The following is a 139250-nucleotide window of genomic DNA, read 5'->3' on the forward strand; positions in this document are numbered from 1 at the left end:
GCCACGTGGGATCCAAGCCGTGTCTGTGACTTAGCCACAGGTTGTGGCAATGCTGGATCCTTAACCCACTGAGCGAGGCCAGGGACTGAACTGCATCCTCATGGATGCTAGTCGGATTCTTAACCCACTGAGCCACAACAGGAACTCCCCTCAACACATTTTAAGTTCACATTTTAACTGTTGTCAGTTTATTCTGCAGCGCTATGTCTATCAGTAACAGTCATTGTGAATCTGGAAAGATATTTTGTTTTTATTCCCTGGGTAATTCAGAAGTAAAACTGTGAGCAGTCCCCTTGGACAGTTCAGAGTTGTCTGGGATGGACTTTGCCAAGCTGGGTTTTCAGTAAGTTTCTGGTCAGCTTTATATAGTATGAAAAATCTAAACTCCTTTTTTTTGTCTTTTTTTTTTTTTTTTTTTTTGGCTTTTTAGGGCCGCACTCACAGCATATGGAAGTTCCCATCACAGACTGTGGGTCAGACTACGGGTCGAATCAGAGCTGCAGCTGCCAGCCTACTCCACAGCCTCATCGATGCCAGAGCCGAGCCTTGTCTGCAACCCACACCACAGCTCAGAGCAATGCCGGATCCCTGACCTACAGAGCAAGGTCAGGGATCGAACCTGCATCCTCATATGGATACTAGTTGGGCTCGTTTCCACTGCCTCACCATGGGAACTCCCTAAACTCCTTCTAACAACAAGGTCTTATTGTGTAGCCCAGGGAACTATATTCAATATCCTGTAATAAACCATAATGGAAAAAGAACATGAAAAAGAATATATATATATATATATATATATATATATATATATATATATATATATATACACTACCTGACATCTATACTTCAAGCCAACCCTGAGACAAGGATTGAAGTCAAGTAGTTTATCAAGGATACAATGCCAGGAAGCACCTGTAGAGCAGTGGGGACAGGACCTGCGGAAATGAGACAATGCAGCGACTTAGCGCTGCGGGCAATTGGAACTTGTTCCCACAGCCGAGTTCTGGGGACCGGTGAACGCATTTCGCAGGGACACAAGCAGGGAACTGACAGTGTCTGCCACAGGAACATGACTGCCTTGTTCATTGGGCTTTGCACATAATCCATATTGTCTTAGCCTGAAGGGTGAAGGGGGTTTGTATCTGTTACGTTGCTGGAGCAAAGCTGGGCCCCAAATAGGAAGGCTCAGATATCCTTGGGGCCAAAGAGTAGAGTGAAAACATTTAGTTCAAGGTCTCTGACCGTTCACACTAGCCTCCACCCCCACCCTGGGAAATTCCTGAGGACAAGGATCCTGGTATCTGTCATGTCTGGCACACTGTCAGGGCTTGGCACACAGTAGGCACTCAACTTCCACTTCGTCATCCCGACATGGCCCTTAAAAGGTCAGTCACTCACCAGAATGGCTACAGGGAGAAAGATGGGGAGTGCTGAGTGACGGTGAGCAGGTGACAGTCACCACTGGGCAAGTGTAGATTGGAGAACTGGCATGATTTACAAAACTGATCATTTTTTTTTTGTCTTTTTTTTTTTTCCTTTTGTCTTTTCAGGCCCGCACCCACAGCATATGGAGGTTCCCAGGTTAGGGGTCCAATCAGAGCTGCAGCCGCTGGTCTACACCACAGCCACAGTCATGCCAGATCCGAGCCGAGTCTGTGACCTACACCACAGCTCAGGGCAACACCGGATCCTTAACCCACTGAGCAAGGCCAGGGATCAACTCTGCAACCTCATGGTTCCTAGTCAGATTCATTTCCGCTGCACCATGATGGGAACGCTTACAAAGCTGATCTTATGCCTACCCTCGTGACTTATTAATTCCATTCTTAGCTATATGCCCAAGAAAAATGTGTGCATATATCCATCAAAATATATACAAGAGGAATTCCCTTTTAGCTCAGTGGGTTAAGGATCCGATGTTGTCACCACTGTGGCTCTGTTACTGGAGTAGCAAAGGTTTGCTACCTGGCCCAGAAAGTTCTGCATGCCATGGGTATGGCCCCCCCAAAAAAATGTATATAAGAATGTTCACAGAATTATTTTTTTCTTTTGAGGCCTGCACCCACGGCATATGGAAGTTCAGGGCTAGGGGTCGAATCAGAGCTGCAGCTGCTGGCCTACACCACAGCCACAGCAACATGGGATCCGAGCCGCATCTGTGACCTACCCCGCAGCTTGCAGCAATGCCAGATCCTTAACCACTAAGCAAGGCCAAGGAACAAACCTACATCCTCACAGACACTATGTCAGGTTCTTAATGCACTGGGCCACAACAGGAACTCCCCACAGAATTATTCTTGATAGCCCCAAATAGAAAACTACCCAAATGCCCATCAACATTGGGATAAATAAAGTGTGGTCTATTTGTACAAAGGAAGAGAATACAGCAATGAGAATGGGCAAACTACTGGTTGCATAACAACGTGGATCCAACCCACAAACACTGTGAGCCCTAATACTGTTAATTCAACGGTTTAAGAAAAGGAAAGGCGGGAGTTCCCATTTTGGCACAGTGGAAACGAATCTGACTAGGAACCATGAGGTTGTGGGTTCGATTCCTGGCCTCGCTCAGTGGGTTGCGGATCCGGTGTTGCCGTGAGCTGTGGTGTAGGTCACACACGTGGCTCGGATCCGAAGTTGCTGTGGCTGTGGTGTAGGCCAGCAGCTGTAGCTCCGATTCGACCCCTAGCCTGGGAACCTCCATATGCCGCGGGTGTGGCCCTAAAAAGACAAAAAGAAAAAAAAAAAAAAAAGAGGTGGGAGTTCCCATCATGGCTCAGCGGTAACAAACCTGACTAGTATCCATGAGGACTTGGGTTTGATCCTTGCCCTCGCTCAGTGGGTTAAGGACCCAGAGTTGCTGTGGCTGTGGTATATGCCAGCAGCTACAGCTCCAATTGCATCCCTAGCCTGGAAACCTCCATATGCTGCAGGTGTGGCCTTAAAAAAAAAAAAAAGACAACGAAAAAAAGAAAAAAGCCGAAGGGCATTGGAGGGGTAAGGGATGGCATCTACAACGGAGGGAATAATACCAATGTTTTTCAGACACATACTGTGCCAATCCCTGCTCTAAGTGAACAGACATACCTGAAGAACTGCCCTCCTGGAGCTGGCATCCTGGTGGGGGCCAGCAGGGGGGACGTGTTCTCTGGGTCCATGGTGGTTAATGCTGCAACAGGGTGAGGTTTATTATGGGGGGTACTCCCCCAATATATTCAGGTACTTGGCGGTTGGGATAACGTGCCCCTTTCACTTCCAGAGTCCCAGTAAGTGCAGGCTGGAGGGCGGAAAGTGCTTCCTTTATATGTTAGCATTCTCTGTTTTGAAGCTGTCCTTGAGTTGGGAGACTGGCCCCACAAGGAAGCACTCAGGGCTTCCTTCCACGGCTCAGTCCCAGGAAGGTGTATCACTCCCACCTTAGCTACATACAAGCGAGGGCTCTTCCTGATGTATAGGGGCATTGCCTGCAGTGGTGGGTCCATCAGGCCAGATGTTCTGGCAGCCAGTGACTGGGCGGCCCCTGCCCTCTCCGATGCCCCAAGCAGGGACATGCAGAGAGGGTAGCAACACGCATGTGATGCGGGAATCTGAAAGTGTGAGCTGTGGAAGGGGGCCGGCGAGGAGAAGGCAGAGATGCCAGGGGCAAGAAGGGGAACCCAGATGCCCAGAATTAACAGGGATCTAGGAGAGACTTGCTGGAAAGAAACAAAGAGCCAAAGCAAGTCTCCAACTCCATCTGCCAGATCCAGGGAGATGGACAGAGACAGAGAGAGCCTGAGAATAAGCCCACGATGCAAGGAGATAGCCAATAGCCAGAGAAAAATAATGTTGGGGATGGGGGGGCAGGGAGAGACTTCTGCTCGGAAGAGAGACACAGAAAGTCAGGGCAAGGGATAAGCGGGCAGTGAAACAGATACACATGCACACAGAGACATGTGTATCCTGAGTTAGAGACCACCCAGATGGGAGCAGAAGGGAAGAGTCATCCAGACTCACCAAGGCATGAGGCAGAGGCAGAAACCCCAAAGCTGAGGAGTTCCCACTGTGGCAGAAAGGGATGATTGGTGTCTTGGGAGCACTGGGATGCAGGTTTGACCCCTGGCCCAGCACAGTGGGTTAAGGATCCGGCGTTGCCGCAGCTATGGCTTAGGTTGCAACCCTGGCCCAGGAACTTCATATGCTGTGGGGTGGCCAAAAAGAAAAAAAAGAGGAGTTCCCATTGTGGCTCAACAGTAATGAACCCAACTAGTATCCATGAGGATGCGGGTTCAATCCCTGGCCTTGCTCAGTGGGTTAAGGATCCGGTGTTGCCGTGAGCTGTGGTGTAGGTTGCAGACGTGGCTCGGATCTGGCATGGCTGTGGCTGTGGCATGAGCCGGCGGCTATAGCTCTGACTGATCCCTAGCCTGGGAAAAGGAAGAAAGGAGGGAGGGAGGAAAGAAGGAAGGAAGCCCAAAGCCAAGAGAAGAAGGCAGGGATGGAGACAAGCACTCATCCTCAGCAAAAGAAGAGCCCTGCTCTCAGCCGCCACCCTCAATCCCTGGCCACCCTGGCCCTTCTTCCAACATAGGAGGTTTCGGTGTGGTAGCTTTATTCTAAAGACGGCTGCCATCAGTTTCTTCCTACGTGCTACACCTCCATTCAAAGGAGCGCTTAACCACCATATACAAAGCCCAGGCTATTCTGCTGGAGGGAGAGGCCACATAGCAGACTGAAGTACCAGACATGGAAGTAAAGAAGCCATCCTGGATGTCCAGCCCAGCTGAGCCTCCAGATGACTCTGGGCCCAGCCACCATCTGACTGCAACCACGCAAGACCCCAAGAAGGACCACCTAGTTGAGCCCAGTCAACCACTGGACCATGAAAGATAATACCAAATTATTGTTTTAAGCCACTAAGTTTTAGGGTGTTTGTCACATGGCAACAGCTAACCTGCATACCTAGAAAAAGCTTTTAAAGCCTGACACCCCCACTCCCACAGCCCCCTCACAACAAAAGCAACACCAGCCAGGCACATTTTCAGTCCCTTTAATTAGGTGCTCTGAGAGAAGGGCAGAATGGCAGACAGGAGATAAAGAAAGAGGTGCTTCTTAAGCCTCTCTCGGCCCCAGGTCAGTCCTCATCCTCCGGCAGCTGGATCTTGTTGGGGTCGAAGCAGTTGGATTCCATGAGGGGGAGGCCGTTGGCCTCTCGGTATTTCACGAGCCTCTCAGCTTCCCGGCGGGCCCACTCCTGCATCCTGGAGGCAGCAGCGTGGGGGTAGACTTGAGGGAGCCTCCATGGACACCAATCCCCATCTTAGCTCCCATTGCTGCACAGGGACAGGATTCCTGACAGTCTCTTTAAAGCTCCACCCCTGCCTCTGCCCCCACCCACCCCACTCTCTTGGACACCCCATGCACCTGTAGTCAGGCAGATAAGCCACAAAGGTGCTGCCAAGGACCAAGACGATGGAGAAGCCAAAGAAGAAGACGACCCGCATGTTCCAGAGGTCCACAATGGGGTCCTTGTCATAACCGTGGGAATCTGGGTTCTGAGGCAAAGAGAAGAAGAGGTCAATGAAGGCTTCCTGCCACTCCACAAAGCAGTATAACCCGATCTCCAATTTCACCTTGGACCAAGCTCCTCCCTCCCTTCCTAAATTCCTCTCTATTCTTAGGATTTGTCAAGCTCCTTCCCACCACAGGGCCTTTGCACTTGCTCTTTCCTCTGCTGGGAAAGCTTTTCCCGCCGACCTAGCTGTGGCTGGATCTGCCTCCTCAATCAAGGTTTTGGCTTCATCATCGCTCCCCTCAGGAGGCATTTCCTAGTCACCTTGTCTATTAAGTTGAGCTAGAGCAAACTGACATTTTTAACAGGTCAAAAATTATTGAATATTGGCAATTTCCTATGGCTCAAACTAATAAAATAACTCCCTACCCCAAGTCACTATCCATTCACTTATCTTGCTTAACAGTCTTTCTAGCATTTACTTGTTTGCCAAAGCAGTATAGCCCCCAAATCCTCTGATCACATTATCTTATATTATTGATTGCATACTTTATATCACTGGGTTTTTTTTCTTTTTTATCTTTTTGCCTTTTCTAGGGCCGCTCCCACGGCATGTGGAGGCTCCCAGGCTAGGGGTCCAATCAGAGCTGTAGCTGCTGGTCTACACCACAGCCACAGCAACTTGGGATCCGAGCCACGTCTTCGACCTACACCACAGCCCACAGCAACACCGGATCCTTAACCCACTGAGTAAGGCCAAGGATCGAACCTGCACCCTCATGGTTCCTAGTCGGATTCGTTAACCACTGAGCCACGACAGGAATTCCTCTATATCACTGTTTTCTAATATTCTATACATTTATTTTCCCTGTTCTCTGCTATCATGTATGCTCTGTGAAAGCAAGGGCTTTATCTAACTCCCATGTGGCTGAATCCCTAGCACCCTGAACTTAGCCTGGCACACAGCAGGCCTTCAATACATATTTACAGAATTAATATATAAATGAATAAGCATCCTACAGAGCCAAGCTCCTCAACCAAAGGTTAGTATTGATGAAGCATCTATCACGTGCCAGGCCTTTTCACAAGCACAAACTGCACAATATCCTGGTAAGGTGGAAAGTGGCAAGAATAATTAACAGCTTCTAATGGTGAGTACTTAATAAGTGCCAATTGCTGTTCTGAGCACTCTGACTCATTTAATTACACGAGGCAGGTGTAATATTTTATTTTTTAGAAAGTGTCCTAATACTTTCCCCATCTTTCAAAGAAACTGAAGCACCAAGGGGTTAAGCTACTCGCCCAAGGTCACATATGTAAGTAACTATCAGGGCCTGTATTCCAACTCAGGCATTCTGATTTCAGTCTCTGCTAACAGGATAGCACAGCAGACCTGATTCTGCCACACATTCAGTTAAGTGAGCTTGGAGGAGTCACTTAACACCTTCATGCTTCAGTTTCCTCATCTGCAGAATGGGTATATTAATAGTACCTACCTCGAAATAGGGCTGTTTTGAGGATTAAATAAGTTAATATTATAAAGTGTTTCGAACACCTGAGCAAGGACCGTATCAGTGTTTAATATTATTGCTGTTATGGTATACTGCTCATTTCAGGTTTGATATCTGTCTGGAAAATAAGGTCAGTCTCGCCTCTGGCCCTGAACCGAAGGTTATCAGGGGACAAAGGAGGAAAAGGAGCTAGAAAGAACTCCCAAATCTTTGAGGATTTTGCCAGCTGCGCAATCCTCAGCCGACTAAGTACGTCCTCTACGGCGCCCCGTCCGCAGGTCCCCGATTGACCCTTGCGGCGTCCCGTTTCCCCTCCCTCTCACCTTCTCATAGAGGTTTTCGTCCTCCGGATCTGGGTCCTCCTGCAAGCGTATAGTCGGTTCCGGCGGCCGCTTTCCCACCAGAGCGGACGGGGCGATCACAGCCCTGGAGGAGCCGGACTCCCAGCGAACACGGGCAGCCGGGAGCCCTCGCGTCGCCGCTGCTGCTAAAAGGCGGCGAGCGCACAAACCTAACACCCCGGCCGCCATGACAGCTCGTTCTGCAGGCTCGCGGGGGCGGGGACGGAAATGTGACTCTGCGCAGCTGCAGTTGGGCCTGAGCGCGAGAATTGTCGCTCCGCCCCCGCCGCACTAAATAGGTCCCGAGTTGGGATTTTGTTTTCAAACGTCCTCTTTCCCTCCCTCTGTCATGGCCTCACGGGAGCAACCAGCTTCCTATCTTCTCGGTCAGGCTGTGGAATTTCTGGCCGAAAAGGCTGCTTATTTTCTTGACGAGAAGAAAACGGTGACACTTGGGTGGATGCAGTCCCCAACCAATCTCGAGGAGAGTTCCCGTGCCCTTTGGCGAGAGGGGCGGAGCTTCCGCTGGTCTTTCATCTTCCTAGGAAGCCGAGCTTCTAAAAAGCGGGCCTCGCCGGATTGGCCAATAGCTACTCTTTTTCTCGACTTGCGGGCGTTCGCACGGGGAGCGGGGTGGTGGCATGCGCTTGCCAATCAGAGCAGGCCAGGGCTGGCCCACGAAGGACGGCGACCAATAGACGGGGCCGGCCAGAGCGCGCTCCCTTAGTAGGTGGATGGTGGTCGAAGCGCCGGCTCCCTTCTCGTCGTCGCCATTTTGTGCTGGTGATCGCGGCCGGCTGGGAGTAGGCGGCAGTGAGTTGCCCGGGGAGGGCAGCGCGCCTGGGCGCTCCTTCCCTCCCCAGTCCTCCGCCCTTCCGCATTCAGCCTCGGACTGGGTCGTTGCGCGGACCGGCTCCGGCTGAGCTGGGAGAGTTGGAGGAGGTGGCGGCGGGCCGAGGTGATGTCCGGGAGCCCTCCCTTGACAGCCCGGGCCGAGAAGGTGAGCGTCGACGCTGGTCGTGGGGGCGGAGGTAAGGGACCGGGGGCGGGGGTGGGGGGGGGAACGCGTAGAGGAGGCGCGAGGGCGAACTGCGGGCGGCAGGTTTGGGTTTTCGTGCAGAACCCCCGATGCTCACACGGTCTGTGCTCGGGAGGGGGTGTCTTTTTTTGTTGTTGTTTTTTGTTTTTCTCCTTTTGAGAGCAGAGGCGCGTGCGCGATTGGGACACAGGATGGGTGCACGCGGGTTGGGGGAAGGGAGGGACGGATGGGAGTGGGTTACTGTGGCTTAGTGTGTCTGCGACGCCGAACTTTATCCGTGGGAGGCGAGTGTCTGCGACTTTGGTTTTTATCTATAGGAAGTGTGCTGTCTGCTCTCCTGTGTGACTTTGGTACTTACCTATCCACGGGGAAGTGTTTGGTGGCTCTGGTCCTTATTCTTGAGTGGGGGAGGAGGGAGAACGTATGACTGGGGTCTCTATCCTCGGATCGTGTGTCCGTAACCCTGGTCCTTATCCATGGGGAGGGGTCCTTATCCCAGAAAGTCTTCTTACAACTGGCCCTAATCCACTTACTGGGTGGGAGGAAGTGCAAGGAACGTGTGTAAGACTTAGTGTCCCTTCTTTGCGGGGGTGGGGGGTGGGGGAAGAGGGTGTTTCGTATCTGTTACTCTGACGCTCATCCTGTGAAAGGGGGCCTCAGTGGATGATTATGGCTTGTATTTACCCTGGATTCCTGTCTGTGATTTTGGCCCCTAGTTATTCGGGGCTTGACTCTGTTGAGTTTGTTCCCTATCTGTTGTGGATACCAGTGTATAACCCTGGCTCCTTTGCCAGATCTAAAGGGTTTTGTGTCCGGCTCTCATCCACTGGAGCCCCTGGTCGTGATTCTAACTCTTAGCCATCCGGGAGCGGGTAGCGCTGGTTCTCTGTGGCTTGAGGAGGAAGAGAAAATCGGTGTGAGTGTATCCGCGGAGGAAAGGTGTAGTGGCAACCTAGTTTGGGGCAGGTGCTGTTACCACCTGGCTTTGCCTGAGTCTTGTTCAGAGGGTGGGGCCTAAAGATTCCGGGATACTTTGTGGTGACCCCTGGCCTGGTCTCAAGGCTCTCAGGCCTTCCTTAGTTCTCACCGGAGCCTGAGGGTTGGGTAAAGTGACTGCCCATACGTCCCGGAGGAATAACACATCGGTTCAGAACAGGCTCCGAAAGGACTCGTTTTGCTTCTGAACAACTCGGGTCCAGAGCTCTGGGGAGGGAGCCCCCTTGGGGGACCTGGCTGTGCATAAGAGACAGGGCTCAGGGCTGAGCCAGTTGCGGTGCGGAGCCAAAACTGTGTTGGCCAGGAGCCTAGGGAGGCGGCAGCTGTGTCATTGCCAAGTTAGCCCCGTCACCCCCTGAGCCTTTCGTGGTCTCCTGCCGTGTCAGAGTGGGCAGCCAGCGTCTTTGGGGGAGGATGAAATATTCCCTGGAGGCTCGCGGATGGTAGCCTGGTGGGTGCCTGGGACCCCTGTTGTGGTGTCTTGCCCCGATGTCTAATGTGCCTGATCTGAGACAAGTCACCCAGCACTGAGAGCCCACTCTCCCCTGCTGCCCGCCCGGGCAGATAGCTCTGGGCTTGAACTTGTCTACCAGTCTCCAATGGCAGAGCCCTGATCACAGACAGCATGGGTGGCGCCACTGGGTCTCTCTGCGAGATGCTCCCCCTCTGCTGAAGGCTATGCTGTGTCTAGGGTGGCGGGCTCTAGCTTCACGTTTGTGGGGAAAGAAAGGAAGGAGCAAGCCAAACAGGGACTGCCTTCCTGCTCTGGTCCCCAGGAGTATTTCGAGTTGGGAAACAACATCGCTGGGCTCAGGGACAGCAGAGAGCCTTGAAAAGGTTTTTTCAAGGAACCCGTCTCTGCCTCAACTGCCTTGACCCCTTTCTTCCTTCTCCTCTCCCTAGAGTCCCTGCAGGAGGCATCGCCCAGGCTGGCAGATCATGGTGGCAGCAGCGGGGGTGGCTGGGAAGTGAAACGGAGCCAGCGGCTGAGGAGGGGCCCCAGCAGCCCCCGCAGGCCGTATCAGGACATGGAGTATGAAAGACGGTGAGTTACCCACTCCTACCCCTTCCAAGCAGCCTAGGCTTGTCCTTGTGTGCGAACTGACCCAGGAAAGCGCTGGGAGGGGGCTTCCGGGCAGGGGGAAGGAAAAAAAAAAACAGCACAGCAGATGATTGGTTTCTTTTCAGCAGATGTTTATTTGGCACTTGTGAGCCAGAACTTGCGCTAGGCTCTGAGAGTGCATTGGTGAATGAGATAGATAAGATTGCAGCCTTTGGAGTTCCTGTTGTGGCTCAGCAGGTTAAGAACCCAACATAGTGTCCATGAGGATGTGGGTTGAATCCCTGGCCTCTCTCAGTGGGTTAAGGATCCAGCGTTGCCAAGCTGCAGTGTAGGTCGCAGATGTGGCTCAGATCTGGGGTGGCTGTGGTGTAGGCCAGCAGCTATAGCTCCCTAGCCTGGGAACCTCCATATGCTGCAGATGTGTGGCCATAAAAACAACAAAAATAGGATTGCAGCCTTCTCCTTACTTAGGGTCTCACAGGGGATATTACACAGTTACAGATGATTACAAAACAGCTTGATTGGTGTCGTGTTTGGTTACAGGGTGGGAAGGGATCAAGAGAAAGGGAGGAATGGAGGCTGATGCCCAGGTTTCCAGTCTGGTTGACCCAGATAGGTATATGGTGCCATCCACTAAGATGTGGACAGCCCCTGCAGGAAGAGAGGCGTAGGTGGGTGGCAGGTGGGTGGTGGGTTGTAAGTGCCTGTGGATTCTCAGGGGAAAGGTGTGGGCTGTAGCTTTGGGTTTGAGGGATGGATGGGAGTGGTGCCTTCAGAATCAGGAATTGCCCAGGTCAAGTATGGGGCAAGCCAGGTCAGCAGGTAGAACTCAGCACTGCATTTTTAAGATCTGGGATTCAGGGACAGGGTGGGTTGAAGTTGGTGTGATATTTATCTTGGAATGGGACACTCTCGGATAGTTATTTTTAAACTCTGGTATGAACAAGAAACAGTTGGGACACTTGGTAAAATACAGAGATCCCTTTTAATGTCTTACAGAGGGTTTCTTCTACCTTTTAAAAACTGTAGAATTATAGTATCTCATTTTCTGAAAACTGAGCCCAAATTCTAGATGTGGTCATCATCAGTCTTTGTTTCAGAATATCTTTTGAAAGGCATTCAATTTTGGGTGGTATTCACTGGAAGCGCTCTGTGGCAATTTCTTAGTTTGTGTAGGTAACATACTTGCTTCAGACTTTATTACCAAATAAAACCACTGACTTTCTTTTGGCTTTTAAAGGACCCCAAGTGCAAAGGTTTGAGTTAATCATAGTTTTTCACCTCAAGGTAGGCTTCTATCATAGGTTGGTACAAGACCTTATATTTATTTTTTCCTTTTTATTTGCAATTCCCATAGCTGTAGGCAGCTGCTCTGTTGTGTTTGAAATGTACCTTCCAAAATATGTAGTGTTGTTTTCAGTGTCTGTGTTTTCAATTTACACAAATGGTAGAGTGCTACAGTCTTCATTCTGTTTCCTGAACTTTGTACTACTCAGCACTGCGTTTTTAAGATCTGTCTGTATGTATGTTAGTTGCCATATGTATGTTAGTTTTTTGCTTCTAATTGGTCCCAGGGACACCCTGAGGTGTGCCTACTGCCTTTTATTTAGCCATTCCCCAAGGCTCTATACCTGTTCTTAATTTTGGTGTGCTGAAAATCATCACTTTCTTTTCTTTTTTTCTTTTGCTTTTTTTAGGGCTGCACTTGAGGCATATGGAGGTTCCCAGGCTAGGGGTCTAATCAGAGCTACAGCTGCTGGCCACAGCCACAGCCATGCAGGATCCAAACCTCGTCTGCCACCTACACCACAACTCACGGCCACGCTAGATCCTTAACCCACTGAGTGAGGCAGGGATCGAACTCGCAACCTCACGGTTCCTAGTTGGATTCATTTCTGCTGTGCCATGATGGGAGCTCCTGAAAATGATCACTTTTTCATCTTACAGTCTATCCTTTCAGAATCTTCTCTGTTCCTACCTCTGGATCACACAAAGGTTATTCTCTGTAGTTCTGCCTTTTGCACTCAGGTCTTTAAATCCATCTAGAGTCCACTTTTGAATATGGTATAAGGTAGGTTCTGGTTTTATTTTCCTCCAAATGGTGAGCAGTTTTCCCAGTATCACCCCTGAAATAGTCCGTTCTTTCTTTATTAATTTGCAGTACCTCTCATTTCAAGTTCCTTCATGTACATGGATCTGTCTTGAATGATCTGATTCATTTCAGTGATCTGTTCTTCAGAGTTGATCTAGCCATTTGCAGAGCCTTATGTAAAAAGCTTATCAAGTCCTTCAGAAAATTCAAGAATTTTGATTGAGATTGTATTGAATTTTATTAATTTGAGGAGAATTGTCATCTTTGTAAGCAGTCATCCAAGAGCTGTATGGTAAATATTTTGGAGTTCATTTAAAGGCCGTAAATCTGAATAAACTAAAAATACAAGTCTTGGGTGTTCTTTTTTAATTGATGTGTAGACGATGTACAATACTTTTTAAGTTTCAAGGGTACAGCATAGTGATAATTTTTTAAAGATTATTTATAGTTATTATAAAATACTGGCTATGAACTCTACTGTACACCACAGCCTTGTATCTTACTTGTGTTATATATAGTAATTTGTACCTCTTAATGCCCTACCTCTATCTCGCCCTCCCCTTTCCTCTTCCCCCTGGTAACCACTAGTTCTCTTTATCTGGGATTCTGTTTCTTTTTTGTTACATTGACTAGTTTGTTAATTTTTAGATTCCATGTAGGCGATATCAGAATTTTCTTTCTCTGACTTATTTCACTTAGCATAATACCCTCCAAGTCCATCCATGTTGTTGCAAATGGCAAAATTTCATTCTTTTAATGGCTGAGCAGTATTCCTGTGTGCGTGTGTGTCTGTATGTATATATACACACGTGCACATACATATATACTGTATCTTCTTTATCCATTCATCTGTTGTTGGACACTTAGGTTGCTTCCAACCTAAATAATGTAAATAATGCTGCTGTGGGGGTGCATGTACCTTTTCTTTTCTTTTTTTTTTTTTTTTTTTTTTTTGTCTTTTTGCTATTTCTTGGGCCGCTCCCGTGGCATATGGAAGCTCCCAGGCTAGGGGTCAAATCGGAGCTGTAGCCACCAGCCTATGCCAGAGCCACAGCAACGCGGGATCCGAGCCGCGTCTGCAACCTACACCACAGCTCACGGCAACGCCGGATCGTTAACCCACTGAGCAAGGGCAGGGACCGAACCCGCAACCTCATGGTTCCTAGTTGAATTCGTTAACCACTGCGCCACGACGGGAACTCCCCTCCCTCCCTTTTTTTTTTTTTTGCATGTACCTTTTCAAATTAGCGTTTTTGTTTTTTTCAGATAGATACTCAGGAGTGGAATTGCTGGGTCATGTGGTAGTTCTAGTTTTAGTTTTTGAGGAGCCTCCAGACTGTTTTCCGTAGTGGCTGCACCAACTTATATTCCCACCCACAGTACACCGAGGATTCCCTTCTTCTCCACATCCTCACCAGCATTTGTGATTTGTAGACTTTGTGATGATAGCTGTTTTGATGATTGTGAAGTGATATGCCATCGTTTTGCTTTTCATTTCTCTTACTAGTTAACAATGTGAAGCATCTCTTCCTGTGCCTGTTAGCTGTCTGTATGTTTTTGGGAAAATGTTCAGGTCTTCTGCCCATTTTTTGATGGTTGCTTTTTTTTTTTTTGATGTTGAGTTGTATGAGCTGTTTATATATTTTGGAAATTAACCCTTTATTGGTCATATCATTTGCAAATATATTTCCTGTTCAGTAGGTCATCGTTTTGTTCTGCTGATGGTTTTCGTTGTTGTGCAAAAGCTTTTGGGTTTAATCTGGACATTTATTCTTTAAGGTAATTCCTAGGTGCTTCAGTAGTTTTTATTGACATCTTGTTTTTTGTATTTTCCAAGCTAGTATTTCCTGGGCTGGAGGAAAGCTTTTGATTTTTGTAAGTTATCTTATTCCTGCTGTGTTCTCTTTGTTATTATTTCTAATCATTCATTGTTGGTTTTGATGGTCTTTCTAAGTAGTTGGTCGTGTTGTGTACAAACCAATCCTGGCTCTTCTGATTTCTTTTTCCCCACAGTGTTGATCAGGACTTTTGGTACCATGTTAAGTAGTATCAGTGATGCTGGTTAAGATTCATTGTAATTAAGAATCACAAATTAAAATTCATTTTGGCAGATTGTAACAGAAAATCCAAAGAATAACGGCTTAAACAATATAGTTGTTTTCTTTCCCATAAAGGACATCTGCAGATAAGCAGTCAGCCCAAGCCCAGGCCTGATAAACAGCCCCTTTTGCTTAACCATCAAGTGTAATGTGTACTGTAGGCTTTTTGTCTTATTTTATTTTTAGGGCCACACCCGTGGCATAGGGAAGTTCCCAGGCTAGGAGTCAAATCTGAGCTGCAGCTGTCGCCTACACCACAGCACAGCAACACCAGACCTGACCTGTATCTGCAGTGTACACCACAGCTCACAGCAATGCCGGATCCTTAACCCACTGAGCAAGGCCAGGGATTGAACCCATGTTCTCATGAATACTGGTCAGGTTCGTTACCACTGAGCCGCAATGGGAACCCCAACTGTAGGCTTTTAGAATGTAGTCTTTAATAAGTCAAGAAAATTCTCTAATCTGAGTTTGCTAAGACTGATCAGAAACTAATATTGAAGTTTGTAATTACATGCTTTTTTCCCTCTTTTGTTAGCAACTTTATAAATTGCATTAAATTTGCATCCTTTATATTCTTGAGAATCCCTTCTTGATCATGGTATGTATGTATGTGTTTATACCTTCTTATTTTGGAAAAACTTCAAATTTACAAAAAAAAAGGAGTTCCCGTCGTGGAACAGAGGTTAACGAATCTGACTAGGAACCATGAGGTTGCGGATTCGGTCCCTGCCCTTGCTCAGTGGGTTAACAATCCGGCGTTGCCATGAGCTGTGGTGTAGGTTGCAGATGTGGCTCGGATCCTGCGTTGGCTGTGGCTCTGGCGTAGGCCGGTGGCTACAGCTCCGATTCAACCCCTAGCCTGGGAACCTCCATATGCTGCGGGAGCGGCCCAAAGAAATAGCAAAAAGACCAAAAAAAAAAAAAAATCACAAGTATGGAGTTCCCATCATGGCGCAGTGGTTAACGAACCCAACTGGTATCCATGAGGATGCAGGTTCGATCCCTGGCCTTGTTCAGCGGGTTAAGGATCCAGCGTTGCCATGAGCTGTGGTGTAGGTCACAGATGCAGCTCGGATCCAGCGTTGCTGTGACTGTGGTGTAGACCAGCAGCTGTAGCTCTGATTTGACCCCGAGCCAGGGAACTTCCATATGTCACGAGTGTGGACCTAAAAAGACAGAAAATTACAAGTGCAATCCTCTACCCAGAATCACTAATTGTAAGCATTTTTGCCACATTTGATTTACCAACCTTCAAACCTACTCCTCCCTCCCTCCCCACTTCTTCTCCCCTCTTTCTTCCTCCCTCCTCCCTCCCCTCTACCCCCCTCCCCTCTCTATATATACCATTTTTTTCTGAATCATTTGAGTTAGTGGAAGACCTGACCCTTAAGTACTACAGCACGTGTGTCCTAAGACCAAAGGGTACTTATCCAATATCAGGAAATTTAACATAGATACAGTACTTTTGTCTTTCAAGTCTACATTCAGATGTCATCACTTGTCCTTTGTAGGTTTTTTTCCCTAATCCGGTGTCTAATATAAAGATCACACATCTCATTGAACTACTTCAGTTTTTTAGTTTCCTTTAATCTGGAATAGTTATTCAGTCTTTGTCTGTTATGACCTTGGTATGTTTTAAAAATACATGTCAGTTTGGTAGCTGGTTTTCCAATTTGGGTTTTTTTTCTTTTTTTTTTTCCTTCACTTTTTAGGGCTGAACCCGCAGCGTATGGAAGTTGCCAGATTAGGGGTCAAATCGGAGCTGCAACTGCTGGCCTACACCCCAGCCACAGCAACACGGAATCCAAGCCGTGTCTGCAACCTATACCACAGCTCACGGCAACACTGGAACTGCAACCCACTTAGTGAGGCCAAGGATTGAACCCACAACCTCATGGATACTAGTTGGATTCGTTTCCATTGCACAGCAATGGGAACGCCTCAGTTTGGGTTTTTCTAATGTTTACTCATGAATTTTTGGCAAAAAAATCATTAAAATAATGTTATGTATACTTTTTTAAAACAGTGTTATCTTTGCTTAGATACTTGTTTTGTTTAGGATATTTGCACCCATGTTCATCAGTGATGTGATCCTATAATTTCCTTTTTTTTAGTATTTATCTGGCATTGAGTCAGGGTAGCCTCATGACATGAATTGGGCAGCTTTTGCTATTTCTCTTTATTGGAGAAACTCACATAAGAATCATGTCCCTTGAAATCTTGGTAAAACTCACCTTTCAAAGGGCCTGGGTTTTTTATTGTAATTTTATCTACTTCTGCCAATTTTAGCATTTTGTTTTCCAGAAATATACACATTTTGTGGAGTTCTTTTTCTTTTTGGTCATCTTTATAGTATGTAATAATATGTGTGGTAGGGCTTCTGTCCCCCTCATTAGTCTTTGTTTTAAACAGAATTTCCCTGACTCTTCTAAGTTGTTTCCTGTCCTTTGCTCTTAACAGTGCTGCCACTGAATACTGTTTCTTTTCTGTATGTGTGCAAGTATATCTTCTCTTGAGTGTGAGTGACTTGCTTCTAAAGGATAGATTGTAAGGGTAAAAGAAACTTTACAGTGGAGGAGTTCCCGTCATGGCTCAGTGGTTAACGAATCTGACTAGGAACCATGAGGTTGCAGGTTCGATCCCTGGCCTCACTCAGTGGGTTAAGGATCGGGCGTTGCCATGAGCTGTGGTGTAGGTCGCAGACGCAGCTGGGATCCCGTGTTGCTGTGGCTCTGGCGTAGGCCAATGGCTACAGCTCCGATTCGACCCCTAGCCTGGGAACATCCGTTTGCCACAGGAGCGGCCCTAGAAAAGGGAAAAAGACAGAAAGAAAAGAAACTTTACAGTGGAAAAACCTGGTGGATCCCCCCATAACTAGATGACCAAGGTCAGCATCACGGTGGAAGTCATGTTGATATAGCATGCACCTGCCATCTGATGTGATCAGAAGGGCAACTCCTGTCTCTTGTATTCGACAAAATACCTGACCAGTACCCGCTGGATCCGAGCTGCATCTGCTGCCTACACCACAGCTCACGGCATCACTGGATCCTTAACCCACTGAGCAAGGCCAGGGATTGAACTCATGTCGTCATGTATACTGGTCGGGTTCATTACTGCTGAGCCGCAATAGGAACTCCCCATGACCAGAACTCTTAAAAATTCTGTCACGGTTGTAGGGGGAAAAGAAAAAAAGACAAGATTGAGAAACTTTCACAGCCCAGAGGAGACTAAAGGGCTATGATGACTAAATGCAATGTGGTATCTTGGATTCAGTCCTGGAACAGAAAGAGGATAATAGTGGAAAAACTGGTGAAATCCTAAGAAAGTATGTAGTTCAGTTAACTTTCTAGTTTTGGCAAATGTACCATGGTTCTCTTAACATTAGGAGAAGCTAGGTGAAAGGTGTGAGAATTCTGTTATCTTTGAACTTTTCTGTAAATCTAAAATGATCATTTCTTAAAATAAGTTTGACTTTATCAAGATTAGAAACTGTTGTACATCAAAAAATGCTGTTCAAAAAAAAAAAAATGAAAAGACGGAGTTCCTTGTGGCACAGTGGGTTAAGGATCCGGTCTTGTCTGCAGAGGATCGGCTGCTGCTGTGCTGAGGGTTTGATCCCTGGCCCGGGAACTTCCACGTAATGTGAAGCAGGCAAAATAAAAGAATGAAAAGATAACCCATAGAATGGTAGAATGTATTTGCAAATCATGTATCTGATAAAGGGTTAACACCTAGGATATATAAAGAACTAAACAGCAACAGAGAAACCCAATTCAAAAATGAGCAAAAGTGAGTTCCCATTGTGGCTCAGCAGGTTAAGGAACTGATGTTGTCCCTGTGAGGATGCAGGTTCGATCCCTGACCTCACTCATTGGGTTAAGGATCCACTGTTGCCACAGGCTGCAGCACTGGTCACAGATGAGGCTTGGATCTGGTGTTGCTGTGGCTGTGGTGTAGGCTGGCAGCTGCAGCTCCAATTTGACCCCTGGCCCGGGAATTTCTGTATGCCTCAGGTGTGGGTGTAAAAAGAAGGAAAAAAAGGCAAGGGACTTGAATAGATATTTCTCCAAAAATGGTACACAAATGGCCAATCGGCACATGTAAAGATGCGTATTAACAAGTGTATGCAGAGAAATTGGAAGCGGTGGCTGGTGGGGATGTAAAATAGCTGCTGTGGCACACTGTTAGGCAGTTCCTCAAACAATTAAATATAGGGTTATCCTGTGATTCAGCAGTTCCACTCCTGGGTATATACCCAAAGGCCCTGAAAGCAGGCACTCAAACAGAGACTTGTACACTAGTGTTCATAGCATCATTCATAGTATCAAAAAGCACCGGTAGGTGGAAACAGCCCGGGTGTCCATCAGCCGATGGGGTATATACCATACATGCATATATCGCCATGAAAAATATGATTCCGATACATTTTACACCATGGTTGACCCTTGAAACCATTCTGCTAAGTGAAATAAGCTAGACGCAGAGGGCCAAGTGTTACATAATTCTACTATGAGATACCTGGAAGAGGCAAACTCAGAGACAGAAAGTAGAATAGAAGTTGTGGGGCCAGCATGGAGTTAGCGTTTAATAAGTGTGGAATTTCTGTTTGGGGTGATGAAAAGTTTCTGGAAATAGATGGTGATGGTTGCACAACATGGTGGGTGTACTTTGTGCCACAGCGTTGTAAACTTCAAAATGGTAACATTTTTGTTATTTATTATCACAGTAAAAATAGTTTAGAAAAAATATACAGAAATAAATTTTAAGCATTATAAAAATGATTTATCCGGTATAGTTTTAATTTTCATCTTGAATTGTGAGTGAGGTAGAGCATCTTTTCAAATATAAACCATCTGCGTAGTTGACCCTCGAACGACACAGGTTCGGACTGTGCAGGTCCACTGATAATTCAGATGTTTTTCAATATTAAACACTACAGTGCTACGCGATCCATGATGGGTTGAATCTGAGCATGTGGAGGAACCACAGATCTGGAGGCCAACATAAGTTACACTCTGATTTTCAACAGAGTGAGGGGTCAGCACCCTTAACCCCCACATTGTTCAAGGTCAACTGTATGTAGTTTCTGTGAATTCTCTTCCTTTTTCTTTTTTCCATATATGTCCCCTGTTTAGTGTTTGTCTTGACTTGGTTTGTAATGATTTGGGGTTTTCTATTTTTGTTTTTTTCGGGCAGAAATGTTTTATTTTAATAGAGTCAAATTTAATAGTACTTTCTTCTCTGGCTTATGGATTTGGATTATAGTTTTCCCTATTTCAAGATTATCAAAAAAATTATCTCAGAGTTCCTGCCGTGGGGCCACAGGATTAGTGGAGTCTTGGGAGCTCTGGGACGCAGGTTCGATCCCTGGCACAGCACAGTGGGTTAAGGATCTGGCATTGCTGCAACTGCAGCTTAGGTCACGACTGCGGCTCAGATCTGATCCCTGGCCTGGGAACTCCATATGCTGTGGGACAGCCAAAAAAAAAAAAAAAAAATCCCATGTTTTCTCCTACTTTTCTTCTGTGGTTTCATTTCTTCTATTTAAATCTTTTTTTTTTTTTTTTTTTTTTGGTCTTTTTAGGGCCATACCCGAGGCATATGGAGGTTCCCAGGCTAGGGGTTGAATTGGAGCTGTAGCCGCCGGCCCACACCACAGCCATGGCAATGCTGGATCCTTAGCCCACTGAGTGAGGCCAGGGATTGAACCCGCGTTCTCATGGATACTACGGGTTGGTTAACCACTGAGCCACGACGGGAACTCCCATTTAAATCTTTGACCCATTCCAAATGTATCATGGTTTTATATGTGTGAAGAACAGTTATGAGGTCTTACACATATCTGGGTATTTAGGATCTTACTGTTTCTAAACAGCGGCTCTCAATACAGGCAAAGTATTTATTTCGGCATATTAATTTTGTGCCCAGCATCTGACTTATTTTATTTTATTTTTCCTTTTTATGGCCTCACCCATGGCACATGGAAGATCCTCGGCTACAGGGTCAAATTGGAGCTGGAGCTGAGGCCTATATCCATGGCCGCAGCAACAGCAACACTGGATCCGAGCCACATCTGCGACCTACGCTGCAGTGTCAGATCCTTAACCCATGGAGCGAGGTCAAGGATCCAACCTGCAACCTCATGGACACTATGTCAGGTTCTTAACTCACTGAGCCACAGTGAGTTATGATTATAATCATTTTTCATTTGATTCTCTTATGCTTTGCCGGCACATCCTCATATCATTTACAAATAATGGTAGTTTTACCTTCTCCTTCCCACCTTTTCATCTCTTTTCTTCATTCCTTTGTTTGTTTTATAGCTAGTATATGGGAATCATGTTAATGATGGTGTCGATAATGGACATTTTAGTGTTGTTTCTGGCCAGCATTGGGATCCTGCTAGTAGTAGTTTATAGGGGGGCCCGTTTTTTCTTGTTTTAAGTAGATGTGTATTGGTTGCTTTTAGAGGAATTTTTTTCATTTTTATTTTTTATTGAAGTTTTGTGTTCGTTTCAGGTGTACAGCAAAGTGATTCAGTTATATACATACAAATATCCATTCTTTTTCAGATTCGTTTCCTATCCAGGTCATTATAGAATACTAAGTATAGTTCCCTGTGCTATGTAGTGGGTTCTGTTTAGAATACTTTTAAAATCATTGCTTTTTCAAAAAAGAAACAATCATTGGAGTTCCCGTCGTGGCGCAGTGGTTAACGAATCCGACTAGGAACCATGAGGTTGCGGGTTCGGTCCCTGGCCTTGCTCAGTGGGTTAAGGATCCGGCGTTGCCAAGCGAGATGTGGTGTAGGTCGCAGACGCGGCTCGGATCCCACGTTGCTGTGGCTGTGGTGTAGGCCGGCGGCTACAGCTCCGATTCGACCCCTAGCCTGGGAACCTCCGTATGCCACGGGAGCAGCCCAAGAAAATGGCAAAAAAGACCAAAAAAAAATTATCATTGGGCGTCTGCTGAGTATTAGGCACCTTTGGGAAATAGGGTAGTGAACCAACAGGTATGGTCCCCTTGTCTCCTGAAGCTCATAGTCTAGTAATTTCTTAAATCATCAAAGAAATGCCCAGGAGTTCCTTTTGTGGCTCAGAAGAAACGAATCTGACTAGCACCCATGAGGTTGCGGGTTCAATCCCTGGCCTCGCTCAGTGGGTTGCGGGTCGGGCATTGCCGTGAGCTGCGGTGTAGGCCAGCAGCTGTAGCTCCAATTTGGCCCCTCACCTAGGAACCTCCATATGCCATGGGTGCGGCCCTAAAAAGCAAAAAAGGAAAGAACGAAAGACATGCCCATTAAATCAACGTTGAGATCATTATTTTACCGTTACTGCAGTCGGAGCCGTTGTAACAAAATGGCTGCGGGTGCGAGCAAGGCGACTGGCAAACGAGTGGGGCGGCGCAGTGCACCTCACCCCTCGGGACCCGGCGCACCTTGCGGGACCTTGCTGAGCACTCCCGAGTTTTGTCTTGAGAATAAGAGGGAGTCGTTAAAGGAGCGATGTGGTTGGGCCAGATCGGCATTGCCTTATGAGATGCTCACATTCGGGGTGTAGAGAATGAACTGGGGGAGGCCTGGGTGGAGGTAAGGCCACCAGTCAGCGGGCTACACCCGAGGGCCCGGTGAGGGAACACAGGCACGGATGGGAGAGGTGGCGGAGGGAAGGCGAGGAGTGGATGGGGTTTGAGGGAGAAGCCCACTCCCCGCATGGGATCGGGAGGTGGGGATCCCTGTCGGGCTGGGGCTGAGGGTCCAGAGGAAGTGAGCCGGTGGGTCACCTTCACCGCTTGCCCCTTTCTGAAAGGACTGTCCTCTCATCGCTCCCCATCCTTCTCTCCCCAGAGGGGGCCGTGGAGACAGGACTGGCCGTTACGGAGCCGCCGACCGTTCACAGGATGACGGCGGGGAGAACCGCAGCCGAGACCACGACTACCGGGACATGGACTACCGCTCGTATCCCCGCGAGTACGGCGGCCAGGAGGGCAAGCACGACTATGATGATTCGTCCGAGGAGCAGAGCGCAGAGGTGAGGGCCGGGGAGGGCCGCTTCTTGCGGGGCCTCTGTTTGGCTGCAGCACCATGTGCAGGTAGCTCTCAGCTCCCATGCCTTCGGACTGTGCTCGGTGGCTTTGCCTCACCTGGAGGGTCTGTCCCCACTCCCCTCTCTGAGGGCTCCTCTCCCAAGTTGAGTCTCCCTGACTTCCATGTGCTTGGCTCTGTACTTCTGAGGGCCCCTGGCCACCACCTCTCTCCCTTCTTCCCTGTTGTGCAGGGTTCACTGCAAGCCCTGTACTGCCTGCTCCCAGCTAATTCGGGGACCCAGTGTCTAGGGTTGGGAGGGCACCTGAGAAACGACAGCACTAAGCAGAGCAGCTCTGCAGGGCTGACCGTGGGCCGTCTCAGAGGTGGCAGAGCCCCTAGACAGAAGAGAAAGACCCCTCGGTGCTCTCCTTTGCCCTCAGGGGCTAGCTACTTCCATGACTGCTAGTTAGCCCTGGCCTGAGGCGAGAAGCCAGATGCTCACCATCAGGGGGCCCCTGTCTGAGGGGCAGAAGCCGCCTTGCCTTAGAGGAACCCCGCTTTGAGGGGGCAGTCAGGCCCCTGGTCCCAGCGAGCCGACAGCCCTCCTATCCGGCAGGGTGGGAAGAGCGCACTTGTACCCCCGGCCCTGGGAGGCAGACGGTGGGCTGCCAGCCACCCTCCGGGGGGTCTGGTGCAGACCTCTGTGGTGGGCAGCCAAGCTTCCTCAGGGGCAGCTGCGAGCTGTGCCTGGATGTCTCCAGGGCACTAGGTGGGCCTGGGTGGACCAGGAATGGTGGAGCACTGTGAGGCCAGGAGGGCTGTGCACCCAGGCCTGGCCAGCTTCGTCCTGGAGGGACGGTTTGGGCAACACCTGAGAATCCAGTGACCACACCCGCTTAGAAGGGAGCCTGATGGAGATGGAGGAGGACTGTGTCGGGGACCAAGGGGCAGCGCCGTAGCCCTTGCACCTTGGCCAGCCCTTGCTGTCTGGTTCTGGCCGAGGTCTTAAGCTAGTCCTATACCCACAACTTGGCTGCAGGGCCTGGGCTGGGAATCTTAGGTAAGGTATGGTCCTCTGGGGCACAAGGAACAATTGTGCACATACTGGCTGAGCTGGCAAGGGAGGAGGGGGAGGACACAGAGCCGGGTTTAGTGTGCCAACCCCTTTTCCATCGAGGTTTCAGTGGTGTCTGGTCACCTGTCTGTGGGAGTTCCTCCCCCACACCGATCGTGCCACCAGCCTCTCCCCACTCCTCAGCAAAGCAGTGCCCCCCAGGGCATCCTGGGGAGAATTTCCAACCCCAGAAATTGGTTGTGGTCCAGAGCCTATCCACCCTGCCTGCCCCAAGCCTTTAGCCGGAGCCCGCCCACCCCTGGCTTTCAGAGCCTGCCTCCCTCAGAGAGCCAGCGGCCAGCCCTAGGCCCACCCTAGACTGACTGCCCGTCTGGTGTCTCTCGTCTCGTTCTGTTGGCCAGGATTCCTACGAGGCCTCCCCGGGCTCTGAGACTCAGCGTAGGCGGCGGCGGCGGCACAGGCACAGCCCCACCGGCCCACCAGGCTTCCCCCGAGACGGCGACTATCGGGACCAGGACTATCGGACCGAGCAAGGGGAGGAGGAGGAGGAGGATGAGGAGGAGGAGGAGGAGGAGAAGGCCAGTAACATCGTCATGCTGAGGATGCTGCCACAGGCAGCCACTGAGGATGACGTACGTGCCCCCCATGTCCCCGGGCAGGCGACAGAGCAGGAGGCCAGGCTGAGTCTCCTCCAGGGACCTCAGCTTCTCCCTTACCCCCAACCTCAGCACCTTTCATCCCTTCTCCCCATCAGCTCCTGTCCCCCAGCTCTGATCCGTCCCCTGGGCAGGCCCTGTCGTCTCTTAGTCTGGAAGGGAGGAGCGTTGGATAGGCTGACAAGGCCAAGGGGCTGCGGTGGTGGGTGTGGGAGGGAACAGAGCATTCCTTCTGCACATTCCACTGGTCATCCATCCGTTCTGCACATGTTGATCGAAGGCCAGACGCTCAGCAGGCCCGGTGCCAGTTATTGCTGGTGGCAGAGATAATGCGGAGACCCTGGGGCCTGGGGGGTGGGGAGGTTCCCTGTGGGCCTTTCTGAGGGCTTATTCTCATTCCCCACCCCCACCCTCTTTTGCCAGCAGCATCCAATCTCCCCACTGGCACGGCCACAGAGCCTTGGGCTCTTGTTTGACTTCCTTCACTGCTGCTGCAGCCTTCCCACCCTGTTTTCCTGTGTGACGTTTCCTCCCACCCTCCTCCCTTCTCACACACACTGCCCTAGCGAGCAGCAAAACCCCGAGAGGGCGTCTAGAACAGCCTCCTCACTGGTCGGCTAGTCGGGAGTTTCTCCTCCTCCTCCCCACCACCGGGAGTTCGCTGCTCAGCTCTCCTCTGAAACCCGCTGGCTGCCTATGTTGTCGCAGAGAAAAGCCCACCTGTGTGTGTGAGAGCTTTTCAAGTCTGGCCCACCTGCCCTGTTCAGGGTCAGATGGTAACTGAGTGCTGACATTTCTCTGAGACTGTATCACGCAGTGGGCCATGTGTCAGGTCTGATTGAATCCTCACAGCCACCCTGCAGGGAAGGTACTCTTTGTATTTTCATCCTACGGATGAGGAAGCCGGTCACCCAGTAGTGAAGCAACTTGCCCCAGGTCCCGCGGCCAGTGAGTGGCCACGCGGAGTTGGAGTCTGAACCTGGACCGCTGAACCCCGGAGCCCACATTCTTGCTGTTCCCAAGCCCTTAGCGTTAGCAGTCCTGATCTGCTCCTCTGTGTCTTTCTTTTTTCAGCCTCGTGTGTGTACGTTTACTCTCCCTTCTGTTGTTTAACCTGATGAGGCCCAGAGGCGTTAAGGCTGCTGCCCGAGAATGCCCAGCACAGGCTCCCCATCTTCTGAGAGGGTGCTACTGCCCTAGGGACCCTGCCCCACCTGGCCCAGGTCCCAAATGGCCTCTGCAGCTTCCCTCTGGCTTAGGTCATCTGGGAAGCTTTCTGAACCCCACGGCCATGCCTTTTGGTCTCCACCCCAAGTTACTGCTCCATTCATGGTCTAGGGCACATGGCTGGGGTTTGCTCAGACCCCAGGCCTTCCCAGTTTGGTGCTCGTGTCGTGGGTCTCTTGATTCAAGCTGGAGGGCAGTCCCTTTGTGAAGGGCCAGAATTGCATCCCAGCTTTCCTCGCCTTGTGGCTGCACCAAGCCTGTGGTCAGACCACCCCTGCCCACCGTTCTTGAGCTGCTGGCTCGCTTGCTCTCTTGCCGTTCTCCGCCCCTGAGGGTTGTTACGCTGCCATGCTTCCTCACCTTGCACCACGCCCCTTTCTTCATTTGACTCACTCTGCAAGACTGGGCTGAAAGCTAAGACTGGGTCCTGGTTTGGGGCTGGGGCTGGGGCTGGGGTCCCTCGGGGCCAAAGCCCTGAGAGAGGGAGAGAAGACGGTGTGTGCGCATTGCCAGTGACCCCTTGAGGCCCCAGAGGCCCCCAGGCGGCCTCAGGTACCCAGCAGCCCCTTGCACTGAGCCTGCCCCAATCCGTGTCTCCCCGTACAGATCCGTGGCCAACTGCAGTCCCACGGCGTCCAAGCACGGGAGGTGCGGCTGATGCGGAACAAATCCTCAGGTGAGCTTTCGTTCCAGTACCCTCCCCTTCCGCTGGCCAGCCTCAGCCTCCGAGTCTCCCTCCTGCCTCTGCCTTCTCCCCCACCCTCCTTACCCTGCCTTCCTGCCACAGCTGGGAATGGGCAGCTTGGGGGGTACCCTCTCTTCTTCTCTCCCCCTCGTCCCACTCTCCTCCCAGCTCCAGCCAGCAGCCTCTTGTGTGGGGCTGTTGCGGAAGGGGCGTGGCTCGGAGCCGGGCCGGGTGCTCCCCGGGGGCGGGGCCAGGGCCAGGCCCCCCGGGAACCTCATCTTTGGGACTCCGAGTATCTGAAATGGTAGCCCCGTCCCCACCGGTCGACGCCTTTCTTCTCCTGCCCCTGCCCCTTGCTCTTCCCCACATTTTTCTGGTAACAGCCTCTGACCAGAAAGTAGGTCTGACATGGCCCCACCCGTGTGTCCCAAGAGGGGAGGCAGGGGATGGCTCTTGTCCAGGGGCGCATCCCAAGGAGCAGCCAGGATTGCTGGCCTCGCTTGTTCCCTCCCTCCCTCTTGCAGGCTGCTCGGACCCGGCCTGAGGTTAGCGGGGGCGGGGGGGTTGTCTCTGCAGGACCTCTGGCCCAGGCTCCCCGAGGCAGGCACAGTGGGGCCTCGCTCTGCCTGGGCTTCTCTCTCCATCTCTCAGTCTCTCTCCTCCCCACACCTCCATGTCTTATCTCTCTATCTCCTCCCCTCTGATTATACTGTTCCATCCTCCCGTGCATCCTAACGGTTATTCTTTTGGAGATCAAGCATGCCCCTCGAGTCCCGCCGTGTCTAAGCCCTCCCTGTGTGTGTCCCTCCAAAGAAGGAGCTGCTTTCCTGCGGCCTCAAGCCCTGGATCCTTTTCCCAACCCTGGCCAGGCCTGGAGTCTCTCTCGGTGGCATGTAGGTCTTGCTCTGCTGCACCCCAGCCAAGCTGACAGGATTCTGGTCTCTCTCGTCCTGAAGTGGTGTCCCAGGCGCAGCCCCCTCTGCGGCCCTGGATGCTTCTCCCAGGTGCCCACTGGCTCTTTACGGTCTACCTGGTTGATCCTGGCCCCCGTTCTCCTGCCGTCTAGGAGGACCTGGACCGTAGGTGGCTGTAATCTTCCCAGCTTGGCCCCGAGGCGGCTGCCCAGTGAGGCCCGCCTCCCCTGCACCATGGTGAGGCTGAGGCAACGGGGTGTCCCTAGCCCCGTCTGGTTCCTGATGGGCCCGGAGCCTTCCCAGCTTCACTGAGCAGCCTGACCTGGCTTCTCGTTTGCTCCTTTGATGAAACACCTGAGACAGGCCCCCCACCCCGGGCTGTGCCGGCCTCGTGCTGGGCCCCACCACTTGCTTGTTTATTCTGGCCTGTGTGGAGCCAGCAGCCGGCCCCTCTGCCCTCCTGCCTTCTCTGGAGACAGACCTCTCCTTGGACCCTTTCCATCCCAGCTCCTTCTCTCTGTCTCTGTCACCCCAGGCTGTCCAGGCAGGTGTGCCTGAGCCCTGGCTCTCTCTCTTCCCAGCTGGCGTGTGTGTACCCCCTCCCCCACCGCCCCCCAACCTTCCTCGACTGTCTTCCTCCCTCCCTTCCTCGCTTCCCTCCTTCCCACCCCTCCCAGCCATCTACCTTGCCTCCCACCCCCTGGTCTTTCTCTCTCTGCTTTTCTCTCTCTCTCTCCCCCTTTCTTCCTTTTTCCTTTCCCCACTTCCCTCTCTGCCCCCCAGTCCTCTCCCCTCGGGTCCCACCCCCGGGAACACCGTGTGTCCAAAGCTGTTGACTAACCCACTGCGTCTGTATCTGAATGCTGTCTCCAGGTCAGAGCCGGGGCTTCGCCTTCGTCGAGTTTAGTCACTTGCAGGACGCTACACGATGGATGGAAGCCAATCAGGTTGCTTTGCCGCACTTGAACCCCCCCCCAAACAAATACTACTTTGTAATCGAGCGCTCCCCATCGCCTGATTCTTACGGACACAGTTCCCTGCCCTGTGGCCCTGTGTCCCGTCCCCCACCCCCTCTCTCTCCCCCTTCCTGACCCTCACTGTCTCCTCTTCCCACCTCTCGCTGCCCACTGGGCCTCCCACCAAGAGCCCACACTCACCAGTGGCCCCTCCTGTTGGCCAGGCACTAGCTCTGCCTCTCCTCCTCTCCCGGCTGAGCTTCGAGAGAAAGGGCTGCCGTAGGGGGAGGGAGGGTCTTTCACTTAGGTTCCCACTCCCTCACTCCCTAGGGGACCACCCTGCTCGGGGGTTAGGCAGAGCCAGGGCTTCATCCCACTCTCGTCAGGCCCCGCTGGAAGTCCAGCCACCGGGGAACCTATAGCTGTTGGCACACTAACTAGCCAGTCCTGTTTTGCCGGCTCTCCCTGCATGTGAGTTTGGTTGGCCCTTTGATTTCCATGAGATAGGCCCGCACGGCTCTGTTGATCTCAAGCACCAGTCAGGAGTGGTCGTTTCATTCATCAGGACTCACCTTGGTCGGCCCACCCTCCCACTGCACCTGCCCCCCCCCAACAGGAGTCACCATGTGTCCCACTCTGCTGGGGGGCAGGCCTGCCCTCTCAGCAGGGAGCCGTGCTGTCCAGAAGGGAGGGGAGCCTGCTTCTCCCCCAGCCCGGCACAGGCTCCCAACCCAGCAGCTTTGGGACCATCAGAGACCCAAGGATCTGCTCTGTTCGCCCTCCCAGAGCCCAGCTCACTGGTGTGGGGCACCGAAGGAAAACCTCGGGGGAGGAAGGGGCGATGTGGCAGAAGGGGGGCTGGCTCAGCAGGGGCGGCCCTGGGGCCAGCTCTGCCAGTCCACAGGCTAGTGCCGTGGGCCCGGGACCCTGCCGGCCCCGGGAAGACAGCCTCACAGCAGGACCATCCATCCTTTAAATATGGCTCTTTCTTTTTCCCCTTCTCCAGCACTAGCGCGCGTGCGCTCTCTCTCTCTTTCTCTCCCCTCCTCTCCCTCCCCTCCCAGTCCCCCCTCATCCCAAGTGTAGCCTGTGTAGTGCTGGCCCTAGGTGTGGCCTGACAGTGTCAGGGCCAAGTGGGGGCGTCCCCCGCTGTCCGGCAAGCTTCGGTCAGCCGAGCACTGTGTGCCTGGTGGCGTGTGTTCACGTGTGCGTGCGCGTGCCCGGAAAGGCAGCAAACAGCTGCGCCCGAGGGCTGTGGCGCTTTCCCTCCCTCCTTCCCTTCCTTCTTCCCTCGTCAGTTCTCCGACCTCCCTCCGTTCCCTGTCCCTCATCCATCCAGCTGAAGGGCTCGCTCACTCTCTTCTCCTGTGCTGAAACGGTGCGTGGGGCACTGCTGCCCGGGCCTCACTGTGCTCTGCTTTTCCCCACAGCACTCCCTCAACATCCTGGGCCAGAAGGTGTCCATGCACTACAGCGACCCCAAGCCCAAGATCAATGAGGACTGGCTGTGTAATAAGGTACAGGGGCGGTGGGCAGCAGTTGCCATGGATTGAAACGGCGGCGGCGGCGGCAGCGGCAGCCACATCTCTGTCTCTCTGGGGCCTCTGAGTGCAGTGGGCGTGGAGGGTTGGCTCAGCCCGAGCAGCTCTGCTCCTTGCCGCCTCCCACCAGTGTGTACCGAGCTTTCCCTCATGCAGCACGATCTTGCCTGAAGCCTCAGTAGACTTTAGACAGATGTTTACGTGAGTGACAGAACGCCAGTGGAGGCATAACGCGGTGTGTAAAATGCGGACTTGAGAGCCAGGCTGGCTGAAATTGGACTCTTCCAAAACTGCCTCGGTTTGGGTTAGGGCATTTAACCTCTCTCTGCCTCACTCTCCCCACCTCTAAAATGCAAACGCTAATGAAGCCGTACCTCTCCCCAGGGTGGTTGGGAGGATTGAAATGTGGTCACGAGGGGGGCGGGGGTCACGCTTGCAACAACACCTGGCCTGCAGTTAGCACCGTTTTATGTCAGCTGTTGTCCTGGAGGAATGTGTAGGCTGTTCGGAGAGCCTTTGTCAGGGGATCCAACTTCTGACAAAACCGCATCCACCTGAGACTGAGGGGGCACGCGATGTAGGTCTTTGCAGTCAGGGAGCTGAGGCTCAGAGAGATGGAACCTTGAGCCGTGACTTGCTCCCGATCATGGGCCCTGGATGCCACCGTGGGTTCAGATCTCCCCCGGGGCCAGCCTCACTGGGAGCCTTGGGACTCCACAGCCCCATCTCCTGCAGCCGGCTGGCAGCCCGGAGGCCTCAGGGGAGGTTGAGGGCTTGTGGAGGCCCCAGGCCTCCCCCCAAGAAGAACTCTGTGCCACTAAGAATTGGCGCCCATTTGTTTGAAGGCCAAAAAAGTAGTATCAGAGGTCAGGTGTCCAGCGTCTCTGGAGGGCTAGGGACAGAGTGACACAAGGACTCCAGCCGTTCTGTATTTTCTGATACTCCTTGAAACTAGGAGTTGCCACCGTTTAGGCCTCACCCTCTCCCTCAGTCACCATAGGCCCCTGTTTGGTGTGCCGGTTTCTTGCCTCTTTCTCCTGCCCCCTCACCTGTGACATTCCTGTAAAAGCACCTCTGACCATATGCCGCCGCCTCTGCTCAAAACCCCCACAGCTCTGAGCTTGAGCGTGACAACCCTCTGTGATCTGGCGTCGGCTTCTTCCCTCCCCAGCCTCAGCTTTTGCCTCTCTCCTCACCCTCCTACACCAGCCACACAAACCTCTTGTCCCCTCTGCTAGCAGTCGATCCCCAGCAACGCCAAACCAAACTCCTGGGCCTCACAGATCCAACCTCTCTGCTGACCTTACCAGCTGAGTGAGCTGGACCTCTCGGCCTGCTCCCCTCCCAGAGCCCCTGTGGGTGACTATCCCGCTGCCCCTCTGTGCTACATCGGCTTCCTGCTGTGAGGCCCGGAGGCCAGAGGCCACATGCTGGGCAGAGCCTGGCACGGGAGCAGTGCTCAGCAGCTGACCACGGAACAGAGAGGGAAATGTGCGGAAAGCCGGGGGTCTCCAGAGGCTGCACTGCCCACAGCAGATTTATTTCTCCAGAGAGGCAGGATCCAGCCCAGTCCTCGAGACAAAGGAGGGCTGGGAGTCTGGCAGGAGAGGGGCTCCTGGCTTTGGGGGGTAGAAATGGTGAAGGTCTCTGAATAGGGAAGCATGTTTTGGGAAGAGGAGTCTACCAAAGGAACTCGGTAGGGGGCAGTTCCGGGAGTTGCTACCGCAGAGGAGGTGGCAGCTGGTAACCGAGGTGGGGGGGTGTGGATTCCCGAGTTGAGGAGCTGGCCCTGAGGACAAACTCGGGACCACGTAAAGGGAGGATTCACGGGACTGAGAATGACAGCCAAAGCCGCTGGCCACCCCTGACCCTGGGACCTTCCCCGGGGGCATGGCGGGTTTCCTGGGGGATCTCTGGATCCAAGTTTGGAGGGCACAGCGGAAAGCCCCAGTCCCCCTGACGGCTGGCCTGTGCCTCACAGTGTGGCGTCCAGAACTTCAAACGCCGCGAGAAGTGCTTCAAATGTGGCGTGCCCAAGTCAGGTACGGCCCTCCTGCCTCCCTCCTCCCTGCGACGTGGTGGGAGCGGGAAGAAGGCTAAGGGGCCGGCGCTGCGGGAGGCGGGTGCGACCAGCATGGGAGGCTCCCCTGTCACTGACCTGTCCCCTGCAACCCCTGACAGAGGCAGAGCAGAAGCTGCCCCTGGGCGCAAGGTTGGATCAGCAGACTCTGCCGCTGGGCGGTCGGGAGCTAAGCCAAGGCCTGCTCCCCCTGCCGCAGCCCTACCAGGCCCAGGGAGTGCTGGCTTCCCAGGCCCTGTCACAGGGCTCAGAGCCCAGCTCGGAGAACGCCAACGACAGTGAGTCCGTTGTTCCTTCCTCCTTCCTCCCTGCTCTCGACGGGACTCTCCGAGGCCATCTCTTGATGGTGGTGACCAGGACCTGGTCCTCTCCGCCCGGTGCGGGGGGACAGACATGTAGTGTAGGATGAGCAGAGGAGCACGTTCCCAAACTCGACTTTGTGGGGCGTTGGGAAGGTTCTCGGCAGGTGGGTGACTGAGATGGGGCTTGGACTGACAAGCAGAGTTTCTCCAAGAGGAAGAGGGGAGAGGACGTCTTTGCAGAGGCCAGAGGAGAGGGAGCATTGAGAAGCCACCCAAGGGTAGGGCAGGAGCAGAATATCAGGGATGCACCTGAATGCTCGGCCTCTTCCCGCAGCCATCATCTTGCGCAACCTGAACCCACACAGCACCATGGACTCCATCCTGGGGGCCCTGGCCCCCTATGCAGTGCTGTCGTCCTCCAACGTGCGCGTCATCAAGGACAAGCAGACCCAACTGAACCGTGGCTTCGCCTTCATCCAGCTCTCCACCATCGTGGTGAGGGCGGCACAGGGGGGGGCCGGGCAGCCAGGGTCCCGGCCCCCGGGGCGGGGAGGAGGGACCCTGACCCCAGCCCCCCACACCGCGGCCCCAAGCCTGGAAGTGGGGCAATGGAGCCGGGGACCTCCCCGGGCCTGACCCTTCTGCCCCTGCCCCCCCCTTCTCCCCCAGGAGGCAGCCCAGCTGCTGCAGATCCTGCAGGCCCTGCACCCGCCGCTCACCATCGACGGCAAGACCATCAACGTTGAGTTTGCCAAAGGTTCTAAGAGGTCAGGGCCCCACCTGTGTCCCTTCCCCGCCTGTCCCCCAGCTCGGGGCCTCCTGTCTCATTCCCAGTCTCTGACATCCTCCCCAGGGACATGGCCTCCAACGAAGGCAGTCGCATCAATGCTGCCTCTGTGGCCAGCACCGCCATTGCCGCGGCCCAGTGGGCCATCTCGCAGGTACGCAGAGACTCCCCTCCGCCCCAGCATCCCCGCACTCAGGCCGCCTCCACCCTCCCGCTCCCTCTCTGCAGGCAGGAGGGCTGGCTTGCTGTTTTGGCTTCCCGTGGACCCCAAACCCTCTCGTGGTGGCTGCTCAGGGCTTCGGGGGCCTCACTGCAGCTCCCTTCCTGGGCACTTCCTTCCAGGCTTTCCTTTCAGTGCTCTCTTGGCTGCTTTTCTCTTCCGTCTGGTGGTTACTTACCATCCTAAATTATTACACCTTCATTTGATAGAAAGTGGCGGCTGTAAGGAAATTGGGAGATAAGACTAAAGCAGGGGAGGATGGTATTTTCTGACAAGCGACACGCGTACCACACAACACACGTACCAGTGTCAGCCCTGGGAGCATTTTGGTACCTGTCTGTCTTCATTCCAGGCTTGTGTTTGTCGCCACCCTGCTCTGCTGCGGCCGGGTGGCCCTCGAGGTTCACTTGTCTGGGGGCTGCATGCTTTCTGTCAGCTGACAGACACTAGCCTCATCTGTGGGCAGATGCCTCTTAGCAGGTTCCCCTCACCCCCGACTCCCGCACCCCCTCCTCTGCTAATGAGCCCCTCCCACCTGCCCCTCAGGCCTCCCAGGGTGGGGAGGGTGCCTGGGCCACCCCGGAGGAGCCACCGGTCGACTACAGCTACTACCAACAGGATGAGGGCTATGGCGGCAGCCAGGGCACAGAGTCGTCCCTCTATGCCCATGGCTACCTCAAAGGCGCCAAGGGCCCCGGCATCACGGGAACCAAAGGGGACCCAAGCGGAGCAGGTAAGCCCCGGCATCGCTCCCAGAGCCCGTAGTGGGGACTGGCGGGCGGAGGGTGCTGGACCCTGTCCTTCACAGGCGTTCTCCTTTCTCCTGGTGCCTCTTTACAGGTCCCGAGGCCTCCCTGGAGCCCGGGGCAGACTCTGTGTCACTGCAGGCTTTCTCCCGTGCCCAGCCAGGTGCCACCCCTGGCGTCTACCAGCAGTCAGCAGCCGAGGCAAGTGGCGGTCAGGGCGCTGCCACCAACAGCCAGGTGAGGGAAATCAAGGGGGACTGGGGAGTGGCTCCCGGGGGGCCTGGGGGCTTTGGCAGGCACTGAGCCCTGTTGCCCTGTCTTGCCCTCCTAGTCATATACCATCATGTCACCTGCTGTGCTCAAATCTGAGCTCCAGAGCCCCACCCATCCCAGCTCTTCCCTGCCACCGGCCACGAGTCCCACTGCCCAGGAGTCCTACAGCCAGTACCGTGAGCAGCCGTGGTCTACGGGGACGGGTGGGGGATGCGCTCACCAAGCGGCGGGAGTGTGACCCTGCCCCTTCTCCCTCGCCAGCTGTTCCTGACGTCTCCACCTACCAGTACGACGAGACGTCCGGCTACTACTACGACCCTCAGACCGGCCTCTACTATGACCCCAACTCCCAGGTGATAGGGCAGCCTGGGGAGTGGGCATGGTCTGCCATCCTCTGCTCGCGGCCTTCCCTCACACCCTTTCTCCCCCACCTCTGCAGTACTACTACAACGCCCAGAGCCAGCAGTACCTGTACTGGGATGGCGAGAGGCGGACCTACGTCCCTGCCCTGGAGCAGTCAGCTGATGGGCATAAGGAGACGGGGGCGCCCTCGAAGGAGGGCAAGGAGAAGAAGGAAAAGCACAAGACCAAGACGGCCCAACAGGTGAACGCTGGGGCCGGCCCTCGCTCCCCGGTCCCTCGCTGTCTTCCTCCGAGGAATGCCATTCTATCTTCGGCTGCCGAGGGAGGGGATGGCGGGGGCTGTGTCCCTGGGTGGTGTCTGTGCTCCAGAGAGACCAGGCTCCCGGTCCAGCTCTGCTCTTGGCTGTGTGACCTCGAGCCAGGGCCGTCTCCTCCCTGGGGCGGCCCGTGCCATCCAGGTGCACCCTGTCGGCTTTCCGGGCCCCTGGTGGGAAGTGTGGGCTGGCGGGGGCATACCTGAAGCCGGGCCAGCCCACCGTGCGGAAACGAATGGGCGCGGGTGCTCCTTGGGGCCCAGGACCCTGCTCAAGGGTGCATGTCCGTGTCTGTCTGTTCCCATCCCAGAGACCGTCTCACCGGCCCATTGGGGCGGGCGGGCGGGGAAGTCGCCGTGGCAGTGTTCCGTGGTGGTGGGCAGGTGGAGGGAAGCTCAGGGTCTTGTCTATGGAGGAAGAGTATGACAGTCTGGGTGCGCCACCTAGGATCAAGAACTCCGTGTCCCCTTGGCAGCCCCATAAATTCTAAAAATGGTGTTGTGCCTGGAGGGTAGGCAGCAGTGTAGAACGTAGCATAGTATCACGTGTAAATTAAATTATAGACACCAGAGTTCCTGTTGTGGTGCAGTGGAAACGAATCCGACTAGTTGTCCGTGAGGATGTGGGTTCGATCCCTGGCCTCCCTCAGTGAGTCAGAGATCTGGCGTTGCTCTGAGCTGTGGTGTAGGTCACAGATGCAGCTCGGATCTGGCATTGCTGTGGCTGTGGTATAGGCTGGCAGCTGTATCTCCAATTCGACCCCTAGCCTGGGGAACCTCCATATGCCACGGGTGCGGTCCTTAAAAAACAAATTAACTAATTAAATAAAATTATACACACAGAGCAAGCCGTTCTCTGCAGTTTAGAATGATGAAATGAAAACCTACAGTGAACCTAATAGCGTGGGTGCCCGTCAGGAGAATGGGGGCACAGCCGAGGAGGGGCTTGCTGAGGAGCACCGATGACAGTATGACAGAGGAATGGGGACTTTCACTACCACCTCTCTCACCTGCTTGAGGCCGCAGGGCAGGAAGGGACAGGTGGCTGCAGGGGCAGTGGATGGAGTTGGTGACCCTGGCAGTTGGAGGGTTCCTGAGAGCCTCACCCCCACCCTCGCCCCTAGATTGCCAAGGACATGGAACGTTGGGCCCGCAGCCTCAACAAACAAAAAGAAAACTTCAAGAACAGCTTCCAGCCCATCAGCTCCCTGCGGGACGATGAAAGACGGGAGTCGGCCACCGCGGATGCTGGTTACGCCATCCTCGAGAAGAAGGTGTGTTGTGGCTGCCCATCCACGTCATGTCCCCAGTCTTGTCCTCCCTTTGGTCCTTCTGTGGACTCCCTTGAATTTCTGTGTCCCTCCACCCCAGGGAGCACTAGCCGAGAGGCAGCACACCAGCATGGACCTGCCAAAGCTGGCCAGTGATGACCGCCCAGTGAGTACCCGGGCCAGAGGGAGGGGCGAGGGGCAAGGCGGGGGTGCTCTGAGCCAGCCGGTCCTGACCTCTCACCCTTCCCTTTCCCAGAGCCCACCGCGGGGACTGGTGGCAGCCTATAGTGGGGAGAGTGACAGCGAAGAGGAGCAGGAGCGCGGGGGCCCGGAGCGGGAGGAGAAGCTCACTGACTGGCAGAAGCTGGCCTGTCTGCTCTGCCGGCGCCAGTTCCCTAGCAAGGAGGCGCTCATCCGGCACCAGCAGCTCTCCGGGCTCCACAAGGTGACTGAGGGCGGCTTGGCCGGGAACCCGGGTCTGGCCCGGCCCAGCCGCTTCATGCCTTTTCCTGTCTTTGCAGCAAAACCTTGAGATTCACCGGCGAGCCCACCTGTCAGAAAATGAGCTGGAAGCACTTGAGAAGAACGACATGGAGGTGAGCCGTGACCCACTCCCGGAACCCTACCCCTCCGGCCCTTGCCAGGTGGCCTGGCCCTGTGGGCAGCTGGTGCTCCAGTCCCTCGGCTAGACACAGCCCGGCTGCCGTCAGCCACCTCACGTCCTGGCCCTGCGAGGCTTCTTCCCGGTGCCCCAATGCCGGCTGCTCGTGCTCACCTTGTCCTGCCCGCAGGACCTCAGACCTGTTCCCCAGATCCAGCTCCCCGTGGAGGCCCCCTGACTGCGCCCACGTTTCCTGCAGATAGCAGTCAGTTCCTTCATTGTCACACAGACGCACGCGTTTTCTCTCCCTCAGCAAATGAAGTACCGGGACCGTGCAGCTGAACGCAGAGAGAAGTATGGCATCCCTGAGCCACCCGAGCCCAAGAGGAGGAAGTATGGTGGCATGTCTGCAGCCTCTGTGTGAGTGCCCGGGGCTGGGTGGGGGGCCTGGGGCCGACTGGCCAGCCACTCACACTCTGCCCCTGTCCACTGCAGGGACTTCGAGCAGCCCACGCGGGACGGGCTGGGCAGTGACAACATTGGCAGTCGCATGCTCCAGGCTATGGGCTGGAAAGAGGGCAGTGGCCTGGGCCGCAAAAAACAGGGCATCGTGACTCCCATTGAGGTGTGTCTCCCAGGGTCCCATCCCCAGCCTCCACTGCTCCCCACCGTCGCCCCAGCCCCTGGCCAACCTGACAGAATCTGCCTCCCTCACACAGGCCCAGACGCGGGTGCGAGGCTCCGGCTTGGGTGCCCGAGGTAGCTCCTATGGGGTCACTTCAACCGAGTCCTACAAGGAGACGCTGCACAAGACAATGGTGACCCGCTTCAACGAGGCCCAGTGAGCAGCTCGGAGACCTGCTTCTACTTAATGTTGGGTGTCTAGCCTGGGGCAGGGGAGAATGATAAAGTGATGGGTGGTCTGAGCAGGGCCCTGTGCCTGTCTGCCAGCCCCACTCCCCAGCCAGAGAGGCTCTGACCAAGTCGGAATGCGACTTGGTGACTTTTGTTGAAAAACTGGGCTGGAATCATGACCTTCTTTTTGTAATAAAAGCCAAAAAGTCTACACCTTGCAAGTGTCTCTCATGTCCCACGCAGACACAAGGACGTAAACACAGATGGACAAGGGGCCTTGTCAAGCTGAGGTGGGTGACAGTGGTGGCATTCACGGTGTCTGGTACATGGCCGCTCCCCAGCTTGTGGGGGTTGGGGCAGAACATGGAGTCCTGGCCTGTACCCCAAAACACAAGGTCCTGGTCACAGACCCTCACCATTGTCGGGTCCAGCCGGTTGTGCTGTACCAGGAAATCCAGCACCGCCAAGGCACCGTCAGACCTTAAGTCCCTCTGGGTCAGAGCCAGGACTGAGACACACACACACACACCCCGCCGCCACCCCCTAGCCTCACTACCCCAAAGCTGCACTCGATGTCTAATCGCAAGGCTAAATGGTACTTGGCCCTCCCTGGGTCCAGGGACGATTCCCCAGGGCCTCTCTAAGTGAACAGTGGACACTCTGGTGCTGGTGGGCCTTGTGCCCTCAAAGGGATGATGACCCCAGAGGCGTGGAGCTGGAGAAATCAGCCTGCCAATCCCAGGTCCCAGAGACACCCCACCGTTTGGGTCCAGTCCCGTGACTCAGAAGTACTCCTGTGTGTACACGCTGACTGTAGGTGTGACGTGAAGCTGGGGCTGCCCTCTCTGGGCCTTGTGGGGCTGGGCTGTGAAATGGGGTCAGGAACCGCCCCTCCCCAAGGCACATGTGCTTGTGAGACAAGGAGGTGGTGTAGGAAGAGCAACTGGCCCAGCCCCTTCCCAGCTGGCTAGCATGCATTGTGACATGACCCCACACCAGTTGTGGGGATGGGGTGAGAAAAATGGCCCCCAGAGGTGGGCTGGTGCTCATCTGGGATGGGCATGTTGCCCAGGGAGAGAGGAAGTCAGGGAGAGGGAGGGGAAGTAGGAGTAGAAGCCAGCAGAGAGAGCCTTAATCTCAGGATGGGTGGCCTCTCGTCTGGAGACACTCCCACGTTCCCTTCCCTCTTCCCACTCCCCAGAGCCCAGCTTCCAGAAACCCCACAACAAGGAGCCCTCATACATGGCTGGCAGTAGTCAATGATTCAGCCCCTCTGGAAAACTTTGGCTGTTTCAGAGGTAAACACACGCTTACCCTATGCCCAAGCAATTCCATTCTTAGAACCCCGAATAAATGCAAACATGCCAACAAAAGGGCTTGTGTGTACATTCATAGCAACTATTCGGAAGAGCCAAAAACTAGGAACCACCCAAATGTCCAGCAAGAGGAGAATGGAACCGAGATACTGATACAAACATCAACAGAAATGAAACTTGGAGTTCCCATTGTGGTTCAACAGTAACAAACCTGACTAGTATCGATGAGGATGAGGGTTTGACCCCTGGCCTCGCTCGGTAGGTTAAGGATCCGGCATGGCCGTGAGCTGTGGTGTAGGTCACAGACGCGGCTCAGATTTTGCATTGCTGTAGTTGTGATGTAGGCCAGCGGCTACAGCTCGGATTCGACCCCCAGCCTGGGAACTTCACATGCCACTGGTGCCGCCCTAAATAGAAGAGAAAAAAAAAAAAAAAGTTGCAGGGTAGCTTTCTGAAATAATGAAAAGGTTTTATCTTGACAAGAGTGCTGATTGCACGGGGGTACAATTAGGCAAACATTCAACAAGCTGTATGGGTAAAATCTAGGGAGTTTTACGGTGCAGCAGGTTGAGGATCTGGCATTGTCACTGCTATGGCTCGGGTCACTGCTGTAGCTTGAGTTTGATCCCTGACCTAGGGACTTAGGGATGCTTCGGGTATGGCCAAAAAATAAATACATGTAGTAAATTTGAAAATATAGATGAGTTCCCGTTGTGGCTCAGTGGGTTAAGAACCTGGCTAGTATTCATGAGGATATGGGTTTGATCCCCGACCTCGCTCAAGAGGTTAAAGATCCACCGTCACCGAGAGCTGTGGTGTAGGTCACAGATGACTCAGATCTGGTGTGGCTGTGGCTTAGGCCAGCAGCTGTAGCTCTGATTCAACCCCTAGCCTGGGGGCTTCCATATGCCGCAGGTGTGGTCCTAAACATAAATAAATAAGTGAATGAATGAATGAAAATATAGATGAATACATTCCTTAGAATATAAAATGCCAAAACCATTCTGTGAAAAAAGCAGATCACTTGAAAAGGGAAAAAAGTAATAAAGAAGTTGAAATGGTGGTCAAAATCTTCCTTATCCCCGCCAAAAAAAGAACCCAGACAGAGTTCCCGTCGTGGCTCAGTGGTTAACGAATCTGACTAGGAACCATGAGGTTGCGGGTTCGATCCCTGGCCTTGCTCAGTGGGTTAAGGATCCGGCGTTGCCCTGAGCTGTGGTGTAGGTCACAGACGCGGCTCAGATCCCGCATTGCTGTGGCTGTGGTGTAGGCCGGTGGCTGCAGCTCCGATTCGACCCCTAGCCTGGGACCCTCCATATGCCGAGGGAGCAGCCCTAGAAATGGCAAAAAGACAAAAAAAAAAAAAAAAAAAAAAAGAACCCAGGTGCCATCTACCAAACTCCCAAGAAACAGTTAACTGTGATCTCACAAAAGTTGTTCTAGATATAAGAAAAAGAACAAAATACGTCTACTTTATGATGTTAGTGTAATCTTGATCCCCAAAACAGATAATACAAGAAGAGAACATTTCAAGCCACTTAAACATGTAGAAGTAAAAACCCTTCATAAAATCTTAGCCAAGTGAATTGAACAGCATATTTAGCAAATTTGTTTTTGTCTTTTGTCTTTGTAGGGCCACGCCCGTGGCATATGGAGGTTCCCAGGCTAGGGGTCGAATTGGAGCTGTAGCTGCCAGCCTATACCACAGCCACAGCCACGCCAGATCCGAGCCGCGTCTGCAACCTACACCACAGCTCATGGCAATGCCGGATCCTTAACCCACTGAGTGAGGCCAGGGATCGAACCCGCGTCCTCATGGATACTAGCCGAGTTCATTAACCACTGAGCCACGATGGGAACTCCTAGCAAATGTGTTTTGATCACATAGGATTTACCCCAGGAAGGCAAAGTTGGGTCAACATCAGAGAAGCTATATATGTATACAGACCAAAAGTAAGCGAACATAATAGTCTCAGCCACAGTGAAAGCATCTGCTAAAGTTCAAGCACCCATAAATCTGTACTTAACAGCAATTACTGGATAAAAGAATAACACATGGAGAAGAGAAATATCCCCTTTACAGTAGAATGTCAACTAATAATCACGGCCCAATAATGATGTTCTATTAATGTTTTAAAATCTCTGGGTGCTGGAGTTCCCATCATGGCTCAGCAATAATGAACCTGACTAGCATCCATGAGGACACAGTTTCAATCTCTGGCCTTGCTCAGTGGGTTAAGAATCCGGTGTGTCAGTGGCTGGGATGTAGGCTGGCAGCTACAGTTCTGATTTGACCCCCTGGCCTGGGAAGTTCATATGCCGTGGGTGCAGTCCTCAAAAGACAAAATAAAGAAAGAAAATAAAATCTCTGGGTGCTAAAACTAGGGTTACACTTTGATGTACGTGGGATATTTACATAGATTCAAAGTACCTCTCAAGGAAACACATGCTACTTCCAAAGGGGAAAATTGTAGAACCCTGGCAAATACCATCTTAGTGAAGGGAACAAAGTGAAAACATCGTCAGTATTAAAATCCTGAGCCAGGAGTTCCCGTCATGGCACAGTGGTTAACGAATCCAACTAGGAACCATGAGGTTTGCGGGTACGATACCTGGCCTTGCTCAGTGGGTTGAGGATCCGGCGTTGCCGTGAGCTGTGGTGTAGGTTGCAGACGCGGCTCGGATCCCACGTTGCTGTGGCTCTGGCATAGGCCGGAGGCTACAGCTCCGATTCGACCCCTAGCCTGGGAACCTCCATATGCCGCGGGAGTGGCCCTAGAAAAGGTAAAAAGAAAAAAAAAAAAAGTACAACAAACCCAATAGAACATGGATAAGGGAAATGAACAGAAAACAAGTGTGAATACCTCTAAATTTATGAAAAGATGCCCAAGTTTATTCCTAATAAGAGACATCCAAATTATTATTATTTTTTGTCCTTTTGTCTTTTCTAGGGCCGCACCTGCGGCACATAGAGGTTCCCAGGCTAGGGGTCCAATCGGAGCTACAGCAGCCGGCCTATACCACATCCACAGCCATGCGGGATCCGAGCCACATCTGTGATCTACACCACAGGTCACGGCAACGCTGGATCCTTAACCCACTGATGGAGGCCAGGGATCGAACCCGAGTCCTTGGGGATGCTAGTGGGGTTTGTTAACCGCTGAGCCACGATGGGAACTCCAGAAATGTAAATTATAATTACACTGCACTGGCAAACATCCAAAGGCTTTGACAATCTGCTTGGTGAGGCTGTGAGCCAGCTGCAGTCTCATTCGTGGCTGGGGGCAATGCGGAACGTCACAACTCTCCCCCCCCACCTCCCCCCCACCCCCCGCTTTCTTACCTCCACAGGCTTTTTTGCTCAAGCTGTTCCCTCTGACTGGAATACCCTTCCCTCTCACTTTGGAAAGTCCAAATCCTGCTTCAGTTACTCCTACTGATCCATGTGAAGGCAATCAATGCTTCAGAGAAGTTGGCCACACTGATGGCTTCAGTCGTCACCTCTGATGGTCCCCAAATCCATCCCCTGAATCTCGGACTTGGCCCCAAACTGTTCACTCAACTGACACATTCCAGACCTTGGATGTCTAACAGGCATCAAAAATGTAACACATCCGGAATTTCCCGCTGTGGCGCAACGGAGATCTGCGGCTTCTCTGAAGCACCATGACGCAGGTTCCATCCCCTGCCCGGCACAGTGGGTTAAAGGGATCCCGTGCTGCCACAGGTGAGGCTTAGCTCGCAACTGCAGCTCCAATCTGATCCCTGGCCTGGGAACTCTGTATGCCTAAGGGTGGCCAAAAAGAAAAAAATATATAACACATCAGAAAACGATCTCTTGATTTTGCCCCCCTCTTGCTCCTAGTGGAGTATTTCCCATGTTAGTTAATGACAACTCCATCCTGCTGCAGCTCAGGTTAAAAAACTGCAGGTCAGCCAGGACTCCTATTTTTTGTGCCCCATAACTGATGTCACAGCCAATCCTGGTGTCTTGACTTTCAACAACCAGTTCAGGAGTTCCCATCGTGGCGCAGTGGAAACAAATCCGACTAGGAACCATGAGGTTTCGGGTTTGATCCCTGGCTTCGATCAGTGGGTCAAGGATCCAGCATCGCTGTGAGCTGTGGTATAGGTCGCAGACGCGGCTTGGATCCTGCATTGCTGTGGCTGTGGTGTAGGCTGGCAGCTGTAGCTCCGATTAGACCCCTAACCTGGGAACCTCCACAGGCCATGGGTGTGGCCCTAAGAAGCAAAAAAAAAAAAAAAAGACAAAAACCAATTCAAAATCAAACCTCAGCCCCCCACCAACACCACTTCCTCTTTTATCACCTTGGTCTGACCCTCTCTCATCACTTCCTGGACCCTGTCCACTGGCTTTTCTGCTTCCACTTTCCCCCCTACAGTTTGTTCTCTCTCCACACAGAGCAGCCAGATTATTTATTCTAAAATATAATGCATATAATGTGATTCCCCTACTTAAAATCTTTGTATGGTGCCCCATAGTTCTTAGAATTGAAAACCAAACATCTGGAGTTCCCTTCGTGGCTCGGTGGTTAACGAACCCCACTAGCATCCATGAGGACTCGAGTTCGATCCCTGGCCTCCATCAGTGGGTTAAGGATCCGGCGCTGCCGTGAGCTGTGGGGTAGATCGCAGACACGGCTTGGATCCCTCGTTGCTGTGGCTGTGGCTGTGATGTAGGCCGGCCACTGTGGCTCTGATTAGACCCCTAGCCTGGGAACTTCCATATGCCGTGGGTGCGGCCCTAAAAAGCAAAAAAAAAAAAAAAAAAAAACGAAAAGTTCTGATGAAAGACTGTTCTTGACTGTTGCAAGGGCAGTGATATCCTTGCTATGTTCTTTGCTTTGCTCCTGGTGGCATGCCCCTAGTAGCCACTCAATAAACCTTTTTCAAATGAACAAATGTGGAGGATTTGAGGACAGGATACGTGATACAGAATTTGGGATAAGGTGATAAAGGCATTTTGTGTTAAACATCTTTGCTCAAACATCTTCCCAAGGAGGCCTTCCTTGACCCCGCTATTTAAAAATGTTACCTGTCCCCACTTTGTTCTATTTTTTCCAGTAACATTTAGCAGTTATCACATATATATTGTATTTATATATGTATTTAATTGTATATTCACATGTGAACATAGACTATACACAATGTATTTAATATGACATTTATTGATTTATTTTGTGTCTTTTGGGGGCCACACCCACGGTATATGGAAGTTCCCAGGCTAGCGGTCGAATGAGAGCTGTAAGCCACCAGCGTAGCCACAGCCACAGCCACACGGGATCCGAGCCGTCGCCAAGGCCGGATCCTTAGCCCACTAAGTGAGGCCAAGGGTGGAACCGGTATCCTCATGGATACTAGCCTGGTTGAGTACTGCTGAGCCACAACCGGAACTCCTATAAGACATTTACAGATGTAAATTATTTACCTATTGACACTATCATGTTATGTAAACTATGTAAACTTTATATGTCCACTTTATTTTATATAATTTACATTATAGTCACATGTTTTTAATATAATTGTAATTTATTTATTACATTTACGGTTTGTATCTCTCGCTAGTGTGTCAGCTCCGTGAGGGCAAGGAAGAATCCCTAGCACCTGGCCCACAGCTTGAGCTTCATAAATGTCAAATGAAAGAACTCCTTGGGCTACCCGAGCCTCAGTTTTCCCATCTGTAGAATGGGTGTGCCTTTCCCTGTGTTCTGATCCCCTTTCCTATGTCCTCTGCAGAGCACAGGTCCGGCAATTCCACAGCCCTAGTTTACATTTTCCCAGGGGCGCGGATGCTCACCACGTGCACCGGCCACCGGCCCGACCCGGACTACCATCCCCAGCATGCCTAGCGCGTTCGGAAAGTACCACAACCCTCAGGGGTGTCTGGGTCTGACATGGGCGCCGACGGCGCAGAAGCAGGGGCAGCCTCCCCTCTGGCTAAGTATCTGTGGTACGTTCCAAACCGGGGGCCCTCCAAGGCCCCGCGCTTCCGAGCTCCGCGCAAACTCTGGCTCTTCTTGAACGGCGGAGGTGGTTTGCTCTTCCGTTGCCCCGTGGCTTCGGCTCCTCTCCAGCAGGAAGGCGAGGCTTCCGCCCGGCGCAGGGGGTGAGCTGGAGCACGGTACCCCCAGCCTCCTGGACAGCAGTAGTTAAGGGAGGGGGCTCAATTTCGGGGATCCCCGAATGGGCATATTTGGGGGCTCTGGGCCCGGGGTGGCATTTAGAGGTGGCTTTTTTGAGGGAACCTTTAGCAAGGGGCGTTTAGGGACTCCAGGGTGGGATTGGGGAGTTTGTTTTAAGGAGCTTCCCTTGGAAGCCGGGTTTATATATCCCTCGGAGGCAGGCTTTATATATCCCTTGGAGACAGGGTTTGGGGGATGTTTGGGGAGACCTTTAGGGTCCGTGTATGAGTGCTCTGTCTACGGGGCAGGATTTGGTGTGCTTCGCAAGGGTGGAGGCAAAGTTTGAGGTTCCTGAACTCAAGGCGGAATTTGGGGAGGGCTCGTTTCAGGAAAGGTCCTGATGACAGGGGGAACGTTCGGGACCGACGTGGCATGTGGAGTTATCCGTGGCCTTTGTGACCTCTAGTTCTATTATGATGTCTCACCGCGTTTGGGTATTAGGGGCGGGGAGACTGGGCAAGTTGGGGCCCTCGCTTTTTTTTTAGGAAGAGGAGCCCCTCGCTCAGGCTGTGGAAGAGACGCCGGTAGGCTCTCCCCGAGGGGTCAGGGTGCCACCGGGCCTTGGTGGGCCGTGGCTTTTTTCCTCATTCATGAGGAGGTGGGCTGTCGAGGAAGCCCGTTTTTGCCCCTTTCACACCTGGTCCGATGGAAGTATCAGCTTGTGAATTTTTCACGAAGGGGAGGATCGGTGTGCTGTAGGGGCGTTCTGCAGCCTGCCCGGCAAGTTAGATCTCATTGATTAAGCGTAAAGGTGAGTAGGGCCCGGAGTTTTCTGTGGCTTTTCCAGGGGCGTAGCTTTTACGGCTTCATCTGCATGATCCGCTGTTAGCTTTCCCTTAGAGGTTTCAGGACTGAAGTTTTGCATCTTGCGTCCGGGACGAGGCCTCCCGCATTGTTCATTCCTTATTGCCCAGTAACCCCAGAATTATCAACAAAGGCTGTAGATGCCAATCTCATTGATCCACGCCAGCTGGTGTGATCTTTGGCAAGTTGTTCTGTGAGCCTGAAAAAAATGAGTCTGAGCATAATGATGATCAGATTAGTTTACACTCATTCGGCATTTTATTAGCCCATTTAATCCCCACAACAATCCCAGGAGGTAGGTTATTATCATCCCGTTTTATAGATGAGGAAACTGGGACACCAGGAGGCCAAGTAGTTTGCCTGCGGTTACTCCCCGTCTGTGAGTGGCTGGGCCAGGATTCTAAATCCAGTTAGTCTAGTTCCAGAGTTTGTAGTCTTAATCAAATGTCCGAATGTCTCTCTCCCACCCATCCAATTTAATGGTGCTACTACTGTGGATGGTCATATAGCACCCTGTGCCAGACACTGTTCTGAGCCCTTTCTACATATGTATTCATTTAAACTCCGTCGCAAGGTAGGTGACTGCTGCTCTCATTTTATGAGCAGGGAAACAGTGGCCCAGAGAAATGAGGTGTCTGGCCCTAAGTCCCACAGCTAGGCATCAGTGGGTGGAAATGATTTTTGTGAGGGTTTAAGAACTCTCTAAGGAGGTCGCTTTTGAACTGAGACCTGAAGGACAAGAAGGAACTGATTTCCTGCTCTGCATTCCTGAGTCCAGTGGCACAGTGCATGGAAGGGACGCATCACAGGAACCCTCACATAGAAGGCCATCAGTTAATGTGATCTATTATTACTATTGGATGGAAATGTATAGCGCGCTTATTGTGTGCTGGGGCTTTGGTATACAGTTGTATCTCTGGTGACCAGGTAGTCTATCCTAGCTATTTAAGTATCTAATGCTTAAAAAATTTGGCAGTACCCTGTACCAGCACTGTTCTGAGCTCATTCCATTGTTCATATTCTCTGGTTTCCATTGGAACACATTTTGCCTTTATAAGGTAGTTGGGTTCTGGAGTTCCTGTCGCGGCTCAGTGGTTAACGAATCTGACTAGGAACCATGAGGTGTGGGTTCAATCCCTGGCCTTGCTCAGTGGGTTAAGGATCCGGCGTTGCCAAGCGAGATGTGGTGTAGGTTGCAGACATGGCTCGGATCTCACATTGCTGTGTGCAGGCTGGCAGCTACAGCTCCGATTAGACCCCTAGCCTGGGAACCTCCATATGCCACAGGAGCAGCCCTAGAAAAGGCAAAAAAAAGACAATAAATAAATAAATAAATAAATAAGGTAGTTGGGTTCTATAACTCTCCCCATCTTACAGTTGTAGAAACTGAGGCACCTGCCAGAGGCATGTAGTAAATCTGGGTTTGGTTGGACCAAGGCAGCCTTGGTTCACGTGCAGTTAGTTAAGGGTAGGGAGGAGGCAGCTACACTTCCCCTGGGTTTCCCCTGTGGCTTTGCAGCATCTTTCATTATTCATGAACAGGAAGGAGGGACCATGTTGCCTTGGCTGGAGTACCATCATCCCTCCTTGCTGCACGGGGCTGTTTCTGTCCATCCAGCCTCCTGCATAATTCATGAGTAACTGGGTGGGACCTTTCTTGACCTCTCTGCGTTTCCAGGTTGGGCCGCAGGCAGCATCATCATTCATTATTCATTAGCCGAGGGTGGGGGGGCAGTGTGTTGCAGGCAGCATCATCATTCATTATTCATTAGCCGAGGGTGGGGGGGCAGTGTGTTTTCCCTTTGTTAGCCCTATTTCCCCGCTTACAGGGTTTTAGACGGAGCAATAGGCGGACCTGTCTTTTGTTCTTGCCCACAGGGCCTCATGCATTATTCATGATAAGATGTGGCCTCCGTCTCCTTGGCTTCCGGGCTGCAGCAAGGTCATTCATTATTCATGAGCATTGGGGTGTGGCTTCCATGTTTTAACATTGGCTTTCTGGTTCCAGGGTGTTAGTCAACCAGCCACCCGGCCTCATGCATAATTCATGATCAGGAAGTGTGGCCTTGCTGTCCTTTCTTGGTTTCCACAGTAGCCTGGCCGTTACAAGGTATTCATTATTCACGTTCCATGGGCGTGGCCTCTGTGTAGTTTTACCTGTTTTCCTAGTTACTGCTACCGTAGCCACCAGGTGGAGCTATTCCCCTTTGAATGCATCACAGACAGTAGGAGACCTTCATACATGATTCATGAGTGGGCGCGGCCTGCCTGCATCCGGGTTTCTGGGGGGTGGGGCCCAAGGTTTTGTTCCGGCCTCAGGCTCAGCGGCCGCCATCTTGTGTCGGCGGCGGAGGTGAAGGAGGTGGCGGCGGGGACGATCACAGCCACTACGGCCGGGGGAGGAGAAGGCGGCGGCGGCGGCGATTCTAGGCGGCCCAGGCGGCGGGGAGGAGGAGGAGGAGAAGGAGGAGGGTGGCTGCCGGGCTTGGCTTCGGCTCCTAGAGGAGTTGGCGGCGGCGCGACCCGGGGAACCGGCATTGGTAACAAACGGCCTTTCTCAGCGCCTTGGCCGGGGCAGGGGTTTCGGGAAGCAGTGGAGGGTCCAGGGCCGGCGCTGGGCCAAGCTGATGTCGGGGCGGGCCGTGATGACTCGTACCCTCGGGAACGGTGGAGAGAAGGTGGGGGGGTAGGTTTTGGGGCGGGGCCGACATTTCCCATCCAGGACCAGCCCAGTCCCCCGGGGCTCCAAAATCGGACGTTAGGATCCAGACCCCCCAGGATCTCCTTTTGGAGATTCTGGCCAGTATTCCTAGTCAGGGACCTGATCCCATCCTGAGCCTTGCATCGCAGATCGGAACTTCCCCCTATCAGCAATAGAGACTTAGAGGATCGGCGTTCCTGGTCAAAGCCTCCTCTCAGTGTACGTTGTTAAAGACCTTCTCCGGAATCTCTCTTCAGACACTCCTAGTCCCCCAGTATTTGCCCTCGCAGCTTCCAAGAAGGGCCAGGCCTTCGGGAGGGTCCATTTGGCTTCATTTCTGAGTCCTCTCTAGCATCTTTCTTGAGAACCTTCCCTCCAATCGCCTCATCTGCCCTCAGAGCTTGCAAGGGGGTCTAGACCCTGTGAAAGGCCCTTTGGGCTTGGCCTCCATGTCAGATATCCCTCCTCCACATGTCAGGTCTCCCAACCCCACCCGGCGCTGGAGCATCCTCCCTGCAGAAACCCTTCCAGGCCAGCATTTCTACTTGGAGGTCCCCCTCACTGTTCCCCTTTAGAGACTCCTTGAATTCCTCAAATCTGCCCTTAGGGCCTTCTTCCGCCTGAAGAGAATGCTCACTTTTTTTTATGGTGCCGGTGTTCTCTTCAGGGACTACCCCTCGCAGGCCTCAGCCTCTCTCCCATCAGACAACCTTAACCCTCAGTACCTTCCCTCAGAGCCTCCCAGGGAACCAGACACCAGAGAGAAACTGTTTGGACACATAATCCTCCATCAGAGAGTCTTTCTGCCAGCAACAGCCCTTGCAGACTCTGTTGGCCCTTGGCCCTCTCCATCAGAGACTTGCCTGTCACACCCCACCCTTCACTCAATCTCTGCCTTCAAAAGCCAGCCAGGGTTCCAGCTTCTCTCAGATCCCCTAAACCTCACACAAGGCTTAAGACTCCGCCCTCAGAGCCTTTTGAGATCCCAGCACCTTCAGTTAGGCTCTCAGCTTCCCAGGACCCCAACCTCATTGTCAGTTCTCTCTTCCCACAACAGGCCCAGTTGTCCTCCATCAGAGGAGAAACCCCCCTTCGCAGCATCTACCCTCAGCACCTCCGTTGGGGTTCCCCCATAATTGGGTAGAGAACGCATACCCAACTTGGGGACCTAGCCAGTATCTGCTTACTGAACTTTTTAGGGCCAGCGCTGTCTGGGCTCAATCTCCCCTTTCCACTCCTCAGAGCAGCTGCAGTATCTGGCGTGTACCAATCAGAGATCAGCACAAGGCCCTTGTGCTCCGTTAGAAATCCCTCTCCAGCCCTACCCTGAATCTCAGCAACCACCCTCTTAACCTCCTGGGATTCTGACATCAGTGTCGAGATACCTTTCCCCTGTAAGTCTCTTGTTATCTTTAGTCAAAGATTTCCCTTTGCCACCAGCAGAGACCCCCCCCCAGGGCCCCAGCATCCTCCTGTTGGAGAACACCCTCCTTCCAGACCCCAGCATCTTCCCGCAGCCTTCTTGGGGCCCCACAACCTCCCACCCATTCCTTCTGCAGTCCTGGGGGCCTCCAGTGCAATTTCCCAGCTTTCGGAAAAGCTCCTTTTCCAAGGACCCAAATGTGAGTCTTAACAACCTTGCCTGGCCCCGCCCCTCCTGCCCCCCTTCTCCACGGCTTCTAATAGTCCCTTTCCCATCTCCCTCTGAGCCTCTGTGGGCTCAGACAACCACCTCCCGACTCCTCTCTTTTATTCCCAGGGACTTCTCAGTTAATCCCTCCCAGGGGGCTTGACAGGCCCCAGCATCCTGTGCACTAGCTTCTCTCCATCCTGATAACCTGACCCTGCGCCTCCCCTCTCAGGCCTGCTCCAGGACTCCTGCCTCAAACCTTCTTCTCTGGTTTGGGTGCTAGAGAATGCTCAGGCCTCAAAAATCACCAGTTGGGAGACCTCAGGCAAGTTCGGAGATTCTCTGAGCCCCAGTTCAACTTTCCTGAACGGTTGATGGTATACGTACTCTGACTGGATCCTTGAGCATAGGTTGCGAGGAAAGGTATTGATTTTAGACTGGGGGTGGAGGATCATTTAGCTCCTCTTTGGGGTTTCTGCCCCAGACCCCTTCTTGTTGCCTTGAGACTGGTCTCTTCCAAAGCTCTGTCGTTGAAGTCCACTCTCAGACCACCAACCAAAACCTGCTTCGACTCTCACTGGCCAGCACTAGGGCTCCAGATGCAAAAGGTCCAGAGAGCAAAGATCTCTCTGGCCCAGGTCATCTCTGATTTCAGGAGCAGGGAGATGGTGTGTCCTAAGCCACCGAACCAGAGACCAGGCAAAGAGATAGCTGAGTAGTGGAGGTCTCTGCAGGTATCAGGTGGCTGAGCTCTGACCCAAACCTTTGACTTCGTTACCCTCCTTAGCGGCCCCTTGAAGGTAGTTCTGTTTTCTGTTTGCCCCTGCTTTGAGGGGGAAAATGGGGCTCATGGGAAATGAGCTCCCTACTCCGGGTCAGGAGGTCAAGAAGTGGAAAAATAAGATTGACTTCTGTCTCACTACTGACTCACCAAGCCTCTTCTACCTAGCTTGGTTCTTGGCATGCCCAGCAGTTCAGCTGGGCGACCTGGGCCCTAGCCAGCCTCCGGCCTCCTGGGTCCCCCTCCCGCACCCCTCATCTCTTAGGCCTGCAAGCTGGGCCCTGAGCTGGATCCGGACTCTGTTCCCCCACGAGGCATTTGGCCAACAGTCCTTCAGCTGCATAACTCTGGGCAAGTGACTCGAGTTCCCTGAGCCATTGTTTTCTCTGTGATGTGGGTATAAGGTTATCTGGTTCGTGGGCATTGTTAGGATTAGACAAAGCCCTTTATTCCCTGATTGACGGGTCGTAAGCTCTTGGTAGGTGGTGGGGAGCTCCTGTCGTCTTGCTCTTGCTTACTGCCGCTAGCATGTGACAGGTGCCCAGATGGAGATACTTGCTGTGTTTGGGTGCAGGAACGTGGAGGCTTAGAGGAGCATTGGGGGTGAGGGGGACGGATTGGGGGGTCCTGTCCTCTCCAGTGACTAGATCGCGTCCCCCCCACCCTTCCGGAGCAGGCTGTGTTGTGCTGTCTCTGGGTCCCCGGTCCTTGTGAGCTCAGGTGTTCCCCTTTGTCGGGCGAGGTCGCTCGGCCTTGCCGGCCCCGGGTCAGGACCCCTGAGGGGATGAAACTCCCTAACTCGGAGGCAGCCTGGGCTTCAGGGCCAGCGGATTCTGGTGCAGTCCCAGCTTGGCCACTCTCTTTGTGGGAACCTCAGTCAAGTCGCTGGGCATCCCTGAGTGACTTTTTTCCCTCCGGTGTGGGTTGGGGATGTTACTGCCAGTGGTCCCAGCGGCCCCGGGGCTGGCCTGAGGATGGAGTGCTTAGTTTGACATCTGGCACAGGGCCGACTCCTCATCAATATTCATTTATCTTTGTTATTGACCTGTTGGAGGGACTCTCCACCCAGACAAGGCTTGGGCGGTGTGTTTTCTCTCTCCCTGCGACCTCTCTTCCTGGCCCTGGGTCTTTTCCCCTCCCAGAGCTGGGGTTGGTGGGGAAGGGGGTTGGACTTTGTAAACCTCTTCTTCTTGAGCCCCTCTGGGGACTGAGTTCTCGGCAAAGTAGCTCATGCCATCGTGTCCCCCTGCTGGCTGTCCAAGCTGCGTTTCCCTCTCGGACCCCTGTTGCTGGGGCTAAGGGAGAGGAGAATGGCTGCTTACTCTTGCCCACCTGCTCTGTGCCAGGCTCTCTGGTCTGTGTTATATCTTGTCACCTCAACAGCTGCGTGGGGTAGGTAAGTGGTCCTGTCCGCCCTGCCCCCCCCCCCCCGGGGGGGGTTGTGCAGGCCAGGGAACAGAGCCCGTCGGAGTTAAGTGATAACTTCTGAGGAGTGGCAGGGTCTGACCTGAATCTCTGTCCTGCGTCTGAGTGCCCCCAACCCTAGGACGTGCTTCTTGTCCCTCCTTTTCCCCCCACAGGCTTGGAGTCTCTCCCTCATTATGCTGGGCTGGGGAGGAAGGCGCATGGCCTGGGGGTCAGCAGCAGGGATTGCAAGCCAGACCACCTGGGTTCAGATCTTAGCCCTGCCAGCTGTGTGACCCTGGGCAAGTCCCCTCACCTCTCTGTCCCTGTCTCCTCGTCTGTAAAATGGGGACATGGGCCCGTCCATCTTCCCTTTCCCCGCAGTCACCACTAACCAGCAGGCACACCCATGTGCCCCCTGCTCACCTCTAACCTCTGTCCCCTCCAGATGTCCAGCTCGCCGCTGTCCAAGAAACGTCGCGTGTCCGGGCCTGATCCAAAGCCGGGTTCTAACTGTTCCCCTGCCCACTCCGTGTTGTCCGAAGTGCCCTCGGTGCCAACCAACGTGAGTGTCTTCCTCATGGAGACGGCAGGCGGGGCGCTGGTTGGGAAGGTCTTCAGTGTCGCTGTCCTTCTGTCACCCTGCCCTCTTCCTGCACGTTTCCCGGCACCTGTTCCTCTCCTCCATCCCTAGGGAATGGCGAAGAACGGCAGTGAAGCAGACATAGATGAGGGCCTTTACTCCCGGCAGCTGTAAGTGGGGCCGGGGTTGGCCTGTGAGGTGGGCGAGGGCGCTGAGCAGGTGGCTCAGGAGGGCCGGGCCCCGACTTGAGACGCCCCCTCACCTGGCAGGTATGTGTTGGGCCATGAGGCAATGAAGCGGCTGCAGACCTCCAGCGTACTGGTATCAGGCTTGCGGGGCCTGGGTGTGGAGATTGCCAAGAATATCATCCTTGGTGGGGTCAAGGCCGTCACCCTGCATGACCAGGGCACTGCCCAGTGGGCAGACCTCTCCTCCCAGGTATCTCCTCCCAGCCCCCTTCTCCTCCGCTGAGGCGCCCCCCCGACCCCGGTTCCTACAGCCAGCTCTCTCATTCCCTCACTGCCCTCTGCAGTTCTACCTGCGGGAGGAGGACATCGGCAAAAACCGGGCTGAGGTCTCCCAGCCCCGCCTCGCTGAGCTCAACAGCTACGTGCCTGTCAGCGCCTACACCGGGCCACTCGTGGAGGACTTCCTCAGTGGCTTCCAGGTACCTTGGCCCACCGCCCCGCCTCCCCCCCGGTTTTCGCAGAGCCCATCTCCGGTTTGTTCATCTGACGAGTAATTAATGGGGCCAGCCTGTGTGCCAGGTCTCATGCTGCGCCTGCAGCTCGGGGATGCGGGCAGGCTTCACACTCTGGACCTGGCTTTTCAGGGGTGTGAGGGGGAGATGTGAGCCGGCCAGCAGTCCAGCGTGACGGTTTCATGTGCAAACTGGACCCAGATGGCCTTGACGCGCGTCTCCAGTTGCGCTCGTGTGGCCCTGGGCAGGTCGCTGAACCTCCCGTGCCTGCCTCTTGTCTGTCTGTAGACACGAGAGTGGTAGTAACGCCGACCTCCTCGAGATTCTCTGAGGGCTGAGCACTCAGCATGGCAGCTGGCACGTGATAAAGGGCCACCTGGTTGGTTGGCTGTTCAACACTCTGGGCCAGAAAGAGGAGCTGAGATTCTGCCCTGGGGTGTCCCAGTGAGCCCTGATGTCGCAGCGGGTGTTCACCCTGTTGGGAATGGGTGGGCCTTCGGGCAGAGAGCAAAGTCCCAAGGATCCTGGCTTGAGCAGGTGTTGTGTTGAGAATCGGGAGCAAATGGGTGTGGTAGGAGTGAGCTCAGACTTTGGCTGAGGCCAGAGTTTTGCTTCTGTGTCTCGCAGGGCATGGCAGGGCTGTAGGCAGGCGGCACTGGGTGTTGGCAGATGCGGGTGTCAGCTGTTCTCCAGACTCTGTCCTACCAGCTGCCCCTTTACCTGGCCTGCTGTAGTCTAGGGATTCACATTTCCCCTCATCCAGTGCCCCCCTGGGCTGGATCTGACACCCAGTAGATACTTCGTAGTTGGGCAAGAGCAGAGCTGGCAAAGCCTCCAGGCCTCCCTGAGCTCTCCCACCAGGCTTCGTCCGGTGCCGGGCCCTGGCCTGAACCGCCACCTCTCCGCAGGTGGTGGTCCTCACCAACACCCCCCTGGAGGACCAGCTGCGTGTGGGGGAGTTCTGTCACAGCCGTGGCATCAAGCTGGTGGTGGCAGACACGCGGGGCCTGTTTGGGTGAGTGCCTCCAACCTTTTCGCCTGCCCCCTGCCGTGCCCGGGTCAAGACCCCCCAGCTCTCACTGTCCTCAGCCCCCTTAGCACCTCGGGGTTTGGATGCTGCGGATTTACCTCTACCCATGCAGCGGGAGCGCCGTCCGAGTCCCAGCAGTGATGGGCTGAACCTGCTCTGCAAAGTTGCCTCATCTGGAGGGACCCATGGGGTCCCTGTGCACATGGGACTCCAGCACCAGCCCTGTTGCCTCCCTCCACAGGCAGCTCTTCTGCGACTTTGGAGAGGAAATGATCCTCACAGATTCCAACGGGGAGCAGCCGCTCAGTGCCATGGTTTCTATGGTCACCAAGGTGAGAAGACCAGCCTCAAGGGGTCCTGGCAGGCGGATGGGTGGCAGCAGGCCTTCCTGTCTGCTCCTGGTGCTCTGGGCCTGCCTCTGAGGCACTGCTCCTTTTAACCAGGACAACCCCGGTGTGGTTACCTGCCTGGATGAGGCCCGACATGGCTTCGAGAGTGGCGACTTTGTCTCCTTTTCGGAAGTACAGGGCATGATTGAACTCAACGGAAGTCAGCCCATGGAGATCAAAGTCCTGGGTGAGCTAGGGCCGTGGGGAATCAGGAGATGGAGGAGGTGTCTCCTTGGGCTCTGCGTGAGGGGCGACACATCCTGGGGTCCACGCAGAACGAGGGACATAGGCGAGAGGTGCTGTCTCACGTTTGAGCGGTTTTACGAGTCAGCCTCTGGTATCTGCATGGAGAGGGGAAAGGTCTCTGGTATTTGAACCACGCAGATCAGAGGATCTGAGCTGATTTGCATGGGGAGCAGGGAACATCTTCCTGTGTGGACCTGGGGTCAGGGACCCGGGGTCCCATGGCTCTGTGCCGGGTTGGGGACAGAGGGGAGATGGTTTTTGATGTTCAGCTGGAGCCCAGGCTGGAGAGGAGATGGCTCCTAAGGTCTGGGCTGGGTCAGGGAAGGATTCTTCCTCACCCTGTGGGTGCTGTGGGTTTTCGGGAGGGTGGGTAACCTGGTAGCTTCCCTGTCTACCCTAGGTCCTTACACCTTTAGCATTTGTGACACCTCCGGCTTCTCCGACTACATCCGTGGAGGCATCGTCAGCCAGGTCAAAGTACCTAAAAAGATCAGCTTTGTGAGTGTGGGGAGTGGTGGGCTGGGGGGCGGGGGCTGGGCATCTCCGGGTTCTCCACTCTTCGGGTTCTGATGCCCTGCCTCCCACAGAAATCCTTGCTGGCCTCCCTGGCAGAGCCTGACTTTGTGATGACAGACTTCGCCAAGTATTCCCGCCCCGCGCAGCTGCACATTGGCTTCCAGGCCCTGCACCAGTTCTGTGCTCAGCACGGCCGGCCCCCTCGGCCCCGCAATGAGGTGGGGAGGTGGGCGAGCCAGATGACCTTGGCACGGAAGGCCCCCCGTGCCTCTCTGCCCGCGCCAGGGGCCTGACAGGTGTGCTCTTGGTTCCTTCTGCCCCACCAGGAGGATGCAACAGAACTGGTGACCTTAGCACGGGCCGTGAATGCTCGAGCCCTGCCAGCAGTGCAGCAGGACAGCCTGGACGAGGACCTCATCCGGAAGCTGGCATACGTGGCTGCTGGGGATCTGGCACCCATCAACGCCTTCATTGGGGGCCTGGCTGCCCAGGAAGTCATGAAGGTCAGCGCCGGCAGAGAAGGCTTCGGGTGGGCCAGGCACCTCCCCGAGTCCGTCGCTTGTTCGTCTGCGTCAGACCCCAGTTAACCACTGACCCCTTCCCCTCTCCTGCCCGATCCCCAGGCCTGCTCCGGGAAGTTTATGCCCATCATGCAGTGGCTCTACTTTGATGCCCTGGAGTGTCTCCCGGAGGACAAAGAGGCCCTCACAGAGGACAAGTGCCTCCCAGTATGTGAGGAGGGCCCCTGGGGAAGGTGTCACGGGGGGTGGGGTGGAGGGGCATTGCTGGCGAGGCCCCTCTCCGACCCTTCTCCCTTTGTGTTCCTCAGCGCCAGAACCGTTTCGATGGGCAGGTGGCTGTCTTCGGCTCGGACCTGCAGGAGAAGTTGGGCAAGCAGAAGTACTTCCTGGTGAGTGATTGGGTCCCTTGGACACCCACTCCCTTCATCGCCCCGGCCTCTGGCCACCTCTGTCTCCTGAGGGAGGGTCTCTTGGTTCTCGGGTCTCCCCTCACGTGATCTTTTCCGTTTTAGCTTGAGGGAAAGCCTGGTGCGTCCGTCTGTATTTCCCATCTGGTGCCTCCTCCCTCAGATGACTGGGCTATTTCTCCTAGCCCTGGCACTTGAGGCTGCGGCACCAGACCCTTGTCCCCTCCCTTGCCGTCCACGGGGAGGGAGCGTGAGGAGGGGTGGGAGACTTCACGCTGACCCGCACCACCCCGACTGGCCTCCGTGTCCCTTCTCGCTGTCTTCTAGGTGGGCGCAGGGGCCATTGGCTGTGAACTGCTCAAGAACTTCGCCATGATTGGGCTGGGCTGCGGGGAGGGCGGAGAAATTGTCGTCACAGACATGGACACCATCGAGAAGTCAAATCTGAACAGACAGTTTCTGTTCCGGCCCTGGGACGTCACAGTGAGTGCGCTGGGGGCGGAGGTGGGACTCTGCCATTTTTGGTGTCCGTCTCGTCTTCTGTTCCCGTTCTTCCTAGAGAGGGGGCTTTACCGCCTTTTTCTTTCCTTCAGCTCTTTCCCTCAGTTTTTCTCTGTCATTCACTCAACAAACATTAAGTGCCCTTCTGTTGAATCTCTGCGTTCTCCTTTTTTTTTTTTTTCTTTTCCCTTGACCTCTTATCACTGCTGGTGGGGACAGTGTGTTGGGGGCGCCAAGTTCAGTGATTCCCTAGGAGGACTCACAGGACTTGGCATATGGATATACTCACGGCTATGGTTTCTTCCAGCAAAGGGATGCATAACAGGCCTGGCAGACGGGCATGGCTCGTGGGGCAAAGTCTGGGGGAGACCAGGCACAAGTCTCCAAGACTGCTCTCCCAGTGGAGTCGCGCAGGACACGCTCAATTCCCGCAGTAGCGTGCTGCACCAGCACATGTGAAGTGTTGTCAACCAGGGAAGCTTGTTAGAGACTCAGCACGCAGGGTTTTTTACCCTGGGCTGGTCATGTAGGCAGCCTCTGCTGGGCACGCACCCAAATTCCAGACTCCCAGAAGGAGAGCAGGAGTTGAGCCTAAACCACCTCATTTGCATGAGCGATCTAGGCACCAGGAGCCGCCCTTCTCAGGCAGGGAATGGCCGGCACCCCTCCAAATCCAAGTTCCCAGGCGCCAGCCAGGGGCCAGCCCGGCCCGCAGGCCTTTCCTAGGAGAGCGCCTGTGCTCGGTTCACTCTTCTTTGCACAGATAGAAGCTGGGTTATGTGGGGACCTAGCTGGGCAGCCTTTGGTAGGGGACAGTGTCACCGTTGCTGGCCCAGGGTTCCCCTTTGGTGCATTCATTTATTCACCAAGTGGTTACTGAGGTACATGCTGTTCTAGGTTCTTGCAATACACGAGAAGCAAAGATTCTCGTGGGGGCAGTGGGCACAGACAGTAAGCAGGAAACGGTACAGCAGCGAGGTTTAGAGTTAACGTCCGTGATAAGTGCTGTGCAGAGGAAACAACAAAAACAAGATAAGGGCAGCGGGCAGGCCAGGGAGATTGGTTTGCAGTTTTGATTACAGTGGTTAAGGAAGGGCTCACTTCTGCTGACTTGGCGGGTGGGAGGGAGGAGAACCCCTCCTGGGGAAGAGTGCTCCAGGCCAGATCCTGAGGTGGGGGGTAGTGGGAGATGAGCCAAGGGAAACGGGGGGCCAACGTACTTCACCTTCAGTGGAGGTGGGAGCCCGGGGGACAATTTTGAGCAGAGGAGGGGCATGACCCGACTTGGATTTGGAAAGCATCCTGCTTGTCTGCGTGCTAAGATTCTCTTTTCTTTCGGGGGCGGGGGGGATGTCCCCTAGGTCCTGGTTGCCTTTAACTGAAAGAACAATAGGTGTCGGGTGGGGCAGAAGAACAGATGGCTGGCCTCTGGTCTCCAGTCCGTGTCTGTCCGCTTCTTCCCTTCGCCCTTCGCCCCTGCCATATCCCTCGGAGCCCCGGCCGTGTGGTACTGCCACCGACTGTCTCCTGCCGCATCCGGGAGCCTCCTGAACTCAGGGCCTGGTTCTTCTCAGTGTCAACGAAGTCCGCCTTCCGGAGGACAGCTCTGTAGAGGTTCACCGGGTGCAGGCACGAATAGCTGAGCTCTCTTCCCCTGTCCCCCCACCCCCTGCAGAAGTTAAAGTCTGACACGGCTGCTGCAGCTGTGCGCCAGATGAATCCGCACATCCGAGTGACAAGCCACCAGAACCGTGTGGGCCCTGACACCGAGCGCATCTATGACGACGATTTCTTCCAAAACCTGGATGGCGTGGCCAATGCCCTGGATAACGTGGATGCTCGTGAGTTTGGAGGCAGATGAGGAGGTCAAGGGCCAGGTTGCTTGCACGCGTGCGTGTGTGCGTGCGTTTGAATGTGTGTGCGTGTGCGTGTGTTGGAGGTGCCTGTTTCCTGATGTTTCTCGGCCAGCACTCGCAGTGTGTTGTGACCCCACCCGCCAGGCATGTACATGGACCGCCGCTGTGTGTACTACCGTAAGCCACTGCTGGAGTCGGGCACGCTGGGCACCAAGGGCAACGTGCAGGTGGTGATCCCCTTCCTGACAGAATCGTACAGCTCCAGCCAGGACCCGCCTGAGAAGTCCATCCCCATCTGCACACTGAAGAACTTCCCCAATGCCATCGAGCACACCCTGCAGGTGATCGGCGGTGGGCAGAGAGGGCAGGGAGCAGGCACCTGGGCTGTTTCTCTAAACCTTCCTCTCTCGCTTCCCATCTTGCAGCCTAGGTTCCTAGAATGATTCCTTCCTTCTTCTTCTTGTTTGTTTTTGTTTTACTTGTACTCTGGAGATGTTTCAGCATTGAGACGAATAGAAAGAAGGGTACGGGGAACACTCAAACGTGAACATTAGAGTCGGTTTTTTCTTGTTTTGCTAAAGTATGTCACGGACATCACGGTGCTTCACTCCTTGCTCCCCTCTATCAGGGTCTCAGGCTCAGCACTGTTGACCATGGGGGCATCCCAAGCACTGTAGCATGTTCAGCAACACCCCTAGCTTCTACCCACTAGGTGCCAATGGCAGCCCCTTCCATTCGTGGCAACGAAAAATGTCCTCAGACATTGCCCGATGTCCCCTGGGGGCATGATCTCTCGCGGCTGAGGACTGTCGCTGTCTAACCAAGACACCACTTCCATGCTGAACAAAGTTAGTGGTGACTTCTTACTGTCTCTCCTGGATATTTGTTTGTCTCTTACACTCAGTCCATATTCAGGTTTCCCCCACCGGTGCTCAAATGGGGTTTAAAAGCTGATTTTCTGGGATGATTTTGTCAATACAATGCCTATACCTACAGAATACAGGGCAGTGCACATATTCTTTGGCCGAGTTTTCTTTTACAGAGCGAATATAACTAGGTCATCCAGCTCCCAGGCCTCGACCAGAACCTAAGGATGACCCTTGTGCTGTCGGCTGACTCTCAGTATGGTCTTCGAGAGCAAACCACTCAGTGTGTTTAGTAGAAGTACGGGGGTGGGAACAGAATAGAGAGGGGAAAACAACATTTCCTCTGTCATTTTCTCTGCCAACCCTGCCGTTCCAGACCGGGTGTGTATCTATTTGGGCACCCACCACAGTCTCCCTAGGTCCTGTGGGACCTTGGGCCTGGCCTCGCCACGCCTCAGATGCTTCCTCTGAGAAATGGAGGTGACCACCTCACCCCGGGCTGTTTGTACAGCGCTTGGCGTTTACTATGTATCTGATGCTGTATCAGACAAACTTTGAATACATACATAGTTGCAACTCATGAGGTAGCTCTGGCTGTAACAGGATCTGTTTCCGGAAAGGAGGGCACAGGTTCCTGGAATCACAAAGCTGGATACGTGTGCCAGAGCTGGATTTGAACCTAGACCTCTTAGCAGCTAACTCCCTCGGATGCCTGCAAGTTTGCTGTCTTAGGAGTTCTCAGAGGGCGGAGCCTCTGTCCAGTTGGCTGCTGAGTTCTCGGGGCCTGCATAGGGATTGTTCTTAGTTTTGGTCTGAATTTTCTTTTTCCTTTTTATTTTCCCCCCTCTTTTTTTTTTTTTTTCTCTCTCTCTCTCTCTCTTTTTTAAGATATCTATAACTGCATTTTTCTTTTTTATTGTGGCATGACATACCTCGAGTAAGGTACATAGATCCCAATTTTTTTTCCCCACATTCCCTAGTGTAACCACTGTCCTGATCAAGTTCATTGGTTTTAAATTGAGGTGCCGGGGGTAGGTGGGAAAGGTGGGGAGCAGGGGCTTCCCTTCTTCCAGAGCAGCTGTGTTCTTCCTCTTTGATTTGTCCACTGAGGGTCTTTCTGATGCCCCTGGAAGCCCATGTCGGCAAGCGTCGTCCCCTGTAATCTGTTTGCTCTGTGTGCAGTGGGCTCGAGACGAGTTCGAAGGCCTCTTCAAGCAGCCGGCAGAGAACGTCAACCAATACCTCACGTGAGTAACCAGATGCCCTCGCCCCCTCGCCCCCTGCCCATCAGCCAAGGCATCCTGTCTGCTCTCCTCACCACCGTCACACCCAGCACTGGGCACACTTCTCAAGTGAATCAGTGAATGCTTGGGCCTCATTCCATCGGGGGGTCAGGACTAGCTTTCCGTGGAGAAAGTGGTGTTGCCCCAGAGGCCACTCCTGGGGCCGCCATGTAATTCTGCCCCTTTGATCCCTCCCATTCCCGACAGAGACCCCAAGTTTGTGGAGCGGACCCTGCGGCTGGCAGGCACCCAACCCCTGGAGGTGCTGGAGGCCGTGCAGCGCAGCCTGGTGCTGCAGCGGCCACAGACCTGGGCTGACTGCGTGACCTGGGCCTGCCACCACTGGCACACCCAGTACTCGAACAACATCCGGCAGCTGCTGCACAATTTCCCTCCCGACCAGGTAAGGCCCACTTGCCAGGTCCATTTGGCAGAGTGCTTTTTCCCGAAACGAGCCTGCTGTGAGCTCTCCACGTGGTTCCTGTGGGTCCTTAGTCCAGCGGTGGCAGGTGCCCCAAGGCCTGGGGAGCTCAGAAGAGTGATTAAACCTGATCTGCTTCTGCTGTTCCCTTTCCTTTGAGGAAGAGACTTCCTTCCCATTTCCCTTACCTGTGGTATGGGCTGACCCATACCTGCCTCCCAGAGTCACAGGGGAGACATTTCGCAGTTCAGAGCTCAGCAGTCAGCGCGGGTTCAAATCCTAGCTCCATTTGCACTTGGGCAAGTCACATAGCTTCTCTCTGCACTTCTGTTTCCTCGCAGTAAAGGAGAGATGATGATAATCTACCTCGTGGGGGTTCTTGTGAGGATACCCCGGTATTTACTAATATTAAGTTAGTACAGTGCCTGGCAGTCCATGCGAGTTTCTTCACTGGCTGTGTGTTTTGCACAGAGTGAGTGCCAGGAGTCTTGTCACTGAGGCCCCTGGTTCAGTGTGGCCCCTATAGGACCCTACGTACTGGGTCATTCGTGATTGGTTCCAGCCCCCTGCGTGTGCCCGGCCAGGGCTAGTGAGTCAGGGCACATCCAGGGCCAAGGTGAGAAGTTAGGATGGTTAAGAGAGGCCTCCCGTCTCAGGTCCTGCTCCTCAAAAATCTCCTTCCTTAGCTCACAAGCTCGGGAGCTCCGTTCTGGTCTGGGCCCAAACGCTGTCCACACCCGCTCACCTTTGATGTCAACAACGTGAGTCTCCAACTTGGGGGCTCCCGGGGTCAGGTGAAGGGAGGGTGGGGGGCAGGTGGCCGAGACTCCCCGGGCGAGGGCTGACCAGTGGGCGTGCTCACCCTTCCGGGCCCTGCCTCCTCCCAGCCCCTGCATCTGGACTATGTGATGGCTGCCGCCAACCTGTTCGCCCAGACCTACGGGCTGACGGGCTCTCAGGACCGAGCTGCCGTGGCCACGCTCCTACAGTCTGTGCACGTCCCTGAGTTCACCCCCAAGTCTGGTGTCAAGATCCACGTCTCTGACCAGGAGCTGCAGAGTGCCAACGCCTCTGTGGGTGAGGATGTTCGGCCATTCGGCCAGGGGTCACCGCCCCCACTTGTCCCCCGTCCCCCGTCTTCTGCCCCTGGCACTGCTCTGCGACCCCTGGCCTGAGGCTTCCCCACACCTTCCTTCGAGCCTCCTTTCCCCTGAAGTGAGGAGGGTCGGGGGGCTTCAATTCTGTCCCTCACTCCCACCTCCCGCTCCCCACTCTCTGGCCTTCAGGAGAGCTAGCTGTGTGTTTCTCTTGCTCTGTGTGTGTTTGCCTTGGCAAGAGCAGCTTTCCTCTGTTCCTCCGTGATCTGGTCATCTGGAGGGTGTGCTTTCCACCAGTGGCCTTGCTCCCTTGACATCGGCCCCCATCGCCCCACCCCCGCGTTCCTCCGTGTGCGACTTCACTGTGGTCCTGCCCTCCGCCTAGCTTTCCTCACCTCCCTCTCCGTGTCTCCACCCCAGTTTCCCATCTCTCGCCATCTCTTTCCTCCAGCTCATGCTGTGTGTCGAGGGTAGAGGGCCAGTTCGTGACCCTTAGGCTTTGCAGGCCATGTAGTGTCCGCAGCCCATCACCTCTGCAGTTGAGGCACAAAAGCAGCCATACGCAACATGTAAACAAAGGAACGGGGCTGTTTTCCAATATGATTTTTTATAAGACAGGCAGCAGACCGAATCTGGCTTATTGGGCCGTAGGTTGCTGATAACTGGTCTGTGTATTTATCTCCCTGGCTTCCTTTCCCTGCCTCTCGCCTTCTCTCAATAACGCGTCTGTACCTGCGTAACTCCTTCCACACTTGCCTTCCATCCCCCCCCATCCTCCTCTCCGTGTATCTTCTCCCCATCCCCATCTTCCTTCCCCAGTGTCTGCCCCTCCTGTTCCTCTCTGTGTGTTTCTGCCACTTCTTTTCCTCCACGTTTGCTCCGCCTTTCTCCTCCTATACGGGCACGTGTGTGTATCTGTGTGTAATGTTTATCAAGCAGATACAGTGGATACGATGCATGTAAACTCTGTATATGTATACAGTCTATATAGGGTACATATAAGATGCGTCTGTCACGTATATAAAGTCTTTTCTCACCTGTCTCGCCCTCCGTATATGTCCTTCTTCTCCACTTCTCATATCTTCTGTCCTCCCGTATCTTTCCTCCATATCCACATCTACATATTTCTGCCAGTTTCCCCTCCATACGCCCTTTCCTCCTGTATCCTCCATGTCTCCCCACCTCCCTCTACTCTATTCACCCGGAGATCTGGGTCTCTCTGTCACCCCTTTGTCCTACTGTCTTCATTTCAGTTCCTTAGGGTCTCTAAAGATGCCTCTCTTGATAGCCCCCTTCCCCCACCCCCCCATCTTCAGGTTTGCTCTCCATTGTCACGCCCCACCTCTCCCCCCTACCCGGCCTCCCCCCCCACCCCACCCCCGCCCTCCGGGATGTCACCCCTTTTCAAATCCTTTATCAGCCTAAACACTTTACCCCACCTGGGCTCCTGTTTCTACCTGAGACCCCGGCCTGGGATCTACAGGGTTGATGGTATCCCTTTCTTCCTGCAGATGACAGCCGTCTGGAAGAGCTCAAGGCCACACTGCCCAGTCCAGAGAAGCTCTCTGGGTTCAAGATGTACCCCATTGACTTTGAGAAGGTGCTGGGTGGGGGCCCTGGGTAGGCGGGGGGCTGAGCTAATAGATTAGCACAGACGGGCAGGACAGAGCAGGTCTCTGGGGGTCTGGCAGCCCCAGGCCTTTGTGGGATTGGATCACGGGCTTCCTACGCGGCCCTGAACAGATAGGTGTTCCCAGTCAGGCCTTCGCGATCCGAGAGCCCAGCAGGTAACTGCAGGGAGGATCCTTGTGTCCCCAGAGGCCAGGAATCCTCATCCTGCTCTGGTCCTCTCCTTATTGTCTCCCCCTCCTCCTCTCGTAACCTGTCACTCATAAAAGGATGATGACAGCAACTTCCACATGGATTTCATCGTGGCTGCATCCAACCTCCGGGCAGAGAACTATGACATTCCCCCTGCAGACCGGCACAAGGTGAGGCGAATCTCGACCTGGCGTCCCGCCCCCTCCCAGGCTGGAGTTGCCCACATCCCGTCCCTTCTGTAGACTCCGAGCCTCTTCTCCCCTAACTTCCATCTTCTTGATCCCTTTGTGCCTCACAGAGCAAGCTGATCGCAGGGAAGATCATCCCGGCCATTGCCACGACCACGGCTGCCGTGGTTGGCCTTGTGTGTTTAGAGCTGTATAAGGTGGTGCAGGGGCACCGACAGCTTGACTCCTACAAGAATGGTTTCCTCAACTTGGCCCTACCCTTCTTCGGCTTCTCTGAACCCCTTGCGGCACCCCGTCACCAGGTAAGGGCTTGCTTCGGGGGAAGTGGATTTGTGGGCAGGGCATTTCTCTGTAGGGCTGGTTCCAGGTTGCTTCATAGCCTGTCAGCAGGAGAGGGTTTCTGTCCGTGTGTACCCGTTCCTTTTGTGTACCCCCTTGTTCACTCATGACCTCGTATTTTTCAGTACCTTCTATGTGCTAAGGGTCTGATTCTGTCTGTGGAAGCCCTCAGAAAAGATATTTGAATGTTAAGTTATGATTAATAACTGCACAATCACAGCACCCAATGTTTATTGGTTGCTTACTCTGCTAAGTGATTCTTTTCCCCCTTTTTTAAAAGTTTTATTGCAGTGTAGTTGATGGACAATGGTGTGGTAGTCTCTGGTGCAGCGGAGTGATTCAGTCATACACATACACACATCCATTCTTTTTCGGGTTCTGCTGTGGGCTCTGACTTGCTTCATTCATTCATTCACTCAAATATTTATTGAGGACCTACTGTATGCTAGGTACTCTTATGGGTGTTTGGGCTTTATTCCCGAAATAGACTAACGCAGTAAATGATTTTGGAACTCCAAAAAAGATCAGGATAAGGAGGACTTGAAAGTACCAGGGCAGCAGGGAGATGAGTCTGAGATTTAAAACGTGGGATGGTCAGGGACGGCCCAGCAGAGAAGATGACGTGAGTCCAGACTTGGAGGGGTGAGGAGACAGGCCATGCCGGCTTTGTGGGGAGGGTGTTCCGGCCGGGGGGCTGGTGTCTGGGGTACTGAGGTAGGAGTGTGCCTGGCACGTCTGAGGCAGAAGAGGTTGTTGGAGTGGAGTGAGTGAGAGGATGAGATGATGAGATGGAGATGAGGGGGAAGAGAAGAGGATTCTGGCAACCTAAGGCCTTGTCTCCATTCTCGCGAGGGTTTCAATGCCTCCTTGGGGTGAGCTGGAAGCCACGAGGAAATTTTGGACAAAAGCGGCTTGCGATCTGACTTATTTAGCATGTCTGCGTGAGTGGAGGGGGAGAGTGACGGGGCTGGACGCTGGCGGCCCCCAGCCCACTGGCCTGCTCCTTGTCCCGCAGTACTATAACCAAGAGTGGACGTTGTGGGATCGCTTTGAGGTGCAGGGGCTGCAGCCTAACGGTGAGGAGATGACCCTCAAACAGTTCCTTGACTACTTCAAGGTGAGGCCCCTTTCTCACTCCCACCCTCCCCGGGGGGGCGGCAGAGCGTGCCGGTGACTGGCTGGCCTGTCCGCCCCCGTGACACTGCTGTCCTCCTTCCCCCTCGCTGCAGACAGAGCATAAGCTGGAGATCACCATGCTGTCCCAGGGCGTGTCTATGCTCTACTCCTTCTTCATGCCAGCCGCCAAGCTCAAGGAACGGTTGGATCAGCCGTGAGTTGGGTGTGGGGGGGTCTCATCTTGAAGCTGTCCGCCTTGTTTCCCTGCCCTCCAGCTCCCCTGCTGCCAGCCACCTGCCCCTCCGCACTTACTTTTTGTCCCCCTGACCCTTTGCTCCCCCGCCCATAGGATGACAGAGATCGTAAGCCGTGTGTCGAAGCGAAAGCTGGGCCGCCATGTGCGGGCGCTGGTGCTTGAGCTGTGCTGCAACGACGAGAGCGGCGAGGACGTCGAGGTCCCCTATGTACGATACACCATCCGCTGACCCCTGTCCCCTGAGGCTGACTCCAGCCCCCTCCTCCAGACCTCTCCCAGCCCAGGGCCTCTGGCAGCCAAGCCTGGTGTTCCCTCCTCAGCCCCCGACCTGAACCCCTCTTGCCGCCGCTTCCTACCTTGTTTGGAACCTGAATCCTAATAAAGAATTATTAACCCAGACGTGGCACACCCTGCTGGTTCCAGGGAAAGAAGGGACTTCCTGGAGCTGCCTGGTTCGGATGCTACCTCAAAGGGCTCAGCCTCGCCCCACTGCCAGGTTCCTGGGCAGGTAAAATGTGGGAATTGCCGTATCTTCCTCCTCCCCTCCCTGCTTAGGAAGAAATGGAGGCGCTGGTGAGGCCCTCGAGAGCAGATTCCTAGGTCCCCGCGACTTCCCTTGAGCCGGGTTCAAATTCCACCTTCTCCGTCTCTGGCTCCTCACTCCCTGCCGTATTGATTTTGAGAGATAGTAAATAGGAGCGTTTGAGCAAATCCTTTAGCTCCTCTAACTTTGTCCCCAACTCGGAAGAGGAACGTTATGGCAACTGGGGGGCCAGGACTTGGTCAGTGTGGCTTATGGCCTTGGGGCAGGTCCCTTCCCACCTGGATAAAAGCACTCAGATCCTGGACAAGCCTTTTATCATCAAGGTTCCCAGTGCCAAGAATTCCCTTCTGCGGGGCAGTGGGGGGGGGGGTGGGCCTCAGCAGCTCTGCTGGACCAAAGAATGCCAGTGTTTGGGCATACTTTGCAGTTTTGATGAAAATATGTGGCTGAGAATATCTGTAGAGGAAAAGCCCGTTTCCTGTCCCTTGGGCCTGGTCGGCCTATCCTGAGGCCTCCCACCTTCGAGCAGAGAGAGCCTGCTGTGGGTTGTTAATTGCTTAGAGCAGGCTTACCACAAGCCCCAGGAGGACTGCAGAGCTGCCCACACTCCTTCCTTGGTCTTGGCCGAGCACTCCAGACAGTTGAAAGCACCACCTGGTGCCCGGGGATGCCACTCATACCTCCGTCCCTCACTCAGCCAGACTCTAGCTTCTCCCATTTAGAAACAGACCCCCTCATTCCTTCACTCAAACCTGAGGATTGGGACTCGCACAGCCTGGCCTGACCCTGACCTGATAGCCATCACAGGCTGTCCCCACATGTGTTGCCTCCTGGGTCAGTTCCAGATCCCAAGCACAGGGGTACGCCCTTGCCCACCTTCCTCATGGCTTTTTTTTTTTTTTTTTTCCTTGGCTCGCGCTGCTCGGGTGACCTCATCCTTCCATACTTTTCTTTGCGTTCCCCACCGGGACATGAGGGACTGAAGTGCTTTACCTCTGGCATCCATTTAATGGCGATGCTAGCTCTCTAGGTCAACTGGAGAGGTCTTCCCACTGCGGGTCCTTTTTCCACTATTGCTGCTCTAGATTATGCCAAACACTGCCCCTCTCCCCACTGTTTACACTGTTACAGCGTCTGAGGCCTGCACACAAACTTGATTCCTCTGCCTCTTTTCTCCACTATCCCAGGGCCTTTCATGGGTGCTTTAGACCTTGTTCCCTGTATCTCCTCCATTACACCTGACTCTCCAAGGCACTGCTGTCCCTTTCTTCAGCACCACAGCTCCTAGATCCCCTTGCTACCTAATTCGCGCAAGGTATAAGAACAGCTTCATCAAGAACCCACGATTCCTGATTGCATCTTAGTTACCCGCCCATGCCATTTTATTTCTCTGTCATGTTTATAACACCAGCAAGATAGGAGACCAGGGCTCAGTGGGCAGGGGTTGGGTCTCTGCAATGAGCTCCATGCATCCAGCAGGCACAAAGGACAGGGCGGGACAAGGTTTCCTCGAACTATTTACCATCAGGCACTCAACAAACATTTGTTGAGCGCGTACTATGTGCCAGGCACTATTATAGGTGTTGGAGACCGCAACGAATAAAAAAAGATTCCTGTTCTGGTTTGGCGTGTGTGTGTGTGTTTTGCTAGGGTGAGACCCAGAATAGACAATAAACACAGTAAGTAAACTGTATGTTAGAAGTTGATTGGTGTCATTCCAAAGGTCCACAGGGCCAGGTTTGGAGTCTGGATTGATGGGGGTGCCAGTAGGTGTTTTTAAATAGGGGAGTCGGGGCAGGCTTCATGAAGAAGCTGACATTGAAACAAGGACTTGGAAGAGGAGAGTGAGGGATGTGGCTTTCTGAGGGAAAGAACATCCCAGGCAAAGGGAAGAGCAAGTGTGAAGTCCCAGAGGCTGGATTGTACCTGCTTTATTAGGGAATAGCTAGGATACTAGTGTTCCCGGAGCTGAGTGAGAAGAAGGGTAAGAGTTGAGGTCAGGGAAGCGATGGATCTGATTATCTATCCCGCGGTGTCTTTGTGGAAGCGATGGATCTGATTATCTATCCCGCGGTGTCTTTGTCAGGTATCTCCACTCCCGACATGCTCTGGCAAATCCGCTCTAGTATGAACTGGTGTCACCAAGAGTATGGTAAAGGGAAGCACGGAAGAAACAGGGAAGCTGGCTTTGGACTGGGGTGCAGTGTAAAGATGTTCTAGATGACCTGCCGGAGGCTGTGGCCATTTGAACTGGGCTTGGTGATAGTGCTACGAGTTTTTCAGGCAGAGAGGTGTGAGGGATTAGGTCTGTTTGGCAGTGCTTGACACGCTGCCACCCGATAAAATGGAAAACCGCAGAGCCGGGGAGGTGGCGGGGGTGGGGGAAGCCATGGGCGAGGCTCTGGTGGGCCAGAAGAGGTAGTTGCGAGGTGGCAGTAAAACTCAATTCAGGTTGCAAATCCTCGCGTGAGGCGGAAAAGAGGTCCCTTCCAGTCCAAAGTCTCAAGCGTGCACAGTAATGCACTCGTCCCTATAAAGGTCGGTCTTTCGCATCAGCCTAGGCTCCACCCCGGGAATCTCACTGACCGAGATGGGAGGAGTTAGAGGCGGGACGAAATTCGATTGAACGGTATTTTGACCAAACAGCTTGCGAGATATTCCACCTATGTTAACGGGAACGCAGAACAAAAAGGAGGGCTCGCCCTCTCGACGGTGAAAACCAATGAAAACCTGGAAGGGGCGTGGTCGGGACAGCTAAATCACGCCTCCCCAACCAGGCCACGCCCTTCATTCTTGCGCTGCCTCACCCCAGGGGGCAAATCCGATTGGCTGGGCGACAACCTCAAAGGGCGGGGCCGCACACGTTCACAGTGGGAATGAGCTCGCGGTCGGGGAGGAGGGGGAGGAGCAGCTGGGCGGGGCTAGACTCTGCCCTATCTTAGGTGGTAAAAGCCAATGATTCTCCTGGCCGCCTCTCCTAGAAAAGTCATCTTCTCGCGAACCTTTAAAATCCCTGCCTTCCGAGGCACCTCAAGGGAGTAGGACTGACAGCTTCATCTGTCTTTTTCCTCCTTGCAAAAGTCCAGTTTGCCATCATGGGGATGTACCAAGTGAGACCGAGTAGGGGGAGCGAATGGTGACTGGCACGCTGGTCACTGGCTGCTGCCTACTTCGGCGCTAACAAACTTGTAGCAAGATCGGCACTGAGTACTATACAACCTCCACACTTCCCCTGGCGCCGTTCCAGGGCCGGCGCCACATTCCCCAGTGGGCGCGCAATGGCCGCGCCCCCTCCCGCTGCGGACGGGTCTTTTGGTACATGCAGTCCGAGGTGAGTCCCCTCCTTCCCACTTCACCCTTTCCAGCGCGTGCGTGCGCATGCGCGGCGCGCGGCGCGCGCAGCGGTTGGGCCGTTGGCTGTTCGGCCCCGGGTTCCGCCGCGTCTCCGCTAACAGTCGGCTCTGAATCGCGAGCCGCCGTGAGCTCTCGGGTTCTAGCCGGCGCCAGCGAGCCCGGGGGCATCGCCCGCAGCGGCCAAGCTCATGGCCGGCTGAGCGGGACGCCGCCTCCGCCTCAGCCACCGCCGCCGCCGCCGCCGCCTCCTCCTCCTCAGCCGGCGGCGGCCCGGGCCCAGCAGCCATGGCCGAAGACTACTGGGACGGGCGCCTGCGGCGAACAGGAGGAGAAGGAGGTCGCGCGGCCTCAGCCCGGGCCGCCGCCCCAGGCGCCGCCGCGCCGGCCCCGCGGCGCTGAGGTTGCTCGCGCGCCCCCGCCGGTGAGCGCGTCCCCGAGGGGTGGGGTGGGGGCTGCCTTTCCTTCTACCGGGACCAACCCAGACTCCCGGGCGGTGCCCAGGGGTCTGGGCTGCACGGCTGGCATGTGCCACCCCCCACTCCGCCAGCGAGTTTCCCAGAATGCACCGGGGCGGGGGGTCATTTGGGGCCTCCCTGACCTTGGCCCCGCCCTGGGCCCGGTCTGGGAGCTGGGGATGGGAAGTACTGTGGGTCCAAATGTGGAGCAGGGTGATCGAAGGACCAGAGGGTGTGGAAATGGGTGGCGGAGTGGTGGAAGACTCGAGGTTTGCCCATGGGGGCCTGAGCTGTGGAGGGATCAGAGCATGTGGTGGTGAGATCTTCCCGCTGTGTAAGGTTTTGAGGCCCAGTGCGTGCTAACTGAGGGGCGGTGCAGGGCAACAGAGGTACCCGAGGATGTGTAACAGGGCAGAGGACGTCGGAGGAGTGCCGAGATATGCAAATGGGGTTATAGCTGTAGAGAGAGGCCCAATGTGTGTTCCTGGGGGATAAGGTGGTAGAGGTACCAGAAGGTGTGCTAATAAGATCCGTTTCCTGAGGCCCTGTGTGTGCTAAGGGGGTGGTCAGGATGGCGTTAATGCTGTGTATTTGTCCGTGAGGGACTGCGAGGTGTGAGGTTCCAGAGTGTGCCCGTGGAGGGCAGGGTAGTGCAAGAACTGGAGTGTTGAGAGGGTGCTAATGGGGGTCTTAGCTGTAGAGGGTATGTGCACATGGTGATAAAGGTCCCGTATGTGCTAATGTGGCAGAGCAGTGAAGACCTGAGCCTGAGCTAACGGGTATCAGAGCTGTGGACATAGGCGTGGGGCCGGGGGTTGGTGGTCAGCGAAGTGTCTTAGCCCTGTAAGAGGTTCCGTGCATTAAGGATCAGGCTGGTGTGAGATCTGTGTGTGTGTGTGTGTCCATGTCCATGAGGTCAAGGGAGGATGAGGTTCTACGGTAATAAGAAGTAAGAAGGGGCAGGGTAATATAGGAAGATCTAGTGGCTGTCCGTGTGAGTTTCGAGTCACGGGGGCACTTAGATGTGTGCCAGTGCGGGCAGAATCAGAGCAGTATGAAGTCTGGAATACGCTAATGCGTGTCAGGACGCTGTGAAGACAGTGTGTGTGTGTGTCCAAGAGGGAGGACTGAGGTGTGTTGAGGTTCCAGGGAGTGCTGCGGGGCGTAGAGCTGTGGAGGGGATCTGTTGGGGGGATCCGGAAGATCAGGGCTCTGAAGGGATCCATTTGTCAACCAACAGGGGTTATGGCTGTGGAGGACTTGGAGCAAAGAGAAATAAAGGACAGAAATATGGGAAGGTCTAGGTGTGCTCAAGTGGATTAGAGCCATGTAGGGCTGAAGTGTGCTAATAGGGTTCTGGGCTGAATGAAGGTCTGTGTGTGCCAATGAGGGTCAGGTCATTATGGAACAGCGTGTTCGCGTGTGTCCCTGGGGAACAGGGCTCAGTACGGGTTCAGGGTGTGCTAATGGGGAGGCTCGGCTCTGCGTGAGGCCCAGTGTGTGCTAATAGGGGTCAGGGATCTGCAGTGTTCACTGCTGGGAAGTGGGGGGATAGGGTAGTGGGAGACCAGAGGATGCGCTCATGATGGTCGTAGCTGTGGAGAGGCCTGAGTGTGGGCAGAAACGGGTCAGGGATCTGCAGTGTTCGCTCTGTGTTAACGGCATTCAGGGCAGCATGAAGGTCTGGTGAGTGCTCATGTGGGTTAGCGGTAGAGGGTCCCAAGTGCATGTTCATAGGGGTCAGAATCATGTTGGGAGAGAAGTTCACAGGCTGTATGTGGTGCTCGGAGTTAACTTTAGAGGGGCCGACTGGGTGGAGGTCCGTGCTCCGTTGAGGCTTTGTGTGCAGATCGGAGTTAGAGATAAATAGGGAAATTGGGGTGCCGAAGGCAGTTAAAATGCAGGGAAACCTTCCTGAGGGTCCAGTGTGTACTGAAGGAAGCGGGACACTGCAAGAGTCCAGTGTGCTTATGGGATGGGTCTGGACGGGATGAGGATGGTGTGTTCTCTCTTTTTTTTTTTTTTTTTTTTTCTTTTCTGGGGCCACATCCACAGCATGTGGAGGTTCCCAGGCTAGGGGTCTAATTGGAGCTGTAGCTGCCAGCCTACACCAGAGCCACAGCAACGCTGGATCCGAGCTGCGTCTGCGACCTACACCACAGCTCACGGATCCTTAACCCACTGAACGGGGGCCAGTGATTGAACCCGCAACCTCATGGTTCCTAGTCAGATTCGTTAACCACTGAGCCACAATGGGAACTCCAGGATGGTGTGTTCTTAATGTGAGTCAGTAGAGTGTGATGGCTGTGTCCTCAGTGGTCCATGTGATGTGAGGTGGTGAGTATCCGTGGGTATGAAAGTATTCTGAGGATGGGTGCATCCCCTCCGGGGGTCAGGGAGGACATGTGCCCGTTTTTGAGTGGGGTCGTGTATCCAGTTTCTTGCTCCTTCCTTCTAAAATCCAGAAATCTCGGAAGACTGAAACAATATTTAAAAGTTTTACTGCATATTAATATTCAAGTGTCTCTGTTCACAGGGCCCTGCCCAGGGTTCCCCTGCTGAGGGCATTGGATGATACACAGATGTTGTACCCTATCTTCTGAAATCCCCCCAGACTGAACTCTGGAACAGGTCCAGCCCCTGGGGTCTCCACTTAGAGGTCATGGACCCATGGCTCCTTCTGGCTCCCTTTTCATCCTCCATCCAGGAGGATGGAGTGGTTCCCCCCCGCCCCCCTGTCCCCCGTCCCCCGTTCCCCGTCCCCTATTCCCTGCCACAACAGGCAAAGCAACTGGTATCCATTCCATAGAGAAGGACACAAGACAGTCTTTGGGGGCTGGTCATGCTTCACCTTCCTCAGCCTCAGGCCAGTGTTCAGCCTCCTGGGTGAGGATTTTTTTTTTGTTGCTGTTATCCCCAGGTTCTTTGGATGGACTTCGTCCTCTTTACTGAGGTCTTTCTATTAGGCTGGCCCCTCTACCCTCCTGGGGGTGATGAGTTCAGGCGAAAAGTGGGGCTTGGGGACGACTTGGGTAAGCACCTTATTTCAAGGTAACAGATGACCCACTTCTCTCCTCGAATCTAGCTCCGGCTTCATCCTCAACCCCCTATCTAGCTCCACTTCCCTTGGGCCCAGGGCCATCTTAGGCCCTGCTGTGAGTCCAGATGGTTCCTGAGCCAGGTCTTTTTCCCTCCTTGCTGGCCCAGAGCCCAGGAGGAAGCAGAAGAAGGCCGGCCTAAGCCTTTCGGTGGCCCTGTTCCCTCCAGCAGCCCCATCTAGGTCATCTTCTTGCCGATGCCAGTGTCCCTGGGCTACCTTGTCTTGGGTTGTTCGTGAGTAGTGGGGACTCAACCATGCTCACCCTGGCAGAGGTTGGTCTTAGGCCCTTAGCCCTTGATTCATTACTTTTGTTTCTTTTTGTTTTCTTTCTTTTTAGGGCCACATCTGTGGCCTATGGAAGTTCCCAGGCTAGGGGTCTAATGGGAGCTACAGCTGCCGGCCTACACCACAGCCACAGCCACGCCAGATCTGAGCTGCGTCTGCAGCCTACACCACAGCTCCCGGCAACACTGGATCCTTAACCCACTGAGCAAGACTAGGGATCAGACCTGCAACTTCATGGATACTAGTCAGATTTGTTTCCGCTGAGCCACAACGGGAATTCCTCTGATTCATTAATTTCTGTTGTAAGCACTTTTTGAGCATCTACTCTGTGTCAGTCACTATTCTAGGTTCTCAGGATATACCCATGACCTAAACAGACAGAAATCTACCCTGGCGGAGCTGATCTTCTAGTTATGGCGGTGAGGAGACAGACAGTAAAGAATAAAGCAACCAATAAGTAGATGGTGTCTTTTCTGAGGAGGTGATATATGCTGGGGGGAATAATTGGCCAGGTGAGGGAACTCAGGATGTTTCAGATTTTTAAACAGGCTTATATTCATGGAGGGTTATCTATGAAAAAGGTGATAGTTGAGCAATGACCTGAAGAGGGTAAGGGAGTGAGCTCTTTTGAAATCTAGGGGAAGGGTACCAGGAACAGCCAGTGCAAAGGCCCTGAGGTTGGACTTTTTGGGTGTGGCTGCAGAACAGCAACTAGCAACCATTGAGGGGGAGATGAGGACGGGGAGAAGGGGGACCTTTGTCAGTGCCCACCACCTGCAACGGCCAGCCCCTGGGGACCCTGCTCCTAAGTAGCCCACCTGGGTACTGAGGCTTGGGTGGCTGGGCCACATTAAGGACTGAGGTGTTCATTTGGGTTGATAAGGGAGATGTGGTGCATTCTCCAGTAGAGGAAAAATGTGACCTGGCTCGTAAAAAACCTAGGTGTGGGACCCAATGGTCCCAACCTGATTGAATCCTTCTAGCAGCTCTTAGGGTAGCAGCTATACTTTGAGATTCCATCCCCCCCCCCATAACCTCACCCAGTGGTTGAGTCCAGACAGGAACCTCCTCTTCCAACACCCCTCACCAGTTAGACCAATGGGGTAGTCCACTGGTTACCTTGACGATGGTTGCTGGGGGAGGCAGGAGGGTCCTTGTGGTCACAGGGAGCATTCTGCTTTGGCAGCAGTTGGGGGTGATGTGGGGCTGGTGCCAGCGGAACATGCCATTCTATGGGCATGCCCGGGGCCGTGTCAGTCGTCCCAGGATCCTGGGCGAGCCCCCAGCCCCGCCAGTGGCTGGGTCCATCAGTGCAGCTGCACCCAGTGCCTGCTGTGGAACTCCCTGCTCCCACAATGAGGCTGCCGCCATGGAGGCCACCGCTGCATCAGTTGGGCCCTTTCCCTCAGCCAGCCACCCAAGCCTCAGTACCCAGGTGGGCTGCTTAGGAGCAGGGTCCCCAGGGGCTGGCCGTTCTAGGTGGTGGGCACCGACAGAGGTCCCCATCCATGCCAGGTTTCCGGGAATCCTGAGGGGTGGCCGGGCTCCACAGTGCTTGGGTGGACACTGACACAAGTTCATGTCAATGCGCCTCACTGGGAGGTCAGGGATTTGGGGCGCTCGTGGGGGTCAGGAAAATGCTAATGTGGAACCCATTCCCATCCATTCCCCCTGCTCAGGTCGCCATGGATCGGATGAAGAAGATCAAACGGCAGCTGTCAATGACACTCCGAGGGGGCCGAAGTGTAGACAAGACCAATGGTGCCCCAGAACAGATAGGCCTTGATGAGAGTGGCGGTGGTGGTGGCAGTGACCTTGGAGAGGCCCCCACACGTACCGCTCCTGGGGAACCTCGCTCTGGACGGGGCCCACTCAGCTCTGCACCAGGTAGGTCCACTGACTGTCCCTGTTCCCAGACTGGTCCCCAGCTGTGCTGCCTTCTAGCCAAGTTCCTCTTAGACCTGCGTTACTTTCATTTTCCTTTCACCGTTTTCTCCCCCATCCTCTCAGCACCCTTTCTCTATTGTCCATCCGTGCCCCTTTCCTTGGCCTTGTGCCCAGGCCTAAGGGGGAGGAAGGAAGGGTGCCCTGCCTGCCACAGCTGCCCCATGCCTCCCTCTGCCCTTCTCCTGAGCTCTGTGACAGTCCCCTCAGGCCTCCTGGCGCCTGCCTGCCTTGGGCCTGCCTTCCTGGGGCCTTTGGCTGCCTCTGCTGCTGCCTGCCCACTGGCCGTGGGCCAGCCGCAGTCTCAGCTCGCCGCTGAAACGGGGTGCTCCACTAGGTGACTATTGCCCACCCCACCCACCCCCATTCAACCAGTCTTGACCTGCGTGAACCTCCCTGGGCCTTCCCACCCTCTCCCTGAGGGACGCCAGGCTGCTCTGGGGGCCGTGCGCACACATGTGTGATGAGGGAAGGTGTTACATGGCAGGGGTGGGGGGGTGGTCCTGGGGCTCCTGACCCCACTTGGCCTGCCCTCCACCTGTCCCCACGACCAGAGATTGTACACGAGGACTTGAAGATGGGGTCTGACGGGGAAAGTGACCAGGCTTCAGCCACGTCCTCGGATGAGGTGCAGTCACCAGTGAGGGTGCGCATGCGCAACCATCCCCCACGCAAGATCTCCACCGAGGTGCTTAACCCCCTGTCCGGGCAGTAGTGGGGCTGGAAAAGAGGGTTAGGCCTGGGGAGTTGGAGCTCATGGTCCTCTTTCTCCCCTATCTTTCCTGCTAGGACATCAACAAGCGCCTGTCACTACCAGCCGACATCCGGCTGCCCGAGGGCTACCTTGAGAAGCTGACCCTCAATAGCCCCATCTTCGACAAGCCGCTCAGCCGCCGCCTCCGGCGTGTCAGCCTGGTGAGCATCTGTCTCCTTTTCGTGTCTCCTCCTCCTCCTCCTCCTCTTCTCCCCAGTCCCTTCCCCCGAGCCTACTTCAACCTGCCTCCTTTACCCCAGTCTGAGATCGGCTTTGGGAAACTGGAGACTTACATCAAGCTGGACAAGCTGGGAGAGGTGAGAGACAGCCAGCAGGCCTCTGGTAGGGCGGGGAGGTGAGGGGGTCAGTGAGAAGTCCCGCAGCCTCACAGCTCCTCTCCTGTCACTCTTCCTCACGTCCCAGGGCACCTATGCCACTGTCTACAAAGGCAAAAGCAAGCTCACAGACAACCTCGTGGCACTCAAGGAGATCAGACTGGAACACGAAGAGGGGGCACCTTGCACCGCCATCCGGGAAGGTACAGGCCTCAGGCCATCTGCTCCAGGCTTCCCGGGCTCTCCCCACGGCGTGATGGGGACTGGGGGTTCTGGCCGGGACTTCCCTCCTGAAACTCTGGGCTTCATGAGAAAGTGCCCGTCACCCCAACCCCCCATATCCAAATAATAAATTAGGGAAACCAGGAATCTTGCCATGTGGAAAAGAGGCAGATGCATTGGAAAGCAGGGTGCTTGCTTCAGTTCTGAGAATATCCCTGAAAGTACTCACCAGTTTACTTGACACAGTCGTTTCTAGTTAGAATATCACATGGAATGAATCAGAATTGCATAGAAACTGAGTATGCAAATTCACGTTCACATAAGCTGCAGGCTTGTGTACTAAGGGTTGGAGCAAGGCCCCTTTCCAGAAACCAAAAATGGGTTGTGAAAATCCAGTATCACATAAGCCTGGGGCTGCCATCCCAGGTTCTTGCTCTGCGCTCTTGTCTGAGCCTTAGTGTCCACCTCTGGAACTTGGGGACACACCTTCTTCCTGGTATCAGGTTGGTTGGAGCCGGTGGCTGTGAACCACCGCCCCAAACCGCATGGGGAAAGCAGGAAACCCCGGGCTCTTCCTCGCCTCTGTCCTGAGGGTGGGTCCTGACTCTTCTCCCATTCTGCCTCCATGCTCCCTGCAGTGTCCCTGCTCAAGGACCTCAAACATGCCAATATCGTCACGCTACATGATATTATCCACACGGAGAAGTCCCTCACCCTTGTCTTTGAGTACCTGGTAAGGTTGAGTGGCAGTGTGGCCCAGACGGAGGTGGGGAGGTGGCCCAGAGCCACAGGCTGTGACCCTCTTTCCTCTACCTGCTCTGCTCTCCTCAGGACAAGGACCTGAAGCAGTACCTGGATGACTGTGGGAACGTCATCAACATGCACAACGTGAAAGTGGGTGTGGGGCAGGAAGCAGGGGCACAAGGGGGCCCCCCACTCACCCATTCCACCCCACAAATCTCCCAGAAACAGACTTCCCGTTTGGCCTTTTTGCTGGGAGCCCTTGGAGGGCATTGGGACCCTGTCCTCTTTTGTGAGACAAGGCTCCGGGCACAGTGCCTGTGTTTGGGAGGGGGAGCAGTGCCTGCTGGGGCTCAGGCCGCTGGATACTCTTTGACCTCTGCCTGCCGTTCCTGGGTCCCCAGCTGTTCCTGTTCCAGCTGCTCCGTGGCCTGGCCTACTGCCACCGGCAGAAGGTGCTACACCGAGACCTCAAGCCCCAGAACCTGCTCATAAACGAGAGAGGAGAGCTCAAGCTGGCCGACTTCGGTACCCCTGGCCTCCCCTTTCTGCCCAGTGACCCCAGCCTCCCTCTCCCCCACAGCCACCTTGTCTCGATCCCCTCCAGCCTCTCCAGGCTTTGCTTAGGATGCCCTCAGCCCCAACTGCATTCTCCCCGACACCGGCCAGCACCTCTTCCATTCCAGCTGCCTTTTCTCTCCATCTGCCAGGCCTGGCCCGGGCCAAGTCAATTCCAACGAAGACCTACTCCAATGAGGTGGTAACCCTGTGGTACCGTCCCCCCGACATCCTGCTCGGATCCACGGACTATTCCACTCAGATTGACATGTGGTGAGGACAGGTGGAAGTGTGCCAGGGGCCATGCAGTGAAGGGGAGGTGGCTTGGTTACAGCGGCCAGCCAGCCAACTGCTTCCCTGTTCACTGTGCCTTCCCTGCCCAGGGGTGTGGGCTGTATCTTCTATGAGATGGCCACGGGCCGGCCCCTCTTCCCGGGCTCCACGGTGGAGGAACAGCTGCACTTCATCTTCCGCATCTTAGGTGAGGGGTGGGGGATGAGCCCTAGGAGCTGTGGGGACATCCAGGGAGGCCCCGGGAGATGCTTAGGGTTAACTCTGCTTCCCCGCCAGGAACCCCAACTGAGGAGACGTGGCCGGGCATCCTGTCCAACGAAGAGTTCAAGACATACAACTATCCCAAGTACCGAGCCGAGGCCCTTTTGAGCCATGCACCCCGGTGAGGCTGGTGGGTGGGTGGGTGTTGGGGGCCAGAGTACCCAAACTCAGTTTAAAACAGGTCCCCTTGTCCTTGCGGTAGACTTGACAGCGACGGGGCTGACCTCCTCACCAAGCTGCTGCAGGTGAGACCACCTTCTTGGGCCAGCCTGGGGGGTGGGGGCGGGGCGTCTCACGGATTCCAGGTGTGGGGAAATGGAGTTACGGGGCAGGGTCTGGGGCGGGGAGGAAGAGCAGTCTATGTGTTGAAAATGTCAATATTCCCCCACCCAACACACACACCCACTCAGTTTGAAGGTCGCAATCGGATCTCCGCAGAGGATGCCATGAAACATCCATTCTTCCTCAGTCTGGGGGAGCGGATCCACAAACTTCCTGACAGTGAGTGGCCTGGGGAATGGACCAGCTGGTGGGGGGGCTTTGGGGAACAGGACAGCTGCAGACAGCTGGGCGGGTTGTGGCGGGCTCTGGCTGTGCCACCCCTGGGCGGGGTGGAAGGTATGCCCTTGTTTCTATGTGTGATGTGTTTATTATACAAAGGTTTTTTAGTTTTCGATTTCTTTTACCTTTCATGGGAACTTTCAAACATACATAAAAACATGCAAAATCACTTTACCTTTTTTAAAACAGCAAGTGTTGTAAATTCGACACTGAGAAATGACAGATCATCGTATACAGCACAATGAATTTTCACAAACGAATCACCCGTGTAACTGGCATATAGGTCAAGGAGATAGGACATGAGAAGCTGCCCCAAAGTGCCCCCCCTCCTTTTTTTTTTTTTTTTTTTTGTCTTTTCTGGAGCCGCACCCGTGGCATGTGGAGGTTTCCAGGCTAGAGGTCTAATCGGAGCTGTAGCCGCTGGCCTGTGCCAGAGCCACAGCAACGCAGGATCCAAGCCATGTCTGTGACCTACAGCACAGCCCACGGCAACGCCAGATCCTTAACCCACTGAGCGAGGTCAGGGACTGAACCCGCAACCTCATGGTTCCTAGTCAGATTTGTTAACCACTGTGCCACGACGGGAACCCCCCAAAGTGCCCTTTTTTCCTCCTTCAGTTATTCCTGGCCCCTCCTCCAAGGGCTGCCACTAATTTGCCACTTCTTACAGCATAGATAAGTCTTCCCTGTTCTTGTACCCTGCAGGAATGAAGTCACATGAGATGTTCTTTTTTTTACATCGTTTAAAACTTTTTAATATAGACACTTTAAATATATTTATATATTAGACCAAATAATATGATGTCTTCCCAAGTACTCCAACAAGTCATCATCAACTCATGGCCAGTCTGGTTTTATCTGTATTCACTCTGATTATTTTGAATCAAGTCCCAGATATATCATTCATCTATAAACAATTTCAGCATGTATCTCTAAAATACCTGTAGCAATACCATTATTACACTACAGAATGGCCCACTGGATTAATCTCAATCAAATTCCAAACACCATCCATCATCTAGACTTAACAGGTGGTTAATTTCAATACCACTATCACACTTGACAAAATTACTTACTTCTTGGCATCACATAATAGTCTATATTCCATTTTCCCTGGTTGTAACTGGTTTGTGTGTGCGATTATTTGATGAAGAAAGTCAAGGCTCTCAAAGGAAACGCAGCTTTTTCTAGTTTCCCTGATGGGGCCACATGGGAGGTGGTCCCGGATGGCCTCATGGGTCACGCCCCACTTCTCTCTCTCCTCCACCTGCAGCTACTTCCATATTTGCACTAAAGGAGATCCAGCTACAAAAGGAGGCCAGCCTTCGGTCTTCATCAATGCCTGACTCAGGTACGTGTGGCCCTCACCCTCTTCTCTCCCCCATCCACCTTCTCTGCTTGCCACCAACAGCCATCCGCTCTGCTTTCCCCCGCAGGCAGGCCAGCTTTCCGAGTGGTGGACACCGAGTTCTAAGCCGAGTTCTAAGCCACAGACCGAGGCCCCAGCAGGCAGCAGCTGGAGGGATGCCATACCCCTCACAGGGCAGCCCCCAACTGCATCCTCCTTGCTTGCTGCCTACCTACCCGCCTGACTCATGCTCACCTGCCCACATGTCCCCTGCTGCCTGTCCAGACACCCGACCATTGGCCTGTTGGCCCACCCATTGGCCTGTCTGCTGGGTGCTAACAAAGCTCTCATCGCTCCTTCGCCTGGTCTGTCTGTCTGTCTGTCTCTTTCTTCCTCTCTCTCTGTCTCGGTAGTTGCCGGCGGACAGCATGGCCATGCCAGCCTCCTACACTGAGGCCAGGCCCATACCCCTCGCCATCATACCCTCCCCCAGGACCACTGCCCCACGGCCAGCCAGGGGTCCAGAGCTAGTCCAGGTTGGGGAGCTCCACTCAGACAGGACATGGTGATGCCTTGGGTCTGAGGCTCCCCTGCCTGCTTTCCTGCCTGCCCCACCTGCCTCATGTTGTGTGGGCCTTTTTTGTTTGTTTGTTTCATTCATTGTTGTTTTTTTTTAATTATTTTAAATGAGGTTTTCATTTTTAAAATGCAATATCTCTGTATACAGACTGGCTGGGCCCCACTCAACTGCGTGTGGCCCTCCTACAGTATTTTGTGCAATGAAGCCCCGCTCCCAGCCTTTCCACGGCAGGGACACAGCCCCTATTCAGAACCCTGACCCATCACCAGACCCTGGGGTCAGCTAAGGGAAAGCATGCCTCGACCATTCGCCTTCCGACCCCCACCTGCCATCCCCAGCCGCTGGGGGACTTGGGGACTACTGGAGACTCTCTGGGAGATGGATGAGGTGGGGGGCCCCCACTCTTTCCCTCCTGCAGTCCCATAGCTGGGGCCTCCTTCTCAGGGTCTCCCTAGCCCAGCCCTCCTGCCCCCAGCCCACTCGGTGCTGTTGAGTAGGGGCCCTGCCAGGAACTGACCAACTCAGTGAGGAGCCATAGTGTGTCTATGTGCACAAGCAGGGGACAGACGGGCGCTTGCGGGGGGTGGGGTGTGTGTGCCCAGGCATTACTCCCTAACCCCTGGGGAAGGTGAGGCAGGGCAGGGACAGTCTCTGGGGTCAGTCCCCAGACAGGTGGTTACCTCCCCTTCCCCTCCACTCTAAACCCTGGGGCCCTCAAATGGGGTGGGAGGGCAGGGGCAGGGGCCCTCCAAGGGGGTTCGGGGTGGGGGATTCCTGAATGCACCATAATCGCTGTATGAATATTAAAAAGTCTAAAGTGAAAAACCTGATTGCAGATCCCTGTTGGGGTGAGTCGGGCTCAACCCAGGATGAGTCCTGGGACCTTGGAGAATTCATACCTGGTCCCCATCATCTAGGAGAACCCTGGGAGTGGGCCAGGGATGCGTCCGGATTGAAAAAGGCATCTGAGGGGTTGCACACATAAGGGCGGAACATTGAGTTGAAGCAGGTAGGGAAGGCTGTATAGAGGAGGGGCTAAGAATCTAGCAGAAAGAGGAGTTAGATTTATCCAAGAATTTAAGGAAGCCAGATAGAGGGTAGAGACTGGCAGGTGTAGGGAGGCTGTTTGTTTGAAAGACACTTGGAAAGCCCAATAAAATGGGTTGGGAGATGAGGCAAAGAAGCCCAGTATGACCAAGACATGTCTGGCTAGGACCTTGTGAGACAGACTAGTTGGAGAGAGAATATGGGAGGAGGGCAGATTTTGAACCACTTAGGAGATGGGGGAATCCTTTAATACAGAGATAAAATTCCGGAGTGGGGCCATTGATGGAACTGGAAGTTTAGTTTGCTGGTGTCTAGGAAGTAATGGAAACCATGGGCATGTGTGAGACAACCCTAGGAGAGCTGAGATGGTTTGTGACGGGCTAGAGAGGTCATAAGATACAGCCTGGGACTTGGCCTCAACCCAAGGCTTGATTTCCTTTGTCCTGGGAGTTCTGTCTAGCCCCTGTTCACCATCTGGGACAGTGCCTAGGATTAGACTTCCAGGCAGAAGAGGTGGGGTGGGCAGGGCCAGGCGAACGCTACACTTAACGCAAACCTAAGTAAGCGACTGGTTACTGAAGTCCGGCAGTGGCAGTGGCCCAAGGACCTCTACTGTGCTGCTGTAAGCATTTCGGTCATAGCTTGAAGCCTTATGGTTCCACTATGGCTGCCATGTCCCTAAAGATGGGAAAGCAAGCAGGGAAAACACCCTCCCTACCTATTTCCTTGTAACGGGGCTGAAACTTCCACAGGCTCTTCAGCAGACTTCTCGTGCCATCCTTTAGCTAGAATCGGATGACATGGCCACCTCTGGAAGCAAGGGCTGTGGAGAAGAAGAAGACCTTACAAAAAGGGGCCAAGATTGCCAGGCCAGGCTTAGAAGGACTAGAATTCACCCAACTGCTTTGGGAAGTGGTAGGGTCACTGGTGTGGGCAGAGGTTGGCCTCTGGAAGGTGGAGAAGCCAAGGCTAGGCCTAGGGAGGGCGGCCTCTTGTTGGACTGTAGGAAAGACAGGCTACCGATTAAATGGGTAGGGAGGGTCTGCAGAGGGGCAGTCAGAGTCATTCACAGAAGTTGACAAGCTTCAGTTGGGCCTGAGGTGCCCCTAATCGGCCACATGCCATATCCAATTCCAGTGCCACTTTGGGGATCCCCAGGTGAAAGGGCTGCTCCCTTTCATCCTTCAAAGTGTATATAACTGAGTTGTGATCCCCTCACCTGTGCCAGGTCTGAGCTGGAGGCTGCCCTGCAGAAGTTAATTAACTGAAAATAGAAGCAAACTGAGAGCGTGTGTATGGGTGGTAGTGGGGTTTGCAATTGCGCAGGGAAAGGGTATTCTGGACACCCCAGGCCCAGGGACCTACCTGTGTGTGCACAGGCCTAGAAGTGTGACAACGCAAGGTGTGTTTTTGCTTGTGGGAATGGGTGGTGATAGGGAGGCCACTGAACTGGACCCAGAATGATGAGCCTGTCTCGGGGAGTTTGTGAGATGGTCAGGTGGAGACAGCCAATAGGCAGGTAGATGCAGGGAGTCAAAAAGGGAAATATTAGCAATTGTCAACACAGAGGGCCGGGAACCCTGGCAGAGAACAGGATGGTATAGCCTAGTGCAGTGGTTCTCGGCAGGGGATAATCTTCCCCCCACTCCCAGGAAACATTTGGCAGTGTCTGCAGACACTTTTGGTTGTCCCAACTGGGGGATGCTACCCGTACCTAGTGGGCAGAGGCCAGGGATGCAGTTAAACATCCTACAGTGCTAGAAATGCCGATAGTGCCTAGGTTGAAAAACCCTGGTGTAGTGGCCTGGTTCTCAAACTTTTGGTCTCAGGATCCCTTTATATTCTTAAAAATTGAGGACATCAAAAGAGCTTTTGCTTGGGTCATGCAGACTCTGGAAAATTCCACCGCACTTGCAAGAGATCATGACCATGGAAAAGTACTGTGAGGAGTTCTGACTTTGTGAACCCTCGGAAAGGGTCTCCTGATCCAGTAGAAAGCCTAGGACCACAGTTTGAGAATCTCTGGCCTGGTGTTTTAGGGTTGCAATTGTAAAACTGGAATTCCCGAGTTCAAACCACAGCTCCAAAGAGGGAAGTATTATTGTTAATATTAGTTATTGCCCCACATACTACCTGGGGCAAAGTGAATTAACGTTTCTGGTCCCCACTGTTGCCCACAGGCATTCTGCTGCCTAAGGCTACTACCTACGTGCAATAAAACACCTGAACAGGGCCAACTATTATTATCATTGCTGTAACGCCAATAAATACACCTGGCCCTGGGGCTCACTTCCCTTCAACACGTTTGTCCAGAGAATAAATCTAGGTCAGGCAGGGAAGAGGCCCGAGGCCTGGGTGGCACCCTGGAAGTGGTGACCTCTTTTGCATTAGGTTTTGATGGAAAAGAAGGGTAGTGCCATGAAGGAAGGGCATTCTGGTCTGGCTAACTACACCGCTCCCAGGATAGAGGCCCTCGGTTCCTAGCAAAGCATGGGACCGAGAAGACCTGGAACCTTTGGGTCTCCCCCGAGAACTCCTCAATACGTCCTGGTCCACCTCGCTCTAAATTCACCTTCCCCACAACCGTTTGCCGTGACTCAACATGGCGTTAGAATCCCACAAGGCACCTTTGTCCTTAGTTCCCAACTGGAGATTTTACCCCGCCTATTGGTCGCAGAGATGACTGCCCACGGTCCGATGCCCGCCCGGCCCTTCGACGCGTCCACGCGTGGGGTCCCGTTTCAAGATGGCAGTAGCCCCCTGGCTCTTTGGGGGGCTCTGCTTCCGTTTCCGGGACCAGAATCCGGAAGTGGCAGTTGAGGGGCCTCTTCCTATCCCCAGCTGCGGTTGCTGTGAGTGGAGGGCGAACGGCTATGGCGGCGGTCGCAGCGAGTCCAGCGGCTGCGGCCGAGGACCAAGAGCTACAGCGCGAAGCGGTGCCGGGCCTCGAGAGCCAGCGGCGCCAGATCGAAAACGGCGAGAATGGGCGAGGGCGTCCGCTGCAGGCCGGCGAAAGCTGGTGAGGCAGAGCTGTGAGCAGAGCCTCTGCTGGAGGGGACGGAGGGGGCGTTGGTGCCGGCGGGGGACGCGGCGGCCGAGGTCCGCAGGAGCGCTGCCGTGGGGGCGGGGGAGTGGCCTGTGGGACTGAGGACGGGAGGGGCGGGGAAGTGCCTTGTCTGGGAAAGAGGCGGGGCCTGCAAGGTGGAGCCTGCGGCCTGAGAACGGGACGCGGTTTGTTGTGGAGAGGCAGGGGGCGGGGCATGAGAAAAAAAACGGCCCGACCGCGTGGTTGGAACTTGGAGCCTGGGAAGCAGGCGGTCTCGGCAGAGGAGCCGGGGCGCTTGGTCTGCGAGACGTAATGGAGCATCCGGGGGGCGGCCCCGGCTGCCCATCCGCGCTCGAGTACGGAGGCGAAGCGGATGACGTCGGGCAGAAGCCCGGCGTCTGAGCCGAGCGGCTGGGCGCGGGGGGCGGGGGGCGGGGGGCGGGAGCCGGAGCCTGCGTTGCGGAGGGAGCTGGCGCCTGGGAACGAGGCTTGTGACGCAGGCCAAGGGGCGTGTCCTGAGACCAAGGAAAGACTGCAGAGGGGAGGTGGTGCCTGTGAAGCAGAAAATGGCGCCTGCGAATGAGCAAAGTTTGTGACGCGACGAGGTTTTTGCCTCTGGCGGAGCCCTTCCCAGGACGGGAGAAAGTGCAGGTGATTGGCACGGGAGGGGCCTTCGATGTTACTTTGTTTTCTGTTTTAGTACGGTTTTGTTTTTGGAATCGGGAAAAAAATAGCTATTTTGAAAAATGTCAATGCGTATCTTGATAAATCGGCTTGTTTAATTGATTTCTTTGCTAACCAGTGCTTGAAATGTACTGTGCCTGGGTTCGTTGTATTTCTCGCCGAGTTGCATCTCGTTTTTTAAATTGTGAAATACTTAAGACTCGAAGAGATATATATGAAATGTTTGCATAGTCCAGGTTGATGGACATTCTAAAAAATATAAACGGCCTGTGCTCCTCAAAAATTTCAAGGTCGTGAGAGACAAAGGATGAAGAACTGTTCCAGATTGAAGAAATTAATGGGATTGAAGGAGTCATGATAACTAAATGCAACGTGTGATCCTGGGTTGGATCCCGGAGCAGAAAAAATAAATTATTTTCTAAAAATCAGGTTTTTTTTTTTTCTCCGAAGATGTATTTTCTCTTTTCTGCTGTGAGAGATATGAATGGGAAAATTGGTACAACTTTACTAAGGTCTGTAGATTAGATATTAGTGCTCCTAATTTCTTACATTTGATAACTGTATTGTGATTATGAAATGGAATATCTTTGTTTTTAGGAAATGCATACTGAAACATTTAGGGGCAAAGAACCATCGTGTAAGCAGCTTACTCTGAAACGCTTGAAAGAATAGCGTACATAGAAATGTATTTAAATAAACAGCGATGGAGCAGATGGTTAAAATGTTAAATTTGGAGAATCTGGATGAAGGGCACGCGGGAATTCTTTGTATTATTTTTGCAGTTTTTCTGAGTCCATTTCAAAGTAAAAATTTTAAATAGTAAAAACTGTGTGAATTAGCCACCTGGGTTGAAGATTCAGACCGTTACCTTAAGAAATCCTTCTGTGCCCCTCCCAGGTGAAAAACATCCCTCTCCCTGCGCCACAGGACACTCTTCTCCTGAATTTAATTTCGTTAACGTTTTTCCACCATTGTATGCATCCCTAAATAGTATTTGTGGTCTAAGCTTTCATTTTATGGGGGATATACATGAACTACTGGATGCATACCGTGTGTCTTTTGCATCATATCAGGTGGGTACTCGGTATCCAGATGACGTCATTGGTGACGTTAGCCTTGATCCCTGGGGGAAGGTGGTCTCTGCTGGGTTTCTCCACTGTGAAGGTACTATTTTCCTCGTCCATACCTAGTATTGCTTTTACAATACTTTGCTCAACACGTTTTAACGGTCTTCCCCTCTCAGGCCATGTAAATGCTAAAATTCTTACAGGGACTTGCAGGGGCTTTATGATGGCGGGGCTGGTCCCTGGCTCTCATTTCTTCTCCCATCTCTCTTCTCCTTACCCTGCCCCTCACTTTCTCCATCCGGCCATATTGGACTCTTGCTGTTCCTCGATCCATCGCCTCAAGCATGGCTCTCACCTGAAAGCCTTTAGGAGTGAGGGTTGCTAATTTTACAGAGTTCCTTAATCACAGCACTAGTGAGATACATGTTCCAGTTCCTGGAGGGACAAGTGGGGATTTCTCCAAATGAGAAACAGGAAGCCAAGCAGTTTATTTTACCAACACACTATAGCTCTCCAGCAAGGCAAAGCCTCGGTGCCTCCTCAGAAGAACAGCAATAACAGGAACATTTTTATAGCCCATTTGGAGGTGTTGCCTAGGGCCTGGGGGCTTTGGTTCCTGCCCCCATCCTGCCTTTACAGCCTTGTTGTGACAATACCCTTTAAGGTTACCCCACCCCTACCAGGTTTCCTTTTGGGTGTTGAAAGTGTTTTGGAAGTAGATAGAGGTTGCACAACACTGAATGTACTAAATGCCACTGGATTGTTCACTTTTAAAGTAGTTAACTTCATGTTATGTGGATAAAAAAATATGATCTGATGATAAAAAAAAATGTATCCTATCAGTGTTGGTTCAGTATTAAAGCTGGTTTATCGCTGCTCTTGTAGATAATATCATGCAGCATTTTTCCGTAACTCCATTTTTTAATGTTTGTATAGAGCAAAAAGCATCTCAAGATTCTTTAATTTGCAGTCCATTTTACAAGGGTTTGCTGCAGTGGTCAGGAAATTTGTGTTTATAGAGCATTTCAAAGTCATGGACTAAGCCCAAATCATAAACCTAATATCCACTTTAATATTTGCACCTTCTATCTTTTGTCAGCTGGCAGAGCTGGCCGAGGGCAGTTCATTCATTTGGCCATCTGAACTGATTTTATTTTTAGGCGAAGCTTACATTTTAAGAGAGGATGCAAAAAAAAAAAAAAAAAAAAAAGAAGCTGTGCTAGTATAGCCTCCTTGGCAAATTTTCAAGGATGAACCGCCCCCAACAATTAAATCTTGGTTAGCTGAAGGCGTCTGTAGGTCTGTGCAGGTTGTGGATAGTTTCCTAACAGAGGTAAGCAAGCATGGGGTTCTCTTTGTTCAGGTAAGGAAGGTGGGTGGCTGGGTTCAGTATCGCAGCATTGGTAACGGTGCGCGAAGGGAAAGCAGCATCTCATTGGAGCTTCGAGAAGAGCCTAGAGATGCTGAGGGTTTTCTGTCAATGGAGAAGGCTGCGTAGCGCGGGGAACCATTACCTTTAGTGAAGACGCTAGAACTAAATCAACTGAAATTTCCACGTTTGGTTGCCGATTGCTGCTGTAGCTGTCACACAAGGTAAATATGCCATGGCTGCTAGATCTAATGAAAAGACTGAAATAAACAATAGGCCTCTGACAATTCCCCTCCAATGGAGGCGGTAGTCCCAGTACCTGTTCAGACTTTTTGTGAACCAAAAAGGGAAAAGGGTTTGTGAGTCGAGAGTCCTGGGGCGGTGGAGTGGAGGGTGTGTTTTGGGAGACAGTTACTGTACTCGTCTTTGTTGCTTGAACGGGAGTATGCTTTTTAGCTTCAAAAGTCTGCAGTGATGGACAGGTGTTTATATTACTATCTGTAATTGAATATAATTAACTAGTAAACCTAGGAATACAAGCTTTCTTTTTGGTTTGTCATTTTTTAAAAATCAAGTTTGGAAAGTGAAAGAGCTTTTATGAAAATGTGAATGAAAATGGGGGGCGTTTTAGATAAACCTGATGCATCATAGGGCAAACCTTTGTGGTATCTCCCAGTGACAGTTTAGGCACAAAAGAAAACATTTTAACAGGGTTGTTATTCTGAATTTGGGAACGATAAAACAAGAATGGTTTGGTTTTTTTTAACAAGATAGAAAATGATATAAGTTGAAGACAATATTTGCAAGTCAACCTTGCAAAACACACAGTGATAACTAACAAAGATTATTAGGAGCTTAACTTTTTTTTAAAAGCAAGGATTCTTTTTAAAAAAAATGAATTAGAATGGCAAGCACCAAGAGTTAACTGATTTGGTGACAAAAAAGGCATTGCCAATCTGGGCATGAATTACTGTCATTTTACAGAAAATGGCTCAGATTCTATTTTTTCTCCTTTGGTACGCTCTTCATTTAACAATTTGCAGAAAGATTGATTTATATGCCTTCTTATTTACGTAGTTAGGTTTTTACAGCTATATAAATAATAAATTTAGAACAATGTAATAGTACACTTACCGTCCGAATAACCTAATAACCCTATAATAAACAAAACAAGTAGAAAATCTCATCTCTCAGTTGATATCCACATATCTGTTTCTTTGTATTACATCTAGTGTAATTATTAATCAAAATATTATAACCCAGTATTTTCTCCAGACACAGGAGAAATCTAGAGGACAGTTACTGGTTAGTAATTTCTTTCCATAAGTACATATTTCACATCATTTTAACAAATTCGAGGAAACACAAACATTAAGTGACTTCAGCAGTATCTATTTTATTTCTATGTACTAGCAACAAGAAATTAGAAAATTAAAATTTAAGATACCATTTAGAGTAGCAACCCCCAAAAATGGAATATGTAGGCGTAAATGTAGCACTTGGGTGCTTTTTGATTAGACAGTGACACATCTGTCATGACTGCCACCTGAGCTGACAGATTATGAGACATCCCAATTCAGAAATATTAAAAATTTTCAGTGGCTTTGAATTGAGAAAGTATGGTAGCAATGTTTTGTGAAAATTTATGGAAAACTTTGGTCTTCTATGAAGCCTTTAGAAATTCAGGTTGTAGCCAGATCTGGAGGTTTTGCTTACCACTATAAAGAGTGGTTTTAATGTTAACTTTCCTTGAAAAATCTGCTATAAAAAATAACCCCAGGAGCTGTGCCTCCCTGTGCATCGAAGGTCACGTTAACAATAAACTAGCCTTCCTGAGCAAATTAACCTCACAGACCGTCAATAAAGGCAGTTAAAAACCATGAAGGGGGGCTGCAAAGTTGCAAGTTGGGGGCAGGGGGCAGGGGTCAGGTCCCTGGTCGGGTCTTCTGGATAAGCTAAGTGAGGAAAGTGTTTGTGGCCTGAGCACTGGGCTGGGGAGGGTGCGTGTCCCTGGCATGCATAAAGTGCAGGGTCTGTGGGGGTCACTGCAACCCCTCAAATAAATAAATGAATAAAAAGCAACCCACAGAAAATGTTTGCCTATTCGGGCGACATGTTACTATTTCAAAGTTTTTCTATACCTCCAGCCCCCCACCTTTCTGATCCCTTTTATAAACGAACGTTGCCATTTTAAAGAATCCAATGTCTGGAGTTAGACTGCTGGAAAAGTAACCAATACAGTGTTAACATATTTTTCATCAGCTTTGTAATTTTTAAAGAAGTGTTTATTTGAGGCTGTTACTTGGGACAGCCTTTTTTTGTGTCAACAATTCCATAGCGGAGGAAGTTCCCGTTGTGGCGCCGAGGGAACAAATCCGACTAGAATCCATGAAGAAGCGGGTTCGATCCCTGGCCCCGCTCAGCGGGTCAGGGATCTGGCATTGCTGTGAGCTGTGGCTGTAGGTCACTGACACACAGACGCAGCTCGATTCTAGCTATAGCGCCGATTCAACCCCTAGCCTGGGAGCCCATGTGCCTCAGGTGCAGCCCTAAAAAGCAAAAAAAAAAAAAAAAAAAAAAAAAAAAAAATCCATAACAGGGCAGCTTTGGGTTGGGAGGATGAGGATCCTGTGTACGTGAACTTTTTTGTCCAAGCCGGGGAATCAGAATGGTAACAGCACATATCCCTTTAGCACTTCGTATATGTCAGGTATTTTGCAGACTTGAGAATTTCTCATGACATTTTCGGAAGGCAGATTTCAGCAGTCCTAAATGTCTCCTAGTCGTGTGTATAAAAGTTTGTCATTTAACAGAGAGCTGGTGATGCTGTACTTAAAGATGGTTCTGATGGTAAATTTTATATGTTTTTCCCCACTGTTTTATAAAGAGTGAGCTAGTCCATAAGCTTAGAAAAATATAGAGCAAAAATAAATCCCAAGTACAAAAAATGATTTTAAAGATGGCAGTATGTGGTCTTTGAAGGAAAACCTGGTGATTCTTTTGGCATTTAAATTTCTTTTCAAGTTCTTAGCGAAAGATTTTTGTACCCTTTTCAAACACTGCCCACTTAACCAATGGTTAAAGTCTCATAACATTGGCTGTAAAAAACAGTTAATTTGAACCCAGTTTAACTGTGATACTCCACAGACTAAGACGAGTGAATTGCTGTTTATTCTAGAATAAAATCTCCTGTTTCCTGGCACTGTGGGTATGAGGCTGGGGTGTTTTTTTTTTTGCTGTTTCTTAGCACATTGTCTCTTTTTAACCAACTCTCTTTTAGTATCCTAAGAAGTTAAGTATTCTCTCCAAATCTGGGTCTCACTGAATAAATTTTGCCTCTAATTTATTTTTATATGAGGCTGCAAGTTTTCTGAAATGTTGAATCCTGGGAAGCATTTCTCATTTTTCATTACAAACATTTGCTTGACATGTATAGCCTGGTCTTAGTTTTCAGTGTACGCGAACCTGGTCACCTCCGCCTGTAACGTGTTGATCCTTTTAGTCTCATAGCCATGGGAAGTGGTAGCATCAACCCCCTGGTAACCATGTGATCGCCCCTGTCACCTGTCTGGTCCAGGTTCCTCGTGGAGCAGCACTGGTACCAGAAGTGGGAAGAGTACGTGCAGGGAGGAGACCAGGACTCCAGCACCTCCCCTGGCTGCATCAACAATGCTGGGCTCTTTGAAGGTACCAGGCCTCTGCCTCCCACGCCAGCCTCGCCCTGGAGTTCTTGTCCCCTCCATCGCCACACATGATCATAAGCCCCTTCTCTGTGCTAGGTCATTGGTGAGATGGCCAGGGTGACTCATCACTTTCCTTCCTTGATTGTTCCTCTGCCACCTCCCCCTGCTCTCCTGCAGACCAGGTAAACTGGCGCCTCAAGAAGGGACTGGTGGAAGGTGAGGACTATGTGCTGCTCCCAGCGGCTGCTTGGCATTACCTGGTCAACTGGTATGGTCTAGAGCATGGCCAGCCTCCTGTCGAACGCAAGGTATAGTGGGTGCAGGGGGCGCTGGTGGCGGCGGCGGCGGTGGTGGTGGTGGGGGAGCTTCCGTCGGGGGGAGGGTAGGAGGAAGGCCTCGTGGGCCCAGGGCACGGGTCCAGAGCTGTGTGTGGAGGTGTGTGCTGGATCCATACACCTGTATCGGCTTTCCGCTCCCCTCACCAGTCACTAGACAGTGTCTTGCTGTGTCCCCTGTGTTTGCTTGCCTGTGCACGCCACCGCCCCCCCCCACGCATCCTCATACGCGTGACGGTGCCTTGTGTGTCCGCCTGTGGGCGTGCTCCTCCCAGGTGCTGGTGCCTGTGTCCGTGTGTGTGCTGGCTGGGTACACCTGTGTGTGCCCCCTTCCCTCCTTCCAGGTCGTGGAGCTGCCCGGCATCCAGAAGGTCGAAGTGTACCCAGTAGAACTGCTGCTTGTCCAGCACAGTGATATGGACACAGCCCACACTGCTCAATTCAGCCACACAGATTCGCTCGGTGAGTCTCCGGGGAGCCGGCCCGGGGTGGCATTCCCAGCCGCAGTCGCAGCTCGGCGACCTCAGGAGTCTGATGCCAAGCTGGGTGGCTCCTTCACGGGCTCAGGAAGGTGCTGAGTGTGCTCCATCCCCCTGCCCAGACCTCGTCTTACACACCGCGCGGGAGCAGTTTCTGGTGAGCCCCCAGGAGGAGACACGGCTGTGGATCAAGAACGCAGAGGGCTCCTTTGAGAGGTTGTGCAACACACACGTCACAGTGCTTGACGCCGCTCTCAAGACTGGGCAGGTAAGGGCGGGGAGGGCCTGTCTGCCCACCAGCAGTGCTCACGCTGGGGTGAGTGAGGGCCAGGTGCCAGGCGGCCCTCCATGAATGCCTTTCCTGCTTTTTATTCCTCTCCCTCCAAACCAGGTGGTCATCATGGAGACCCGAAACAAGGATGGCACTTGGCCCAGCGCACAGCCGCACGCCATGTGAGCCCTTGGGGTTTCCGGTCCAGAGTGGGGTCCCGCCGTAGGCAGAACGACCGAGCCCCTGAGCGCATCTCACCTGCAGGTAGCAGGGCCTCAGCTCATAAGGGTTTCTCATCCACCCCAGGAACAGCGCCACGGAGGAGGAGGAGGACTTCCAGGGCCAGCCAGGCATCTGCGGTCTCACCAATCTGGGCAACACGTGCTTCATGAACTCGGCCCTGCAGGTTGGACCTTGAGGGCTAGATCTGGCACAGCACGGGGGTGGCTTCAAGCAGTGGCGGTTGGGGACAGCGCGAGGGGGGACGGCAGGGCAAGGGGTCAGGTCGGACGCTGGGGCCCCAGAGGTCTGGCGTGACATGCCCGGCCTCCCAGAACGTCGATGCCTTGTCCCCTCCACTCGCTCTCTGCCTTCCCGTGGCTCCGCTCCTTCGCCACCACCCTGTGCCCTCTTCCCCTCCCCCCAGCCCTTTTTCCCCTCTTCCTCCTCCCTGCTCTCTTGCTGTTCTCCTGCCCCACCCTGGTGACCGCGCTCTCCTCTTCATTCCCCTGGCTGGCCCCTGCCTCCTGCAGTGCCTCAGCAACGTGCCGCAGCTCACCGAGTACTTCCTCAAAAACCGCTACCTGGAGGAGCTCAACTTCTGCAACCCGCTGGGCATGAAGGGGGAGATCGCCGAGGCCTACGCGGACCTGGTGAAGCAGGCGTGGTCCGGCCACCACCGCTCCATCGTGCCCCACGTGTTCAAGGTACAGCTCTGCCCACGGCTCTCCCCCCCAACGCCTGACTCCCGCGCACTTGCGCTGATGGCCCTGCCCATCTTCTCAGACCAAGGTCGGCCACTTCGCGTCCCAGTTTCTGGGCTACCAGCAGCATGACTCACAGGAGCTGCTGTCGTTCCTCCTGGATGGGCTGCACGAGGACCTCAACCGTGTCAAGAAGAAGGAATACGTGGAGCTGTGCGATGCTGCGGGGAGGCCAGATCAGGTGGGCGCTCCTGAAGACCCCCCCATCCCGAGGGCCTCATTAAAGCCACTAGGGGCCTCTGCCCCAGGGATTTTCTGGTCCCCCTGACGTATCCCACACCTGACCATGTTCTGTTACACCCCTCTTTTCTGACCTCGGTCCCAGCCTTGGCAGCAAGGCCACATCTGCTCCCCCCCACCCCCGGCCCCTACAACCAATCCAGAATTAACCCCCACCCAGGGCCCCTGCCCCACCTCACCCCCAGCCCTGACAGTGAACAGTCTCCAGACAGCCCTGGCGGTAACACTGCCTCTGGACTTTGCCCGTGGCCTTAACCTTAACTGGAATTCCATGCGCATCCACCCCAAAACCGTGCTTTTCCCCTGCCCCGGGTGGACCTCACCGCCCATCACACCGCTGTCAACAGGAGGTGGCTCAGGAGGCCTGGCAGAACCACAAACGGCGGAACGATTCCGTGATCGTGGACACTTTCCATGGCCTCTTCAAGTCCACGCTGGTGTGCCCCGATTGCGGCAACGTGTCTGTGACATTCGACCCCTTCTGCTACCTCAGTGTCCCGCTGCCTGTCAGCCACAAGAGGGTCATGGAGGTCTTCTTCGTCTCCATGGACCCCCGCCGCAAGCCAGAGCAGGTACGGGGACAGTGGGGGCACGGGCCGTGATGAGGGCCCTGCGGTCAGAGTGGGATTCCTCTGCCCTGCCTCCGGGTCTCCTGCCCTGACTCTCCACGTGTCCTGCTGCTCTTTTGTGGATACCGTTTCTCCCTCAGCACCGGCTCGTGGTCCCCAAGAAAGGCAAGATCTCGGATCTGTGTGTGGCTCTGGCCAAACACACTGGCGTCTCGCCAGAAAGGGTGAGGCTTTGTGGATGGAGGGCAGTTGGGATTCAGGGGAACGGAGGCAGAAGGGTGGAGGGGAGACGTTGTAGACTGACCGGTCCCCTCCCCGCCTCTCATTCCCAGATGATGGTGGCCGACGTCTTCAGTCACCGCTTCTATAAGATCTACCAGCTGGAGGAGTCTCTGAGCAGCATCTTGGACAGAGATGACATCTTCATGTGAGTGAGAGCACCGGGGAGATGGAGGGTGCTCAGGACCCTCCTCCGTTAACCATATCCCCTCTCCTCTCCTTGGCCTGATGCGCAGGGCACCTGCCCTTGCTCGGGGCCTCGGCCATGTGCCTCAGTGGGGTGGGGGGGCTCAGGCTGGTCAGAGAGCGGGGTGGCATCCTGCTACAGGGCATCCTTGGGTGCGGTCTTCCCCGTTATGTGGGGGAGGCTCCTCTTTCTTCCTTCCTTTGTTCAACACTTAACTAGCCCTTCATAGGCACCAGAGGCCGATAGGCACTCCTTGCTCATATCGCAGTCCTTCAAAGCCGGGTGATTTTTGAAACAGGGAATGCTGAGATGCTTGCTGAACACAAAAGCATTGAGAACAAGTCTGCAATCTTTGGATAACGACAATAAAAAGTGCTTTATGAGTAGAAAAGGTCTTCATAAACCCAGCAGTTTTCCAGAAAGAGAATGGTTCCAGGTCCCTGTATCACACACACAAAAAATGTCCACTCCCTCAGTGCCCTGATAATACCAAAGTACTTTATCACACATCACGTAGACAAAGAACTGTGTCCATCATCCCAACAGTTTGTGAAACACCAAACCCTGGGTGACTCTTCAGACCCTTTTCAGAATATTTTCAGGCTATGAGTGGTGAGTGGCTGGAGTACCTGGGGCGGAGTCTGCGAATCCCTCTTGGGTGTCCTGATCAGGCATGACCTGACGTCCATCCCCCGCAGATACGAGGTGTCCGGCAGGGCTGCCATCGGCGAGAACTCCAGAGAGGACGTTGTGCTTCCCATCTACCTGCGGGAGCGCACCCCAGCCCGGGACTACAACAACTCCTACTATGGCCTGATGCTCTTTGGGCACCCGCTCCTGGTGTCGGTACCCCGGGACCGCCTCTCCTGGGACGCCCTGTATCACATCCTGCTGTACCGCCTCTCGTGAGTCTGCCCTTGGGGTCGGGGGCGGGGGGGGGGCAGAACTCAGACCTGAGTGTCTAGCTGGGTACTTGGCCACCTCCCTTCCACTTGCAGAAGACAGCTCAGACTTAACGTGGCCAGAGAAATGCATAGGTTTTTGTTTTTTTTTTCTTTCCTTTCTTTCTTTCTCTCAATTTCTGGCTTTGCCCACCACCTCTCCAGAGGTGAACAAGACAGATGAAACACAGACAGCTTCATCTTGTCCTTAACTGTCTCTTCCTCAGAGAGGCTTGCTGATTTGTGTTTTTACCAATGGATTTTCACTGTGCTTTGAAGATCCGGAGTCTTTAGTGAGGCAAGCAGCAGCGCACTACCAGGCTTTACCTCCTCATCATGTTGCCCTCACAAGCGCTCCTCAGAGGCCTTCCCTGATGGATGTTTACAACTGGTTGTGTGTCTGTTTAGCAGTGACCTGTCACACCTAAGATCCACCCTCCTTAACTGTCAGGCCGCCTCTTCCTGCGTTCCCCTGGCATCTTCTGAGGCCTTCTGGGCTCACCCTTGACGGCTGATTGTGTGGAGGGTTCCCAGGGGCCTCCCATCATAAGCAAAGAAGAATCCCAGGCTCTGCCTTCCCTGCCCTCGTGTCCCTCCCCGAGCGTCTCTTCTGTTCTGTTTGCAGGCGCTACGTGACCAGACCCAGCTCGGATGACGAGGACGATGGTGATGAGAAAGGTGAGACGGAGGAAGGAGGGCGGATCGGCCAGGATGAGGGTCTGCGAGTGTGGTCCCACGGCCAAGGGAGGGGCGGTGGGTCGGCTCGAGGCGGCAGGGTCCAGGGTGGGTCTGACCCACACAGGGTCCACCCGGATGTGCGTGGCCGCTCCGCCCCCCAGGCCTCACACGGCCCCACCGCTGACATCCTCCCCTGTCCTCGCAGACCTGGAGGATAAGGACACCCTCCCTAAGCCTGGACATGTGGCTGGGAGCAGCTCCCAAGACCCTGGGCTGGAGCAGGCTGGGCCCAGCTCTGGCGTCGCGGGCGGGAGCCGGGCCCCCGTGGACAACTCCCCTGGACCATCTCACTGGCCCCAGAGGGCCCGGCGCAAGCACCTCTTCACCCTGCAGACAGTGAACTCCAACGGGACCAGCGACCGCTCGACCTTCAACGAGGATACTCATGGTGTCTCCTTCAGCTGTGAGCCAGGGTTGGGGAGGCGGGAGGTGGGGTTTCCTTGGCAGCAGGGCCCATGACCACCTCCGCTCGCCCCCAGCCCAGCCGTACATCGCCATCGACTGGGAGCCAGAGATGAAGAAGCGGTACTATGACGAGGTGGAGGCCGAGGTAAACGAGCTCCCGGGGATGCGGGGGGCACCTTCAGCTCGCGCCATGCCTCCGCCGAGCCATGGCCCACAGAGCGCCCAGGCCTCGGATTCCTAGCTTCAGAGTCCGTGCTCTTCCCTCGCTTGCTCCCTTGCATCCACTCGTCCTCATGCCTGGCCATCCCCTCCCCTGACCTAGGGCTACGTGAAGCATGACTGCGTCGGCTACGTGCTGAAGAAGGCTCCGGTGCGGCTGCAGGAGTGCATCGAGCTCTTCACCACTGTGGAGACCCTGGAGAAGGAAAACCCCTGGTAAGGGGCCAGAACAGGGCCTCTGGCGGTCCAGTTGGGTGGGACTCCCTGCCCTGGTCCCTGTTACCACTACATGTACCTCCTGCCGCCCTGCCCCTCACGCACCAGGCAGTTGGGAAGTACTTGGGGAGTGGCTGGCAGGACTTTAGTGTGTCAGGAGAGCAAATGAGAATAAGAGGCAGGAGTGCTCATCGTGGCTCAGTGGTTAACAAATCCGACTAGGAACTGTGAGGTTGCGGGTTCGATCCCTGCCCTTGCTCGGTGGGTTGACCATCCGGCGTTGCCATGAGCTGTGGTGTAGGTCGCAGACGCAGCTCGGATCCTGCGTTGCTGTGGCTCTGGCGTAGGCCGGTGGCTACAGCTCCGATTCGACCCCTATCCTGGGAACCTCCATATGCCGCGGGAGTGGCCCAAAAAATGGCAAAAAAGACAAAAAAATAAATGAAATAAAAAAAAACTTAAAAAAAAAAGAAATGGCAAAATGACAAAAAAAAAAGAAGAGGTAGGCTAGGAGTAAGAGAGCATCTCTGGACCAGATGCGGCCCCTGCAGGCCCCATGGCACACAGAGCATGCAGTAGGTGCTTAGAGAGTGTCTGTGTCCTGACCCCTTCCGTAGGTACTGCCCCACCTGCAAGCAGCACCAGCTGGCCACCAAGAAGCTGGACCTGTGGATGCTGCCCGAGACGCTCATCATCCACCTGAAGCGCTTCTCCTACACCAAGTTCTCCCGCGAGAAGCTGGACACTCTTGTGGAGTTTCCCATCCGGTCTGGTCCCTGGGAGGCTGGCAGGGAAGTGGAGGGGGGGAAGGGGGCGCTGGTAACCCTGCTTAACCCTGTCTCCCCACCCCCAGGGACCTGGACTTCTCGGAGTTCGTCATCAAGCCGCAGAACGAGTCGGCCCCAGAGCTGTACAAATACGATCTCATCGCGGTTTCCAACCATTACGGGGGCCTGCGTGACGGACACTGTAGGTGCCCGGGGGTGGCAGGGGCACACCCCGGGGGTGGGGGGCGGGGTACCCCCGGTGGGGAACGCAGCGTGTGGACGGGGCGGCGAGGGCATCGGGGTGGGAGGAGCGAGAGCGGGCCCTGGACGCTTCCGAGGCCCCGGAGGGCGGCCGAGGACGCCGGGCTTCGCCCTCTGTTACAGACACCACGTTCGCCTGCAACAAGGACAGCGGTCAGTGGCACTACTTTGATGACAACAGCGTCTCGCCCGTGACGGAGAATCAGATCGAGGTGTGGGTTGCATCCTCCTGTCTCCCCCCCTCCACCCCCCCTTTCCCCGACCCTCACTGACGCCCGTGCTCTCCTCGCAGTCCAAGGCAGCCTACGTCCTCTTCTACCAACGCCAGGACGTGGCCCGTCGCCTGCAGCCCCAGCCCGGCTTCTCTGAGCGCCCCGCGTCCCCCGCCTGTGGTATCCCGCCCAGCTCTGAGTTCATGGATGTAAACTGAGGCCCTGGCCCTGCCACAGGGAAGGAAGCCATCTCCGCTCCCTTCCTTCCCGAGCCCACCCCTGTCCTCTGACCGTGTTAGGTACCCGTGCCAGGTGTCACAGGCTTCGTCGTGGCTACTGTTCTCCTGTGCTGCTATTTCGCTCTCTCCCGGGGAAGAAGAGGTCGTGTCTCCCTCCAGCAGTGTGTTCCCCACCTGTGTTTGCCCCTTAGAGCCTTGCCCTTCCCTTCTATTCTCTATTTATGGTTGTCTCCTGCCCCCTTGTCCTCACCCTGGGGTGTCCTGAGGGGGTGGGGGGGGCGCACCCGAACACAGAGTGTATTTTCTTATTGAAACCCTTTTCCTTGCGCTGTGTATATATAAAAGTGCCAGTGTGTTCCTTGGCAGTGTGGGTTTTCTTTCTTTCTTTTTTTTTTTTTCACATACGAAGCACCAGTTTTATGCCCGTGTGCTTATTAAACACCAGATGTGTGATGGCTGCTGCTCTGGGTGCTTATGGGGCACCGTCTGTGTGCCAGGTACTATAGTCTCAGGGCTTCTGAAGCACCATCTGGGTGCCAGACATGGTTCTCAGCACCAACTGCATGCCCAGTGTTTTCCAAAGCATTTTGCAAACACTGACTCCTATGAGTTGTCATTGCCGCTTGCAGATGGGGAAGCAGGATACAGAGGTCAGGTAATTGCTCCCGTTATGTCTAGAAGGCAGTGCACCTTATCAGTTACACTGGAGGTAGAGTCCCTGGAGGGACGTTTGACCTCTCTGGACCCAAGAGAGAAATCTTGGTGGCTGTGACCTACACCACAGCCGAGGTGGGGAAGGTACACCCGGAACAGGCAGGCATCTGTGTGGACATAAAGATGCGAACCAGATGACCTCACAGGCCCTCCGGACTGTCCTCTGAGGAGAACCCCTGCAGAGGTGGCACACTTGGCCCCAGCCAGCCAAGCCGACTGGACAGATGGGCCGTGTCTGGGTTGCCCCCCGTGCTTAGCTCCCCCCGCCAGGCCTCATCCCACAGAAGAATGAGACGGAGCACCTACCACGGAACGGGAGCCACGTGGTGTGTCTGAGCATAAAATGCAACCTGAGCCCTGCCATCAGCCACCAGCTCTCACCCCCAAGAAATAGGGCTCCCAGGGGGACAACCGTGGGGCGGCGTGGAGGGGACAAATGTGTGGTTATCTGGACGTGGACGAACACCCCAACTCTTAACATTGAGAAGGGAATCCTCATCAGGGCAGTTGAGAGGCCATTCCCACAGGAAGGGCCTCACCATTCCCCGCAGCCTGTGGCCTTGGCACTGAACCTAGCAAGACCCCCTCTGAGGCTCACTCAGCCCAGCCTTATTACCCACAAACCTCTGGGCCTGCTATTAACAGGTGACAATGAACGTAGTTGCTGTGAGGAACCCGGCTCAGATGGACCTAAGTGAAAATAACAAATCCTAGGGGGGTGTTTTGTTTTGTCTTTTTGACTTTTCTAAGGCCACACCCGCGGCATATGGAGGTTCCCAGACTAGGGGTCCAATTGGAGCTGTAGCTGCCAAGCCTATGCCAGAGCCACAGCAACACGGGATCCGAGCTACGTCTGCAACAACCTATACCACAGCTCATGGCAACGCCGGATCCCTAACCCACTGAGCGAGGCCGGGGATCGAACCTGCAACCTCATGGTTCTTAGTTGGATTCACCTACCACTGAGCCACGACGGGAACTCCAACAAATATTAGTTAAAGGCATGACTGTCGTTTAATCCTCACAAAGGCCATATGATTTGAGCACTGTTACCCCATTTTGCAGATGAGGAAGCAGGCATAAAGAGCTGGCTCAGAATCGGCTTTAAGCACAGGGAGACCTCATTAACTATGGATAATCAGTCCTGGACAAAAGCCTTCCTCAAATGAATTCATTCAAAATAACTTTCCTGATACAGCCAAAAATAGCTTGAAAAGACAACATGCCGGAGTTCCCATCGTGGCGCAGTGGTTAATGAATCCGATTAGGAACCACGAGGTTGCGGGTTCGGTCCCTGCCCTTGCTCAATGGGTTAAGGATCCGCCGTTGCCCTGAGCTGTGGTGTAGGTTGTAGATGCGGCTCGGATCCTGTGTGGCTGTGGCTCTGGCGTAGGCTGGTGGCTACAGCTCGGATTAGACCCCTAGCCTGGGAACCTCCATATGCCGTGGGAGCGGCCCTAGAAAAGGCAAAAAGACAAAAAAAAGAGAGAGAGAGAAAAAGACAACATGCCTAAGAATCAGGAGACATAGGAGGCAAGAGGCAGCATTACAGACCCCTTTGAGCAGAACTCTCAATGTAAAACAGTTATGCTCATCCTGGTCATGGCAATAGAGATGATTACATGGGAACAAGAAACTTAACACTTTTAAAAATGAAAGTGCGTTGATAAAGAACCAAACAGAAGTGACATATCTGAGATAATAAATTTTAAGAAGTCAGTGGAGGAGTTCCCGTTGTGGCTCAGGGGGGTAGGAACCCACTAGTATCCATGAGGAGGCAGGTTCGATCCCTGGCCTCACTCAGTGGGTTAAGGATCCAGTGTGGCCATGAGCTGCGGTGTAGGTCGCAGATGTGGCTCGGATCTGGCATGTGGCATAGGCTGGCAGCTGCAGCTCGCATTTAACCCCTAGCCTGGGAACGTTCATTTGCCGCAAGAGCGGCCCTCGAAAGACAAAAAAAGTCGGTGGATGAGTTTAACAACACATCAGACAGCTGAGGAGGGAAATCGTAATTTGGATATAGTTTAAAGCCTACTAAGGAATGCATCTCCTAGATTTCAAGTTAGATTGATACTGTATTTTGATAAGGGTATGAAAACTAAAGACTGGCAAAAGTATAAGTTTCAAAAAAGAGGGAGGGAAACAGAATGATGAATAATTTAAAAGAAAGCAAGAAGAAAGGAACCTAGAACGAGGTGGATGGACAGAGAGTAGGTACGCCATCACTTGTAAGTCTGCTCTGCCCCCTCCAGTTCAAGAGAGGGTACTGGGAACCGGGCTGCTGCTTTCAGACCACAATTCCATGTCCCAGGGGGAGGGTAGGGCAAGGGTGAGTAAGATGCCACAAAACCTCCCTAGGACTTTGAAGATGGCTTTTCTTTTTTTTTTAATGGCCGCGCCCACGGCATATGGAGGTTCCCAGGCGAGGGGTCGAATCAGAGCTGTAGCTGCCAGCCTACACCACAGCCACAGCAACGCGGGATCCGAGCTGCGTCTGTGACCTACACCACAGCTCACGGCAACGCCGGATCCTTCACCCACAGAGCGAGGCCAGGGATGGAACACGCAACCTCATGGTTCCTAGTCGGATTCGCTTCCGCTGCGCCACAGCAGGAACTCCCCAGCTTTTTCTTTTTTTAAAATGGAAGTATAGTTGATTTACGATGTGTTCATTTCTTCTGTATAGCAAAGTGATTCAATTACATATATATACGTAATATATACTCTTTAAAAAAATTCTTTCCAGGAGTTCCTGTCGTGGTTCAGTGGTTAACGAATCCGACTAGGAACCATGAGGTTGCGGGTTCGATCCCTGCCCTTGCTCAGTGGGTGAAGGATCCGGCATTGCCGTGAGCTGTGGTGTAGGTTGCAGACATGGCTCAGATCCGACGTTGCTGTGGCTCTGGCGCATGCCAGTGGCTATAGCTCCGATTCGACCCCTAGCCTGGGAACCTCCATGTGTCATGGGTGCAGCCCTAAAAAGACACACACAAAAAGCTTCCAGATACATTCTCATTTGTCCTCTGTGATGACACTGTGGGATGTGGTGTTATCATTGCCACGTTGTTGATGATGGAGCTGCTGCTCAGGCAGGTAGGCATTTTGCCTTCACCCGCGGTCCTAGAGCAAATAAGTGGTATCTTTCAGCAGGTTCTTCTGTCTACAGCCCCACTCTTTTATTTTCTTCATTTTTTTTCCCATTAAATTTTTTTGGGGGGGCCATGCCTGTGGCATGCAGAAATTCCTGGGCCAGGGCTCAAAATCACTCCCCAGCAGTGACCCATAGCGGTGATAAGACTGGATCCTTAAACCCCTGAGCCACCAGGGAACGTCTCCAATTTTAAAAATTTTATTGAAGTATATGGAGTTCCCATTGTGGCTCAGCAGAAACAAATCTGAGTAGCATCCATAAGGATGCAGGTTCAATCTCTGGCCTTGCTCAGTGGGTTAAGGATCCGGCATTGCCGTGAGCTGTACTGTAGGTCGCAGACTCGACTCAGATCCAGCATTGCTGCGCCTGTGGCATAGCTCCAATTCGACCCTTAGCCTGGGAACCTCCATATGCTGCGGGTGTGACCCTAAAAAGACAAAATATCACAGAATACTGAGTAGTGTTCCCTGTGTATAGCCACACCCTTTGTACTATTATTTCTTATTTTATTTTGTATTTTTTATTTTATTTATTTATTTATTTATTTTATTTTGTACTATTAGAAAATGTGCGAAAAAGCAATTTTATTTCTTTAACGAAAAAGAAAGTACTGTCACTGCTAATGAATTTGATCATGTGTTAGCGTTAAAAAAAAAAAAAGAAAGGAAATGTATTCCTATAATTTGAAGGCATGAGCCGTGTTGGTAGGGCCAGCTCTCTTTAGAGATCGGTTCATTATTTGAGACCACCTCATTCCCTAGCTTTCTCTCTTTGCCCCTGGCCATGGTAGGATTAATGCCTTCTTAGTTAATGAAGGGCTCTCCGTCACAGGGTGGCCAAGGGAGGGATGTCTCAGGTTCACAGGGATTGCTCCTTTCTTAGGGGTTCTGGCATGAGATTTGAAAGTGGGCAGTTTTATTTATTTATTTATTTATTGTTTTATTTTATTTTTTCTCTTTTTGGGGCCGCACCTGCAGCATAGGGAGGTTCCCAGGCTTAGGGTTCTAATCAGAGCTGAAGCTACTGGCCTTCGCCACAGCCACAGCAACTCGGGATCCGAGCTGTGTCTGCGACCTACACCATAGCTCACAGCAATGCCAGATCCTTAACCCGCTGAGCAAGGCCAAGGGATCGAACTGGCAACCTCCTGGTTCCTAGTCAAACTCGTTTCCGCTGCACCAGAATAGGAACTCCTGAAAGTGAGCAGTTTTACAAAGCTGACTTTCTTTAGGAATTCAGCCATTTGTGGTAGCTCTTTTTTAACCCAGATTTAAAGGGGGGGGGTTAGTTTGTTCCTCTTAATCTTCTTCACTTATCTCATCTATACCCCCAACTCTTCCCCCTGGTAACGACCAGATTGTTCCTTGTTTTTTTTCCTTTTTGGCCGAGCCTTCAGCATGTGGAAGTTCCAAGGCCCAGGGCTGAACTTGCACCATAGCAGCCACCTGAGCCACGGCAGTCATAACATTGGATCCTTAACCCACTGAGCCACCAGGGAACTCCCCAAGATCTTTTTGAAGGAAGGACAGACATCTTAAATTTCTTTTTTTTTTAATTTTTTTTTTTTGTCTTTTTGCCTTTTCTAGGGCCACTCCCGCAGCATATGGAGGTTCCCAGGCTAGGGGTCAAATCGGAGCTCTTGCTACCGGCCTATGCTAGAGCCACAGCAACGTGGGAACCAAGCCGCGTCTTCGACCTATCTACACGACATCTCATGGCCACATCGGATCCTTAACCCACTGAGCAAGACCAGGGATCGAACCCACAACCTCATGGTTCCTAGTCGGATTTGTTAACCACTGCACCACGACGGGAACTCCTGGACCTGGAGCTCTTATTCCTCTGAGTTTCCATGGTTCCAAGAGCACAGATGAAACAATAGCGTAACCTAAATTTTGTAGGAATACATTGTTTGACTGGGTTTAGCCTATGTGTGTGTGTGCACGTGTGTGTGTGTGTGTGTGCGTGCGCGCGCATGTGCTTGCACATGTGTGTTAGTGTTTTAGGAGGAATATAATTACAGTGAATGCATTCCCGAGCCATGATAAGCAATAAAAGTGGGAACAGTGTGACTCACTGTCTCTATGGTAACCTCCATTAAGGATGTGTGTGCGTGCTTTACTCATTTGGGTAATTTATATTTTAAGATATTTCACATTCATGATCACGCATTTGTGACCATCACTTGGTTACTTGCGATGGCCGTGATTATTGGCCATTATTTCCGCTCTGGAATTGTAAGAGCTGTGGGGGACGTGGGTAGAGGAGACACAGGGAGAGCAATGACTCACTTGCATCTTTTCTGGAACAAACAGGTGATTACATCAAAAAAAGATGCTTTGCGTATTTCCTCCCCTTCCTCCCACCATCGAACCCCTTCCTCAGCGATGTCTAAATGCCGTTCTGCATTGCCCTTGTTTAACCGCTGCCATCAGGTGGGGGCTTCTTTCCAGGGGCTGTGTAGACTTGAGAGCATGTGGCATTTCAGTGAGTCTGGCATTGTCTTTTCAGCAGAGAGGCTCGGTCGTCTTATGTTTCTTGGGGACAACCCTTTGAGGTCCCTATTTGCTAAAGTCTCATCATGAGAGTTTAAGGACGGCTACGGCGCATCATCTTTAGACTTAAATTAAATGTTTGTTGCATTGCTGAGGACCAGGGGTTGAATTGAGAGTCGAGTGGCCTGACCTGTTGTCACAGAAGGTGATGGTTTCTTAGAGAGTCTTTTCATATAAGACCCAAACAACCATGAAGAACATACTAATTACCTGCCCTCCAATCTTTGACAAAGGAGGCAAGAATATACGACGGAGAAAAGACAGTCCCTTCACTAAGTGGTACAGGGAAAACTGGATCGCTAAATGTAAAAGAATGAAATTAGAACACGCTCTAACACTGCAGGCAAAAATAAACTCAGGCGTTCCCGATGTGGCTTAGTGGTAACAAATCTGACTAGTATCCATGAGGACATGGGTTCGATCCCTGGCCTCCCTCAGTGGGTTTAGGATCCGGCATTGCCAGGAGCTGTGGGGTAGGTCGCAGATGTGCCTTGGATCCCTCGTTGCTGTGGCTGTGGTGTAGGCTGGCAGCTGTAGCTCCGATTGGACCCCTAGCCTAGGAACGTCCATATGCCACACAGATAGCCCTAAAAGGCAAAAAGCAAAAAGAAAAAAACGAAAATAAACTCAAAATGGTTTAAAGACCTAAATATAACACCAGATACTATAAAACTCTCAGAGAAAAGCACAGGCGGAACACTCTCTGATGTATCCATCTCCTAGAGAAATGAAAATCAAAACAAAAAAAATAGGACCTAATTAAACTTGAAGGTTTTTGCACAGCAAAGAAAACCATGAACAAAACAAAAAGGCAACCCACAGCATGGGAGACAATATTTGCAAATGAAGCAACTGACAAGGATTAATCTCTAAAACATGCAAACGACTCATGCAGGTCAATATGAAAAAAAACCACCACAATCAAAAAATGGGCAGAAGGACTAAATAGACATTTTTCCAAAGAAGACATACAAATGGTAAAAGAAAAAAACCCCACACGAAAAGATGCTCAACATCGCTAATTATTAGAGAAATGCAAATCAAAACTACCATGAAGCACTATCTTACAAGAGCCAGAATGGCCATCATCAAAAAATCTACAAGCAATAAATGCTGAAGAGGGTGCTGAGAAAGGGGAAGCCTCTTATACTCCTGGTGGGAATGTAAATTGGTACAGCCACTATGGAAAACAGAATGGGGGCTGCTCAAAAAAAACCCCTAGAAATAGAACTACCATATGATCCAACAATATCACTCCTGGGCATCTATCTGGAGAAAACCATAAGAGGAAGAGGTATATGCACCCCAATGTTCATTGTAGCACTATTTACAATACCTAAGACATGGGAGCAACCTAAATGCCCATCAAGATTTAGGAATGGGTAAAGAAGATATGGTACCTATATACAATGGAATATTACTCAGCTGAAAAGAAGGAAATAATGCCATTTGCAGCAACATGGATGGACCTAGAGATGATTATACTAAGTTAGACAATGAAAGACAAACATCCTATTATATCACCTATATGTGGAATATAAAAAAAATACAAATGAACTTATTTGCAGAACAGACACAGACTCACAGACTTTGAAAACAAACTTATGGTTACCAAAGTGGGTAGGTTGGGGGCAGGGGAGGGATGGCCTGCAGGTTTGGGATTGGCATATGCATAGTGTGGTATTATGGAATGGATGGTCAACAAGAGCTATCACAATAGTCTATGATAATCTATATGTGAAAAGAATCTGAAAAAGAATGGATGTGTGTGTATATATAACTGGACCACTTTGTTGTCCAGCAGAAATAATCACAACCTTGTAAATCAACTTTATTTCAATAAAACTTTAAAAAATGAAAAAAAAATGCTCTTCAAAAATATTGTCCAAAAATGCTGCTCTTGGAGTTCCCGTCGTGGCGCAGTGGTTAACGAATCCGACTAGGAACCATGAGGTTGTGGGTTCGATCCCTGGTCTCGCTCAGTGAGTTAAGGATCTGGCGTTGCCATGAGCTGTGGTGTAGGTCACAGACATGGCTTGGATCCCGTGTTGCTGTGGCTGTGGTGACTACAGCTCCGATTCGACCCCTAGCCTGGGAAACTTCATATGCCACGGGAGTGGCCCAAGAAATGGCAGAAAGACAAAAAAAAAAAAAAAATGCTGCTCTGGGTTTGAATACCCCATCAAAGATTTCCTTTCATCAGGAAACCTGGAGTGCCCGTCGTGGTTCCGTGGTTAATGAATCTGACTAGGAACCATGAGGTTGAGGGTTCGATCCCTGGCCTCGCTCATTGGGTTAAGGATCTGGCGTTGCCGTGAGCTGTGGTGTAGGTCACAGACACGGCTTGGATCCCATGTTGCTGTGGCAGTGGTGTAAGCTGGTGGCTACAGCTCCGATTCGACCCCTAGCCTCGGGTATGGCCCTAGAAAGGACAAAAAAGACAAAGACAAAGAAAAAAAAAAGAAAAGAAAAAAGAAATCCTAGGCTTTTCCGTTCGAACTGTCCCATATTTCCCAAAGACAGCCAGTCTTGAAGGGCTAGCAGAGCTTTTCCTCACAGAGATGGATCTATGACCCCGGAAGTGCTCAAAAGCAACTGTGACACATTCAAGGCTCTCTTCCTTATGGCTTGAGAGTTGCAGCAAATTTCCTCCACCATCTGTCTACCTGCTTTTTCTGTCGCTCCTGAAATTCGGACACCATTGCTCACGGTCAAAGCCATTCCTGTGGCTATTCAAATGTGCTTCCTGCTTTTCTTGTTCTCTTTCTGTTTTTCATGCTGTTATCAAACTCACCTTCTTCTTCACAGTGATTCTCTTAGTGAGAATCAGTAAGGGATTTTGATCCTCAAGACACAGAACCTGATATGTCTGCTTGTTCTGACATATTTTTCCTTGTCCTTGTTACTCTTCAGAACCAGAAAAGTAGTATTTTCTTCTGTATTTGTGAAAATCTCTACTCCCCCCTGCCAAAGATATTTCACCACAGTTGGCTATTTTCACAGAGAGCATGCAACATGTACTACAAATTCCTTTCTTTAGTCCTTGAAAATAATTTTCAGTTTTTGTTCTGTTATATTGTTACTCCCTGATACCTTTTTTGAAAGCACAATGCAGTAACTTGCTACACTTTTAAAGGCCATAGTGATTTTAAAAATCCAAAACTTTCTTTTTTACCACCCCCAAAGTCCTCATGCATCCAATAAAGATTATGAAATGGAAACTGGAAATAGTTTGTGATAGAGAAAGGGTATCTTGGTTTCTTTGCAAAGTGCAACGCAACAGAATTGTGAGATCCTTTCTCAATTGTGAAATGACATTGAAATTATATTGATTCAGGAGTTCCCTGGTGCCTCAGTGGGTTCAGGATCTGGTGGTGTCACTGTTGTGGCTTCAGCTGCTCTTGTGGCTCGGGTTCAGTCTCTGGCCTGGGGACTTCCACATGCCGCAGGTGCAACCCAAATAAATAAATAGATGTAGTGGGGATTTTTTTTGGCATTGAAATTCTCTGCAAAATTAATAATCCACATGTGGCATGAAGAATACTCTTTCATCAATTCGATGAGCAGAACCCAATATTCCCCACTTTACCAAACACAAGAACTTTCTGTACAATTCCAAGATAGGACTTTCCTACAAGCAACAGTGATAAAGTTGTCTAAATATGTGAATTGGGAGTTTCCATTGTGGCTCAGCAGGTTAAGAACCCAACATAGCGTCCATGAGGATGCAGGTTCAATCCCTTGGCCCCCCTCAGTGGTGAAGGATCCGGCACTGCCATGGGCTATGGTGTAGGTCGCAGACGTGGCTTGGATCCTGCGTTGCTGTGGCTGTGGTGTAGGCTGGCAGTTGCAGCTCCGATTGGACTCCTAGCCTGGGAACTTCCAGCCTGGGAACTCCTAGCTGCAGGTGTGGTGGTAAAAAGAAAAAAAAATATGAATTGCAGTGTTTTTGTTTTGTCTTCAAGTAAAAAATTAAAAGGTGAGTTGGAGGATTTTGTGAGCAAACTTTTTGATTCCTAATGACCATTTTGCCTCACAGACAGATTGAGTGACTGTGTGCTCTGAGAGATGGCGTGAGAAAGGAGGCAGAGGCCTACCTGGGGGCTTACCGTCCTCATCTGTGGGGCTTGGAACAAATATTCAATGAATAGTATTTAGTAATGAGTGTTAAAGTACAGTTGCAAGTTCCCATCATGGCTCAGCGGAAACAAATCTGACTAGCATCCATGAGGACATAGGTTCGATCCCCGGCCTGGCTCCGTGGGTTAAGGATCCGGCGTTGCCGGGAGCTGTGGTGTAGGTTGCAGATGCGGCTCGGATCCTGCATTGCTGTGGCTGTGGTGTAGGCCAGCAGCTACAGCTCGGATTGGAACCCTAGCCCGGGAACCTCCATATGCCACGGGTGCAGGCCTAAAAGACAAAAAAAAAAAAAAAAAAAAAAAAAAAATACAGTTTCAGCATGTGTATGAATGTTAAGGCTGGTCTTTTGAACATTTGGATTTCATAGAATATTATTAAAATGGTGTAATTAACAGGATTGATCTATTTAAACGTCCATGGAGTAAATACCTACCACCTGCCCTGCCCCATTTTTGACACTATAGGGAGATATTTTGTATTGAAATGTTCTGTCATAGCCCTGCTTTTTGGTCACCCAAAACATTGTATAATTATGTAACAATGCAAAACTGTTCAGAATAAGTCCTTCCTTTTATGTTATCACCTTGCAAACTCTATGAAGTAAATTGATTTCTTATTACATACAGCTTTTCCAGTTACTAGGCACGTAGCATAATGTAAACCACTCAAGGAGTTCCCGTCGTGGCGCAGTGGTTAACGAATCCGACTAGGAACCATGAGGTTGTGGGTTTGATCCCTGGCCTTGCTCATTGGGTTAAGGATCTGGCGTTGCCATGAGCTGTGGTGTAGGTCACAGACATGGCTTGGATCCCGTGTGACTGTGGCTGTGGTGTAGGCCAGCAGCTACAGCTCCGATTCGACCCCTAGCCTGGGAACCTCCATGTGCCACAGATACAGCCCTAGAAAAGGCAAAACGACAAAAACAAACAAACAAACAAACAAACAAAAACAACAACAACAAAACCCAAAAAACACTCAAGCACTGGAGTCAGGAGAACTGCTTTGAGTCCCAGCTTCCCAAAAAACACTCAAGCACTGGAGTCAGGAGAACTGCTTTGAGTCCCAGCTTATGGAAACGGGGTGTTCAAAACTCAGCAGCGGGCAAAGGGCCCCGGGAGTTCATTCTCTGAAGTTGGTGTGTGATGTGTTATTTATAGCCTAATGCTCCTGTTGACGTCTCTGCAACTCACTGCTTCATACAGATTTTAGCTACGGCTGGAAAAGAAAGAAAGAAAAAAGAAAGGAAAAAAAAAGAAATCCACTGACTGTGATACTTTCCTCATAATTTCTAGAGTTTTATCATGCAGGGTATGTATAAAAACATATATATTTGGATTCATATTATATCTGTTTAGTAACATTGTTTTGTTTTCGTTGCACTGACCCCAGTATGGATAAGAAAAAGAAAAACCAATCATATCGAAAAAAAGTTTTGTGGTCACATAAACATTCTCCTTTAATAGCATAAATGGTTAAATAAAGTTAATTTTATTTAAAAAAAAAGACATAGATGGGCATTCCCGTGGTGGTGCAACAGCATCAGTGGTGTCTCTGGAGCACTGGGACACGGGTTCAATCCCTGGTCCGGGCACTGTGGGTTAAGGATCCAGCATTGCCGAAGCTGGTAGGTTGCAACTGCGGTTCAGACCTGATCCATGGCCTGGGAACTTTGCTGCAGAGCAACCAAAAAAGAAAAAAAAAAAAAGACGTAATGTTAGGATGTAGCATTTACTCCCACTTTAATTTAAGCTAAGCAATTCTGTAAGATAAAGTGACAGTGAGAAGATATTCCATTAAAATGCCAAAGTGTGAGAAAGCATATCCTCCCTCGTGTTTCAGCACATTTATGTCACTCAGGCAATGCAGCTCTTAAGCAGCAGTGTGGTGGCAGCTGCTAGGCTGGCTTGTCACAGGTCCATGGATTCAGCTGGAAGAGAGACAGTGAGGCCAAATGCACTGAGACAGTGTAGAACTTACAGAGGGAGCAAAAGTAAGACCTGTGTACTGTCAGCTCCCATGTCCCTGGGCCCACAGTTGGCTACTGAACCTCAGGAGCCAGATAACAGGCAGCACAGACCATGAGTCATTGAAGAGTAAACTCCAGGAGTTCCCATTGTGGCTCGGTGGGTTACAAACCCGACTCATATCCATGAGGTTTTGGGTTCGATCCCTGGACTCGCTCAGTGGGTGAAGGATCCGGCGTTGCGGTGAGCTGTGGTATAGGTTGCAGATGCGGCTCGGATCCCACGTGGCTGTGGCTGTGGTGTAGGCTGCCAGCTGTATCTCTGATTCGACCTCTAGCCTGGGAACTTCCATATGCTGCAGGTGCGGCCCTTAAAAAAAAAAAAAGAAAGAAATCAACTCTAAACCCCAGCCAAACAATTGTCTAGACTTTGCACAGAAGCCTGCAGCTGTACCCTAAATGTGGGCAGAGTGGGCTTCCCAGCCGCACCGGAGCCGGGGAGGCGGACAGAAAACTGCCCCTCCACGGCTCCTCACCCGGCTGCTTGTTTTGTCATGTCCCTAGGAAATCACAGGACATTCTGCAACACTTGTGTCAGACTTCAGCCACGCCTTGGCCTATGTTGGGATGTGCAAGGTCCCTCAGGCCCACGGCAGAGGTTTTCCCTGACAATGGCACTGCCGGACCTGTCCTGCCTTCAGCTAATAATTCTCTTTAGAAGCACACGTCCTACTCCAATAAAATTTACATGTATATATGATCTTAAAAAATTGTTGATTTTCAAACCATTCTAGTCTTTTTTTTCTTGTCCTTTTTTTTGGGGGGGTCTTTTTTAGGGCCACACTTGTGGCATATGGAGGTTCCCAGGCTAGGGGTTTAATCACAGCTACAGCTGCCGGCCTACGCCAGAGCCACAGCAACTTGGGATCCGAGCTGCATCTGTGACCTACACCCCAGCTCATGGCAACGCCAGATCCTTAACCCACTGAGCAAGGCCAGGGATCAAACCTGCAACCTCATGGTTCCTAGTTGGATTCGTTAACCACTGCGCCATGACAGGAACTCCCCATTCTAGTCTTTTTAGACCTACATTGATTTCTTCTTCTCCTTCTTCTTCTTTTTCTTTTCCTTCACCCTCTCCCTCTCCCACTCCTTCTTCCTCTTTTTGCCTTTTCTAGGGCCGTACCTGTGGCATATGGAGGTTACCAGGCTAGCGGTCTAATTGGAGCTGTAGCCGTCGACCTACACCACAGCCACAGCAACTCCAGATCCGAGTCGCATCTGTGACCTACACCACAGCTCCCGGCAACGCTGGATCCTTCACCCACTGAGGGAGTCCAGGTTTCAAACCCACATCCTCATGGATACTAGTTGGGTTCATTACCATTGAGCCACAACGGGAACTCCTCTTGTTTTTACTCACACCCATGGCTTGTGGAAGTTTCCAGGCCAGGGATCCAATCCATACCACAGCTGTGACGCGAGATGCTGCAGTGACAACACTGGATCCTCAACCCACAGTGCCACAAGAGAACGCCTACCTTGATTTATTTACATTCAGAATTAAATCGTGTGTGTTTGGTAGTGACATCGTTGCCTGAAAAAGTTTCTCTTCATAAAATCTCCTCTATAATACAGGCATCACTAATGAACAAAACCAGAAAAATAAAAAGCCACCTGATGTGTTTTTTTAAAAGCAGCACAAAATCATCCCATCAAAAGTCCCATTAGTAGCTGTACTGACAGGGACTTGGACAGAATCCTTTATATTTGTCTTGAGTGACATCAGATCAGAGTGACCAGGACTACGGCTCCCAGTAGAAAGATCACACCTGCTGGAGACCAGACCTCAGGCAGGTTCTTGATCCAGAGCCAAGCCAGCTAACTACATCATGTAATCCAGATGCAGCAAGAGGCGTTGGCAACGACACCTACCCTGCCTTGGTGGCCAGGAGGAAGAAGTCCAGGACCATGGGACTGTCCATCCCCGGTCCTGCTAGAGAGTTCAGACTGGTTTGTGCGGAGCCACTAAGTATAGGCCTGATGAGCACATCAGAAGTGGGTTCCATAAACTGTAGTGGAAGTGGAAAAATCAATTATTACAGCAGGTGCCGGCTTCCTGCAGTTCTGCGTGGAAGGAAGAAGACAGAGTGAAAAGGACATCTCGAGTGATTTGGGTCTCTTACAGCCAGTCCGGGCGTCTTCGCCTTGCCCCCAGCTTTATTTTTGTTTTTATTTTTAATTTATTTTTTATTATAGTTGATTTACCATGTTCTGTCCATTTCTGCTGTATAGCAAAGGGACCCAGTCATACATAGATATATATCTTTATTCTTTTTTGCATGTTATCCTCCGTCCTGTTCCACCCCAAGTGACTAGATAATAGTTCCCTGCGCTATACAGCAGGATCTCATTGCTTATCCACTCCAAAGGCAAGAGTTTGCATCTACGAACCCCAGACTCCCCCCGTCCATCCCCCCCCTCCCCCTTGACAACCACAAGTCAGTTCTCCAAATCCAGGAGTTTGTTTCCTGTCTCCAAAGAGGAAGTTCTCTTGGGGCGCACTGCCACACCTGGAGCCCCTGCTGCCTCTTTCACTGTGTGCTCTACTGCAAGATGAGCTCTGCTGGCCCTCTTCTCTCTCTCTCTCTTTCTCTTTTTAGCTTTTTCCAGTTTCACGAGTCCATCCTTGATTTTGATTTTTGGCCGAGGCGGGCAGCGGTTTGAGGTGGATCTCAGTTCCCAAAGTAGGGATTGAACCCCGGCTGCAGTGATGAAAGCACAGAGTTCCAACAAGGAGACCTCCAGGATACTCCCCCCACCCCCACCCTTTACAAAATATTAGAGGGAGTTCCCGTCGTGGCTCAACGGAAAAGAATCTGACTAGCGTCCATGAGGACGCAGGTTCGAGCCCTGGCCTCGCTCCGTGGATTAGGGATCCGGGTGTTGCTGTGAACTGTGGTGTAAGTTGCGGACCCAGCTCGGATCTGGCATTGCTGTGGCTCTGTAGCTCCTCGATTCGACCTCTCGCCTGGGAACCTCCATATGCCGCAGGTGCAGCCTTCAAAAGCAAAAATAAATAAATTAATAATATTATAGTTGATTTATCGTGTTGTGTCAATTTCTGCTGTATAGCATAGCAACCCAGTCACACACACATATGCATTCTTTTTCTTATGGTGTCTTCCTTCACGGTCTATCCCAAGGGATTGGTTTACAGTTGCCCATGCTGTACAGTAGACCTCATTGCTTAACCCTTCTGAATGTAATAGTTGGCAAGACCTTTCTCCAACGAAGACATGCGGATGGCCAGTAGGCACATGGGAAATCGCTCAATGTCACTAATTATTAGCGAAATGCAAATCAAAACTGCCATGCGGTACCACCTCGCACCAGTCGGAATGGCCATCATTAGCAAATCAGCAAATAACCAATGCTGGAGAGCGTGGGGAGAAAAGGGAACCCATTCTATTTTTCAATGGCATTTGCCCCTGGAGGTGATACGGGCCATGAAATGTTCAGCGAATGGCCCCTCCCCGGTGACCTTTGCTAAAAGGTGGCCCCATTTGGTGGTGGCTGGATGTTTGGGGTATCCAAAATGTAGGACTGTCCATCTCGGAGGCCTTGACTAGTCTGTCCCCACCTGCTGTTCAGACAAGGTGGCAGTGCCATGCCCTAAAAACATGTCCACTGCAGTCAGTGCCCAGCCAACCTCAAGAGAAGCGAGGGAAGGGACCTAGAGGGTCACATGCCCTGAAGCTCTCTTTGCCACCCGGCCGTGGAACAGGGCATCTCAACATATCCAGGCTTCCTTGGCTTCCTGTGCTGGATGCACTAGGCTTTATGCTGGGGCCCCGTCCTGAACAGTAACTGGGTTACCATACGCTGTGTGGCACTGTGTCCAGGCGCCCATGGTCCTTACTTGGGCAGTGTGGGACCAGCTAGTGTGTTGAGCCATTGATGCCAATCCTGAAAGGGTCTCATTCCCTGGGCATCCACCGCAAGGGTCACAAACAGACCCCTGACAACAGAGGTGTGGGTCTGGTGCGATCTGCTGCCATGTTGTCCCCAGGGAGGCTGATCAACCAGTTGTCAGATGCCACTTATGGTCCACGAGCCCAGGGCAAGCTCCACACACACACAGCCGCAACTCTGCCAATTGAGCACAGTTCCTTCTCCATGCACGGTTTTTCTTATACTGTATATTTGGGCCAGGGATCAAATCTGAGCCACAGCTGTGACCTATGCCACAGCTTCGGCAAGGCCGGATCCTTAACCCGCTCTGCCACAGTGGGAACTCCCACACACGTCATTTTTAAACTTTTTTTTGGGTCTTTTTGTCTTTTTTAGGGTCATACCCATGGCATGTGGAGGTTCCCAGGCTAGGGCTCCAATCGGAGCTGCAGCTGCCGACCTACACCACAGCCACAACCATGCCAGATCCGAGCCACATCTTCGACCTACACCACAGCTCACGGCAACGCCAGATCCTTAACCCAATGAGTGGGGCCAGGGATCGAACCTGCGCCCACATGGATGCTAGTCAGGTTTGCTAACCGCCGAGCCATGACGGGAACTCCCTTTTTTAAACTTTGAATTTGGAAAAAATAAGAAATCCACACTAACTTGCCCCAAACAAAAGAAGTACAAAGAGATTCCACCTTTTTCTCAGCTCTCCCAGCACTCGACGGCAATATCAAAATGAGGAAATGGACATTTGTACAATCGATGGACTTTATTCGAATTTTACCAGCTTTACATGCCGTGTGTGTGTGTGTGTGTGTGTGTGTGTGTGTGTGTGTGTGTATGTTGCCATGCAGTTCCATCACCTGCGTAGATTTCATGTAATGAGCACTTTGGTCAAGGCACAGAACTGTTCCTTTGGCACAAAGAGCCCGGTGCTGTGCCTTTATGGTCCCCCATCCCCCTCTCTGTCCCCCTGGCAACCACTAATCCGTTCTCCATCTCTATAATTGTGTTATTTCGAGAATGGTACATAAATAGAACCATATAATATGAAACCTTTGCAGACTGGCTTTTTTCACTCAGCGTAATTCCCTTGAGATCCACTTGCACTGTTCCCTGTATCAATAGTTTGTTCCTTTTTGTCACTGCGTATATTCTGTCATAGGGATGTTACCACCGTTTGCTTAACCATTCATTCACTGAAGCACATCTTGGTTAATCCCAGTTTTAGGTATCACAAATAAAGCTGTTAAGACTATTTTGGAGACAGGTTTTTGTGTGAACATACGCTTTCAATTTCTCTGGGATAAATGCCCAGGGATGCAATGTGGGTCATAGGTTAGCTGTATGTTTAGTTTGATAAGAAACTGCGAAACTCAAGCTATTTTCCAGAGTAGCTGTACCGTTTTAAATTCTCACTAGCAATATGTAGGTGATCCCATTATTCTTTCACTTTTATTTTTTATTTTTTGTCTTTTTAGGGCCGCTCCCGGGACATATGGAGGTTCCCAGGCTAGGGGTCGACTCGGAGCTGTAGCCGCTGGCCTGTGCCACAGCCACAGCAATGCCAGATCTGAGTCGTGACTGCAACCTATACCACAGCTCACCGCAACGCCAGATCCTTAACCCACTGAGCGAGGCCAGGGATTGAACCTGCGTCCTCATGGTTCCTAATCAGATTTGTTTGAGCTAAGCCATGACAGTAACTCTTGAGATTTGTTTTATGGCTCAGGTAATAGTCCATCTTGGTGAATGTTCCATGGGCCCTTGAAAACAATGTGTATTCTGTTATTGTTGGGTTGAATGTTCTATAAATATCAATTAGATACTACTGATTGGGAGTGTTGTTCAGTTCTTTTCTTTTTTTTTTGCCTTTTCTAGGGCTGTTCCCGCGGCATATGGAGGTTCCCAGGCTAGGGGTCGAATTGGAGCTGTAGCCACCAGCCTACACCAGAGCCACAGCAACGTGGGATCCGAGCCGCGTCTGCAACCTACACCACAGCTCACGGCAACGCTGGATCCTTAACCCACTGAGCGAGGCCAGGGATCAAACCTGCAACCTCATGGTTCCTAGTCGGATTCGTTAACCACTGCGTCACGATGGGAACTCCATCTTCTTTATCATTGCTGAATTTCCCTCCAGTAGTTCTACTAATTACTGATGTGGGGTGTTGATGTCCTCAACTGTAATTGTAGGTTTATCTAATTTTCCTTTCAGACCCATCAGTTTTTGCTTCATGTATTTGAAATGATTTTGTTTAGTGTATACATGTTTAGGGTTGCTATGTCTTCTTGGTGGATTGATCCTTTTTCTTTTCTTCCTTCCTCCCTCCTTCCCTCTCTCTCTTTCTCTCTCTCTCTCTCTTTCTTTCTTTCCCACACTCATGGCACGTAGAAGTTCCCAGGCCAGGGATCAAACCCGTGCCACAGCAGTGTGACCCAAGCTGCTGCAGTGACAATGCTGGGTCCTTAACCCCCTGAGCCACCAGGGAACTCCATGGTAGATTGATTCTTTTATCATCATGCTGTGTTTCTGTCCCTTTTATTTGCTCTGAAGGCTACGTTTAAACAATGTATGTTTGCATTATCTTTTTCCTCTCTTTGACTTTCAACCTACCTACGTCATTATAATTGAAATGAATTTCTTTTAGATATCATATAGTTGAATTGTGTTTTCACTCTGCCAATGTCTGGCTTTTAATTGGTATATTCGGACCATTTAAACGTAAAGTGATTAGTAAAATCTGTTTGGGCTTGTGTCTGCCGTTTTCTTATTTGTTTTTTATGTGTTCCCTCTGATTTTTTTCCCCATTTTCTTGGGCCGCTCCCGTGGCATATAGAGGTTCCCAGGCTAGGGGTCTAATGGGAGCTGTAGCCGCTGGCCTACGCCAGAACCACAGCAATGCAGGATCTGAGCCGCATCTGCGACCTACACCCCAGCTCACGGCAACACTGGATCCTTAACCCATTGAGCGAGGCCAGGGATTGAACCCACAACCTCATGGTTCCTAGTTGGATTCGTTAACCACTGAGCAACGACCGGAACTCCCCCTCTGATTTTTATTCTTCTGTTTCCTCTTCCTTCCTTTGGGTACATGAACATTTTTAGAATATTCATTTACAATTTTGAGTATATTGCTTGTGTCATTTTCTTAGTGGTTGCTCTGGGTATGACAACACACAGATGTAACTTCACAGCCTACTGATAGTAATGTTTTACCACTTTGACTCAAAGTGGCCTAGAGGCAACTTCTTTTTCCTACAGACTCCATCCAATCTGCATAACTGTCCGTCACTGACACTTGTAGTTCAAAAGGCTCATTAGGCTTGACTAGATTAAGTGGGATGGCGATCTGTTGAATTTTTTTTTTTTTTTTTTTTTGGTTTCCCCTCCGCATATGGAGTTCCTCGGGCAGGGATCAGATCCAAGCAGAAGCTGCAACCTACACTGCAATTGTGGCAATGCCAAATCCTTTTTTTTTTTTTTTTTTGTCTTTTTAGGGCCACACCTGTTGCATATGGAAGTTCCCAGGCCACGGGTCCAATCGGAGCTGTAGCAGCTGGTCTATACCACAGCCACAGCTATGCCAGATCCAAGCCACATCTGCAACCTACGCCACAGCTCACGGCAACATTGGATCTTTAACCCACTGAGCAAGGCCAGGGATTGAACCTGTATCCTCATGGATACCAACCAGTCAGATTCGTTTCTGCTGAGCCACGACGGGAGCTCCGAGACAGCAAGTGTTTAAACTTGGCTTCCAGAGGGACTGAGTGTTGTAAATCTGTCCGCATAGATCCAAGAAACTTTCCATGGCAAGCAGGGCTCTGGATGTTGCTGGGGTTGATTAGCTATCCCTATTGGAAAAGATGAGGTGATACCATAGTCAGAGCTGCTGCATCTAAGACTTTGGACTTGCCAACCAATAGGATATCATGTATAAAGTGAAAGCTTTGGACAACACAGGGTAGAGGTACTTGCACTAAATCTTTTTTTTTTTTTTTTTTTTTTTTTTGTCTTTCTGCCTTTCCTAGGGCCGCTTCCCGTGGCATATGGAGGTTCCCAGGCTAGGGGTCGAATCGGAGCTGTAGTCGCTGGTCTACACCAGAGCCACAGCCACACGGGATCCAAGCCACGTCTGCAACCTACACCACAGCTCACGGCAACGCTGGATCCTTAACCCACTGAGCGAGGCCAGGGATCGAACCCACAACCTCATGGTTCCTAGTCGGATTCGTTAACCACTGTGCCACGACAGGAACTCCACTTGCACTAAATCTTGACGCACCTACTGGTGACAAATCGTGTATGGGGGTTGTAGTTTGCCCCATGAGTGCTTTTTACATGTGGCAGTGCCCCGAAAAGAAAAAAAGCATGCACTGCCAGATCCCAGGGGGTTTCCTCATAACCCTTACCTTGGCCGACCCTGCCCGAATGTCTTTTTTTTTCCCAAAAGGCATCATGACGTTACCTCCCCCACATTGGATGTCACGTGGTCAAGCTGTCCTCAAGCAGCGGTTCAGATAAGGTGGCCTGTTCTGGTTCCACAGATGCAGCTGGTAAGGAGACCACGAACCATAAGGATTGATCCTTTACACAGACGGTAAAATCAAGGTCGCTCTTGTGTCACTCCCTATATGCTTCGTCCCACAGGAAGACCCTGAACCAGAGGGGCCAGAGGACAGAAAGCATGCATGGTGGGTCACTCTGGCACCGAGAACCCGCCTCTAAACTGCAGCCAAGCAGCTGTAGGACTTCCACAGAAGCCTGCGACCGTACCCTAAGGGGAAAGTTTCCAAGCATAAAGTCAAGTCATCATCAAGCAGCAATGCGTCACCAGATCGGTGGGGGCAGGGGGATGAGAAATGGCTTTGTGGGAGCCTCTGGGAAGATGGCAAGACTTCTGGGAGATAAGGAGGCAGATGAGGAACGTTCTGTGACCGGTCCTCAAACGACTACCCTTGTTCTGGGGGAGGATCACAAGGAATTCTGCCAGGATGAAGGCAACTGCGGTCCAGCCTTGACCACGTGACTTATGCGGAGAAAAACAAGCTGGCCAGGATGCCAGCGTGGAGCTATTGGCCTGCCATTTATACAGGAACATTCAGGCCCGAATGTTCCTGTATAAATGAACTTAGAAACTTGTAGCTTAGAAACTAACAGTTTATCAGAAATGATAGGCTAGGTGTGAATGACTAGGACAGAGGGAATTTGAAGCGGTACCATTAGCTATAAGGTTGTCTCATTAAGTCTTGGTGAATATGATTCATTTAGAAAATATTTTGTTAAAAATATTAGAACATGAAAACGAATGTTTATTATTCACGTACCATTACTGCAACTTCGGAATAAAAATACAGAAGCAGGGAGTTCCCATTATGGCTCAGTGGTTAATGAACCTGGCTAGGAACCATGAGATCATGGGTTTGATCCCTGCCTTGCTCAGTGGGTTAAGGATCCGGCGTTGCCATGAGCTGCGGTGTAGGTTGCAGACGTGGCTGGGATGTGGCGTTGTTGTGGCTGTGGTGTAGGCCAGCCGCTGTAGCTCCGATTAGACCTCTGGCCTGGGAACCTCCATATGCCATGGGTGTGGCCCTACAAAGACAAAAAAAATTACTGAAGCAAATAGGTAAAATCAGAAATCAAATCTAAATAAGGGCTTTAGTATCATAATAATACTAAATACCTAATACTAAGAATACTAAATACTAAATAAGCAGATAAGCGTAAGGCAAAGTCTTTATGTTTTGGATAGAATAATCTCTTTTTTTTTTGTTTTTGTTTTTGGTTTTTTTTTTGCTTTTTTAGAGTGGCACCTGTGGCATATAGAGGTTCCCAGGCTAGGGGTTGAATTGAAGCTGCAGCTTCAGGCCTACGCCACAGCCACAGAAATGCAAGATCCAAGCTACATCTTTTTTTTTTTTTTGGTCTTTCTTGCCATTTTCTTGGGCCGCTCCCACGGCATATGGAGATTCCCAGGCTAGGGGTCTAATAGGAGCTGTAGCTACCGGCCTATGCCACAGCCACAGCAATGCAGCATCCAAGCTGAGTCTTCGACCCACACCATAGCTCACGGCAACGCCAGATCCCCAACCCACTGAGCAAGGCCAGGGATTGAACCTGCAACTTCATGGTTCCTAGTCAAATTTGTTAACCACTGAGCCACGACGGGAACTCCCAAGCTACATCTTCAAACTATTCCGTAGCTCACAGCAATGCCGGATCCTTAAACCACTGGGCAAGGCCAGGGATTGAACCCGCATCCTTGTGGATACTAGTTGGATTCATAACCCACTGGGCCATAATGGAAACTCTGAGGATAGAATAATCTTATACATTTAAATTTAAAGGTCCTTTGCATTCTGACATTTATCCTTTGTACAGTTGCTGTGTATTGAGAGTCACTTTTTGTAAACCCTCAAGTGATGTAAATAAAATAGCTTTCTGTTGCTGGAGACTTATATTTAAACACTATTACTGTCCAAATATCTAAATTTTTTTTTACACATGGTTAGCTGTTTATTTCTTCTATCTTCTATGTGGGGTAGATTCAGGCTCATCTCCTCAGGTTTTATTTTTTTAATTTTTATTTATTTATTTATTGTCTTTTTAGGGCCACACCTGTGGCATATGGAGGTTCCCAGGCCAGGGGTCCTTTCAGAGCTGTAGCTGCCAGCCTACACCAGAGTCACAGCCATGCCAGATCCGAGCCGCATTTGCGACCTACTGCACAGCTCACGGCAATGCCGGATCCTTAACCCACTGAGCGAGCCAGGGATCGAACCCACGTCCTCATGGATGCTGGTTAGGTTCGTTAACCTCTGAGCCACGATGGGAAATCCCTCAGGTTTTAAATTAAACTGAATTTTAAGAAAACCTTTGGATTGCTGGTAATATTTTCATGAACTAAAATTTTCTTAAAAGAACACATTAAGGGAGTTCCCGTCGTGGCGCAGTGGTTAACGAATCCGACTAGGAACCATGAGGTTGCGGGTTCGGTCCCTGCCCTTGCTCAGTGGGTTAAGGATCCGGCGTTGCCGTGAGCTGTGGTGTAGGTTGCAGACCCGGCTCGGATCCCGCGTTGCTGTGGCTCTGGCGTAGGCCTGTGGCTACAGCTCCGATTCAACCCCTAGCCTGGGAACCTCCATATGCCGTGGGAGCGGCCCAAGAAATAGCAACAACAACAACAACAACAACAAAAAAAGACAAAAAGCAAAAAAAAAAAAAAAAAAAAAAAGAAGAACACATTAAAAAGTATGGAGTTCCCACTGTGGTGCAAACTCACTGCCTTTCCTTTGTGTGTGTTGGTTTTATTTTATATATTTAGATCTCTCATCCATATAGGACCTATCTTTTTTTTTCTTTTGTCTATTTAGGGTCGTACCCATGGCATATGGAGGTTCCCAGGCTAGGGGTTGAATCAGAGCTGTAGCCGCCGGCCTGCACCACAGCCACAGCAATGCCAGATCCGAGCTGTGTCTGCGACCTGCACCACAGCTCACGGCAACGCCGTGACCCTTAACCCACTGAGGAAGGCCAGGGATCGAACCCACATCCTCGCGGATACTAGTTGGGTTTGTTAACCACTGAGCCACGACGGGAACTCTCATGTAGGACCCATCTCAATATACAGTGTGTTCATCTTTTCACCAGTGATTTGAGATGACAATTCTACCATATTAATATCCCTTGTGTACTTGAATCTATGTCTCCATTTTCTATTCAGTTAAACTAGTCTGTGTGCCAATATTACATGTTGTAATTATAGAGGCTTTATAGCATGATTTAATATCTTGGAGGGTTAATCCCTCCTCTCACGGTTTCTCTCCCCTCCCCCAGCTTTATTGATACATAGTTAACATGTAGGGAGTTCCCACTGTGGCTCAGTGGGTTATGAAGCTGACTACTCTCCATGAGGATGCAGGTTCAATCCCTGGCCCCGATCAATGGGTTAGGGATCTGGCATTACTGTGGCTGTGGTGTAGGCTGGCAGCCGCAGCTCCGATTGGACCCCTAGACGGGAACTTCCATATGCGGCAAGTGCAGCCCTAAAATAAATAAATAAATAAATAAATAAATAAATAAATAAATAAAGCAAAAAAATTAATTGACATAACATTGTATACATTTAAAGTGTACAAGGTGATGATTTGATATATGTATATATTAGGACATAATTACCACAATAAGATTAGTTAACACATCTATCACCTCATACATTTACTTTTTTGTGTGTGATGCAAACACTAAGATCTATCCTCTTATTAACTTTCAAGTGTACAGTACAGTATTGTTAGCCATGCTGCCCAGTAGCTCCCAGACCATTTTCATCTTATAACTGGATGTTTATACCCTTTGACCAACATCTCCCCATTTCCCCCGGGCCAGGTCCTGGTACCCATCATTATTCTCTCTGTTTCTCTGTGTCTGTCTTATTTATATATTTATTTATTTGGTCTTTTTAGGGCCAAACCCATGGTATATGGAGGTTCCCAGGCTAGGGGTCAAATCGGAGCTGTAGCCGCCAGCCTACGCCACAGCCACAGCAACGTGGGATCCGAGTCTTGTCTGCAACCTACACCACAGCTCACAGCATCGCTGGATCCTGAACCACTGAGCGGGGCCAGGGATCGAACCCAATACCTCATGGATACTAGTCGGGTTCGTTACCACTGAACCATGATGGGAACTCCAAGTCTACCCTTTTTAGATTCTATATATACAGCGTTCGTCTTTCTCTGACGTATTTCACTTAGCATAATACTATCAAGTTCCATCCAAGTTGTCATAAACAGCAGGATTCCCTTCTTTCTCGTACCTGAAATATACACGCATGAGCGTATGTGCACGCGCACACACACGGGTACATATACCACATTTTCTTTATTTGTTTGTCAATGAATAGGCTGTTTCTATATCATGGCTATTTGACTAATGCTATAGCCGTTTCTCAAGAAATTAAAAATGGAACTACCATATATATGATCCAGCAATCCTGCTTCTAGGTATATATCTGAAAGAAATGACATCATTATCTCAAAGAGCTCCCGGCACCCCCATGGTCACAAAAGCATCATTCACAATAGCCAGCTCATGGTTCCTTTCTTTACCTTTTTTTTTTGGCTTTTTAGGTCCACATTCACAGCATATGGAGGTTCCCAGGCTAGGGATCAAATTGGAGCTACAGCTACCGGCTCATGCCAGAGCCACAGCAACGCCAGGTCCGAGCTGCATATGCGACCTACACCACAGCTCACGGCAACGCCCGACCCTTAACCCACTGAGCAAGGCTAGGGATCGAACCTGCATCCTCATGGATCCTAGTCGGGTTCGTTAACCACTGAGCCATGACGGGAACTTCCATGGTTCCTTTCTTTCAGGGATGTCCTGGATACTCTCATTCTATATTCTTTCATGTTGCCTTTATAATCAACCTGTCTAGCTGCAGGAAAACATAAGACGGTATTTTAGTTGGGATCACCTTAAACTTAAAATGAACCTAAAGATGATGAAATCTTCATGATGTTAGTCTTTCCTTCCATTTGTTCGAGTCTAGTTGTGTGTTTTTCAGGAGTGTTTTATGGTTTTCCTGTTAAATATATGCCTAGGATAGGATTTTATTTTATTTTGTTATTTGGTTTGTTTGATTTTTGGCTGTCTGGCAGCATATAGAGTTCCTGGGCTAGGGACCAGAACCAAGCCACAGTGGCAACTTACACTGAGCTGCAGCAGTGCCGGATCCTTTAACCCACTGTGCCAGGCCAGGGATCAAACCTGCACTGCAGAGATGCTGTTGAACCCATTGCGCAACGTCGGGAACTCCTACTTGGTTTTGCTTTATTGCAGTTCATTTCACCAAAAAGGTTATAGAGTTGGAAAGTATCCATAAGAAAAGATGATCATTAGGCATTAGGGGAATGCACATTGAAACCAAAATGAGAACGACATCTATTAGAAAGGCTGAAAAAAATAGAACGATAACACTAAATACCGGTAGTACACAGAAACTGGATCACTCATACGTTGCTGGTGGAAATGTAAAATGGTACAATTTTCCTGGAAAATAGTTTGGCAGTTTCTTATAGTTTCTTATAAAACTAAGCATAACCCAGCATTCTTGGGCATTTATCCCAGAGAACTGAAAATTTATGTTCACACAAAAACCTGACACAAATGCTCACAGTTTTATTCACAATAGCCTCGAACTGAAAAAAAAAAAAAAAACCCAAAAAACAAACCAAGTATCTTTCAACATTAGGGATATGGATGCACATCTGTACTTTGGAATACTGCTCAGCAAGAGAGAGGAACAAACCACTGATACATACAACAGCTTGGATGGATTTCAATGGAATTACGTTGAATGCTAAAAGGGAATCTCAGGAGTTCCCTGGTGGTCTAGGGGTTAGGATTTGGTGCTTTCATTGCTGCCGCCCGGGTTCGATTCCTGGTCTGGGAACTGAGATCCCCACATCAAGCCATTGCACATCGTGGCCAAAAGAAAAGGTGAAGAATAAAATAAAATGAAAAAAAAAAAAGAGAAAAAAGACAATCTCAAAAAGTTACATGCTCTATGATTATATTTGTATAATAAGATGGAAATAACAAAATAGAGGTGTTCCCGTTGTGGTCCAGCAGAAATGAATCTGACCAGGAACCATGAGGTTGCAGGTTCGATCCCTGGCCTGGCTCAGTGGGTTAAGGATCTGGCGTTGCCATGAGCTGTGGTGTAGGTCACAGATGCGGCTCAGATCCCGAGTTGCTGTGGCTGTGGGGTAGGGCGGCAGCTGTAGCTCCGATTGGACCCCTAGCCTGGGAACCTCCATATGCTGTGGGAGCAGCCCCAAAAAGAAAAAAAAAAAAGAGATTAAAGAGATTAGGAGTTGCCAAGGATTCAAGTGGTGGGGAAGGTAGAAGTTTGTTCTGGGTCTTAAGGGGTAGCACAAGGAAGCTTTGTGGGGATGGAACAGTTCTATACTGATTGTGGTAGTGATTACATGTGATAAAGTGGAATGGAACTAAACAAACACAAATTAATGTACTTAAAACCAGTGAAATCTGAGTAAGTTCTGTGATGTGTACCAATGTCAGTTTCCCGGTTTTGATATTGTACTATAGCTAAGCAAGATGTTAGCATGTGGGGAATCTGCCAAAGCATTCATAAGACCTCCCTGTACAATTCATTTTTTTTTTTTTTGGTCTTTTTAGGGCCTGACCGACGGCATACATAGGTTCCCAGGCTAGGGGTCGAATCGGAGCTACAGCTGCCAGCTTACCCCACAGCCACAGCAATACCAGCTCTGAGCCACATGTGCGACCTACATCACACCTCATGGCAACACAGGATCCTTAACCCGCTGAGCGAGGCCAGGGATCGAACCTGCAACCTCACGGTTCCTAGTCGGATTCGTTTCCGCTGTGCCAAGATGGGAATTCCTGTACAATTCTTGTTAGCATTTCTTATGAATCTATCATTATTTATTTTTTTTATTTTATTTCTGTCCATGCCTGCAGCATGCAGGAGTTCTGGAGCCAGGGATTGAACTCCACTGAAGCAGTGACAATGCTGGATTTTTAACCCGCCGAGCTACCATGGAACTCCTATCATTATTTTAAAATAAAAAGCTAAAAACGGAGTTCCCGTCGTGGTGCAGTGGTTAATGAATCCGACTAGGAACCATGAGGTTGCGGGTTCAGTCCCTGCCCTTGCTCAGTGGGTTAACGATCTGGCGTTGCCGTGAGCTGTGGTGTAGGTTGCAGGTGCGGCTCGGATCCCGCGTTGCTGTGGCTCTGGTGTAGGCCAGTGGCTACAGCTCCAATTGGACCCCTAGCCTGGGAATCTCCATATGCCTCGGGAGCGGCCCAAGAAATAGCAAAAAAAAAAAAAAAAAAAAAAAAGAAGCTAAAAACCTCAAGCTGTGGATTATAACCTATTGAATAAAATTGGAAATCATGAGTGCATACCAATATGAATAAATGAATGAACAAATGGGAAGTTTGACGAGGAATGAGACATTTACATAGTATCAAAACACCTCCTCACTGTATACTTATCGACTCCAAAGGGAAAACAATAACTTTATAGTAGAGAAACCTGACAGGCGCCATCTTAATCAAGGAATCAAAGTGAACGTTCTCAGGAGTTCCCATTGTGGCTCAGCGGGTTAAGGACCCAGTGTTGTCTCTGTGAGGATGGAGTTCAATCCCTGGACTCGCTCAGTGGGTTAAGGATCTGGTGTTGGTGCAAGCTATGGCATAGGTCGCAGATGTGGCTCGGATCTTGTATTGCTGTGGCTGTGGTGTATGCAGCTCCGATTCAACCCCTAGCCTGGGAACTTCCATATGCCGCAGGTGCAGCCGTCAAAAAGAAAAAAATACATTTCAAAGTGAATGTTCTCGGAGTTCCCATCGTGGTGCAGTGGTTAACGAATCCGACTAGGAACCATGAGGTTGCGGGTTCGGCCCCTGCCCTTGCTCAGTGGGTTAAGGATCCGGCGTTGCCGTGAGCTGTGGTGTAGGTTGCAGACCCGGCTCAGATCCCGCGTTGCTGTGGCTCTGGTGTAGGCCAGTGGCTACAGCTCCGATTGGACCCCTAGCTTGGGAACCTCCATATGCCACAGAATTGGCCCTAGAAAAGGCAAAAAAACGAAAACAAAAACAAAAAACCAAAGTGAATGTTCTCAGTATTGTTAGGGTGAAATGGTAAGGATATAGCATCGCCTCTGTGATATTCCTACCCAAGGTGCAAAATCTGAATCTAACCATGAGGACATATTAGACAAATCCAAACTGAGAGATAGTCTACTAAATAACTGGCCTGTAATCTTTAAAAGTATCAAGGGGATGAAAGTCAAGGAAAGCCCATGGAAATAGTTTCAGACTGAAGGAGACTGAAGAAGCAGGACAACTAAATGCAATATGCGATTCTGAATTGGATGGACCCTTTCGCTAGAAAGGACAGTATTGGGACAAGTGGTAAAACTTGAGTGGGGTCTGAGGATTAGATGGTAGTAACATATTCATGTCCTTTCCTGATTTTTTTTTTAATTCAATGAACTTTATAATATTTCTAGTTGTACAACCATCATCATTTCCTGATTTTGAGGGCTGTGTTTTGGTTATACAGGAGAATGTCCTCCTTTGCAGGAAATACCCGTTAAAGTAGCCAAGGATCGCATTAGCCCCTTAATCTAGAAAACTTCTGTATACTGTACTTGTGACTTTTCTAAGTTTACTATTTTTTTCCAAAAAATTTGTATATTTTTGGCCATGCCCATGGCATGTGAAAATTCTTGGGCCAGGGATCTAACTTGCACCACAGCTGTAATCAGAGCCACAGCAGTGACAACACCAGGTCCTTAACCCACCGAGCCACCAGGGAACTCCCCGAAATAAAATATTTTTAAGACATCAAGCAAGGTTATCTGCAGGCATTTTTTTAAGTTAAAAAAAAATTACCTAATGGAATCCGTACAATATACCTAAATCAAAATGGAGAGGAAAAACTATTGCCTTAAAAACTTAACAAGAAAAAAAAATGACAATTCAAGAAGACAGAGGGAAAAAAGAAAGCAGAGGAAAGAAATATAGATGAAAGTATAAAACTTGGAATTCCCATCATAGCGCAGCAGAAACGAATCTGACTAGGAACCAGGAGGTGATAGGTTCGATCCCTGGCCTCTCTCAGTAGGTTAAGGATCTCTCGCGGCTGTGGCTGTGGTATAGACCAGCAGCTGTAGCTCTGATTCAACCCCTAGCCTGGGAACGTCCACGTGCCGCTAGTGCGGCCCTAAAGAAGCAAAAAAAAAAAAAAAAAAAAAAAAAAAAAGAGAAAGAAAGAAAAAGTATAAAACTGAAAAAAATGATAGCCCAAACATATAATTCCAAATAAATTTTTCTTTGGATAATATAGGTAAGCCATTAGTGACCTAATTTTTAACAAAAGCAGTGAGTAAGAAGTACAAGAGAAGTAGCCAGAATTACAAGAGATGTCAGAAGAATCATAGGAGACTACTTTGATCAATATCATCCAACTGAACTTGGCAATCTAAATGAAACGGATGTTTTTTAGGACAATTTAAATGGACAACATTGACTCTGGGAGAGAGAGAAAATGGAATACACCATTTGCCACAGAAGGAACAGAAGGAAAATTCAAGTTACCCTCCCAAAGTGCCCCAGACCCAGAGGGAACCCTAGGGGAATCATACCAGCACCCCTTCAAATTTGTCAAAGCTTAGAGATAAAAGGGAAAACTTTTCAATGCTTTTTGAATTGAATATAACACTGATCCAAACTTACCAGGAGGAGGAAACCAAGTGGGAGGGGAGGGTAACTACAGACAAATTTCATTTATCCATATCAAGACATAAATCATGTATGAAATAATGTGAAACATGCCACTCACCAGAAGAGTAATTAGGCATAAACAAGTGGGTTTTTTTTGTTTTTTGTCTTTTTGCCATTTCTTGGGCCGCTCCTGCGGCATATGGGAGGTTCCCAAGCTAGGGGTCTAATCAGAGCTGTAGCCACCAGCCTACGCCAGAGCCACAGCAACTCAGGATCCGAGCCGCGTCTGCAACCTACACCACAGCTCACGGCAACGCCGGATCGTTAACTCACTGAGCAAGGGCAGGGATCGAACCCGCAACCTCATGGTTCCTAGTAGGATTCGTTAACCACTGCGCCACGACGGGAACTCCCAACAAGTGGGTTTTTTTTTTTTCCCCAGGACTACCAGTAGAGTCAGATGGAAGGAACTCTATTACTGTAAATCATTGTACTGATTGATATTCAGAGAAAATTGGATTATCTTCCAGACGTCAAAAACATATGGAATGAGGCTTTCCCATTGTGGTGCAATGAAAATGAATCCAACTATTATTCATGAGGATGCGGGTTTGATCCCTGGCCCTGCTCAGTGGGTTAAGGAGCCAGTGTTGCTGTGAGCTGTGGTGTAGGTGGCAGATGTGGCTCGGATCTGGTGTTGCTGTGGCTGTGGTGTAGGCTAACGGCTGTAGCTCCGATCTGATCCCTAGCCTGGGAACTTTCTTATGCTGCAGGGGCAGCCCTCAAAAGCAAAAACAAACAAACAAAAACATATGTGATTCAAAAAAATGATTGTTCTAAATAAAAACTCTTAATACACTAAGAATAGTTGGATATTTCTTTAATGTCATAAAACCAATAACCAGCATGTTAATCTTGGAACAACAAAAGCCATTCCGTTAAAGTCAGAAAAAGATGCAATTGGTCCCAATTGGGACCTGACATGCCCTAGAGGAACGAGCCAATGCTGCTTATGAAACCAGAGATAGAAACTAGAGGAACAGATATTGGAGAGGAAAAAGCATTTATAACTTTTTGGAAAAGATAGGTACCTTGCACATACGAAACCTCTGTGAAGAGATGAAAAAAATGTGAAAACAAAATAAATGTCAAAAATTAAAAGAAAATTTAGAATTATAATTATATAAATTTATACAATTTATAATTATATAAATTTAATCTTGCCTTGCTATTCTTTTTTTTTTTTGTCTTTTCTAGGGCTGCACCCATGGCATATGGGGGTTCCCAGGCTAGGGGGGTCCAATCGGAGCTGCAGCTGCCGGCGTACACCACAGCCCCAGCAACGCCAGATCCTTAACCCACTAAGCAAGGCCAGGAACCGAACCCGCAACCTCATGGTTCGTTAACCGCTGAGCCACGACGGGAAATCCCCACGCTATTCTCTATTAAAGACAAGACAGCCATAGCTCAACTAGGTATACTTTTTGCAAAAGAAGCCAAGGAAATAATAAAACTTTATCCATTGTATTATTATTATTATTGTTATTATTATTGTTTTTAATGATTGTGATTTTTTTCCATCATAGCTGGTTTACATTTTTAAAATGACCTTTAATATTATTATTATTATTATTGCTATGTCTGAGACCTGACAGACATGCACTCATTCAGCCCACAGATCTCCAACTTCTCACCCTAGGGACCCCCATCACTAATCTCAAAAGGTCCCCATCACTCACCTCAGAGACTCTTCATGACTGACCCCACAGATCTGCATAACTTGGCTTACTGAACCCCAGCCCCCCTTCACTAACCAAAAGGGCCATTCCTGATAAAAGCCAGTATCTATGTTGCCGAAAGTCAGTCTCTGTTGCTGGTGCCGAATACAAACTTGGAGACAGAGTTTTGGGTGAAGGAGAAAAAGACAGCTTCGTTGCTTTGCCAGGCAATGGGGGTCACAGCAGGCTAATGCCTTAAAGACTGCACCCCTCTTGGAAGAGACTGGGATGTGGTTTTATAGTTTGGGAGTGAAAAGAGGGCCCTTGGGAGGTCCTGTCGTGGCTCAGCGGAAACGAATCTGACTAGCATTCATGAAGACAGAGGTTCGATCCCTGGCCTCGCTCAGTGGGTTAAGGATCTGGCGTTGCTGTGAGCAGTGGTGTGGATTGCAGACGTGGGTGGGATCCTGTGTTGCCGTGGCTGTGGTATAGGCCAGTGGCCACAATTCCAATTCAAGCTGTAGCCTGGGGACTTCCATAGGACATGGGTGCAGCCCTAAAAAGCCAAAAAAAAAAAAAGAAAAAGAAAAAGAAAGAAAATAGGGCCCTTGATAAGGATCAGAATAGATGAGAGCTTGCATTGTTTTTCAAAGCTGGTGTTTAGGTGGTCCCAGGATTGGCTCTGAGGTTACTTCCTTAGGAATGAAGAAGGCTTCCTCCACATCTTGCATTTGTTGGCGATTTTGGTTCTGTGGGAGAACTCAAAGATATTGTTATGTATATTCCTTGAGGAGGAACCAGGACTCGCCCCAAGGCTGCACTATTGTCTCCTGAGGGTTCCTCCCTGGTCTCTGCATCCCCTCCCTTCCCTGACCAGCAACTGTTTGAACCTGCTTTTTGGAGCTCAGGGAAGGTCATGGAGTCTGAAGCCCATTTGCCAAAAACAAGAAATGCGGGACACAGAAAAGCTTGTGGGCCCAGAAACCTCCCAGGGCCCTCCCTGCTCGGTTTCATCCAGGTGAGTTGCTGTAACAAAGACCCCTTCTTTTTTTTTTTGTCTTTTTGCCTTTTCTAGGGCCGCACCCATGGCATATGGAGGTTCCCAGGCTAGGGGTCTAATAGGAGCCGTAGCCACCAGCCTATGCCAGAGTCACAGCAACTCAGAATCCAAGCTGCGTTTGCAACCCACACCACAGCTCACAGCAACGCCAGATCCTTAACCCACTGAGCAAGGCCAGGGATCGAACCCGCAACCTCATGGTTCCCAGTTGGATTCGTCAACCACTGCGCCACAACGGGAACTCCCAGTTCTGGAATCCTAAATGAGTCCCCCTTCTTCTTCTTCTTCTTCTTCTTCTTCTTTTTTTTTTAACCACCTGTCATCGTTTTCCTTTGGTTTTCTCTGGTTTTATTTCCAGGCTTGATCGTTGTGTTTAGCGAGAAGGAACAGGGAGAAAACCAGTCTATGCCATCTTGTCTGAGCTGGAAAACTCCATTTTTTTTAACCATTACTACCTCACGGGTCTGACCTCAAACTCAAGCCTCTGTTAACTCTTCCACCCTCAGTGCTCCTTGGGCCTGTCCTTGAATGTGCGCTTCTGTCAACAATTCACCATCAGTGCTCATCTTTGTGTCCCTTCAACCCTTCAATCTCCATGAATTCTTCTATCATGCGTGCTCTCTGGTCTACAACTCGAAAACATGTCTTTTTTTTTTTAACTAACACTATTTTTATTTTTTTGTCTTTTTTATTATTATTATTATTTTTTGCTATTTCTTGGGCTGCTCCTGCGGCATATGGAGGTTCCCAGGCTAGGGGTCAAATCGGAGCTGTAGCCACCAGCCTACGCCAGAGCCACAGCAACGCGGGATCCAAGCCGCACCTGCGACCTACACCACAGCTCACGGCAACGCCGGATCCTTAACCCACCAAGCAAGGCCAGGGACCGAACCCGAAACCTCATGGTTCCTAGTCGGATTCATTAACCACTGCACCACGACGGGAACTCCACGAACACTATTTTTATTAAATTCACTGACATTGCTGTATTCTAAGAGGTTTAAGGGTGTAAGGTGCAACAGCATAACATACTAACAAAATTTCAGGGGTCATATAACTGTGCCTCTGCATGGGGACAAGTATGGGGACAAGTCCTGTAGGGTAGAAGCTCAGGACTCGGGCCCTTGGTTGCTGACCTCACATGAGACACACCAAGCAGTCTTGTCCGTTTATAAAAGACAGACTTAAGGACCACAGCAACAGGATTGGAGAGAACCGATTCAAGATGATGGGGGCCAGTCTGAGTCCAGTTAGCTGGGGGCTGTTGCCGCTCAAGTCTGGGATAGGTAGAAGGGAAATTGCTGGTTTCCAAACAAGGTCTTAAGATGCTTTTCCGGAGTTCCCGTAGTGGCACAGTGGTTAACGAATCTGACTAGGAACCATGAGGTTGCAGGTTCGATCCCTGGCCTTGGTCAGCGGGTTAAGGATCCGGCGTTGCCATGAGCTGTGGTGTAGGTTGCAGATGCGGATCCCGAGTTGCTGTGGCTGTGGTGTAGGCCGGCGGCGACAGCTCCGATTCAACCCCTAGCCTGGGAACCTCCATATGCCGAGGGAGCGGCCCTAGAAAAGGCAAAAAGAAAAAGAAAAAAAAAAAAAAGATGCTTGCTTTTCCCAAACAGAGACCATGTCCCTTTTCAACTTGACCACCGTCCATGGCAGATTGTCTCGAATGGTGCCATTTGATATGGCAGACACCAGCCAGGTGTGGCTATTGAACACCTGAGGCTAGTGAGTCCGAGAACGGAATTTAAAATTGTGTTCATTTTAATTCATTAAAATTCGAAATAGATACTCAATTCAGTTATTGGAAAAGCTTTCGAGTATTTGGAAGCACTTGTGAATACTAATCTACCTTTTCATCTGTAAATTTTATGAAGTCTAAATATAAATTAAGTATTCCTGATGCAAATCTGCCATTCAAATTGAGATGTGTTAAGGGTATCTTAACACCTGATTTCACAATCTTACACAACAGGAAAAAAGCCAAGGATCTCATCAATAATTTTAAAAAATTGATTACATGTTGAAATTATAATGTTTTGGATAGGTGTTTTAAATAACATATATTATTAAAGTTCATTTCATTTGCTTCTTTTTCTTTAATGTGTCATCTCTCTCTGCAGCCCCCTCATGCTAAGTTTCCTCCCCCTCTTCCACCTAGGTTGGAAATTGAGGCTGCTGCTCTGTGTCAAATTGAATTAGATTCTCCAGGCAAGAGTGAGAGGTTGCATTCTTCCTGATACAATTTGCAATAGCAAAATTATTTCTGCCTAGTAACAAGGATGTTCGCATTTCATTGGGCAGGGAGACTAAAGCCCGCCTCCCATACAGAGCTATGGGCCAGCTGCACCTTCTGCCCAAAGCAACCTCAGGTCTCCCTCCCACCCACTTCTACCTCCCTCACCCAGCAGTGGCATCTATCTGCACCCCCTCAGGCTATGCATTGCCCCCTCCCACCATTGGACAAAGAGGACCTTGTTGATTTAGGAACCAAACAGCTTCATAAGACTAGTGAGGCCAGAGCCCCATTCTTACTCAGCCATTGGCTAACTATGCCTTTTGTTTGTAGCCTCTCAGGTGTCACTTTGGCTGATTCTTTTCAAGTGGCAATGGGGGTTACTACCTAGCAACAGTTTACCATAGGCTGAAGAGGCTAATTTCCGCAGTCGCAACTTGAACTAGACCCTGCCTCTCTCTGCACATAGCAACAAGAGCTTCTCCCTAGTAACAGGCTGCTGCTTCATCCCATTGGCCACCAGAAACCAGATCCCGCCTTTCATACACAGCCATTGGCCTGCTGTACCATCTATCTACAACCCCTCAGACTTGGGTCTAGACAAGAGAGCTCAAATTGCTGGCTTCCATTAACTCTTCCACCACCACTGCTCTTCCGGTAGGACCCTGAATTTGGTCATTTGTTATCAAATCCACCATCAGTAACTCTCTGGTCAAAATCTGAAATCCAGGCTCCTGTTCACATTTTTACTACATGGACCAATTTTCAACCCTATCAGTATTGCTCTAGTCTGACCTGTAATCTAGAGCTCTGATAATTCTTCCACCCATCAATGCCTTTCTGGTGTCCCTTAGCATTCAGCCTTCAAGTAACCATTCCTCCATCAACATCTCTCTCATCTGGAGCTCAAACCCAGGCCTGTTAATTTTTCCACCATCAATGCATACGAGGACTGATCTCAAACTCGACTTCTGTGAACCCTTCCAACATTAATGACCTTGATAAGGTCCATGCGATAAAGCCCACAAGGGTCACACCCACAGTCCGAAAGAAATGGATTTTAACTTGCTGCAGCAAGGATGATCACACATTAATTGTGTGAATTGTAGAGGATCACGCTTAGGGTGGCCAACTTTTTTTTTTTTTTTTTAAGTTTCAGTTTATTTATTCATCAGCGTAAACACCAACACAATACAACATAATTTCATGCATTTAGAGGGGAAATATTTTCTGGCTAAGTGGAAAACTGTGCAGATGGCTTCAGGAAGACCTTCATTCTAAGCAGCTTTATAGTGAAACATTTCCTTTCGAAGTCAGGGCCTTCTTTCTTCAGTTTGCTGTAATCTACCTTCCTTGCAAAGAACTTGTATGGATCATGGGGACCCGGTTTCTTCCAGGGTTCTGGGTTAGTCTTCCTGTCCCAACTGACATCTGGATTGAACAATGCCAAGCAGGTGACATACAATGCTGCACGTGACATACAGAGAGGGGGGATTAAGCTAGGATGCTTCTCGGCCTGACCTATGATCTGGCGGAGCATGGTAGGGACAGACGCCTCGAGCCTAGACGAAAAAGAAGATTAACCTGCAAGGCCTGGGACTAAGCAGTGTCTGCACTGATCAGACTCCCAAAGTCACCCAGGACCTCCTTGGGCAACTTGTTTCAGTTTTGCCTGGTTCTTTCCTGGTTTGAGCACCGCAGTTCCCTTGTTCCAGTAAACCCTTCAGTCTTGGGCAAAGAGGGTTGGTGGATCATGCTAGTCTCACCAAACAAAGGAAGAAATACGAAAACTACAGGATGTTGGGGAAGAGTAGAGTTTAGTTAAAATTAAATGAAGCAGTGTACTGATGAGCCCGAAGCAGCGTAGGTTGGTATGTAATAGGGTCTGGACTGTGAGGTAGATCCAGGGCCCTTTTTATTCAGAATCACTAAATTAAAAATAGATGTGACATGTTTGTTTCAGAGGCCCCTTATGTGAAGCTCTGGGTTGGTAACTTGAGTGTGCATCTCTGTGTCAAAGCGATTTGGATCCCCCAGGCAAGGGGAGGATATTTTATTTTTACTAATAATTATATCAAACAACAAGGTTTCTGGTAGTCCATGATTTTACTTATTTATTTACTCTTAGTCTACGATTTTTAGAGAACAAAGGTTCTCAGCAGGGCAGTGACTAGGGTAAGGCAAGAGAGACACTTCAAGGTGCAAAATTTAAGGGGGCACCAAAAAACACACTAATTCCAAACAAGTAACATTTTAGTGCAATATTTTCAGAAGTCAAAACACAAGAACATTGATGACTGAATCATCATTAGTCATTAATAGAGAACATGAATCCAGATCAGAAGAGTGCAACACAGGTGCCGGTAGAGCTAAGAAAGGCCGGGGTTTGAGATCAGCTCAGAGAGGCGTTGATGGTAGAAGTTAACAGAGTCTAGGATTTGAGAGGTTGACCAGAAGTCAAAGCAATAGTAAGTTCTGGAAATTTCTGTTGGGGTGTGTGTGTTCCAGCAATGTTCTCACATTGGCCATTCTGTCTTTTATTGAGTTCCCAACTACTGCAGGGAAGACAGAGAAAAATGGGATAATCTGAGCGCTAACCCGCTAACTCTCCAAACTGTTGAGCTGAGTCCCAGAGAGAGGAAATGCAAGTCATCAGGATACCCAGTAATCCATACCCAAACTTAGCCAGGGTCTACCTGCTGGGCTTGAAACACCTTCAGCAGGGAAAAGGGCTCTCTACCTCTTGTCAGAGTGGGCTCCGGGCTTCCTGCTAGGACCAGGTTTTTTTTTTCTTTTGTCTTTTTGCTATTTCTTTGAGCTGCTCCCGCGGCATATGGCGGTTCCCAGGTTAGGGGTCGAATCGGAGCTGTAGCTGCCAGCCTACACCACAGCCACAGCAATGCAGGATCCGAGCTGCGTCTGCAACCTACACCACAGCTCACGGCAACGCCGGATCGTTAACCCACTGAGCAAGGGCAGGGACCGAACCTGCAACCTCATGGTTCCTAGTCGGATTCGTTAACCACTGCGCCACGACGGGAACTCCTAGGACCAGGTTTTAAGGAATGAGTTCAGAGGTGAAGAACACCCCAAATTCTCTTCTCTCCCCGAAGTCAGTAGTAGCTCCTGAATGTCCACATAAGAGAGGCTAACCTGCTCGACAGCCCGTAGTGGGGGCATGTCTTGGCGATGCATTGTTTTAGAAAGTGTGCTTGTAAGGTTTTCTAAATATTTTTCTCTTGATAATTTGCTGAAACACACTATTTGTTCATACCAAAGTCTAGTATTATTATGTCTTAGCTACCATCATTTCAGTGGGGTCATGGAGATTGAGGGGGATTAAAGGCCCTTCTTTACCAATTGAAGTCCCCAAAGGCGAC

The 139250-nt window shown here is 51.4% G+C and overlaps 5 protein-coding genes and 1 pseudogene across 38 annotated transcripts; 4 read left to right on the forward strand and 2 right to left on the reverse strand.

The window, feature by feature from the left end:
* Positions 5014 to 7964, reverse strand: NDUFB11 (NADH:ubiquinone oxidoreductase subunit B11). Of its 2 annotated transcripts, XM_003135056.4 has the most exons (3): positions 7326 to 7964; positions 5404 to 5534; positions 5014 to 5240 (listed from the first exon to the last, which is right to left on the reverse strand). In XM_003135056.4, exons 1-3 carry the CDS (start codon positions 7530 to 7532, stop codon positions 5114 to 5116), a joined length of 465 nt encoding a protein of 154 aa, XP_003135104.1. In that variant the 5' UTR covers positions 7533 to 7964; the 3' UTR covers positions 5014 to 5113. The 2 variants fall into 2 exon arrangements, with proteins under 2 accessions (XP_003135104.1, XP_020936066.1); XM_021080407.1 differs by having other exon boundaries at positions 5014 to 5534; positions 7326 to 7563.
* RBM10 (RNA binding motif protein 10) lies at positions 7317 to 37741 on the forward strand. Of its 18 annotated transcripts, none has more exons than XM_021080368.1 (24): positions 7317 to 8343; positions 10282 to 10423; positions 22485 to 22668; positions 24141 to 24371; positions 26229 to 26298; positions 28095 to 28168; positions 29608 to 29694; positions 31700 to 31760; positions 31900 to 32076; positions 32435 to 32595; positions 32770 to 32867; positions 32954 to 33041; positions 33654 to 33840; positions 33948 to 34090; positions 34185 to 34302; positions 34388 to 34479; positions 34566 to 34730; positions 35927 to 36076; positions 36174 to 36239; positions 36330 to 36518; positions 36595 to 36669; positions 36988 to 37094; positions 37170 to 37299; positions 37394 to 37741. In XM_021080368.1, exons 2-24 carry the CDS (start codon positions 10407 to 10409, stop codon positions 37517 to 37519), a joined length of 2796 nt encoding a protein of 931 aa, XP_020936027.1. In that variant the 5' UTR covers positions 7317 to 8343; positions 10282 to 10406; the 3' UTR covers positions 37520 to 37741. The 18 variants fall into 18 exon arrangements, with proteins under 18 accessions (XP_020936027.1, XP_020936021.1, XP_020936023.1 ...); XM_021080362.1 differs by having other exon boundaries at positions 7983 to 8374; positions 37394 to 37740; XM_021080364.1 differs by having other exon boundaries at positions 7983 to 8374; positions 33726 to 33840; positions 37394 to 37740.
* UBA1 (ubiquitin like modifier activating enzyme 1) lies at positions 44811 to 66903 on the forward strand. Of its 5 annotated transcripts, none has more exons than XM_021080356.1 (27): positions 44875 to 44972; positions 47861 to 47962; positions 52817 to 52933; positions 53063 to 53121; positions 53221 to 53389; positions 53484 to 53618; positions 54560 to 54666; positions 54923 to 55013; positions 55125 to 55257; positions 55717 to 55814; positions 55904 to 56050; positions 56159 to 56335; positions 56456 to 56560; positions 56662 to 56742; positions 57088 to 57243; positions 58937 to 59102; positions 59262 to 59458; positions 61166 to 61230; positions 61474 to 61669; positions 62374 to 62448; positions 62575 to 62764; positions 64296 to 64384; positions 64683 to 64775; positions 64904 to 65095; positions 66148 to 66249; positions 66362 to 66462; positions 66598 to 66901. In XM_021080356.1, exons 3-27 carry the CDS (start codon positions 52817 to 52819, stop codon positions 66731 to 66733), a joined length of 3177 nt encoding a protein of 1058 aa, XP_020936015.1. In that variant the 5' UTR covers positions 44875 to 44972; positions 47861 to 47962; the 3' UTR covers positions 66734 to 66901. The 5 variants fall into 5 exon arrangements, with proteins under 5 accessions (XP_020936013.1, XP_020936015.1, XP_013846320.2 ...); XM_021080355.1 differs by lacking the exons at positions 44875 to 44972; positions 47861 to 47962 and adding exons at positions 48274 to 48392; positions 52545 to 52670; XM_021080354.1 differs by lacking the exon at positions 47861 to 47962 and having other exon boundaries at positions 44811 to 44972; positions 66598 to 66903.
* CDK16 (cyclin dependent kinase 16) lies at positions 70353 to 82665 on the forward strand. Of its 12 annotated transcripts, XM_021080399.1 has the most exons (17): positions 70856 to 73889; positions 74578 to 74661; positions 75922 to 76129; positions 76741 to 76874; positions 76976 to 77101; positions 77201 to 77257; positions 77364 to 77478; positions 78136 to 78230; positions 78329 to 78391; positions 78643 to 78766; positions 78949 to 79069; positions 79180 to 79277; positions 79367 to 79472; positions 79554 to 79596; positions 79762 to 79852; positions 81186 to 81263; positions 81349 to 82665. In XM_021080399.1, the coding sequence occupies exons 2-17, from the start codon at positions 74656 to 74658 to the stop codon at positions 81384 to 81386; spliced, it is 1503 nt and encodes a 500-aa protein (XP_020936058.1). In that variant the 5' UTR covers positions 70856 to 73889; positions 74578 to 74655; the 3' UTR covers positions 81387 to 82665. The 12 variants fall into 12 exon arrangements, with proteins under 12 accessions (XP_013846316.1, XP_003135095.1, XP_020936059.1 ...); XM_013990862.2 differs by lacking the exons at positions 70856 to 73889; positions 74578 to 74661 and adding an exon at positions 70353 to 70379 and having other exon boundaries at positions 79533 to 79596; XM_003135047.6 differs by lacking the exons at positions 70856 to 73889; positions 74578 to 74661 and adding an exon at positions 70353 to 70379.
* On the forward strand, positions 85619 to 100442 carry USP11 (ubiquitin specific peptidase 11). The gene is given in 22 exon segments (XM_003484105.2): positions 85619 to 85750; positions 85752 to 85906; positions 92631 to 92740; positions 92914 to 93044; positions 93416 to 93533; positions 93673 to 93818; positions 93942 to 94003; positions 94128 to 94227; positions 94574 to 94747; positions 94827 to 94985; positions 95392 to 95616; positions 95754 to 95837; positions 95946 to 96040; positions 96778 to 96984; positions 97646 to 97698; positions 97904 to 98146; positions 98238 to 98308; positions 98486 to 98598; positions 99216 to 99365; positions 99452 to 99567; positions 99750 to 99838; positions 99919 to 100442. Coding segments are annotated over 22 exon segments (2856 nt in total). The 5' UTR covers positions 85619 to 85633; the 3' UTR covers positions 100057 to 100442.
* LOC100525266 lies at positions 137105 to 137410 on the reverse strand (annotated as a pseudogene).

Source organism: Sus scrofa, chromosome X (genome assembly GCF_000003025.6).
Source record: "Sus scrofa isolate TJ Tabasco breed Duroc chromosome X, Sscrofa11.1, whole genome shotgun sequence".
Lineage (NCBI taxonomy): Eukaryota > Metazoa > Chordata > Mammalia > Artiodactyla > Suidae > Sus > Sus scrofa.

What these genes read in the sequence shown, in the direction of transcription:
- RBM10 (XM_021080358.1), top strand. Translation starts at nt 8,305, where the DNA reads ATGTCCGGGAGCCCTCCCTTGACAGCCCGGGCCGAGAAGGTGAGCGTC. An exon ending in AGGGGACCCAAGCGGAGCAG is followed by an intron (nt 33,841 to 33,947) that starts GTAAGCCCCGGC and finishes GCCTCTTTACAG; the next exon opens with GTCCCGAGGCCTCCCTGGAG. An exon ending in GCATCGTGACTCCCATTGAG is followed by an intron (nt 37,300 to 37,393) that starts GTGTGTCTCCCA and finishes TCCCTCACACAG; the next exon opens with GCCCAGACGCGGGTGCGAGG.
- UBA1 (XM_021080354.1), top strand. Translation starts at nt 52,817, where the DNA reads ATGTCCAGCTCGCCGCTGTCCAAGAAACGTCGCGTGTCCGGGCCTGAT. An exon ending in ACTTCCTCAGTGGCTTCCAG is followed by an intron (nt 53,619 to 54,559) that starts GTACCTTGGCCC and finishes ACCTCTCCGCAG; the next exon opens with GTGGTGGTCCTCACCAACAC. An exon ending in AGTTCCTTGACTACTTCAAG is followed by an intron (nt 66,250 to 66,361) that starts GTGAGGCCCCTT and finishes CCCTCGCTGCAG; the next exon opens with ACAGAGCATAAGCTGGAGAT.
- NDUFB11 (XM_021080407.1), bottom strand. Translation starts at nt 7,532, where the DNA reads ATGGCGGCCGGGGTGTTAGGTTTGTGCGCTCGCCGCCTTTTAGCAGCA. An exon ending in ACGAAAACCTCTATGAGAAG is followed by an intron (nt 5,535 to 7,325) that starts GTGAGAGGGAGG and finishes TCTTTGCCTCAG; the next exon opens with AACCCAGATTCCCACGGTTA.
- CDK16 (XM_013990861.2), top strand. Translation starts at nt 75,369, where the DNA reads ATGGTTGCTGGGGGAGGCAGGAGGGTCCTTGTGGTCACAGGGAGCATT. An exon ending in ACCCAAGCCTCAGTACCCAG is followed by an intron (nt 75,678 to 75,921) that starts GTGGGCTGCTTA and finishes CCCCCTGCTCAG; the next exon opens with GTCGCCATGGATCGGATGAA. An exon ending in CCCACTCAGCTCTGCACCAG is followed by an intron (nt 76,130 to 76,740) that starts GTAGGTCCACTG and finishes CCCCACGACCAG; the next exon opens with AGATTGTACACGAGGACTTG.